Raw genomic sequence first — 144179 nt, 5'->3', positions numbered from 1 at the left:
TCAGGAAAAGTTGTGGATTGCAATATACCAGCAATGGATTGTTGGCTTAGTTGGTGGCATATCAGATATCCACGTTAAAGGCAGCACTTTATCGGGGTAAGACTAGTTCGTAATAGTAGGATGTGAGGTGTGGTGCATTTGTTTTCTCACACTCCATACCTTCTCGTGTTGTATTTTTGTCCAATTGGTGGAGGACATTGCTCATATGCCAACCACGAACTTGGCAGAGTCAATGCATGCAAGTTGGTTAGCAGGGGAGGGATTCAAGGGATCTATCAGCTTGTGTGATGCATGTGTCAGTGATTTGGCCAACGCTTTACTACAGAGCACAACATAACATGCATTCATTGGTGGAAAGTTCCATGGTGCAGGACCTAGTGCATAGAAGCTTTTGAGTCGACTACAATAAGAAATTAGCCCCACATTTCGAGAAACAGTAAGAATGGTTGATGTGGCAAGAGGAGTTGAATTGCATAAACGTCCCAATTTTCGAGGGGACAATGTGACTGTTGTAAGAAAACACAAGGTTGATGGGAAAGTGGGATCTAAGGAAGCCAGCGCCTCTCGTAGGCCTTAGTATGTGATCGAAAACATACCTAGAAGAAAGGGTGCAAGAAAACTAAACTTTGAGGACCCTTTGCCTTCTGACCAATCAAGGGCAGTATCACCAAATTGTTCAAAGAAAATGGTGGTGTGGAGACAGTCCTTCATGACACCGTTTGGGCTATAAGAATGATTCCAGCTCGCAACCGCGTACAATGTCAAGGATGGTTGGGAGCTAGAGAGGGAGAATGCAAAAAACCTATAAAAAATGCGTCACATGGGGTGCTTGCATCTTCATTTTGGGGCATCATGGAGTGGTCTAGCTCAAGAGGAGAAGCTAGCAATCAACATGGAATGCGGCGCCAATTCATGTGATTTTGTAATGTTAGTGTGGACCATACATGGAACATTTGTTCTTCCATTCAACACGCACCACCCAAGGTTCCACAAGTATGGCCAATGCCACGAGGCACTAATTTGACCGTAGAAAAAATCCACATGTTGGAGAGTGGTGGGTTTGTTTTACAAAAGGTGATACAAGAGGCAGATGTTAACGAGGGCTCATGTAGATATCAAAGAGGTGTTTCACAGGCTGCAGGGAAAAGGATAGACTCAGCATTGGCTTTAGATGCAACTGTGAAGAGCCACACAATGGTGAAGGCCTTGAAGCATGAGGTTTTCAAACCAGAGACAGCTAACTCAAGCATCATGCATAAGTGTTATGATGTGCACATTGTAAAGAATCCAACATGTAATTTTTCAGATTTCATGGACTGTGCCATAGAAGGAAAAGTGTATTTGGCATGCAGGCACCTATACTATGTGTACCTCCGAGTGTTTGGGATGGATGCAAATGCCAACATGTTTATACACCAACCTACACTCACTAAAGAAAACTTGCACATTGTATTTGGAAGTAGAACTTTTCCAACACCACCTATATAGTGACCAGCAATGCAATGCCACCACTACCTCTTGCACAACCGCATTTTATTTTATTGCTGAAGGCAAGTACATTGAAAAACGCTTTGAGCAATTCTATTTTTATGGTTGTGAAGGAAAAGGTGATTGAGTGCACATTGAAAGATATGTCAATTGAGTTCTTAGTTGTGGATGCACAATCCATCTGTGACAGGGCCAATATTAGCACGGCAACTTACTCAAAGTTATTCAAAGGTGTGAAGGTTGGGTTTAGTCATATGCTGAAGAGAAATAGAGTCATGCCTCTTCCTCAACCAGTTAATAGAGGCCAGCCGATAGCTTATACAAAGGTTTTGGAGCTGATAAGAGATCCCATGCATGTTCAATGCATGGAAACACTAAAGGTTGGGACCAAAAATGCATATGAGATGAAGTTCACCAAACTCAACAATTACTATTTAGATTCATACAAGGTACAATCGATAATGGTAATGTACTACAATATGTCTATCGAGGAATGTAATGATAAATTGCAATTTGTTGTAAAATTGCATGAAAATGAAATCGTCAAAGGAGTAAAGCTCAAAAGAGTTAGTGTAACTTTGATGAATAGAGCTTTATAATTTGACAAGAACAACGCAGGGAACTTTAGTGTTCAATCCAAGTGCCACATGTGGTGGCTTGCTGCATTTGAAGTTCCTAAGGAAACATTTGAGGTGTTGGATCTATTATTTACGCACACAAGCATTCCAAACATCATCGGTCTCATCAAGAACATGGTGAGATCCTCTCAGTCGAACGGTCTCGTCAATACTTGGTTGAATGGCATCTTGCAGGAGACTTGAAAACTTTAAAATGATGCAAATACAAAGAATCCATGCCTATATTTCTTGATAAAGAGGGTGGAAGGAAAATATGAAAAGAAGAACTGGCAAAGGATGACAAGTGTTGCACCGACGCGCAATAGAGAAGATCCCACTTGAAAGCCCATCTTCAACAGAATCATGGAGAAACTTGTATATGAATATATTTTCTTTGCTTATAGGATGCTACCAGAAAAAGAAGCCATTGCAACATGTATGAATGTAAAGTGAGTGCTATCAAAAATTGGGCTACACAAGCATTAAGTGATGATTGAAAAAGATGAGAAGAGATCAGAAAAATTTGCTAACTTGTCAAAAAAGCCTTGCTTTGGAGGAGCAAAGGCCTGGAAGTTTCTCTCAACACCCATCAATAAGGAAGGGAATGTTATGGATCGTAGGCCGCAAGATTACGATGGATGGAAAAAGTTGCATTTTGGAGTTCTTAATCAAAGTAATGGAGGAAAAACAAGGTTAACCAAAGCTAAGGTTTGGATAAGTCTTAACAAATTGGCTCCCTTACTTTGCAAGATGGTGTTTAACAATGAAGATAAGCAAGAATTCATCAATGTTATGCATAGCTTCTATGAAAACATGGTGGAAGCATAGGGCAAAAGCTCTATCACACATTACATGGTGTGTACTAAGTCAATAATTTAAAATTATATGAATTGTATAAACTATTGAGCATAGTTTTACTCATGTGTGATATGTGTCTTTGTAGCATATCCTTGAGGCACATGGGCTATACTTTGTAGAAAAGGAAAGTATCAGAGTTTGATCCACACAAGGGATGGAAAATTCACATTGGATAGCATGTGGTGCATACCAAAGAAAAACCTATCATGGTGGAGGGGTGAATGGTAGCAATCCAATGATCCAATTGCTATCTTGGTGGTATAGGATTATAGTAGCGGATGAAGCTAAACTCTCACAAAAGAGAGCAAATGAAAGTGTTGATGAATTGGTTACAGACATGATGAAATCACGTCGTGTCACTAAAAGAGTGTGTTATGAAGCCTCAAGTGCCAAAGAAAACCATGCCAAGTGGCTAAAAACAAGGCTTTGACAAGGCAACAAATGGGTTCGAAGAGAGCTAAGATAGTAAGATGAACAATGTGTTCAATGTGTATGCAATTCATAGTTTAAGAGAGAAAGAGATGGTGTGCATCTATGTGAATGATTCTTACAGTTTAGGGTTATATAAAAGAGGGTTTTACTTTCTATCTTATTCATTAAGTTCTCACATCTCTTGTGCAGGAAAGATGGCTAGGCCTAAGGTAGTTGCAAATAAGCTTCTGCTCATATCCCCATATCGTGTTTAGCCCCTTGGAGCATCTACTAGCTCAAATGCACCCCCTTCTCAACCTAAGCTAGCTTCCTCAAGCCGCCCTCACAAGGGTGCTCCTCAAAATCCCCACAAAAAATGCAAGTGGAAGCCAGGTACAGTGGCCTTGAGAGAAATCAAGAGGGGTCCATGCTCTTTTGATCTCATCATTCCGAAGGCGAGCTTCTCGAGACTTGTTCGTGAGATTGTGCAAGACCTCTACCACACAGAAAGCAGGAGGTGGTTTTTGGCACAAGGTTAGGATAGACCCGATCACTTCACAAAAGAATGTCTTCACGCTCTACAGTGTATTGCAGAGGACTTTTTAGTTGACTTCATGACTGATGCTCATCATTGTGCAATACATACGAAGTGCATCACTATAACTCCTAAGGACTTCCAACTTGTAAGATATCTTCAAGCAGTGAAGGATGCATTTTGTTCCAATGGAATGAATACAATTTGTAATGTTATCTTTTTTGGCATAGTGTTCTCCTCATGCATTGGACATATGACTATGTCCCAGTGCAAAAGTGTTGTACGCACCCTTAAAATATGAATTAAATATTTACTTTTATCCTTCGCCCTCAACTTTGATTGTGTATCTTTGCTGTATTTTCAACTCTTACTTACAGTTTTTGCTAGCACTATCAATTTCAATAGGAAAAACATGCAAAAATTTGACATTTCTTGTTGCAGACTTTACTCATGATGCCTCTGTATAGTCTATGTGGTGTGAAGTTTCTAAGGGCCAGTAGTCGCGATGTTGATTTCTCGATTATCAATCCATCAATAATTTTGGTGTGTGATAATTTTTAAAATACTAAACTGTATCAAAATGTGACAAAACTTCACATGTACACTCATTAGGTGGCCAAGAGCCCAAAAAGAAAATTTTTGGAAATAAAAATACCTAAAGACCCCTGGTCCGAAGTATGGCATCTAGAGCCACTTTTTTGCCATGAGTTTAGATACCCAAACCGTAATTAAATGGATTTCAGCTTGCCACATGGGAACAAATAGCAAGGGTGTGTTTAAACTTTTAAGATTGACTAAAATCACGGGAGGAAAGTGGCTCCAAATACCACACTTCAGACTAGGGGTCTCCAAGATTTTTATTTTATTTTTTTTAAGGGCTCTTGGCCACCTAACAATTGTGCATGTGAAGTTTCGTCGCATTCCAATAAAAGGTTATGGATTTACGATTACACGATGGACAATGCATATAAAGCTGCATTAACCCGATTTCGGAGTTTAAATGGGTTAAAAGTTCATTCTTCTTCTCATTTTCACATCTTTCTTTCTTTGCTTCCTCCATTCTCACACCCCCATTTTCACATCTTTCTTTATTTGCTTCCTCCTATTGGGGGTAAAGGTGCCTCCGTCTAGCCACCCATGTATTACTACAGTGACAGTACCCACCACTGCACACTGTAGGTGGCAAGTGCCCGTCACAGTCACTTATTCTTTATTCTTTTAGTGATAGTTTGAATAAAGGAAGGCGCGGCCATACATAGTGGTTGTTAGAGTTTCCACTTTTGACTCTCTCTCTCTCTTGGCTCTTGCTCTCAATCCGCCATAGCTCTCACCGCCAAGCTTCTTCCTCCTGGGTTCCACTTCCCTTTCAACTGGTATCTGAGCAAAGGCATTGGTGCTTGCCCGGCATTCTCTTTAGCCCAAATTAGAAGAGCTTCAACCTGAGCTTCAATAACATCCACGGCACCTTCATTTGCAGGTATTTTTTGATCTCCTGCCTCCTCCCCGAGCTTCCGGACCTTCATTGGCTTCTTCACGGGCTGCATTGGAGCCCCCTCGACATTGCCAAGTTCCCTTGTGCAATGTTGAAGATCCCCCATCCCCCAAGAACAACCAGCGCATATTGCGGCACATTTTTAGGGGGCTGAACTGACCTGCTCCTGGCAATTTTCTACTCTTTCTCAACTTCCCGGCACTCTTGGCAACCTTCCCGATCATTGTTGGACTCCCCGTTATTAGTGCTTCCCAACACTCTTGGCAACCTTCCCGATCATTGTTGGACTTCCCGTTATTAGTGCTTCCTGACACTCTTGGCAACCTTCCCGATCATTGTTGGACTCCCCGTCATAAGTGCTTGGCTCCTGATGATCGATTCGAGTGCTTCCCCCTTCAGCCCTTGCTGTTTACACAATCCCAAGACTATCAAAATAGGGCAACACTTGACATTTACTGGTTGATACTTCTTAGCATTGCCTTTTGGTGAACTTGTCTCTCTTAATTTGACAAGAAAAAGCATGTTTCCCAAAGTTAACACAATATAAATGTACATTTGGATTGCTTGTATGAATTGTCTTGTATCATATTTGTTGGGGAGAGGAGGCGAAGGGAGAGAGAGGGGGAGGGGAGGGAGCTATCAATGCATTGAAATTAAAGTTCTAAAAAAAACCCAAGAATTCACATTATGTGTGAGAGAGAGAGACAGACAAAGACACTGAGACAAAGACGTATTTAGGATTTAAGAGAAGCGTTTGTTACAACACATGCCATAATCTGATGTGAGGCATTATGATACAATGTGGAATAATCACATGCGCATGAGAGAGAGAGAGAGGGAGATAAACACGGAGAGTGAGTGAGTGACTAAGATTTATGTATGTGTATGTGTGTGTGTGTGTGTGTGTGAGGGGAGAGAGAGAAGTTACATGTACAACCCTAAACTGAGAGAGAGTAAGGATATGGAGTAATTCGTGAGAGAGAGTGAGAGAGAGAGAGGTGTGGGCCGTGGTGTTCCATTCTTTCGAGGTGATCACATGAATGAATCCACGTTACATGCTAGAGATAGAGAAATTGTTAACATGAGATGGAGTGCTATTTGATCGAGTGTGCTAGAAAGAGAAAAAGAGAATATGCACGTAGAGGGAGAAACACACAGAGAGAGAGAGAGAGAGAGAGAGAGTGTGTGTGTGTGTGTGTGTGTGTGTGTGTGTGTGAGTGAGTGAAGATAGTAGTGGCAATCATGGAAGTGGTGGTGGAGGTGGCAATAGTATTGGCGGCGGCAACAGAGACGATAGTAGTGGTGGTGGAGGTAGCCGTGGTGGTGGTGGCGGCAATGGCAATAGTGGCAGCAATGGCGGTGGCCGTGGTGGTGGTGGAGGAAGTTGTTATAGCAGTGGTGGTGGAGGTCAAAAAAATCAAGGGGTGGAATAAGTGGACTATGTGGAACAAGAAATTGAGGTTGCCCAGAAAAGCTCGCTCAAAAAGCTCACTTCTCTCACGCGCTCTTACAAGATTAACCAAAACATATATAATGCCCAAATGTGAATTGGGAGATACACAACTTATTGGAAAAATAATAATGACTTAAACTTCTATTAAAGGTTGAAATACTCCAAATTTTTGAAAGATAAAGGAACCGACCTACAAAGCTACTAGGTTATTAGAAATTCTAGATATACAAAATGCCCTTTTAAGAGTACTACTAATATTAGAACAAAAAACATATTAAATTTGCAATATTAACGAAAACCCTTATAATGCATGTATGTGAATCAAAGGGGGAGGGAGGGGGAAGTAAATATGCAACTTATTTAAAATTTTAATAACTTAAAATACTATTAAAATTTGGGATACTCCAAATTTTAGGTAGATAAAGGAATCGGCATGCAAAGCTACTATATTACCAAAAATTCTAAATATACATAATGCCCTTTCAAGAGGACTACTGTATAGAACTTTTCTCAAAGCAATTACCATCAGGTTAGAAAGAGGAATGATAATGTTCAATAAATCAAGAATTATAAATGAAAAAAAGTAAATGTATAACAGTCATGCCATTCTACTATTGGCCTAAAGGTTAGACTTTAAACACGAACTAGCACAAACTAACCATATGTAGAAATTTATTACTGCATAATTATCATGCCATTTTTTGAACCAACACAAACTAACCATATGCCATGGTAAATATCTTGAAAGATCCATCAACTACAAACTGAATGAAAAAAGGGGTCGTGTGTGTGTGTGTGTGTGTGTGTGTGTGTGTGTGTGTGTGTGTGTGTGTGTGTGTGTGTGTGTGTGTGTGTGTGTGTGTGTGTGTGTGTGTGTGTGTGTGTGTGTGTGTGTGTGTGTGTGTGTGTGTGTGTGTGTGTGTGTGTGTGTGTGTGTGTGTGTGTGTGTGTGTGTGTGTGTGTGTGTGTGTGTGTGTGTGTGTGTGTACAAAGCAAAGCTACAAAGTTAATGCATTGATAATAACTTGACCAAAGTAACAAGTTAGAATAAATGGACATTTCCATTATCAATGTACACCAAGATAAATCTATCAATATTACAACCCGCATTTTTAAGGAATATATAAGGCATAACAAGGAAAAATCATTCGTGAAGGAAGGGTGTTACCTGTTACTTGCAAGGCGAATAAGAAGATTATTCGTATTAGTAAGGACTAAATAATACATCTATGTTGCAAGTATCTACAATAGTATCCAATTGATATCCATGTCACCAACATGAAATAGGTTTACCTTGTTCATGTCCATGGAGATAATTCAAGGGGGGTAAACTAGAGCTTGAGGAAGTGTAGAACAACAATTGTTTACAGAAGCTAAACAGCAGTGCAAAAGTGGAACACAACCAAGAATATGGTTTAGTAGCATAGAGGCATGTATATATACAAGCATTGGGCAGAGAACTGAACTAGATGCAGTTCTTATTTTTTAAGGAAAAACCTCCAACTAGAGAGGTATTAGGGGACATTTAGTAATCCAAGCAATCAATCCCCAAGGAGAAATAGTTCAAACAATTATCAAGCTATACCCATGAAAGTTGAGTAGATAAGAGGTAAGAAAGAGAGGTAAGAGCAAAGTCATAGCAACAAATCATGTTCCAAAAAAGGATGGAGGGATTTTACAAGCCTATTTAAGTATTTATCAATTACCCATCATAGTGATCAAGGGGTTAAATAGAGTGACCTAAGAAAGGCCAAGCCAGCTACAATCATTGCCAAATGGGTGAAAGTTTCCAATAGCTTTAGTATAAAAGGAATGTTTAATGTATTGCAAACTGCCCTTGGGCTAAGAACCTCTATATCTCATGATAGGAAAGTTAACATGTAGGTGACATAGATAAGGGGTAGAAGGGAGGGATAAGAAGCAAGCTACTTGGAATATTGAACAATATAAGGTTCATGACAACATAAGAAAATTCTAGCATAGTAACATATTATTGCAACATAATAACTTTAGAGATTAAACAGACTAAACACCAAAAGGCCTTAATTATAATCAACTAAGAAGAAAAATTACTACTAAAAGAAAAATTACTTCTAAAAGAAGGGCTACATAGCATGATCAAGAGGGTGATCACAAATGTACTATCATTTCCCTAAATAAAATTACAAATAGGAGATAACCAATAAGCATGATTCCTAGACAAAGGTAGGTGACAATAACCAAAGAATGCTATTTGGACCTACAAATACTAACAAAACAAGAATAGTTGGAACCCATACTTAAGCAATAGCCACATAATGTGAAAGCAGCATGCAAGGGGGAAGGAGAGAAATTATAACCAAAACACAAATAATGCCCATATGCAAATTGAAAAAGCGGGGGGGGGGGGGGGGGGGGGGGGGATACACAACTTATTGGAAAAATAATAATGACTTAAACTACGATTAAAGGTTGAAATACTCCAAATTTTTGGAAGATAAAGGAATTGACCTACAAAGCTACTAGGTTATCAGAAATTCTAGATATATGAAATGCCCTTTTAAGAGGACTACTAATCTTAGAACAAAAAACACATTAAATGTGCAATATTAAGGGAAACCATTATAATGCCCATATGTGAATCAAAGGGGGGGAAGGGGGAACTGAATATGCAACTTATTTAAAATTTTAATAACTTAAAATACTATAAAAGTTTGGGACACTCCAAATTTTAGGTAGATAAAGGAATCGACATGCAAAGCTACAATATTACCAAAAATTCTAAATATACATAATGCCCTTTCAAGAGGATTACTACATGGAACTTTTCGCAAAGCATAAGACCCAATTACCATCAGGTTAGAAAGAGTAATGATTGTTGATAAACACAGGATTTAGAGCATGGCAGAAGCTATGGAGGATGGAAGATGAATGTACAACTCATGATGATATAGACTTAAATAGACTAACTGTTACATAAGTGAATTAGATTCCAAGATAGATTAGCTTGGACTCATAAACACATTCTTGTGTAAGATGGACAGTGACATTGATAGTGACTCAAAGTGATAGTTCCATTACCTTGTTATGAGTGTCAACCAAGTACATGCTTTTATAGCTTTTTGGATAGTACCATTCTCCTCATGTGCATATTGGATTCTGAACATCTCTTCCTAGAGCATACATCATTTGTCTATCTTCCATACAAAGCCACTTATGGGCCAACCTCTTTTGGGCATACATCCAGCCTCTATGGGCATACATTCAGCCTCTATGGGCATACATCATTTGATTTCTCAACACCCTCCCTCAAATGATGAATCTCTACCCTTGTTGCCTTTTACCCCCTTGTATGTGAACATGGACCAAGAGACTAGCTCTTTGGCATCCTAGTCAAGTTAAGGCTTGAAACTTTACATTTTTGGTAGGGTTTTTTTCAACATCCACTATGGGAAACAAGATCCACTATGGGAAATTTGTTGTTGTCAGTAGCAGAAAGTTCTTTATCTTTTTCATGCTTTTTTGGCATCCTTTGCTTTTCTCGATCTTATGGGTGTCTTTGATCTTCTTGGACTCCTTCTTGGTCTTCATGCTCTTCATCTTTCACTTATTCTTTATTATCTTGTGCTCTAGTCTTCTTTGTGAAGTTCTTTTGGTCTTCTTTCTCAGTGAGTTTGAGATGGGTACATTGCTATGACTTGACATGACTCGTTGAACTATTACATAAATCTTGGGATACATAGCTTTTAGGATTGACTCATGGCTTGACATTACATTGGATTTTCTTCTGAGATCATACAATATCTTGTCCATTTTTCTTGCTTTGTCTCTTCCGTGATACCTTGTCCCTATATCCAAGGGTGCATCCACTTTGTGCTTAGTCCAAAGGCCCATTATGCATCCTAGATATGTTTAGCATTAAGCTTGGTCCTAGGCCAAGCATATAGCCTATATATCTCTAGTAGTATACATGCTACATGTTTAGTCTTAAAACCAAGAATATACCCTACATCTCTCTAAAATTTATATTTGTCCAACTTAGCTTAGCCCTAGGCCAAGATTGCACACATCTCCCTAACTTTGAGCTTTATTGTAGGTCTAAGCATGCACACCCTACATTCTCCATAGCCTCAGCATTGAGTTTTTTCCTACTTATATTGGCCCTAGGGCCAAGTGTGCACCCTACATCTCTATAGCCTTATTAACTATAATTGTAGAGTTGATCAACCACCGAGACCCACATTCCACTTATTGTTTCAAGCGTTCCAAGCCGAGCACTAATGGCTACCTCTCACATAGACAACACGCTACCTATCTCTACAAGTGTAGTGAGCTTACCTCCATGCCCGATTGAGTTGCCTCCTCTCCTGAGCACTCTGGTAGCTCCACGATCCAAGTGCAAGCTTCAAGCAAGCTCCATCCTCAAGCTCCATGCTCCAAGCTCCATTGCCGCGAGCAAGACAAGAGAAGAGAAGAAGAGAGGAGAAGATTGAGAGCTTCTCCACCATGGTCCCTCACCCTCACACACTCACTCTCTCACGCTCTCAAACTCCCTCTCTCAAGCACAAGCTCAAGCAAGCAAGAACAAGAAGAAGAAGAAGAAGAGGAAGAGAGCTACTTTTGGCCACACACAAGAATGAGCTTCTCATTCGCTTTTCAACTTTATATACAAAACCCTAAATCCCTTTTGGATGGTCATCCCCTTATCCCCTTTTTTACATGGCCGGCCGTGGCCGAGGCCCTTTTTTCCATTGTCTTCCTATCTTACTAGCTTCTTTCCTACCACCCATCTACCTTTACAATTTGCATGAGTGATAGCCTCGTACTCTTAAAATAAATCATGGTGCACCTTGCGCCCTTTTACAAGAGTATTGACTTACGTTTTTTCTTGTACACGTTTCTCCTTGATTTAGGACTTTTCTGCACTTCTTGTGTTTCCATATTTTTATTGGTGTGCCTTCGTCTTCCGTTTTGCTTTTGCCTTGTCCTTGTCTTCTGCTTTAGATTTTCTCGATTTTCCACCTTATTCATCTAAGGATTAACATTACTCCCCTCCTAGAGGAGTGCCAGTCCCAAGGCACTCTCCTTCGTAGATAGAAGGCTTTGGCATGCACCGAAGACGTGGTTGAAAGGGATTGTTGGGGTTGCAACTTTGGAGTTTTAGTGGTGGTGCAGATGAAGGTGGTTGGTGGCACTTTGTTTGCGTGATTGGTTGGTGATAGAGTTGTTGAAGTTGGTGATAGGGCCGATTTTTGTTGGGAGTTGCACTCATGGGTTGGCACATGTATTGATGTTCTGGGGAGGCTAGGGCAGGCGACGATTCTTTAGTGGGCTTTTAGGATGATAAATGATAAGAATTCAGAGTTGAGGGTTGATGAAGAGCTGACAGTACTTTCGTTGGAGTCTGCAATACCTGCAATTGAAAACCTTTATATGTGGTCTCTCCCTAAGGGTAGTGCTAGTCTTCTTATTGTACACAAGATGTAGTTTGATTAGTTTGGGAGACATGTCAAACTCTAAGCAAGTTGAGAGTATGGTTCTGCACTTGAGGACCCAAACTGTGTATATATTATGGTGCATATATTATATGAGTGCAGATGCATACTTAGATATTACGTAGTTAGAAGACTGTTGGTCTGGTTCCTTGTAGCAATGGGTGGACTAGGTATGTCCTCCCCTTGATGTGCCCTAAATAATTGTGGGGGATGTGTAAAAGGGATAGGGGATTAGGGATGGAGCCAACCGACCAAGGTCACTAGGTGTACCTAATTTGAGAATCCCTAAGTGTTGTGTTGTGATCGTGAGTGCTTTTTTCTTTTCTTTTCTTTTTGTTTTCTCTTTTTTTTGTTTTTTTTGGATAAAATGAAGCAACCAATGCAATACATTGAGGTGATCAACCTTTCATTTGGACTGAGAAATGTCGAGATCTAAAGACTGTGAAAAATGGATATTACAAGGATGATTGTGTTACTAGCCTCGATGCTAGAGGAACAGTTATTGAGATGGAGAGATGCACTTGAGATTTTACAAACCTCTCTGTAACATGTGAGACATCGATACAATTGAGGTAGCAATTGCAGTGAGCAATGCATGGACAAGGGATAGAGCATCTGGTGGCGAATTGCATCTTAGTAGAGGAAGAAATGTTTGTCATTGTTGAGAGTGTGGCTCCTACCCAGATGTTGAGTTTGGCCAAGAAAGAAAGCATAGCCAATGACTATGCTTTGGGCCATACTCAAATGCACTGTGTGCTTTCTGCATGGTTGATTTTCTCTTCCAACAAGCAGAGCTTCCGTCATGGCTCTTTATTCTTGGTATTTTTATCGCTTTCTCCATAATGATTCTTTGTGGGGTTGGTGGTCTTGGGATGACTTGGACATTGAAAGCTTTTGTACAAAGACATGTGTTGTCCTACATTCACTTGGTAACTCATGAGAGTACATGCAAGTCATATTCTTCAATTATAATGGATAGGTGTAGCTCAAAGCGACATCACTTATCTGAATCCCCTAGTGTTGATTTCGATGCATATCACCTGCACTTGATTATCATAGCTTGTGTGTGTGTTGGATTTGCTTTTTTGGTATTATCTATACACAATCACAAAACTCATTGTTTATTTACATACATATTTATAAATCCATGTCACTTCTTCATGAGGATAAAAACCAATTGTAGAACTCAAGATTGTACTGGAGTGTGGCACACACATCTAGTACTCGTGGTAGCCTACTCAATAACAACAGATATTTTGCAACATCAAGTAGCATGGTACCTTGTCCGAGTCTACTGGTAACATGTAGCTCCTCCTCAGTGAGAATTTTATCAATCATAGAGTTCTCTTGGCTGGTTCCAGCTAAGTCCATACCCTGAATGGTAGTCAATATTCAAAAGGAAGTTGGTGCCACATAGGTTGGGTCTCCTTTGAGACTGTCATTTGGCCAATCGCTCCTCTGAGACTATCATAATTTGGGCTCCAAGTTCATCCATTGTAGTGCAGTTTTCAAGCCAACTTTTTTCAAATTGACTTGGACCCTTTGATTGTTGCTTTAGTTGCTTTATCTCTAAGAGATTTGGTTGGCAAAATGCTTTGTTGAATGTCACAATTAGGCATAGTTTGTCGGCCTCCTTGTCAGAGATAGGTTGCATGTGTTCATGTAGGAGCTTGTCATAGTGGTCGTTAAGATATTCCTACTCTTCCCAGGATAGAGAATATGGCAAGTATTCCTCAAGCTGCTCCTTATGGAATGTACCCATGTCTGTAAGGACGTAGACACGTGCGAATAATTTGAGTTTAACTAAATTAAGCATTCTATAACACTTCTATGTTCAATGAGGACTTACTTGATTGCTACCTCATGCAAGGTTCTGGGAGTTTTCCCAGGCTTTAGCATAGCTGGGGGCTCAAGCCTAGATGAGCAACATTGGTCAATGCTAGGATTGCTTATGTCCTCGGGGTTTTCATATTTCTCCTAAGTCTTTGTTGCTATTGTGTCATAGTTCTCCTCGGATGTGACTGGTATACTTTTGTCAACCTGTTGTGACAGTGTTGTATCCACTCTCGATTGGTCAATGCAAGTTCTATTGTTGGTGGATTGAGTGTTGCAAGCAACTGTTGATGGTAATGGTTGCTTTGACTTATCAGAACACATGGATGTGCGTGAGTTTTCACTGCTGTTAGGAGAGATGGCAATGGGTTCCTTAGTGGATGGACTCGATGCTTTATTTCTCAGCTCTTCAGCACTCTTGGTCTCAATCTTCTTGGTGTCTACAACCACTTGCAACTATTGTTGTTTTTTTCGTTCTTTTATCCTCTTTTTCTTAGGCAATCGAGGTGTATCCCTTAAAGACTTGTGACCTTGAACTAGGTCAGTCATTGATATGCTTGGTTGGGCCTTAGCCCTCTCTTCCTCTAATGTGTTCTCATGGGATGTAGCTATGACCTACTGAACTGCCTCACTAGGTTTTGAGGGTACAACTGTCTCTCCCCTTGGAGAGTCTAGCTCTTCAGCTAATTCTCTTCTGTTTAGCTCGTCATCTGATTGCATTGGCAGTTGCTCTTGTTCGGGCATTTGCTCTAAGCTCGTGTCCTTACCCATTGTTGGAACATGCCTCCATTGCTTCTTATCAATGAAGGTGTTGTGTTTAGAGTTGTTTTTCTCTTGCTCGGGAGGTTTGGGTGACTCTAGTGTAGAACTAAGAGAAAATTTAGGATTCTTTTCATGTAGGCTTGGACAAAACCAACTAAAGAAGTCAGGGTTGTATTGATGGGAAGCGTAGAGATCCAGGATTGCAGGGTCTTCATCAGTGAGGTAGAAGACATATGCGCTAACATCAATAACCATGCTCCCTACTCCTAGCCTACTAGCCACGTGTAGATCTTCTTCTAGAAGCAATTTATCACACAATGGATGTTTTTGGACAATGGCAAAAAGTTGGACCTCATGGACCACTGCCAGCACTCATAATAATGAGGTTGGGGCAACGTACGTGGGATCATGTATTAATGTCCAAAGGGCCTTCCTTTGCTCAACAAGTGTCATTAGTCAGTGGCCAATTTTAGCTGCCAAACTTTGATTGGAGTACCATTTCTGTGCAAAGTTCCCTTGTCCTTTTCATTTTCACTTAATTGCTTCGAGCTTTTCCTTGTTTATCTCACATTGGGCAATATAGAGTGAGGGTATCAAGCGCAATTCTCTAGCTGTGGCCTTTGGGATGTCCTTTATGACTTCCTCAGCAATAGCTTCATAGCGGGAGCAAACATGTTGTTGCTCATCCCAAGTCAGGGGTTCAGCTATGAGCTTTGTGCTCTAATGTTGGCCTTCCAATGTCCACATGGACGTACACACATGTGATGGCTGTCAACTTGTGATCAAGCTTCATCACGCACTTCATCTTTGGTTCATTGGTCAAATGTGCCATCTCCTTGGCCAAATCTTCGAGAGATTTCTCCTCAAGCCTAGGCTTTAGGTGCTTCAACAGTGCTAAAGCTATCAAGGATGTTGGTTGCGACACTTCTTCCACATGTGAATTGCTAAGGACACGTTCCGTAAGAGGCATTGTCACAGCCAAAGGCTGTGACTGCTATGATTCCTAATTGGAAGTAATAGCAGCTAGTTCAATGGACCGGTACTAGTAGTCGACTGCGGTGTCAAGTCCTTAGGCAAATTGGAAGTGATCATGTCTTTTGTTGCCCTTTGAGCATCCACTTGTGCATATCGATGAGCTAGTCATGGTGGATTGCACAGGAATATCCCTAGGTTGATAATTAGGGGTGTTGTCATGTCCTGCATTTTGGACATTTACAAGCTCAGATGGAGATAGAGATTGGGATTGAGAAGTTGTAATTGACAATTGCTATTATGCTTCCTATGTTCGTTTAGGGAAAGAGGGTGTAGGAGATTTGGAACTCCTAGGTGGACTTGGCACTAGTTGGATTTGCTCGTGGCTGTCAGACGATTTCGCCATTTGCTTTGTTAAGCAATTTGTCTTATCATGAGTACTCATTATCCTCTTGTGAAGTCAAAGGCTCCTTGGGCGCTAGTGGTCTTTGTGCACACTCGACAGTTATACCTAACATCCACTTGTTAGGCATACTAGGCTAAGGATCTACCTTTCAAATAGTCATGCTTGGTTTCTTGCCTCGAGACTTGGTTTTTCACTTAGATTTCCTCATATGCTCCTTCGCTTTTGATACAATCTGGCCTTCTCTGATAGAGGTGGTTTAGCAAGGGGTTTTAGTATCTAAATCCATCGGTTGCCTACGTAATACCCTTGAGCACATAGCAACGCTTTGGATTTCAAGCATGGCCTCACTCACTGGTTCTCTCTATTCAACATGCGCTTCCATCAACTCTTTCAACAAGTCCTTGCTCTTGTTACTAGGCTTGAACGCTATGTCAGAACATTCCTTGTCTTTCCCTCGAGGTTTAATGAGGTCCCCCTTGCTAAAAGTTGTGATTATCCTCACACCTAGTAGTGTCAAGTGTATCCTCTATGCTACGTAATCGGCCTCACACTTCATTGCCCTTTTGAAGGGTCGTCCTGGGAGTTTTTCCTTTCCACAATTAGCACTATTTGGAGGAACATGAAATAGGATAGGCAAGCTTTCAGTTTCAATAGTTACAATGATTTTGCACTTCCCCATAAGTGCTTTGGGTGTCCACCGTAAGGATTAAGAGTTGCATCAGTTGGTGTGAGCTCTGATTGGCCTAGTAGATCCTTACTTCATAGGTCAAGATATTAAAATCAACTCCTTCATCGATAAGTCCCAACACTTATGACTTCTTGTTAACTAAGTCAGTGTACTAAGTAAACTCTCCCATAATCTTGTCTCCTCATGTCCTGTAGGTAGAGCATGAAACTCTACAAGGTACAGGTAGTCATCCACTTTTAGAGCTTAGGCCAAAATTTATCATGACAGCTACCCTCTCCAAACTTGCACATCCTAGACAATTAGTCTTCTGTAGGATCAGAGTCCTCATCTTCCACCTCAATATCTTCCTCATTCTCCTCTTCAACACTGTCATGAGTAGCACATGACTCCAACTCTTATATCTCATGTGCATCAGCCTCACATCTCTTGAAGACCTTGATCTACTTCCCTACAATAGCAATCCTCAATCCTATCCCATCCAATTCATACACATGATGGCTGACCATATATGGACCAAACCATCGTTTCAAAACCTTTCAAATAGTGTTATGCTAATTTTCTAAGCTGCTATCATAAATCAGAACCCAATCACCTTCCTATATTGCCCTTGGCATTAGTTTGTGCCTCTTATCAGACCTTTTTTTATTCTGAAGCCTTGCTACAATCAATCTTTGCACTATTCTCTCAATGTCTTTGGGTGTCCTCTCTAGCTGCCTAATGCATAGAGCTAGCAATTCCTCTTTGTTTAGCCTCTCCTCCCAAGGCAACACACTCCAAGTAGCAACCACCTCTTCAATATGCATGATGGACTATTATCCATATGTTCATTCAATAGGCATATATCCATTCACTACACTATGCATCGCCATGTTGTTTGCCCATAAGGCATACTGTAACAATTGAGGTCACTCCATTCTTCCTCCACATCACTTTGCTAGTGGTTTAATATAGGAGGGTGCCCCCACTTACTCTTTCCATTACCCTCCAAATTATAGGTTGAATTTAATGCAATTTTAATTCCCAACCAAGCACATAATTCATGATCCTCATCTACATCCAATTCTCCTCTATTAGCTACAATTTTTCATACACAACCATAACGACAAAATACCTCTTCCAAAAGAAAAAATGCATATAGCTTATGTTGTCTTCATACTGAGAGCTCTCCCTTCCACTTGATTTGTCAAATCCTCGTGTGCAAGTATGAGATATCTCTTTTGTCACATAGTTGTAGGCATAATCACCAAATCCATCATCATTCAATGAAGTGTGCAATATCATGATGCATCCCTTGCCACCAATATCTTGCCTTTATCCTCTCAAAAGTGTCCCAAACACCTCTATGTCTATAGAGCCCGCAGATTCTCATGAAACTCTTGCATCACTTGTACCCATACACTATTACCAAGGACCTACAATGGAACCCTTCTCTTCTTTTTTGCATGCTTACAAAGATACCCATCTTTCAACAAAAACCCATATGCCTTTCTTTTAATCCTCTTATACTCTTCTTCAGACCACTCTTCTCTCTTTGACAGTACTGAGGTACTACCCTATTTTCAACCAATCCCCTGCATATGAGTCTTCCCAAAACACCTCTAAAGCTATCACATAACACCTGAAGTTCTCTTTCTTTGATGTCCAAGATTTAGCCATCACTCTACCCACATTATCTACTGTTGTATTTATTGTTACAGCACTTTTTCTATTAGTTCAGCTGCTAACCTTGTTATATCTAATGATGTCCTTGCATTAATGAGATATGTACTTGCAATTATAATAGCTGTCAATTTAGCCTTAGCAATAGTACGATAATTTTCAATAATAAGGTCAACCTCTTCTTTAGCATCCATCATCCTCAAAGCATGCCCTTAACAACATGTCAACAACCAAATTATTCCTCCCTACAATGTGCTATAATTCAAGGTTTATTGACTTAATATAAGCTATCCAGCTTCACATAGCAATATTCAGTGTCGCACTGCTTGTAATCATGGTCAGTAATGGAAAGGAATCCGTTTCAATGATCACATGAGCACCGATAAAGTATTTTTTGTCACATTTGAGGGCTATTACAATGCCCCACAGCTCTCTCTTTATGAGTGTGTATCTTCATTGCCTTTCATTCAAGACTTTTGCACAAACCTAATAGCATATCTCTTCCCCTTGTCATCATTATGTGCCCAATCACCCATCCAATACCAATTGGGCTCGTATCCACTGTAACAATTATAGGCTTCCCTTTTGAGTAATCAACCTTCCTCAATGTCGAAGCTAACTTTAGCTGTCTCTTCAAATTCTTCATAGCTTTAGTGTGCTTTTGACCCGACTAGAACTTCTATCATTTCCTCAATGGTTGATAGAGATAATCAACCACGTGCAAAATGAGGGATCCATATAAGGTAAAATGCACATGCTTCCAAAAACCTTTTGATATTTTAAACACTAGCACAAATATCCTACATCATGTCAATACCATTTATCTTTGTTGCTAGTGAAGGATTATTGCCATAGGGTCCACATATATGGCCCACAATCAAGACCTCCTCAACTCCAAAAATAGACTTGTGGCCCAAAAGAGTCAAGTGCACTTCTTCCAAGTGAGCTAATATCTTTTCACAGTTGGCTATATGTTTTGCAATGAACTTTCTACACCGATGAGCATCTAACTCTTCATTCATCTTATCCTCTACACAACCCTTTCTTGATACATCATAAAAAAAGGGCATAGTAAGTTGTGGTATGTAATCCCCAAGCACATTATTCATTGTGTTCATCATGTGTGCTATAGTGTTTGCTGCACCCTATGGAAGATTACACATCCATACCAAACCTAAGGGTGTCTTCATGGTTGTGATGCCCATGTACCAACATTTCTTATAGTCACTTTGTTGACTGACTACACGTTTTGAATAAATCCCAATGCACCATTCTTCTTGGGCATAGTAACCACCGATTCGAGTATGGGACTAAAGATGACTCAATAACTTCACATGTGTATCTTTTCATTTAGCAGCTCCATTAACTTGAGCAAATAAGCCTAAGGCACTAGAATCATCCTTAAATTCCATGTCACATGTGGAATAGTAAAAATCACCATTAGAGCCATAATATTCGGGTCCACACAACCTATTTCAATAGGCTAAAATATAAATGCATTTCCAATGTCTCGCTAATATTTGCTTAAAACACTCCCTTTTTGCAACAAGAAGAATGCCTCACAACCAATCGTCAACTCCTTTAGTGTCTCAACCTGTAAATTTATGGCGTATATGTCAATATTGTGGGAGAGAAGGAAGGAGTCTCACTTGTAGCTTTCTTGCTTGAACAATGGGGGAATACACAAGGATGGAGGCTGAAAACAGTTTTCCTCTTCTTAGTTGTGTAAGCCAAAAGAAGTCAAGTACAAAGAAATAGAAGAACCCTATATATGGGTCTCAAACCAAACTCAACTAACTAAGGTGGCATACTAATTGAGCCACGAACTAGAGTAGATAAGGATAGCTATCATGTAGCTATTATTCATGGGCGGTGTACCAACCGCATCTGCAAATGACACGTCGGTGACATAAATGCACAACGGTCACCCTGGCATATCACGAGTGAAGCTCGATATCTTAACACTCCCCCTCGAGCTCAATCCCAATTCCTGCACACCAAGCAGGTCTCTGAACTTGCGCAGCTTCTCTGCGCCCAATGCCTTCGTAAATATGTCAGCTACCTGATCCTCTGTGCTGACATAAACTAGATTAATAAGACCTAGTAAAACCCTCTCCCGCACATAGTGATAATGCACCTCAATGTGCTTTATTCTAGCATGATAGACTGGGTTATTTGCCAAGTGTATACTGCTCATGTTGTCACAATAAATGACAACTGGCCCATCTGTAGGCTGATGCATATCATAAAGTAGCTTATGCAACCAAGCTACCTCACATGCAGCCATTGTTGCGCCCCTGTACTCAGCCTCTGTGCTCGACAAGGCAACTGTAGGCTGTTTCTTGCTGCTCCAAGTGACTGCAGCACTCCCAAAAGAGAACACATATCCACTGGTAGATCGTCTATCAAAAATACTACCAGCCCAATCAGCATCAGTGTATCCATGCAATTGTATCTGAACCCCAGTCTCATAAAATAGTCCATACTGCAATGTGGACTTCACATACCTAAGTATGCGTCTAGCCACATCTAAATGCGATTTCCTTGGAGCCTGCATAAATTGACTTACCAATCCAACAGCATAGCTCAAATCTAGCCTGGTAATAGTCATATAAATCAAGCTTCCTGCTATGTGTCTGTACATAGTAGGGTCTTCCAGAAGCTCACCTGCATCTGCACTCAGCTTCACATTCTGCTCCAAAGGAACTGAAATAGGCTTACAGCCTGTCATCCCATATTTGGACAGCATGTCCAATCCATACTGCCTCTGCAAGAGCTGTATCCCACTTGGTGATCTAATCACCTCGATGCCCAAGAAATAACGCAGCTCTCCCAAATCCTTCATTTCAAACTTCTGCTTCAATAGCATTTTCACATGAAGGATATCTTCATCACTGTCACCTGTCATAATCAAATCATCAACATAAATGACAAGTAGCATAATACCTTTCTCTGTTTTTCTCACATAAAGTAAGAAATCTGCCTTGGAAATCTGAAAGCCAATAGTGACAAGATACTGTCCTATCTTGTCAGACCATGCTCTAGGTGCTTGCTTCAAGCCATACAAGGCTTTCTTCAACCTGCAAACAAACTCAGGATGAACAGCATGCACATAACCTGGTGGCTGCTCCATATAGACCTCTTCTTGCAAATCACCATGCAAGAAGGCATTCTTTACATCCATCTAATGTAAAGACCATCCCTTTGATGCAGCCCTAGCAATGACTGCTCTTACGGTTGCCATCATTGCAACCGGACTGAATGTTTCTTCATAGTCAATGCCATATGTTTGTGCATACCCCTTGACTACTAATCTTGCCTTGTATCTGTTCACAGAACCATCTGCATTGTGCTTCACCTTATAAACCCACTTACAGCCAATTGCATTCTTACCTTTAGGCAAAGGTATCAATTCCCATGTATCATTTGCTTCCAAGGCATCCATGGCTTTCTCCCATTTTTCTTTTCCCATGGCTTGCTCAAAAGAAGTGGGTTCTGGTTCATGTATCACTTTGACCATATATGCATAGTGAATGGCTGTAAATCCATCATATTTCAGCCTATCCACTGGATACCTAGCTCTGGTAGACCTGCGCAAAGTAAGTTCACTCCCAGGTGCTCTCAAAACATCCCTGGTCTTCCTTACTCCAGGTGTAACAATAGAAGGAATACCCAACTCATCATCAATGCTCTGTTCTGAGCCACTGGATTCACCATCCACATAAGAGTGGCCTGCATTCACATCCAACATGGGCTGATCTACCTTCTCTTTTCCTTTTCGTGATACCTGAATTCCACTATCTACATTACTTTGAGAAGATTCTCTTGATCTCAATCTGCCTGTCCATGGCAAAGAATGTGAACCACTGCTAGAGGACGCTCCAGGTCCACTAATATCTTATGACTGCTGCTGTGAATTCTGTACAGCATTACCATTTTGTGCATCTACATTATCAATCACATTTACTGGTTTATACCAGCTACTCATCTCATCAAAAACAACATCTCTGCTCACTGTAAACTTACGAGTAGAAGGTTTATAGCATCTATACCCTTTTTGCTGCAGAGAGTAACCAATAAAGATGCACTTCTCAGCTTTTGGATCCAACTTGGATCTCAACTCATCTGGCACATGTACATAGGCAATGCAACCAAAAATTTTCAAATGAGAAATATCTGATTTCCTACCAGTATACCTCTCCTCTGGAGTCATTCCATGTATTGCTGCAGTGGGAGTCATGTTCATTATGTAGACTGCTGTAGCAACTGCTTCAGCCCAATAAAAATTTGGCAAGTCTTTTTCATTGAGCATGGCACGAGATACCTCTCCAATATGCCTGTTTTTCCTTTCTGCAATTCCATTTTGTTGTGGGGTATGACTGCATGAATATTGCTGCTTTATGCCATGCTCCTGCAGGAACCTTGCAAACTCATTTAAGAGGTACTCTCCCCCTCCATCTGACCTTAGGCATTTTATCTACAGGCCTGTTTCTTTTTCAACCATAGCTTTAAGAGTTTTGAAATGCCCAAAAACTTCACTTTTCTTTTTCATAAAATACACCCAAACTTTTCTGCTATAGTCATCAATAAAAGTGACAAAATAATTACAGCCTCCAAGAGATGCAGCTTTAGTAGTCCACACATCTGAGTGGATTAATTCCAATGGTTTCTCACTCTCTTGAACATGTCTAGGAAATGGTTTCCTTGCCTGTTTTCCAAACTGACAGGCTTCACATACCTTATGCATTTCTGCAACCTTGAATTTGGGCAATCCTGCAACAATATTTTGGGCCTACATTGATTTAAGTCGCTGTACATTAACATGACCAATGCGTTTATGCCAGATATCAATATCTGCAACTACATCGATCCCATGTGCAAACATTGCTGCACTCAATTCAGACATGTCTGCATCCAATGTAAACATTCTACCCTTCTTCTTTCCTTTTGCTATCAAGCGACCTTTATTTTTCATATCCTCAACAAAGCATCCATGAGGATTAAATCTGACCTGCAAGCCCTGCTCAACCATTTAACCAACAGAAACCAGATTCTTGGTGATATTCGGGACATGAAATACATCAGACAGGTATTTCTTTTTCCCATCCTGCATAGACAAAGGAATTTTTCCAATCTGCACAATAGGATGTGCAGTATCATCACCAGTCTCCACAAATCCTGGTTTTTTCATTTTCCTTGCATCCTCCATCCATTCTGCATGACCTGTCATGTGGTTTGATGCACTTGAGTCAACATACCATACATCATTGCTTTCTTCTGCACTTGTCACAGAATTGTTCATGTGCTACACCATAAACAAATGCTCATTTCTGTCATCACCCTGTCTACTAGAAGATGCATAATTCCCTTGTTGCAGTTTTCCATTCATGATGTCATTCTGCTTTTTATAGCAGTCTTTAGCCATATGACCCATTTTACCACAGTAGTAGCATTCAACATTACTGTTTGCATTTTGGCCTCTTTGCCATCCACCACGACCTCTTTGGATCCCCCTGCCTCTAGAGTTACCACGTCCTCCTCCATAGGACTGGTTTTCTTGAGTTTGCTGCATATTCTGATTTCTACCACGGCCTCCATATCGGCCTCCTCTACCTCTGCCTCTACCTCTTCAAGCATTTGAGTAGAAGACAGCTTCTTTTGAAGTTCCTCCTGAAGAAGATGCACCACCATTTCTCTGCTCCTCAGAAATTAGAAGAGCAATCAACTCCTCAAAATCAGGAAATCTTTCACGGATGGAAATGGATGTTCGGAACTGTGCATAATCCTTTCCTAGACCATTCAAGGTCACTGAGACTAAATCATCATCTTCCACTGGCGACCCAATGGAAGCAAGTGCATCTGCAATCTTCTTCACCTTCATGTGGTAGTCATTGACGCTCATACTTTCTCTTTGCACATTATGCAACTCTTGCTTGAGCTGCATTTTCCTGGCTTGCGTATTCGTGCTATACATTTTTGACAAAGTATCCCATGCCTCCTTTGGCGTACTTGCATCCTGAATATGCACAATCATAAAGTCTGAAATACTGATAGACAGCCAGTACATAACTTTCCTGGCTCTCTCATGCCATGCTTTAAATGCCTGCATTTGTTGTTGATTGGGAACATCAGGAAGAACTGGTTCTTCTTCATTTCCTGTAACAAATTCTCAATATCCTTTTTCCATAAGGAAATTTGTCATTCTAAACTTCCATGCCTGGAAGTTGTTCTTGTCAAGCTTTTCAGTTACAATCTGTGAAAGAGAATCAGACGCCATTACAGAACACTGCAAAAAATTCTATCACTGCAAAAACTCAGCTTCACCCTCACAAGGGCAAATCTGCGAAACTGGCGAAAGTGGTATTTGACCACACAGTCACTTCCTAGTGACGATTTTGCATAAACAGGAACCAAGGATGATTCTGAAACTCCCAACGTCTTTGCACACAAGCATACGATGCAATTTCTACAGTAACTTTTCACCGACCTGTAGAACAGTGGTCGCACAGCATAAAATAGGGTCTTTTCCTAAGTGCGTGTAGAAAACTTCCGCCTCCAAAATAGGCCCCGAAATGGCCTCAAATCAAAAAAACAAGGTCGCCAAGGGCTAGAGCCCTTGTCCCGCAGCATATACTGCCCTCTTGCTTCACCGCGAAGGGCGTCTCAACCTGAGACAATGCACTCCTGCACTTTCTGGCTGTGCTACCTGCAGAGATCTGCTCCCAAAACAGAAAATGAAAGCAACACTGCTCCTCTTACCAGAACACCGCGAGCTTGGCTTTCTTTCTTGAGCTCCTTACCACGAACAAGGCTCTGATACCATGTCAATATTGTGGAAGAGAAGGAAGGAGTCTCACTTGTAGCTTTCTTGCTTGAACAATGGGGGAATACACAAGGATGGAGGCTGAAAACAGTTTTCCTCTTCTTAGTTGTGTAAGCCAAAAGAAGTCAAGTACAAAGAAATAGAAGAACCCTATATATGGGTCTCAAACCAAACTCAACTAACTAAGGTGGCATACTAACTGAGCCACGAACTAGAGTAGATAAGGATAGCTATCATGTAGCTATTATTCATGGGCGGTGTACCAACCGCATCTGCAACTGACACGTCGGTGACATAAATGCACAACGGTCACCCTGGCATATCACGAGTGGAGCTCGATATCTCAACAGTATATCCATTGGATTTTGCAAGCTCAGTTGCCTTGACACTTTCTCATATAGATCATCATTTTCAGGTGGCAATGGCAAAGCAACTAGCTTGACTTTCTTGTCAACCATCTTATATTTTGTTTCAATGATTGCATTAGCCCATTTTTTTAGCATTAACCCTTTCTATTGAGCAAACTTTGCTATGACTTTAAATATCTCCAAAGAGCATACTTGAAGCACCCTATTTTCAGTCTCATTTTCTACATTTATTACTATCAAAATTTCAGTCATAGTATTAACAAAACTTGGCCTATCATAGAGGCCTGAAATGCCCTTGTTTGTAGCTAGCAACCCATATTTTGTCAGTTCTTTTTTAGCTTTCCCTATGCACATTCTTTCAGCCCTACATATGGTCTCAATACACTCAAAGCAACCCAAAATGCATGCTATAAACTGAGTAAAACCAATAGCAAATACACATGTTCTTACCTTAATAGGTGAGAGCATCCTCCAAGCAACACTATTGTAGCCTTGCATTACAATAGTGCCTACTGAGAAATCCATTCTTTGAATTTCTTTGCATTTGGAGGAAAAGGATAATCTCTTAGAGTGTCTCAATCTCTTGAGTGATTCACACATATAGTGAGAAATCAGACAACCCTTTTACCATCTTTGCTTTTGACTCTAGCGTAAGTTATCATTCAATACTTTTGTCTCCATAAGAACAAGTGTAATGTATGGATGTCCCAAAATCACTGGATACAAAGAACTATCTTGCACAAAGATATGTTGCTCTTCTTGTTGAAAGGTGAGAAGGATCGAAGCTTGCACCAGAGAGCTATGGTGAGAAAGCAAGAGAAAAAGAGAGAGAGACTCACAATGTGGGAACTCCAACAGTCACAATGTGTGATCGCCCTTCCCTTTATTCATTTGTCACTAAAAGAATAAAGAATAAAGTGAGAGTGATGGGCACCTACCGCTTACAATGTGTAGGCACGGGTACTGTGTAGTAATACATGAGCGGCTAGGCGGAGGTGCCTTTACCCCCAACAACCTCCCACTTAAAGGTGAATCTACCCTAGTGAGGAGTGAAAAAGAAAAAGAAAAGACAATACAACATGTACACATGTACATCAAGATTAGGAAAGACGTCATCTCATCCCATACCCATCAATCTCCTGAGGAAGGCAAAGCACTCCGTAGAGAGGCTTTTGGTGAGTAAATCTATAGGATTCTGGTCAGTCGTCGAGATCTTGACAAGGTCAATTGACTTGTCCTCAATGACCCCACATATGAAGTGATACCTCACCTCAATGTGTTTCATCTTCGCATGGAAGACCGGATTCTTGGCTATCTGAATAGCACTCATAGAATCCAAATGCAGGGTAGGGATAGTATCAGTACCAAGGTCATGAACCAAACGACCCAACCAAATGGCCTCCTTTTGCAGGCCTCAGTGAGACTGCAACATACTCAGCCTCTATAGTAGGAAGGGCCGTGCATTTCTACACCCTAGACATCCATGAAATGGCACCTCCAGCATAAGTGAACACATAGCCAGAATTGGACTTCCTACTATCTGGATGTCCTGCATAATCAAAGCCAGTGTACCCCATGACTCTTATATCCTGGCTGCCATAGCACATGCACATATCTGCATTGCCCTTCAGGTATCTCATGATACCCTTCATGGCATCCCAATGCTTCTTGACAGGTGTAGCCATATAGCGTGCCACAACACCAATAGCAAAGACAATATCTGGATGAGTGGCTATCATGGCATACATAAGACTGTCCACTGTAGATGCATAGGGAATCTTGGCCATCTTGGCCCTCTACTCATCTATTTATGGACAATCGGCCTGTGATACCCTCACATAAGAAGGCAATGGACAGCCAATAGGCTTCATGTCCTGCATAAGGAAGTGCTCAAGGACTTTATGAATGTACTCCCTCTGTGACAAGTAGAGGAGTCCCTGATGCATGTCCTGTCTAATGAGCATACCAAGTATGTGAGAGGTCTATCCCAAATCCTTCATCTCAAAGCTCTTCTTGAGCTGAGCCTTAAGAGCATCTAGCTCATCATGAGCTTTCCCTACTAATAGCATGCCATCCACATAGAGTACCAAAATAAGCAAAGATCCATCACGGGATTTCTTCGTATACAAGTACGGATCCATAGCACTACGGCTGTAGCCCTGTGACTGCATAAAAGCATCAAACTTATGGTACCATTCCCTAGGTGCTTGCTTCAAGCCATAAAGACTTTTCTTCAACCTACACACTAGGTGCTCCCTGCTAGGCTTTGCAAAGCCCTTAGGCTACTCCATGTAAATCTCATCATGCAAATCCCCATGTAAAAATGCCGTCTTGACATCCATTTGATACAAGTCCAAGTCGAGTTGTATGACTAAGGCCAAAACCAAGTGGAGGGTGATCATCTTAACCACAAGAAAAAAAACTTCATCAAAGTCAACTCCATGCTCTTGTTTAAAACCCTTAAGAACAAATCTTGGCTTATAAGCTGGCTTGGGGTGTCCAGGGGTACTCTTCAACTTGTACACCCATTTGCATGGTAGAAACTTCTTGCCACTAGGCAAGGAAACCAAATCCCAAGTCTCATTCTTATGCAAGGAGTCTATCTTAGACTGCATAGCCCTCTCCCAGGAGTGACTGTCACCCCTGCGCATAGGCTCATCACAGGTGAGAGGCTCTCCTACATCTGCAACCAAGATATAGTGCATGGAGGGCTCAAATCTGCCAAGTGGGCATATATCTCTAGTAGAACATCACATTGCAGGCTCTGCTACCTACCCCAACATTCTGTCCAACACCCTGGCCATGAGCATCTACTGCTGCTGCAGGTTGTCCACTAGTAGGATGTATGGGAGCACGTGGCCCCTCCTGAAATATAATCTTGCGTATCTCTACCACCATCTCAGGCTGCCTATGCATCTTGTCTTTATGGAAGACTACATCATGGCTGCAGATGACTTTCTGTGCCTCGGATCCCATAGATGATAACCCATCTCTCATGCATCTCCATAACCAAGGAATATGCATTTAACACTCTTAGGATCTAGCTTATTACACTTATCCTTGGGCACATGGCAGAATGCCTCACATCCAAAGACACATAAATGCGCATAAGAGGGAGGTTTTCATGTCCATACCTCTACAACCTAGAAATTAATGGCACTACAGGGCAATCTATTAATGATATGCACGGCAATCGTAACTACCTTAGCCCAAAAGTGTTGGGGTAGGCCTGCATGGCTAAGCATACTGTGAACTCTTTCTTGAATGGTCCTATTCATCCGTTCAACCATACCATTCTAGGGAGGGGTGTAAGGGGCAGTCAACTGATGCTTAATACCCCTCTCATCACATAACTGCTCAAAAGCACATGATACATATTCACCCCCATTATCTGTCCTAAGGCATTTCAGCCTATGCCCAGACTGGTTTTCTGCCAAAGCAAGCCATCTCTGAAAAACTGCCAAGACATCGGACTTTTGCTTTATGGGATAAGCCCATGCCTTACATGAAAAATCATCTATGAAGGTAACAAAATACTTCACGCCACCTAAAGAGTGTTAGGGCATGGGCCCACAGACATTAGAATGTGCCAAAGCCAAGGGCTCACTCATGTGTGACATACCATACTTCTTATGCGTAGACCTAGTTTACCTGCCATAAAGATAATGATCACAAGAATCAAAATGAGAATAGTCAAGGGGAGGTAAGTACTTCAAACCAGAAAGAATTTTCATTCCTTTAGCAAACATATGCCCCAAATGAGCATGCCAAAGAGATACCTGAGGTAAAGACCCCATAAACAAAACATGATCAACTATAGATCCAGAAACAACTAAGGGATAGAGGCTGCTAGCCTTGGCACCTCTCGCAAGCACAAGTCTGCCACAAGTAATCTTCCATGCAGAGTCTCCAAAAGATACATGATATCCTGCATCATCAAGCTATCCAACGAACATGAGATTGCGTGTCAATGCAGGTACAAAAACTGTTGCTAGAAGGAAACTGTAACCTAATATCACCAATGTTGACAATCTGAAGAGACCTGCCTCATCACCCAAGTGCACAGAACCCGAAATAGAACAGTATGAATGGAACCACTCTCGAAAATGTGTTACATGAAAGGACACACCTGAGTCCAAGAGCCAACACTATGCATACATACAGTGTATCTCTAGCATTTGTGAAGCACTAGATGAAGCTACTGCAAGGATATAATCCCCATCACTATCCTCGGGCTGCATAACATTGATCTCTTCAATTCTAACACTTCACTTAGTAGGTACTATACTGCAATCATAAGATTTTTCTTACACTTTCTCTTTCCCCTTGTCTTTGTGCCTTTCATTGTGCATTTCATGACACTGTGGCCTTGTGTGGCCTTTCTTCCCACAATGATGACAAGTCATATTTGCATTTCTCCCACGTGACTTACTACGCGACTTGGACCGAGATTTCTATGAAGCCCATCCACCACGGCCATTACCACGATCATTCTTTGCATTTTCATCATGTTGGCCTCTAACTGTCAAAGCATGAGACACATGAGAGGCATCCAAATTATTACGATTTGTCTCTTCCTGCATAAGAGAGTTATCAACATCAAATAGCTTCAGAGTAGTGGTAGAAGCACATAAGGCAGTGCGGAATACATCCCAAGACTATTGGAGTTCCCACATTGTGAGTCTCTCTCTCTCTTGCTCTTGCTCTCCCGCCATAGCTCTCCCATGCAAGCTTTCAAGAAGAACAACGGAGCGACATCCTCTTTGAAATTAATGCCCTGTGAAACCAAGTTCTCAAAAATAGCATGAAACTGGCTCAGATGAGCTGACGTGGTCACATTCTCTTTCATACCAAGATCCATAAGTTATTTCAGCCATTACATTTGACTTACAGGACTTTGCTTGTCATAGAGGTTCTTGATCTTATCCCAAAGCTGCCAAGCATTATGTGCTTCCTCAACCACATTGTAATGCACCTTTTCAATGAGAGACAAGATGAGGGTGGACTTGCATAACTCATCAAGCTCCATCCATTCGTCATCAGTCATAGTTTCAGGCTGCTCTCTACTCAACCTTAGTGGCTTTATCTGCGAAATCTGCACCAATACTTGCTAAACTTGGCTCTTCCAATAGGCATAATTCGTACCATCAAGCTTAGTGATGTTGAAGATAGCACTGTCAGTGGAAGAAGATGCCATACTACAAGTTGTAAACTGTAGAGAAAATGACCAAAAAACCACAAAACCAAGGCAAAATGGCGATAAACGAGTATTTAATGATGCTGCCCACCAAGTACCATCAAAATACATCAAACCAGGATGATTCAGCATGAAAAATACATGATAGTCCAGAGATATATGCTTGCTATGATTTATGACAGCAGTGTACAATGAGAGCCAATAGTAGGTAAAACCCAGTATTCAAAGTCAATCACTGACTGTCAATGCAAAACTAACATCAAGCGGGCATCATCAAGTTGTAACAGTCAAAGTAACATCAGCCAACACCCAAGCATATCTGACAAAGTCCGTCAATAAAGTCGGTACACCCCCCAATCAACAAGGCAAAATGTACATACCACTCCCAAGACCTGACACAAGTCAGCATTTGCTTAGTGAATACAAAGCTGAATCAGCCCAAGTACATCTACATGGACCAAGGTATATCAATCATACATCATCCACGAGGAGATTCCAGTCTCAAAGATCCAAAAGCTCAATATGCATAACCCACATTACTCAATGTCTGATAAGCGTACAAAGACGCTCCCACTAGCACAAAAGCCATAAGTGTCAAGCAAATAAGCTCAAACAAAGCATGTAAGAGCACCAATGACGGAGTATCCAAGATCATACATCAGTAAGACATCCAGAGCATATGAGCAGTCAAGTATCCAATGATAGCATCCAATGTTATGAAGAAAATCCCATTCAATCTTTGACGAGCCAAAACAAGACCAAAATAAGCTCCAGAATATCCAAAGTCAAGCCTAAACAAAGCTCCAGGAGCATTCAAGTCCAAACACTATAACTTGCATGTGTAGGTAACATAAGCATCGAGCATGTACCAACGGGTCATACATAGACCATAGATATGACCTCTGTCACAAAGCATGCTAGTGTAGACCAATGTCAAGTAAATGCCAACCAATACAGAGCTTAAACAAGGCTCAAAATACATTCCATAACCATCCAAACCATTTTCCAACCTTCATTTGCATCCCAATAGTCATATGAAACACCCAGGAAGCACCCATGTTTGACCAATAGGCAAAGCATAAAGTGACTAAATAAGCTTCAGCCCTGGAGTGTACATCAGTGATTTACTATGTAAAACTAAGTATTTCATGCCACTAAATCATCTCCAAATGATGGCCAATCAATAGGCATACATTCCTTAAACTTCCAACATCAACCATAGGCATTCGAGCATCAAATAGCCAATGCTATCCAATCATAAACATCAAGTGATGATGTAACACTGTTTGTGGCTGCCTATGGATTGTGGAAAACAGTCCTGGACTGAGGTCAATCAATCCACAAATTAATGCCAATGATAAATCACCAATGCCGAGTATCAAGGGGGTGTTTCCAAGTGCCAAATGAAGTGTTTTCAAGCTGCTAATGAGTGCCAAAGGAGGGCTGAAGTTAAAAATGAATTTTTTGCATGTCTTCAAGCTAGCCCAAATAGGGTTGATATTGCTGGGTATGCTCCTAGTCCATGTGGCATTAATGGGGTGGAAGGGGGGCTCAAGTAGGGCCTAAAGAAGGCCTACACAGAGCCTTGTCAAGCCTAATCAGGCAGGAGCCAAGATATGAAATGGAGGAGCTCCAATGGTTGGAGCTGCCCCTTCTTGTTGTACCCTACAAACTGAAATAAACAGTCAAAAGAATGCTTCAATACCTTTGAAGGAATGCCCTGAGGATGCCCAAATGGGGCGAATAGGTACTCGAGAAGCCACGGAGTGATCGAAGCTAGAAGGAGTAGAATATGGTTGCCAAGAGTGAGAACCAATGGTGTAGGGATTTGAATGAATGCTGAAGGAGTTACGGACCAAGCTCAAATGCTCAAGCAACCATGCTTTGATACCAGTTGAAAGGTGAGAAGGATTGAAGCTTGCACAGGAGAGCTATGGCGGGAGAGAAAGAGCAAGAGGGAGAGAGAGACTCACAATGTGGGAACTCCAACATTCACAATGTGTGACTAGCATTCCCTTTATTCATCTGCTAAAAGAATAAAGAATAAAGTGACAGTGACGAGCGCCCGCCGCCTGTAGTGTGCAGGCGCAGGTACTGTCAGTGTAGTAATACACGAATGGCTAGGCGGAGGTGCCTTTACCCCCAACACTTGTACATCCCCAATAGCTATTTTTAACATTAGGACATGTGGCCTATAGATCACTTGAGGAGTTATTTGCAGCCCTCATCCTCCAACCATGATCTATGTCAACTAGCCATGAACCATTTTCATACAAATTGTGAACCATTATATTAATTTTCAATCCATGATCAAGCAAAGCAATGCATGAGTCTCATGGTCCCCAACCTTAACCACCGTTTTTGTTGTAGCCCATGCCCAATTGTTCTGTGTATAATGACTTCTAGTGATAAATCATGAATCATCATCATCAATATATTGCATGTGTCTAACTCCCATATGAGTGTTGATGCAAATAATTGAATATTCAATCTACATCATGATTTTTACCCTCAACCTATTGATTTACTACAGCAGCCCTCTCCAAAAGAGCACATGCATTTTGCTCATAATCAACACGTATGCCTTGCAAACTAGGCTTCTCTTCTACCTGCAACAAAGCATTAGTCAACTCACCAAGGAATTGTCTCTTCCTCTTTATAATTCAATGATTTCATCATGAAACTCATGCTTAACAATACCAAGAACCTCCCCAAGTGTGAATTCCACCTTGCTATTAAGAATACTCTTTTCAAGCACTTTCTTGATATTTGTTGCAATCTCTATGTTATAGACCATAGCTCATTACCTGGGTCCTTTAACTTTTTCTTCCCATCCAACTTTCTTTCTTATGCTTCATCCTCTATTATATGCTCAAGAGTAGGTTGCACTGAAGCCTTTGCCTACTTAGAACTTCGTGTCACCCTCTGTGATATCCCTGCAGTGTCTTCGTCCCTCTTTCTCTTATCTTCCAAAATCACATCTATTTTATTCACCTTAGCCAATTACCCATACACTAAGTAAGATCACTTGGTGAGTCCCAACTAGTCATGTCTCAGGGATGCTTCTCCATGCATGAGTCAATTCATTCTTTGGAACTTTGCTCTTATTAGTTGCATGCATTTCATGAGACCGTATTTTAGCTTCTGGGACAATAATAGCCTATTTACCTACTTTCTCTATATGCACATGAAAGATGCCAGCATACACTGCTATGTATGCATTCTGAGCAACCATTTTTTCCAACAAATTTTGCATTCCCCCTTTCCCAAAGTTCAAAGCAAGAGGTAAACCTGTCTCTTGTGGATGGATTTCACCATCCTTTCAAAAGATAACTTTCTAATGCATCACAATGCAAATCACAATCACATCTCTCATGTTGAGGGCTACCACACCACATACATATATGCATAAAGCTCTCATGTGGAGGCTTAGGGACTGCCCACACTTTCTCATCCAACTGTGCAATCTACAACAATAGGTTGCACATTCCCTTCACCAACTCATCCATAACATCCTCTTTTACTATCAAAACAATACGTTCAGCCATAGATACAAATTTCTTGACTATAGTTTCAATAGTCTTGCTAGAAGTAGTAGGCAAAGCCCCAACATGCAATCTTTCCCATCTTATGTGCTTCTTGACAAGTGCATTTCTAGCATTTTTTATGCATTGGCATTTTGTCTTAAGCCTTGTTTCAATAGATTAATCTTTCAACAGATCATCCAGCTTCTCATGTAAAGTAGGATATGCGGCTTTGCAAAAACATCTCAATTTTCTGGGGCTCAAGAGCGTGCTACTGTACAATATTTCAACTGCTCAAATTTGTTTTCAAACTCTCATAACAATTTAGTAGGTACGAGTCCTTTATTAGGCTTTATGACCCGCTCTTGAAATGTTTTGCAAGTAACTAGATTGGCATCTTCTATGTAAAACTCTTCTCTTAATGCCTTCTTAAACACATGCCAATCAGTATGCTATAGATATATTCTATAATATGTGCCTTTAAATTCATGTACAATGATTGACACAAAATATTGGCTCCATGAAAACTAAGCCACTCCATAGAATTCTATCTTTAGTGCATACAAATGTCAATATGTTGATACATTCTTGCCATTACACAATTTCATTTCATGCTCTACAACCTATAAAGCCTTAACCATTGTAGACTGGAAAATCATATTCATATTCTTCATCAGCTATGTTGAATAACATCACTTGAACCAAATCATGATGTATATCCCCTCTTGAACCCTTTTGATGACTTTCACATTGGGTTCACCAAATGTTGGGGAATAAAGGGATGAAGGCACAAACCACAAGGGTTATAGAAATAAGGGTGCAAAGAGTAGAGCTTAAAGAGAAGAAGAAGAAGAGAGAAAGAAGAAATAGTTCACACACTAAATGAATTTGAAGCCAAAGCCTTTGTATTACTGTCAAGTACAAGAGTACAAGATGAATCCAACCCTTGTTGAGACAATTGATTAACTCAAAATTAATAGCATAAATCTTGACCCTGAATAATAAGAGATCAGAACCCTGTTGTACATAGGCCTATGTGACAGGCAAAAGCATCAAATCTCTATACATGTGTATGAATCTTAGTCGGTGAAGGCCAATACCACCACCCAAAAGCAATATTGATTGATAGAAATGGTTGAAGATGAAGATATGGACCTTATTTTGTACTTCAGCCCTATTTTTACTATGTATTATGAAACACTAAAATGCTCGTCTACTGCTCCAAAACCTCTCAAGACTTTGTCTTTGACAAGTACAAATCATTCCCCTATCCACTGGAAAGCAAGATCAATTGCAAGAAATGGTTGAAGATGAAGAAAACATTGTATGGGCCTTATTTTTGTACTCCATCCATGTTTTTATTGTGTATTATAGCAACACTAAAATGCTCATATGTTGCTCCAAAACCTCTCAAGACTATTTCTTTGACAAGTACAAAGCATCCCCTATGTTAGAAAGTGAGATCCTTTACAAAGATGATCCTAGATCGAATAAAAGAAGGCTAAATCCTTGTGGACAATAAGTGCCCTACTGTATACCATGTTTTACCTTGTCAATCTCAATAAAATGAAGATAAAGAACTCTTTTCTTTCTTGCCAAGAGACTTACCCTCCTTGGTGCTAGATCCTCCTTTCCCCTTGCTTCCCACTTGAGTTTGCATGCCATATCTCCCCTTTTCCAGCCACATGATTGACATAATCCAAAGTAGGCATGTAGGTGCCAAAAAGTGCACTAGTCCTCTCCTTCCCTCCTCATGCTTGATTTTCCTTATTTCTTCTCCTCCTTAGCTCCCCAAGTACCCCCCTTTAAGGCATACACTATGCCACATGTAAATCATGACTTATCAAGTCCTCCTCCTAACTTAGCCACATAGTCAACTTCCTAATGCTTAAATCTTCTTGTAAACTAAGTTCTTGCATTGAGTAAACTCTCCCATAAGCATGTTTCCTCATTTCTTATAGCCAGAGCATGAAACTTTGCTTGATATGGGTAGTCATCAACTTCTAAATCTTAGGCCCAAATTCTCATGAAACCATAATTGTGGTCGTCATCTTTCTCTGGCCCTTTGAAACTAATAAATCTAGTCTTATCCAACCAATGCTCTTGGTTTATAGCCTCATAGCCCTTGAAAAAAATTTCAATTGATCTATTATCAAAAAGAAAGACACTGCCACACACACACACATTCTCTCTCTCTCTCTCTCTCTCTCTCTCTCTCTCTCTCTCTCTCTCTCTCTCTCTCTCTCTCTCTCTCTCTCTCTCTCTCTCTCTCTCTCTCTCTCTCTCTCTCTCTCTCTCTCTCTCTCTCTCTCTCTGTGGGAGCTTTTGCTCAACCGCCAAGATCGACGGACCGCTTATTGCTTCAAGCGTTCCAAGTTGAGCACTAATGGCTACCTCTCACATAGCCGACGCGCCATCCATATCTACGGGTGTAGTGAGCTTACCTCCATGCCGTTCGAGTTATATCCTCTCCCGCGCACTCCGGTTGCTCCAGATCTAAGTGCAGGCTTCAAGCAAGCTCCATCCTCAAGCTCCACGCTCCAAGCTCCATAGCCGTGAGCAAGAGAAGAGAAAAGAAGGGACGAGAAGAAGAGAGGAGAAGATGAAGAGCTTCTCCACCCCACGGTCCCTCACCCTCACACACTCAATCCCTCATACTCTCACACTCCCTCTCTCAAGCACAAGCTCAAGCAAGCAAGAAGAAGAAGAAGAAGAAGAGGAGGAGAGCCACTTTTTGCCATACACAAGAATGAGCTTCTCATTCACTTTTTAACTTAATATACAAAACCCTAAATCCCTTTTGGGCGGTCATCCCCTTTTCCCTTTTTTACATGGCCGGCCGTAGCCTAGGCCCGTTTTCCCATTGTCCTTCTATCTTCCTAGCTTCCTTTCCACCGCCCATCAGCCTGGTGCTCCTTGAATTAAACCATGATGTGCTTGCGCTCTTTTACCAAAGTTTTGACTTGCACTTTTCCTTGTGCGCCTTTGTCTTCCATTTCTCTTTGCCTTGGCCTTTGTCTTTGTCTTATGTTTTAGCTTTCCGGATTTTTCACCACCTGGCACTCTTTTACAAGATTTTAGGGTGCGCCTTTGTATTTTAAAATGCACCTTTCCCCTTTTGCATTTGCCTTGGACTTTTTAAGGTTGCCCTTGCGCTTTTGGCCTTTTCTCCTCTTCTTCCTTCAGTCGGGCTATGTTTTTTCCACCTTTGCCCTGCGTCTTTTTAATTCCCTTTTGCTTTCTTCGTGTTGGGGTTAACATTACCCCCCTCCTAGACGAGTGCCAGTCCCATGGCACTCTTCATCGAAGGTAGCATGCGGAGCTTGCACCAAAGACGTGGGTGGAAGGGACTGTTGTGGTTTGCCTTGGGGGAGTTCTGATGTTCGTGCAGATGAAGGTCATTGGTGGCACCGTGCTTTTCTGATTGGCTGGTGATTTGATGGCGATAGGGCTATTCTTTGTTGGGAATGGCCACTCATAGCTAGCAGGGGGGTTGGTGTTCGTGGGATGCTCATGGTGGATTTTGCTCGTGATGATTCTCTGGTGGTTTGCATGATGAAGTAAAGGAAAAGAGGTCAGAGTGGAGTGTTGATGTAGCGCTAACGGCGCGAAAACCTCTCATGTGGTCTCTCCCTAAGGGGTGGTGCTAGTCTTCTTATCGTGCACAAGAACGATTTTGATTAGTTTGGGACAGGTCGAACTCTAGCAAGCCTAAAGTATTGTCCTGCACTTGAGGACCCAAATTGTGTGTATACTTTGGTGCATATATTATGTGAGTACCCGTGCATACTTAGATAATACGTAGGTAGAAGACCGTGGGCTGGTTTCACCTAATGACGTGTGGATTAAGCAAAGTCGTCCCAGATGGGAAGAAGTACACGTGGAGACGTATGCGATATCCTACACATTGTGATTGCACAACCTAACATAATAGAGCATAGGGGTATTTCCCTATTAGTAGTTTGTGGACATTGGGCATGTGTGATGAGGACGGTGGACTTTTCATGGCCATTCGTGTAGGGCTTACCACAATTGATTGCAATGGTATTAAGGCAGAGTGCAAGGGGAAATTGTGTGAGTGGGTCAGGGTGACAGGTCTAACCATAGGCGAGACAGGCTCCCTAGGTGTGTCCTGCCCTTGAGGTGCCCTGAACTATTATGGGGGGTGCTAGGGGGCTAGGGGACTAGGGGCGGAGCTAGCCGACCAAGAAACTGGATGCACTAATTTGAGGGCCCTTAGGTGCGGTGCTGTGATCGTGGGTGCTTTTTATTTTTTTGTTCTTTTGTTTTCTTCTCTTTTCTTTTCTTTATGTTTTTTTTTTTGCCATAGTACAACCATTGCAATATGCGGAGGCTATGAGCCTTTCAATCGGTCGGGACATGTCAAGCCTCAGAGGCTCAGGAAATGGATATGACCGTGATGATTTTGCCCTAGCCTCGTTGTTAGGGGAGCCGTTGTTGCGATATTGGTGCGATTGCGGTGACACCCGTCATGAGCTTACTGTAGAGCTTGGCCCAAGAAGAGAGCGTAGCCCATGATTATGCTTTGGTTCATGCGATGTGGGCACTTGCAAGGGTGATTTTTCGTGTTCAACAGTATGGCTTTGTTGCGGTTCTTTGTGCGGTTGGTGGTTTTGCGGTGGCCTGGCCGTTGAACACGTTTGCACGAAGACCTGTGTCATCTTGCATCCACTTGTCACTTCGTGAGAGTATAGGCTTGCTTGCGTTAAGTACGTCGAACAATTGCAATCATGTTAAGACCTAATTTTTTAGAATACTATGATGTTTATTGGGATGTCTATTTCATTGCTTGTTAAGGTCGCATACATTAACGAGAGGTAAGGGAAACATGTATAAGTGGGGATCTTGCCCCTTACTCATCAAAAGAAAAAATGGCATGATGACTTGTCTAGCTACTTATACATCATAGGGGCTTAGTCGATTTGTACTAGGTGAGGTGAGTCTGGTTGGTTAAGCGACTGGGGTAGTGCTGGTGCAGGACTCCCGTGAGGCTGGGCAGGGAACATGTCGGTCGAGACATGAATGGTGTAGTCCCGGGCTGCCACCGTTTCCAAAATGTCTTTAAATAATTCATTGAATTCTTCCCTGTCCCGGGCTGCCCTTTCTGCCCTTGAGCATCTGGTGCTTGCGCGTAGGTTGGGGATTTGTGCAACTGGTGTTGCCACATCTTGCACGCTTCTTTGAGCTTCGACTTTCCTGGCTCGAGGGTTCTTCGGCCTTCGTATGGGGTGGTGTCACTTAGGACCTCATTTTTTGCATATCTTTTGAGGGTGGGCACGTAGCGCACCGGCGAAGGGGCGTGTGCTCATACTCCCATCATCCGCGGAGAGCGTCTCTACAAGCCAGCTGCCCGAGTTTCTCCATGTCTTCCTTGTGGGGGCCTGCAAGATGCAACCCAAGGGTTAAGCCTTGATACAGAATAAGATCGTTTGCCTGGGAGGGATTACAGTGTGGGTTATCAAACGCATATGACTAGAAGAGGCAGAGTGGGATGTGCTATGTTCGTTGTAGCGGGATGGCCCTCATGATGATGTTGACTTAGCCTCCCGCCCTTAGCGGATCTTGGCTCACGCCGAGTTACATCGACTGGTGGTCATGGATTTGGGCAGGGCTCATCCCTGGAAGGATGGACTGAAAAGGGAAAGGTATATAGAAAGGGACTGCACCATGCTTACATCATCAGAGATGTTGGTCAGGCCTTTCCACAGTGGCAATGCGGGGTGCATGCCCTTCACCCGGAGGTGGAAATGGTCATGTGAGAGGGGGACCGGACAAGTCTAACCTGTCGGCCCCAACTCTTCTATCTGCACTTGACTTATATTTTTTTGTGTGTGTTGATAGTGTCTATACAGGGTGACATAAAAATCATTGTTTATATATATACATATTTACGAATCCATGTCACTTCACGAGGATAGAAACCAATTGTAGAACTCGCGATTGTACTGGAGCGTGGCACACACATCTAGTATTTGTGGCAGCTTACTCAATACTGATAGATATTTTGCCACATCGAGTAGCATGGAACCTTGTTCGAGTCTACTGGCAACATGTAACTCCTCCTCAGTGAGAACCTTATCAAACATAGAGCTCTCTTGGCTAGGTTCAGCCAAGTCCATACCCCGAATGGCAGTCAGCACTCGAAGGGAGGTTGGTGCCACATAGGTGGGGTCTCTTTGAGATTGCCATTTGGCCAATCGCTCCTCATAGACTGTCATGATCTGAGCTCCTAGTTCGGCCATTGCAACGCGGTTTTTACATCAACACTGTTCAAATTGACTTTGGCCCTCTGACAGTCGCTTTAGTTGCTCTATCTCTAAGAGATTTGGTTGGCAGAGCGCATCATTGAATGTGACAGTTAAGCGCAGTTCATCGGCTTCCTCACCCGAGATGAGTCGCATGCGTTCATATAGGAGCCTGTTATAGTGCTCATCAAGATGTTCTTGCTCTTCTTAAGACAAGGAAAATGGCAAGTACTCTCCGAGCTGCTCTTTAGGGAATGCGCACATGTCTGCCAGGACATAGACGCGTGCGAACACCTTGAGCTTGGCGTCCAACTCAGTCAAGCATTCGGAAACACTTCTATGTTCAACAAGGGCTTGCTCGATTGCTATCTCATGCAAGGTTCTAGGAGTTTGCCTGGGTTTTAGCGTAGTTGGGGGCTCAGGCCTAGATGAGCAAGATCGGTCAATGCTAGGATGTCTGACGCTCTTGGGGTTTCCATGTTTCTCCTGAGGCTTCGTTATTGCGCCATGGTTTTCCTTAGATGTGACTGGTATAGGTTTGTCACCCTATTGTGACAGCGTTATATCCACTCTTGATTAGTCAATGCAAGTTCTATTGTCAGCGGATTGAGTGTTGCAAGCAGCCATTGATGGTAACGACTGCTTTGATTTTTCAGAGCACACGGATGTGCCTGAGATTTCATAGCTGTTAGGGGAGGCGTCAATGGATTCATTGGTGGGTGGACTCGACGCTTTATTCATCAACTCTCCAGTGCTCTTCATCTCAATGTTCTTAGGGTCCTCAACCACCTGCAACTGTTGTTGTTTCCGTTGTTTTCTCCTCCTTTTCTTGGTCAATGAAGGTGCATCTTTCAACGACTCAGGACCCTGGACTAGGTCAACCATTGTTGTGGTTGGTTGGGCCTTAGCCTTTTCTTTCTCTAGTATGTCCACATGGGTCATGGCTGTGGCTTGCTGATTAGCCTCACTAGGTTGTGATGGTACAACTGTCTCCCTTCTAGAAGAGTCTAGCTCTTCTACCAATTCCCATGTGTTTAACTCCTTCAGCCTAGGCTTTAGGCACTTTGGGGGTGCTAGAGTTGTCAAGGAAGTTGGTTGCAACACCTCATCCACAGGTAAACTACTAAGGATACGTTCCGCAAGGGGCATTGTCATGGACAAGGGCTGTGACTGCTGTGATCCCTGGCTTGAAGCACTAGCAGCTAGTTTGGTGGACTTGCTACTATTGGTGGATTGCGATGTCCAGTCCTTTCGGAAGTGGCCGCGTCTTTTGTTGCCCTTTGAGCATTCATCTGTGTAAATCGAGCATGAGGTGATCTGGTCGCATTGGGTTGCACAGGCATATTGTTGGGTCGAGAGCTACAGCTAGTGTCATGTCCCCCCTCTTGGATATTTGGAAGCTTTTATGGAAATAGAGATTGGGAGTGAGCAGCCGCCGTTGACGACCGTTGTTGTGCTTCTTGTGTCTATTTGAAAAAAGAGGATGTAGGAGATCTAGGACTCTTAGGTGGACTTGGCACTGGCTGAATGGTTTGCTCGTGATTGTTAGACGATTCTGCCATTAGCTTTGTTGAGCAATCAGCCTTATCCTGAGCGATGTTGTGCCTGTGGTGCCCATTATCCTCTTGGGAAGTCAAAGGCTCTTTGGGCACTAATGGCTTTTGTGCACGCTCAATGGCCACGTATGACCTCTGCTTATTAAGCATGCTAGGCTGAGGGTCTTTCTTTCGAACACTCATGTCTGGTTTCTTGCCTCGAGACCTAGAGTTTCCCTTAGATTTTCTCCTATGCTTCGTTGCTTTTGATGTAATCTTGCCTTCAGGTGATAGAGATGGTTTAGCAGGGGATTTTGGTACCCAAATCCATCGATTACCTGCGTAATACCCTTGAGCATGTAGCAACGCTTTGGATATCCATTGCGGCATTGTGCTGACCCTCCATCGATGCCTTCGTCTATAAGGCTTGGGCTTCTTTTGGGGTCTTCTACGATATTTGTAAGTCCAAAGCCCATCCTTGGCATTGTCTCTTGACTTTCTTGTTCCAAGCATGGTCTCACTCACTGGTTCTTGTTGTTCGTCCTGCGCTTGTATCAACTCCTCCAACAAGTCCTTGCTCTCGTTAGTAAGCTTGACTGTTACGTCAGCACCTTCCTTGCCTTTCCCTCGAGGTTTGATGAGGTCACCCTTGCTAAAGGTCGTGACTATCCTCACACCTGGTAGTGTCAGGTGTATCCTCTGAGCTACATAGTCAGCCTCACATTTGGTCGCCCTTTTGAAGGGTCTTCCTAGGAGGGTTTCCTTACCATATTTAGCATTATTTGGAGGAACATGGAGGATAGGCAAGCTCTCAGTTTCAATTTTTGCAAGGATATTGCACTTCCCTATGAGTGGTTGTGGAGGTCCCCCATAAGAGCTAAGAGTTTCCTTAGTCGGTGTCAACTCTGGTTGGCCTAGTAGGGTCCATGCCTCATAGGTCAAGACATTAAAATCTGCTCCTTCATCAATTAGAGCATCGATAGTATGCTCTCTTTTCGCGGTGAGTTTGACCCTAAGATAAGCAAGTGGTACTATGTCTTCGTCTTCCGGGTCTTGGCTTGTAAATTTAAGCCTTCTGACAAATGCCCTTGAGTCCCCAACTACAAGACCAGATATGGATTCTCCACTGATGTCTTGGCTCGTCAGTGCGGCACTATTCAAGGAGCATCTATTATCACGACTATCGTATCTAGTCATTCTCGCTATTGTAGCTTGATGTTGTTGCTCTCCGCTTTGACTAGATGCAGTCCGAGTGCAACATGTATGTGTTTCTGCAGTGTGGCCGTTTTTCCCTTGTTGGCTAGATTGGCCCATTGAGGTTCTAGGGTCTCTGTTTCTCTCGGTCCGAGCGTGGGATTTTGGTTGCTCTTTCGTCAGTGAGAATCCATATTCATATAGAGCCATTACTACGCTAGGGTCTAATTTGGAGGACCTATCACGGCGCGCGTCTTCTCTCCAACCTACTTGGGGGAGGTGCAGAGGAGGCAGAGCTGAGAGACCATTTATAGCCAAATTTTGAACTACTTGCTCTAAGATTCAACCCAGTGGTTGACCTGTGATAGGGTTTCGGTTCTATGTGGTCTCTTGGTCAATTTCACCGTCTTCAGGTAAAAATTTGAGAAAATCCAACAGGTCCGAATTACAGGGGCCGAATGCCCAATTCAGACCGTCCGAGGGCCAAGTAGAAGGGGCCGTATGTAACTAGCCAAATGCCAAATTCGGCCAGTCCGAACTTAGATGTTTGAGGGTCGAGTGGGCCAAGGCCAAGTCGGGTGGTCCGAGTGGGCCGAGGGCCAAATTCCAAGTTAGTCCGAGTGCGCAATTCGGACGGCCCGAGCGGTGGATGTCCGAGTGGTAGTGGTCGAATGGTCTGAGGACCAAGTGGCCGAGGGCCGAGTCGAGTGGTCAGGAGGGCCGAGTCGAGTGGTCCGAGGACCGATTCTAGCACTCGGCCTAGAATCGCCGTCACTCGGACACGCCAAGCACGGCGGTTTCTTTTTTGTCGGACCTCACGAAATCTAACACGCCAAGCGTTGGAGGCCTTCCCCTAGTCAAGCAGCTCCAGATCCATCCTACTCATATAGGGGAAGGTGTAGAAATACCTGGGCTGGGAAAATATCTCTCGGATGACAAGATCAAAGCGGATCCACTCACGAAGCTTTCCTCTTCTCTCCTGCTCTCCTGAAACCCTGCAATGCACAATGTGGCCTTTCTTGCCACTCTTGGCCCTTATACCCCTTATCGAGTGTGGTATTGACACCATCAGTCACTCACTTGCCGATCTTAGGCATCACAAGTGAGCTTTTTACCATTTTTTGCACGATTTTTGCCCTATTTTTGTCCTGTTTTGCAACAGTAAACCCTAATGCTTATTTTCTTTGTTTTCTCCTACTCTAATGCATCCAAATCACAAAGTAAATACCTACACTACTCCATCTCACAACATAAATCTCAAAAAAGTAAAAAACCTACTTGCCAAGGAGATCGAATACCATCTTCAACCCCCTCACTTCCTACCTATCTCAAGCACCGGTTTGGGAAAAACCCTACTTCAATGCTCGATTCAAAGCATGCAAGTGCTCAAGGCTTGAATCCGTTGGTCCCGACAACAGAACCAAAATGTAGGAGATTTCGGTCAACCGCCAAGATCGACGGACCGCTTATTGCTTCAAGCGTTCCAAGCTGAGCACTAATGGCTACCTCTCACATAGCCGACGCGCCATCCATATCTATGGGTGTAGTGAGCTTACCTCCATGCCGTTCGAGTTACCTCCTCTCCCACGCACTCCGGTTGCTCCACGATCCAAGTGCAAGCTTCAAGCAAGCTCCATCCTCAAGCTCCATGCTCCAAGCTCCATAGCCGCGAGCAAGAGAAGAGAAAAGAAGAGGAGAGGAGAAGAGAGGAGAAGATGAAGAGCTTCTCCACCCCACGGTCCCTCACCCTCACACACTCACTCCCTCATACTCTCACACTCCCTCTCTCAAGCACAAGCTCAACTTGAGCAAGCAAGCAAGAAGAAGAAGAAGAAGAGGAGGAGAGCCACTTTTTGCCACACACAAGAATGAGCTTCTCATTCACTTTTCAACTTTATATACAAAACCCTAAATCCCTTTTGGGCGGTCATCCCCTTTTCCCTTTTTTACATGGCTGGCCATAGCCTAGGCCCTTTTTCCCATTGTCCTTCTATCTTCCTAGCTTCCTTTCCACCACACATCTATATTTACAAATTGCACGGGTGAGAGCCCGTCGCTCCTTGAATTAAACCATGATGCGCTTGCGCTCTTTTACCAAAGTTTTGACTTGCACTTTTCCTTGTGCGCCTTTGTCTTCCGTTTCTCTTTGCCTTGGCCTTTGTCTTTGTCTTCTGTTTTAGCTTTCCGGATTTTCCACCACCTGGCACTCTTTTACAAGATTTCAGGGTGTGCCTTTGTATTCTAAAATGCACCTTTTCTCTTTTGCATTTGCCTTGGACTTTTTAAGGTTGCCCTTGCGCTTTTGGCCTTTTCTCCTCTTCTTTCTTCAGTCGGGCTACATTTTTTCTGCCTTTGCCCTGCGTCTTTTTTATTCCCTTTTGCTTTCTTCGTGTTGGGGTTAACACACACACACACTCTCTCTCTCTCTCTCTCTCTCTCTCTCTCTCTCTCTCTCTCTCTCTCTCTCTCTCCCCAAGGCTATGCAACTTACTTCTTCACATTGTCATGGTAGCCAATGGATATGGAACAGTTGAGTGTGAATATAGAGTGCGCTGACATAGGTAGATTGCATACACTAGGTATTGATGATTAATTGTAAGCAAGATAGGTCAAGGTAGTTAATTATATCAAGGCAAATTGCATAAACACAAAGAAGAGGTCATAGTAAAGCTATACAAGAGTAGTGAAATGAAGCAATATAACTTAGAGAGAAGAGATACCTAAGAGTTTTTAGATTTTAGAAAATTCAAATTTATCTCCAAAAACATTTCTAAATGATGGAAAATTTAACCAATATGCTTGTTTTTTGAAAAAAAAATTCGAAAAATCTCAAAAGGAACTCTTGAAAGTCTATATTACTTCTTTTTTATTAGAAAATGAATTAGTCCAGATCTAGTAATCATTTGCATTGACAAGCAAGTACCATACTCCCATAACAAACTTCTTTTTGAATATAAAATTTGGTTGAAAATTTATTATTGAATAAGGAGAGAAGAAATATGAGTAAATCATTTATAGATTATATAAAGAATGTGAAATGAGATTGCAAAAGTGGAGAGAGAATAGGATTATTTTACTATTCTCCTCTCCAATTTCCTTGTTTTAAGGAGGAGATAAGGGGGATAAAAGGCCCATTTTTTAGTTCATTTTTTTCCTAGTGTCCGTTAGATGGCTAGGGAAAAGAGAGAGTTGAGATTATCATAGGTTTTGGGTTTACACAATGTATATGGTTTATAAAAGTTTCCTTGGATTAGGGTGAAGGCAATAATTTGGTGAAGATATCTAGGTTGGTAAGGATGGTTTTTGGGTTAGAAACCTTCGATGAGACTTCCAATTTAGAGATGAGGGAGCTTGGAGGAGAGGTTCATGTATGTAAGAGAAAAGGGGGACTCGATGAATTTGTGCAAAGCTATGGAGGGGGTAGGCTTATTGGGGAGGCCAACCCAACACCCCTAACAAAGTTGTCCTTTCATCTTTGCATCATCTTCTCTTCTCACCTTCATCTTCCTTATCTCTCTCTATCCTTTCCTTTTGCCTATCCCTCTCTATTATTCTCTCAGTTTCTCTTCTTCTTCTTCTTCTTCTTCTTCTTCTTCTTCTTCTTCTTCTCTCTCTCTCTCTCTCTCTCTCTCTCTCTCTCTCTCTCTCTCTCTCTCTCTCTCTCTCTCTCTCTCTCTCTCTCTCTCTCTCTCTCTCTCTCTCTCTCTCTCTCTCTCTCTCTCTCTCTCTCTCTATGGGGATCATGGCCGCTCCTCTCTTCATCTATGGGCCAATCACCTTGTCAAGTCATGTTGAAGGCAGTGGATAGATCAATTTCATTTCCATTTGACATCATCTCTCAACCCATCATTCCTTGTTCTGATTGTCACATAATGGCATACTCCTCCCCTCGTAGATTATTAGTTTAGTGGCATATCAATGATAAAGAATATGATTAGTTTATTAGCCAATGATATCGAGTTACAATGGTACTAGTCGGTGAGGAGAAAGAAATATAAATATTTCGTATTACTAAGGTTTAAACCTTACCCTTTCTATTATTTCTTGGGCCTAACTCACACAAAAAAATTAGTTTGGATTATGTATGTGTATATTAGGAGGTGAGACATTACACATCGATACATTGTAAGCACACAGTAAAAAGGTTGTATTCTGCCTTCTTTGTTCCACCAAAGCCACAAGCAAACATGTAAGTGTACTTGATAACAATAGATATTATTGTGGTGGGATATAAAATATGCTAACTCACTATCTTAAGCTTCATATTAGATCACAAAACCACACAATATAGTGTGCCATTGAAAAAATTTCAAATAAAAGACCCCTATTGTGAATTAACATTAAGTACATTCATAAACCCATTTTTTATTTAGAAAAGTGTAAGTCAACAAATAAAAACACCCTTTCTTTTGAACTTATGTGGTAATTACATGTTCTATAAGGTGCAACCCTATGATTCCTACTAAGGAGGAGTATTAAATAGGGCTTGCCCTTAACCCCCCTACTATTTGCACTGGTTACCCATCCTCTACTCTATAATATTGATTATCCCCAATGAAATGTGGTAGCATCAAACCTCTACATCTGCTTAACAAACAATACTTGTGTGCCCAAATGTTCCAACTACGACTCCAATGTCATATCAATTGATCCAAATTCTTTTCATTCTTTATTGCATATTTACGAAGAATTTTCCTTTTTGTTAGGGTCTAACCTAACCAAAATAAAGTTTGAGTTGCTACTTAATGACCTGGGCCTCAACACCATACCCAATTATAAGGCCATCTGATATCTAGGTTGTTCAATTGGAGTTGGCATTACCTTAAAACAATACTTTGATTGATTCTACATGAGAATGAAGAGAAAGATGAGATAGCATTTGGAGCTCCCTAGAAGGTTAATCCTTCATATAACTTTGTGATACTAATTGTCGTACTTGCCGCTATGATTTTCTATTTTTTGCCAACCAATGGAAAAGAGTAAAAATTCTTTTGAAATAATGCCTTTGGAGCTTTGGACAAGGAAGGTGCTAGCATGCAATCTCATGTGAGGAAGTGACTTCCCCTATATCAGAGGGGGATCAGGCTTGGACCAAGGAGAAAGCTATTAGGCTATTTTTCATGCCCCAATGCTCAAGCTCAACAACTAGGTTAATGACAAAGGGAAGCCTCTCTCAACTCTAAGAAAAGGCAAGGTCTTTGAGATCCTAATGCTAGGTGAATATTGAAAGCCACAGACACTTGGAAGAAGGAGAACCTACACACCACCTTGAACACGTGGAAAAATAATCTTAAGAAGGCATTGCATGCCACTCCATCCTTTCATATCAACATTATTCTTTAGAGATTGGTGGCCAATAAAATTCCTACCCATGGAACAAACTATCTAGCTTAAGAAAAGTTACCCCTCTTTGTGCTCTCTATGGGAAGGAGGAAGAGAATATCAAACAATTATTTTGGAGCTATCTTGAGACTCAAGCACTCTACTAACATGTTGTTCATGGCATGGAGAAAGTGCAATTGCATTAGTTAACTAGAGGCAAATGATTTTAGGAGATAGAGGAAATCTAGATGACATTTCAGAGAAGTTTTGGTCAGCATTGAGGGGCCTAGTCAATTGCATTTGTTAGAGCCAAGTTTTCCAATGGTGTGTTAATCTCTCCAAGTTCTAGTCTTTTTAACACAATTCATAGTATGCTTGCAAACTCGAAAAAAAGGATGATGCATATAAGCCTATTAGCAAGCTTTTGAAAAGCTTAGCATGAAATTGGTTTTGGCATCATGGCGATGTAAATATTATCTACCACATAATACATGCTCACATTATATTTTTAAAAACACAGAAAATTTGAGTAGATGATTGTTAAGTAAAAAGAGGAAGAAACCTAATTGGAAATTTTCTTCTGCTTATAATAAGGTTAAGAATCCCTTTAAAATATCGATTCAAAGGTTTATGCATATACTATCATAGATGTTTTTGGCCGAAATGTATTGAATATATAAGTAATGATCCAACAACCTTCACAATAAGATGTCGAGTTTGAATCTTGGGATGATTTCTTGCCCTACTCCTAAGGGGCACTTTGAGCATACATTATAAATTGCCAAACTAAAAATAAGAGATATATGAATTTTGTTATTAAATTCAAGGTGCATACCAAAGTGGATCTTACATAGGTCTTTATCTAAACATGCATCTACACGAAAAGAAAATGTTTTGGGACTTTACATGTGGCGACTGTGAGAGAAGAGACTGTGAATCAAATATGGAGTGACTTGATAGTGTGTATATGCATGCACATTGAGAGAGACAAGAGCAACAAGACAAGGGGGTGAGGGAGAGTGCGTATGCATGTGTGCATGTGTGCACAGAGAGAGAGAGAGAGAGAGAGAGAGTCATGCTAGATCTCAAATGTGCATGATATTGAGGGCAAGTTAAATGATTTTGTGGGTAATATAATGTCTCATTTGTGATGTTGATTTTGTTTATCAGGCATTTTCTTTAACCGAATGCAAGTGAAAGAGATTCTTTAAAAGCATCTCAGTTTTATTATCATCTTCTTTCTTTAGTATTTCAAAAGATATTTTGGAGAATAAGAAATTTAGAATGAAAAGAAACAATTCTTGTCATTTATAAAGGATCATTCTTTGGATACTAAGTTAGTGCAGAAGACACTAGATAATATTAGTATCAATCGAGATGCTTATATACAAGTTTTTCAGCTTCTACAGTCAAATATAAAGCAAGGACAAGTATGAAATTGCATAATTTCAAGGCCATCTGTGATTAGAACTATCAGACATAGAGTGAATAACAAAGTGATGGAGATTTTGGGTGAGCCTTTCCATATCAAGGCTAGCTTCAAGGGCAACAAAAAGAAAGTTGTATACAATGAATTTAACAATATTTTCCTTGACTTACCCACCCTACAATGTTTAATGATTAGATTCTATGACTTATCACTAGAAGAGGCATAAGGAATTGCTAGATTTGTGGTTAAACTTGATGGAAGTGAGATTCTAAAATGCATAAAACTAGAGAGGGTCTCTATTACCTTGATGAATAGAGCACTTTCATCATATCATTGCAATCACTCAATGTCGTTCAGTGTTCAATCAAAACACAACTTTTGGTGGCTAGGAGCATTCAAAGTAGATATAGAGAATTTTGATATATTGTATTGGGTTTTTCATCGAACACCAATACTTGGTGTTATTAAGAGACAACAAGTAGGAGAAGAGCTATTTGTTGAAGGATTTGGGAACTATAAGATTGAGTGGCACATAGCTCGTGACTTAAAGACACTCAAATGTATGTACAATGTATCAAAGGGAGCCAACCCCATATCTCCTTGCCTGTATTGCATGTCCCCAACCATAGAGTTGAACTCAAGCAATTGGAAGAGAGCTCCCTCTAGGCACAACAAGGATCTACAGTTTAAGCTAGTCGTAGATATTCCTTTAGTGCATGCTCATAACTGTACACTTCATGCACTTTGCAGGACAATTGAAAAGCTTGTTCATCTTTATATAGGATTTGCATGGAAGCTGAAGCCATTAAAACAAATGCTATAGCAAATATTGAAAGTTTTATTTGCAATTGTTCTGCATGGTGATAATGTTGTTATTGAACTAGATCTTCAAAAGTCTAAGGATGGCAATTGTGTTCCCAAAAAACCATCTATTGGTGGAGTGAAGGCTAGAAGGTTCCTAGGCTTTCATGCAGACTCGGTAAGATAAACTCTAGGAATGGTGGATCAACTATTAGATACAATCACTAGAAGCCCCTACATAATGTAGTTAAGGATCATGTTGATAATGGACAAGCTCAAAATAGAAAAGCCAATGTTTGGAAAACACTAGATAAAGCATTCTTTTATTGAGATAAAATTGAGTGGAATGATGATGATCTCAAAGACTTTAAAAACCAATTGAACCTTTTTACAAAGGCAATGACAAAAGCTTGGGGTAATCAACACTTCACTCATTATATGGTAAGAAGTTTGCATATGTATGTCTCTTTATTGTCTAATTCATATAAGGTTTTTTAATTGACTTTCTTTTTTTATTAACTATGTAGTATATTTTATACAACCATGCTCCATATTTTATGAAGAACTATGAAACTCTATCTTTTTGGTCAACCCAAGGTATGGAAAAATCACATTATCAAGCAAGAACAAAATACTTTAGACACATAAGACATGGAGGTGGAAGATACAAAGCAAACAATTATTAGAGGTCTTTTAATGGCTCTACAAACAAATTTGGCACAAATTCAAGCTCAAAGACACAACTGCATCATGTAATAAATCATCTTTGGCAAGGACTATATCCATTGTTACCCAAATTAGAAAAGATGAATATTTAAACTCTTGTGTAAAGTAAATATTTTTAGAATGGTTACAAACTAGACAAAGAGATGGAAAAATATGGGTTTCAAGAAACCCTTGACATCTTTTAGTCTGACTCTATTACAGAAAAGTCATTAATTTCAAGCAATTCATTAGGCCCTCTACAGAAATCTTTTGTTTCATCCCACTCAATGAGACCTCTACATTTCAAGAACTCTTGTTTTCTATAGCCTAGAAGGAGCTTCAAATTCTTGGCATCTCCTACATGGGAGAGCAAATAAGAGCCAATAAGTCTAAAGTATTCTACCCTAGATCCACTGTATCCAAGCATGAAGCTAAAAACTCTTACAACTTCTTACTTCTCCACCGAAATTATCTTGTTTAAACCTCTATTGAAAACTTAGGATCCAATCACCTTGAGATAGCTTTCAAAGCCATCATTGGCAAGCTTGGAGAGCTTGACAACTTGCTATGATAAATTGCAATTGTTTGAATTTTAAGCTTCCAACATAATGACCAAGGCCTTGACTTTTGTCAAGCTTCAATGGCCTTCAGCCCTGGGCTCTTCCAAGAAAGTTGTATGCATCTTCAATTTCTATCTGCACAATAAATCACAATAGTGTAAGTTGTTAGCATATTAATATCCAATAATATTTGTCTATAATATATAACATACTCTAATATAAACCACAATGGATATCTTAGAATTATCTTTCATACCTTAGGGTTTTCATATTTTTCAAGAAGACTATCATCATAAAGATTTATTGAACTTCTTGGTTTCTCCTCTAATGGAGACTTCAGTTTCTCTTCATACCCCATGTTATCAATATCGAGTCGCTGTTGAATTTGTAAGAACTCGTCCTCTGTAGGTATCCCCCCCTTTTTATATTCAACTATATGCTTAATACACGAATGCAGGCTACAAAGCTATCTTGAAAATTCTCTCCCTCAACATCAAGTCTTGCTAGCAATTCATGTTCATAACCTATAAAATTCTTATCATTTTGACCCCATGCTGCAAGGATTGCCAAGAAGTAATCTTCTCTAAGATAAAAAATGTGTTGAATATCATTTAGCAATACATATCTCTTTTTATTGATGAGACAACTAGAAAATGTTGGAACACACTCAAGAGGACCCGTTTCAATCTATGCACTCAACTCTGTCTCCTTTTCTTCCACTTTTGTAATGTTCTCACTTTTACACAAAGTAACATCAAATCCCTGCACTAACCAGTTCTCAATATCTTCCTAAAACATTTCCCCCTTCTCTTCAACCTCTTTATCTTTGCTCACAATGTCCTCTATCTTTTTCTCTTATATTGTATCTAAAGAACAACTATGCATATATTGAAGATATACAAGAAATACAACATCCTTTTGTATAACAAGACATTGATGTTGATTCTAATGAAAAGGGCAATCTGCTTCCCATTTCTTGAATTCCTCATCAATAAGGCTAAACATTGTTTGCAAAGTTGTTCTAGTAGCTTTGGTAGCTTCCATTACATCACTATAATGGACAAATCCCTTGATCTCTAGGCCTTCCACATGTCTATCATAAAACTCCCTAAAATCCTTTAGTTTGTCTTCAAGATCCTTCAAGAGCTCTTACAAATCAAAGGGAACATTGAGCATATCTTTAATATAAACAAATCTAGATGAAGTTCCAGTTGCACGAAGAAAATCAAAGAGCTTTTCATCACAGGTATCCTCCAGATCCTCTTCCTCCATTCTCTCTAAATAAAACCTTTTTTTAGTCATCCTGATTACTCACAAAACCAAATCTTGAAAACAATAAAGTAAATTTAGGGACACAATATACCAATCCACATTTGCTTACATCCAGAAGATTAAAGCAAGATTGCTAGAAAAATTTAGTGAAACCCTTCATAGAATTTCTAACTACTTGATATTCTGCCAAGAACTCACTCTTGGCTTTAAAGTTTAGACTCCTTATATGTGACATGCTCACTAACAAATTCTGAGAAAGGGTTCAATGTTATCTTCCTCCTCTTAAACCAACAAACATAGAATAATATTATCGTTCTCCTCTTAAACCAACAAACATAGAAAAATATGCAACAATGATACTTTACGTCATTTATCTTGCATGTCTAAATCCCGAAGATATCACACATGTTAGATTGGTCAAAATACAATAACAATGCCTTGTAAAAAGTGAATTTGCCCTTTGAGCAACAGAGAAAGAACGCAATTTCGTGTCTCATCGATCAAATTTTGTTTTCATTTAGGACTCATGAAACGCGACAATAATGATCCAAACCGCTTAGTAGTTGATAAAATCTCATTTCATACATAAGTCAATCCAAAAAACTTGACGAAATCACGTTTCACACATCCAAAAGATTTGTCTAAGATAATGCATCTAGAACATCAAAACCACATCATTTAACATATGTACAAGTATAAACCAAAGTTGATAGAAAAAATTAGTCAAACCCTTCATAGAATTTCTAACTTCCTGATGTATCTTTATCCTCTTAAACCAACAAACACAGAACAATGTCCAACAATGTCACCTTATTTCATTCATATTGCATGTCTAAAACCTTAAGATATCACACATGTTAAATTGATTAAAATACAATAGCAATGCCTTTTAAAAAGCGAGTTGACTATTTGAGCAGCAGAGAAGGCATGCAATTTTGCATTTCATCAATCAGTTTTTTTTTACATTTAGGACCCATGAAACACGATAACAATATTCCAACACTCTTTGCAAATGGTAAGATCATGTTTTATACATCAGGAATCGTTTCGTAGAAAAACTAACAATTTTGATAATCTTTGATGCCTCGAAATTCAGGATTGGGGAGAAAAAGTGACAAGAAAAAGTTTGATACCTAAGAATTGTATTCCATGCTAAGAAGAAACGGGTTTTTGTAGGAATATGCCTGATTTGGCCTTGTGATGCACACGAGATAAATGTCTTGTGGAAGACAAAGCAAAATGCATGGAAGAAAAATTAGCATAAACCCGACCCTAATTTGTTGTATATATATATGCAAAATGGTCTACTACAAAATGCAGCCACATGTGTGAACAAACATCTGTTTAAACGCAATTTCTACTCTTTCTGTGCTCAATAATACCAACACAAGGCTAAGTTGGTCATAACTCAAAATTATTCCGCAGCACAAGGTGACTTGGGAAGATATCATCGCCCAGCATATGCAACGCCAAGGCCTCAAAAATGTAAGTTTTTTGGTAAATCTAATCTAGCTCTGTATCAATGTAACAAATCTTGCTAAATGTTTCCAAAACGATCCCGACGTATGAAATGCAATTAGTCATGGCTCTATCCATAGACAATAGTCATCTTGCGTTTCATACGTTAGGAGGAATCCAAGTTTCCTCATAAAGAATCATGGATCAAGAGAGCTTAATCACACAAAAGGATAATTTTACTTTCACTGATGTTGATAATAATTATGAGTGCATCAACTATATTAGTAATGGATTATTCAATTTGAGATTTAGATATTGATGTTGGCATTCATATTGAAAGTCCCATAAGGCTTGATTTCATTGTGGATAAGATTCAAATATTATAGATGTGAACATTTAGATATGTCTCCTCTTAAGGGTTGAACTCATTCTAAATAAGGTTTGAGATTTGCTAGATGACCATTGTTCTATTGTGAGACTTGTAAAAATTTATGACATAAATGATATTTGATGAGATATTTATTTAAAAAAAGTGACGTGTGAAACACGAGAAGGTGTAGGTTTATCTTGTCTAGAAGGCCCAGTTCGAGTTTCATATATCTTGGGCCTGCATTGTGTGAGTATGTTTACTCCTATGTGATTGTAGATGACATTATATTGGAGATTTGGAGATCTTCCTAATTTTGAGGTATTTTTTGTTTTTTCTAGATGTTTCAGATGGCTAGAACTAAGGCCATTGCAAGGAAGCAGAAAGTTGTTCCTAGAGGTCTTCCTTCAAAGATTCATCAATTCTCCAAGCCTTCCAAACTTACAAGGAAATCAGAGCCAAGGAGAAGGTTTTCACACCATGTTAGATACCTAAAGGAGATTAAAAGTGCAATGAAGGCTCTGGATAATGTAATTTCAAAACTGTCTTTTCAAAGGCTTGTTAGAGAAATTTGTGACAAGCATAGTCTTGATAGTCTTAGATGGACTAGGGGAGCTCTCAATTGTATTTAGAATGCTGCAGAAGATTTTTTGATTGAGTCTTTTCAAGATTCTTATATATGTGTTGCTTATGTACATAGGCTTACACTTATGGATAAAGACGTGATAATTCTCAAGAGGTTGAGATACATGTTTTCAAAGGTTCTTGAGCCAATCTCCCTTTCTAAAGTGAAGGCTTTCAATATTTTAAATGTGCCTCCATATAGAAAAAAGAAAGGTGATCTAGGTCCTAAGGTTGAAGATGTCACCCATGAAAAGGACAGAAGACTACATGAGAAAGAGGAAAAGGCCACAGAAGGTAGGCAGATAAATGAAGGGAGTATAAAATAATGAAGGAAGAAGAAAAGGAAGCAGAACAACTTCCATCTTTTGAAGAAGAGCTATCTACCCTTCTTGAAAGGGCTAACCCTAAGGGCTTGAATGTCTGTTGCTTTTTACTTGGTGATATTAACAAAAGATCTCATATAGTATATTTTGACTCTGACTATGTTCAAATTCTCAAGAATAAAATGAGAGAAGTAAATGACTCTATTTTTCTTGCTAGGATGAGGTATAGTATACCAAAATTTATTTTTACTCACTATTTTTCTAGCAATAGACTTTGATGTTGATACTTACTATCTCAATTCCTTTGCTACGTGTGTAATGCATGAGCTCCCCTTTGATATACAACAAAAATTTGAGGTTCTTGATGCATCTATCTCATACTAGATGAGGAGTGAGCTTGATGCAAGTGCATTTGATGATTGGTTCAATCCAATTGACTTTGAAACTTTGGAGGTTCTTCTAATTCCATACAATGAAAAGTAAGTAATTTTATATTTTGTTAGATTTTATGAGATCTTGTTTTGCTATATTATTAAAATATGATTGTTTTTAGTTCTCATTGGAGCCTAATTGGAATAGACTGTCATCAAGAGATGCAATGTTTCCTCATCAATTCTACGATAGGAAGCCATGGAAATGCCAAGTTGTAAGTTATATAATCTAGGGTCTCCTTGATATTTTGTTCCTTTTTTACAAGTACTCTAAATATTTTGGTCTTTTTTTACAATTACTCTAAATTTTATTGTCTTTTTGGGTATAGAGCTATAAAAGATTGATTGAAGTGCTAGAGAAAAAGCCTCCCATGCCTTCTGATTTACTTGCAACAATGAAATATAGACAAGTTGCGATAAGGTCTTGATTAAGAAAAATTATTCTAAAAACTACCATAAAAAAGTTTCATAGTTTTACTTTATATTGTTGATTGCAGTGTTCTCATCAGGATAATAGTCACTCTTGTTACAAATGCCAGAAGATTGGTTAAGTTTATTTATCTCAATTAGGATAAACTTATAAAGGTAATGTGAAAGATACTAAACTTTAAAATAGAGGTTTATTGCAAAATAGTCCATTCATGATAATAATATAGTCCATTTTTTTTAATAACAATGAACTAAAAATATTTTCTTACAAATGTATGACAGTTTACAAGGGATTGATATACAAGTAAGCATGTTTGGTATATAAGACCAAAGATTATGAAGTACATAATAGTCAATTGTATGCACCCGACAAGAATGGACAATAGTGGGGGCTTGGACATTAAAGGAGAGGAGGTGTATGTAACTATAGTAGGTGAAGCTATGCCTTCAACACCCAAGGCAACCAAAGCATCAATGAAAGGCAAAAGGACTCCTAAAAAGGATGTCCCTTCTCCTAGGAAAAGTTCTCAAAAAAAGAAGTAGCTTTACCTCATTGCTTGTAAGCCAATGTGTGTATAAGTCATGGAGATAGCTGATAAAAATTTACCACAAAATTTGTACATGTATTTTATATTGATAGTAAAAAAAACTTTTCTTCAATATCCTTACATTGTATATTCTTCTCTCTCCTTGTTGATATCTACAAAAAAAATATTACAAATGTTTAATAATTAGGAAGTGGAATCAGATATACACCTAAGTGGATATAATATGATATAAAAACTTACTCGTTTGTTATTAAGTTGGAATAAAAATGAGCATGGTAGTTCAATATCTTCATTTTGTAAATCCATCCTCACATGATGTAGTGTACATGATGATCTAACCTTTAGAATTGTAATAATTTCCTCATTGAACTAAACATCAAGATCCACTATAGGATCTTTGCTAAAATTATCAAGATTTCGGTCTAAAGTAACCAAACTACCACCAACATAATGCCATCTACTATAATAAAAGCTAAGGATAAAATTTTGAGTAGCAATCATATATTTACAAGCTATAGAGTCTTGATCGATACATATAAATTTTTATTCTGTCCTAGTGTCCCATCCCTCATCAACAAATTGTATAACATGATCATATGTTAGTCTTTTCACTGAAAGCATGGCCTTTGATCTTCTTATCTTGGCATTAGAAACGAATTTAATAAATATATTAATAGGCATGAACAAAGTAACTTTGCCTAGCCTACTTGAGATATTAGGTTTTAATGCTCTTTGTATCTCAGAAAATATTTTACATTTATAGCCCTCACTAGTAGCTGGACTTGGCAAAGGCCACTCAAAGCTTGAAAATCAGGCAAAGGAAGGGGGGATATTGATCCCCATTGGCTATGCTACATGGGGACAATATAAGAATGGTCATAGAAGAATATTCCATTCTCTGCAATATCTGTCTTCTTTCTACCTTTATATATCTCTTCTCCAATTGAGCCATGAATCACATCAATAATAAACACATATTACACCAGTACCTCTTTTATACTATTCTTATTTACTCCAAGCTTGAAATCTCATATTCTACTCTTCCAAGCAGAGATGAACGAGTTCTCGTATCTTCGCCTTTTCCCACGTTTTGCATGTTGCATGGTGTTCCAACTCCCTTTGCTAATGATTGTAGAAATCCATCTTCCATCTTTTTGGAATGAGTTAAACACTGATATGGGATATGGGAGCTTGGACACCTTGTTGAAGGTTGGATTTCTATATCCATGCCACACACACACACACACACACACACACAGGACTGAGATGCCACAAAGGAGGGAAAAATACGAGAGGGATAAAAGAAAGGAGGGAAAAAATAAGTGCCAAGCTCTTTACTAATTTGAATTTAGATTAAACATGTCATTATCATTAATCTAGGCATATTATTAAATAAAAGTGGTTGGGACTGTATATCATTAATGCAAAGAATGTCATAATCACAAATGTAAGAGGCTAAAAATAGATATTGATAATATATGTATATAAATATATATATATATATAGTAAAATAATTTTTTATATTTTTAAAATTTTGTTATGGAGGCTCTGCTCCTATTGGTCTAGATCACTCTCTCTCTCTCTATCTCTTAAAAGTCATTTCGAGACCTCAAAATTCCCCTAATGTCTCCTCCATTTAGACTACAATGAAGAGAGGTGAGTTAGATGACTCTATTATACCTTGGGAATCATCTTGCTTTCTTTCACTCTCAGATTTGAGCAGAGAGAGTGAATATATGGTTTAGAGCTAGAGTTTGGCTATATGAGAGGTAGCTTGAGCCATAAGAAGGTTTGAACTCTTGAAGGAATAAGAGCTCCACCAATGTCCCGTTATTGTGAATAAGACACATCATTTTGGTTCCATTGTTAAAACCTTTATGGGATTGACTCACCCTATACAAAAATCAACTTGCTTTCTTAGTGCATATACCTTTGGTTGTATCATGACCATATAGAGCAAGGACAAGATTACAATTAGTGATTGCTTTATTGGTTTTGACTTCACCAAGATGACCACGATTGCTTTAGATAATACCAATAATTATTGGTTTATATATTTATTTCACAAAAAGTATCTTGCATTTTTACATATTAGCATTACTAGCCTACCCATGATTATAAAAGCTTAACCAAATCTATCACAAAATGAGTATTTTTTGCTTTGTAAGCATCAAAGATAATTGGCAAATTTGAAAAATCACACCATTGTTGCATGTAGACACTCTTTTTGGCAAAATTGTTGTGCTGAATTAGCATTAGGGGAGTTTTGAGGTCTCGAAAATGCATTTTAGGAGACAGAAAGAGAGTGCTCTAGACCAATAGGAGCAAAGCCTCCGTAACGGAACTTCTATTTTTAAAAAGACTATATATATATATATATATATGTGTGTGTATCTATCTATCTATCTATTTTTAGCCTCTTATATTTGTGATTATGATATTCTTTGCATTAATGATATACAATCTCGGCTACTTTTATTTAATGATATGTCTGGATTAATGATAATGACATGTTTACTCTAAATTCAAATTAGTAAAAGCTTGGCACATATTATTTTTCCTCCTTTCTTTTGTCCCTCTCGTGTTTCCCTCCTTTGTGGTAGTCTACACACACACACACACACACACTATCTCTCTCTCTCTCTCTCTCTCTCTCTCTCTCTCTCTCTCTCTCTCTCTCTCTCTCTCTCTCTCTCTCTGTGCTATGGATACAAACAGTCGACCTTCAACAAGGCATCCAAGCTTCCAAATCACATCCATATCAATGTTTAACTCATTCCAAAAAGATGGAAGATGAATTCCTACAATCATTAGCAAAAGTAGTTGGATCACCATGCAACAGGCAAAACGTGGAAAAAGGTGAAGATATGAGAGCTCGTTCATTTTTGCTTGGAAGGGTAGAATCCGATATTTCAAGCTTGGAGTAAATAAGAATAGCATAAAAGAGGTATTGGTGCAACATGTGTTTATGCATAGAGAGTTATATTTGGAACCTTGAACTTCAAATCTTCCAATGTATAGACCAAATTGTAAGAATTTGATTCTTAAAGTCTTTCTTTTCTTGAACTTGGTTTATGGTTTTTCATTATAACATTTGTTTGTTTGTCTTGTAGATATCTATCCCTCTGATCTTAAGGAATGGCAATCGGTCAAGTCTATTGTTGATGTTATGGATGTGATGCATGGTTCAATTGGAGAAGAAATGTACAAATGTAGAAAGAAGATAGAGTTTGTAGAGAATGGAATATTCTTTTATGATCATTCTTATATTGTCCCAATATAGCACAGCCAATGGGGATCAATATCCCCCCTTCATTTGCCCGTTTTTTCAAGCTTTGAGTTATTTCATATGATCATGTCATACAATTTGTTGATGAGGGATGGGACACTAGGACAGAATAAAAATTTATATGTAAGATAGATCAAGACTCTATAGCTTGTAAATATATGATTGCTACTCAAAATTTAATCCTTAGCTTTTATTATAATAGATGGCATTATGCTGGTGGTAGTCTAGTTACTTTAGACCGAAATCTTGATAATTTTAGCAAAGATCCTATAGTGGATCTCGATGTTTGGTGTCCACTACATCATGCGAGGATGGATTTACAAAATAAAGATATTAAATTATTGTGCTCATTTGTGTTCTAACTTAATAACAAATGAGTAAGTTTTTATATCATATTATATCCACTTAGATATATATCTAATTCCACTTCTTGATTACTAAACATTTGTAACTTTTTTTTTGCAGATATCAACAAGGAGAGAGAAGAATATACAATGCAAAGATATTGAAGAAAAGATCTCTTTACTATCAATATAAAATACATGTACAAAATTTATGGCAAAATTTTATCAGCTATCTCCACGACTTATACACACATAGGCTTACAAGCAATGAGGCAAAGCTACTTCTTTTTTTGAGAACTTTGCTTAGGAGAAGGGACATCCTTTTTAGGAGTCCTTTTGCCTTTCTTTGATGCTTTGGTTGCCTTGGGTGTTGAAGGCATAGCTTCACCTGCTATAGTTACATGCACCTCCTCTCCTTCAATGCCTAAGCCTCCACTATTGTCCATTCCTATCGGTTGCATACAATTGCCCATTATGTACTTCATGACCTTTGCTCTTATATACCAAACATGCTCACTTGTATAGCAATCCCTTGTAAACTATCATACATTTGTAATAAAAGTTTTTTAGTTCATTGATATTTTTTACAATGGACTATATTATTATCATCAATGGACTATTTTGCAATAAACCACAATCTTAAAGTTTAGTATCTTTTACATTACCTTTATAAGTTTATCTTCATTGAGATAAATAAACCTAACCAATCTTCTAGCATTTGCAATTACTCTCTAGCCACAAGAGTGACTATCATCCTAATGAGGACACTGCAATCAACAATATAAAGTAAAACTATAAAACTTGTTTATAGTAGTTTATAGAATAAATTTTATTATTATGTTCCAATCATTTAAATCAAGACCTTATCGCATCTTGTCTATATTGCATTGTTGCAAGTAAATCAAAAGGCATGGGAGGTTTTTTCTCTAGCACTTCAATCAATCTTTTTATAGCTCTATACTAGAAAGACAATAAAATTTAGAGTAATTACAAAAAGAAATATCAAAATATCAATGAGACCCTAGATTATATAACTTACAACTTGGCATTTACATGGATTCCTTTTATAGAATTGATGAGAAACATTGCCTCTCCACACAGTCTATTCCAATTAGGCTCTAATGAGTACTGAAAATAACAATATTTAAATAATCTAGCAAAATAAGATCTTATAAAATCTTAAAAAAATTTAAATTACTTACTTTTCATTGTATGAAATTAGAAAAAGCTCCAAAGTTTCAAAGTGAATTGAATTGAACCAATGGTCAAATACACTTGTATCAAGCTCACTCCTCATATAGTATGAGATAGATGGATCAAGAACCTCAACTTTTTGTTGTACATCAAAGGGGAGCCCATGCATTACACACTTAGCAAAGAAATGGATATCATAGTAATAATCAACATGAAAGCCTATTGCTAGAAAAATATAGTGAGTAAAAACAAATTTTGATTTATTATATCTCATCCGAGCAAGAAGAATAGAGTCATTTACTTCTCTCATTTTATTCTTGAGGATTTGAATACAGTCAGAGTAAAAAAATATCAAATCAGATCTTTTGTTAATATCACTAGGTAAAAAGCAACAGACATTGAAGCCCTTAGGGCCAGCCCTTTCAAGAAGGATAAATAGCTTTTCTTCAAAAGATAGAAGCTGCTCTGATTCCTTTTCTTCTTCCTTCTTTCTTTTATATTCCCTTCATTTATCTGCCTGCTCTTCTGTGGCTTTTTCATCTTTCTCATGTAGTCTTGTGTCGTTTTCATGTGTGACATCTTCAACCTTAGGACCTGGATCATTTTTCTTTTTTCTATATGGAGGCACACTTAAAATATTGAAAGCCTTCGCATTAGAAAGGGGGACTGGCTCAAGGACCTTTGAAAACCTGTATCTCAACCTCCTAAGAATTATCATGTCTTTGTCCATAACTGTAAGCCTATGTGCATGAGCAACACATAATAGGAATCTTGAAAAAACACAATAAAAAAATCTTATGCAATCTCTTAAATGCAATTGAGAGTTGCCCTTGTCCATCTAAAACAATCAAGTCTATGCTTGTCACAAATTTCAATGACAAGCCTCTGAAAATGCAGTTTTGGAATTGCATTATCCGGCGGAGCCTTCATTGCACTTCTAATCTCCTTTACACATCTAACTTGCTGTGAAAACTTTCTCCTTAGCTTTGATTTCCTTGTAAGTTTGGAAGGCTTGTAGGACTAATGGATCTTTTAAGCAGGACCTCTAGGATCAACTTTCTGCTTTCTTGTAGTAGCCTTAGTTCTAGCCATCTGAAATCTTCAAATAAAATGAAAAACAACTCAAAATTAGGAAAGATCCCCAAAATCTAATATAATGTCATTTACAATCACTTAGTAGTAAACAAACACTACTCAAATAGTTTCAATCCCAAGCCAATCATATATTTACAGTTTAACAATAACTTATTTTATCAAATGATAAAATTAAACTTTAATAATTCATCAAAGTTTTGCTAACCTTCCAACTTGACATTCTATTGAACAATACAACCCTTTAACTTATGAAACGCAACCTAGGACTTTTAGGTAAGGGAGACATATGCTTTTTCGTGTTTCATACGTCAGCTTTTTTTGTGAAAATTTTGGTCAAATTAAAAAACAATTTGAAAAATAAGTATGTAAGAAGATTTAAAATATAATTTCGGTAAAATGAACATTGCTATTGAGCTTACTAAGATTTTTTAAGAAAATTACATTTTTGAGACTTTAGCATGTTTTGTGCAAGGTGATGAAATCTTACCTTGTCCTGGAGGGTGTTGAAGAATTTTTTGATGTGACAAAGTTGCCTCATGTTGGTGTTTTGGAGGAGGGGGCTTGGTCTCTTCGAAAAAACGCTTTTGTGGTCCAAAAATTGGTTTTAAAAGGACCTTTGTTCACATGTGTGGCTGCTATAATACATAGTAAACTTGGCACATGCGTCGCATAGATCGTTGTTTCCTCGAAACTTGTGCCACATGTCACTGACATTTTTGGACATGATGGTGCTTTTATGGCACTGCTTTTTGGTGTAAAATAGAACTTTTAGCCTTTTCATTTTCACTATAGATACAACTCTTCTGAACGAGTGCATTGTTTTTTTCTAAACAAATGCATGGTAATCGTTATACAAGAACTCAAGCTCGTGTTTATGCAAATTTTTATTCCAAGCAATTTGATTTTTCTTCTGCAACCATATCCTCAACAAACCACGCAAGCCTAAAGTAAGTATATTCTCAACAAGGCCCATTTATATTGAGGAAGCAATTTAATTTTCGAGTAACAAACTTATATTATCACTATTTTTTTGCAATCTTTGAAAAATAGTTCAATGACTATTTGGAGGAATCGAAGATCATTAAAATTGTTATTTTTTATATGAAATTATTGATTGCCGTATGAAACGCGAAATTGTCAACCTGTAGAGGGTTTCAAAAACCTGTTGTCACGTTTCATAAATCCTCTAACTAAAATTGTGTCCGCCCGATGAAATGCGAAATGTTATGCCTGCTATGCTGCCCAAAGGGTCAATTTGTGTTTCATAAGGCCTTATTGTTTTGTTATGTACAATTTAACATGTATGCTATGTTATCCAAGCATTTGCAAATGTGGAGTATGATATATGTATTTAGATATCCAAGATGAATGAAATAAATTATCATTGTGGTTCATTTTTCTAGTTTCACATTGATATCTTGCCCAAGTTTTCTTAGTGAGCATGTCATACATAGCTTAGACAAATTTTTTGGCTGTGAGCAAATGTAAATTCGTAAATTGTTTTTCTAAACTTGCGTTGTTGTTTCAGGTTTGGGATTTGTGAGTAATTAGAATGACTAAAAGGAAGTTTTCTCTAGAGGGAATGGAGGAAGAGGATCTAGAGGATACCTATGATGAGAAGCTCTTTGATTTCCTCCATGTAACTGGAATTTCATCCAAATTTGTTTACATTAGAGATATGCTTAATGTTTCTTTTGATTTGCAAGAGCTCTTGAAGAAACTTCAAGACAAACTGAAGGATTATAGGAGTTTTATGATGGACATGTTGAAGGCCTAGAGATTGAGGGATTTATCCATTATAGTGATGTAGTGGAAGCTACCAATGCTGCTAGAACAACTTTGCAACAAACAAGGTTTAGCCTTATTGATGAGAAATTACTTTAATAGTCTCATTCCCTTTTCCCTCTCTTTATCATAATAATTAGTCATGGTGCTTGATGTGTATACATTGTGTATATAACTAAGGTGTATGACTAATGCATATTGATTAAAGTACTTGCATAATAACATGCCTTCTTCATGAGAGAGAGAGAGAGAGAGAGAGAGAGAGAGAGAGAGAGAGAGAGAGAGAGAGAGAGAGAGAGAAAGAGAGAGAGATCACATACAATTTTGATACTCCATTATTTGTTTCGTGAATTGGTTAAAGATCAAGTTCTACCAAATGTAGTTGAACAATTAGATGTGGATATACCACGAGAGGAAGTGATGGAAGCATTGTTGCACTACCATTTGGAATGGTCCTTTTTGGCTTAGCTAGTGCACTAGATGGGATTTGGTCCTCGAATGTCTACTCTAATTTATACTATCAGTTTGGACTCTTCTTCTAGAGTTTTGCTTAATGGTGGAGTTATTAAACCTTTTCCTCTTCATTGATCTATTAGGCAAGGTTATCCTTTGAGTCCTTCGTTCTTTCTCTGGCCAATCATCCCATTTTGATAATATTTTCCCGCCCCACAAAAAGGGGAGGGAGAGACATCCAATGACCCCACCTTTAATATGCAAGCGAAAGTAATGGAAGTGAAGTTGCACATCAACATGAGAGAGAGAGAGAGAGAGAGAGAGAGAGAGAGAGAGAGAGAGAGAGAGAGAGAGAGAGAGAGAGAGAGAGAGAGAGAGAGAGAGAGAGAGAGAGAGAGAGAGAGAGAGAGATCTTAACCCTAATCCGCCTATCCCATAAACACATGCATGCATGTATGTGTGCACACATGCACACATACACGTACACACCCCTTAATATGTGTGCATGGATACACACACAACGCTGTTAATATTAACTCTAACCCCCACCAAAACACTTATTCACCCCTAATCTTTGACTCCCCCTTGCAAAAATCCTAATCCTATGCCCCTTAAGCATCATGAGAATGTAATTGTATGCATTTTGTTGGAAGCATAAAGCATCTAGCTTTCTATTTAAAAACCATGAAGCCTCCCATCTCTAAGTGCTAATGCTCTCTCCCCATATCCAAACTTAGATTCTTGATGCATGTTTCCACATACACACACACACGCGCTCGTGCATGCAGATTTCTCACAATGTTGCTTTGGAACAACTTTGTAAGTGCAAAGCATCACGCAAAAGCTACTGCGAAGGAGCCTCGCGTATTTCTATACTATTAGTTAAGGAGAGGTGGGGGACGGGTTCCATGTGGCAGCCCCCCACCTCCCCCACGAAAAGAAAAGGAGAACACGGAGGCGGGTGCCACACGTCCAACACCCGCCCCCGCCCGCAAAAATCACGACATGGCAGGCCCCCACCTCCCCCACAAAAAGAAAAGGAGAATGCGGGGGCGGGTGCCATACGTTCAGCACCCGCCCCCGCCCCCGCCCGCAAAAATTGTGCCGGGGCGAGTCTAGGCGCGGAGCGCCTAGTATTATATGTAAGTAGAGTAAGTCAAAACGGAAATTCTTGGGTTTTGCTTTCTTCGTGGTTTAGTCGTTGCTGTGTGAAAACATACATCCATGGAGCCACTCATATGTATCCTACATGTCTCTTCTTCTCCTTCTGGAGTGTAGACAGTGATGCTGGTGTTGCACCGTCTCTGTCGTTCTCTCTTTCTCCTCCTATGTGTTTGAGGTGTGCTGCCTCCCTCATCATGGCAAGAGGCCAAACTTTTTCAAAGGACTCGGAACCTTCCCGAACAATAACGGGGAAACGCAGAGAAAAAGAGGATGGCGGCGACGACATGGTCGTCACGGACAAGCCCAAGAAGAGGAGACGAGAAGGCAAGAGCAGGCGTGGCGAGGAAGGAGGCGATGGTGGTGGCGTCGAGAAGATGCCCTCCAAGAAGGTTTTTCCTTCCCTCATCAAAAACAAGCTCATGCGCTCTCTGCAGTTCTCCAAGCTTAAGCACGAGAAGAAGAAGCTCAAGAAGAAGCGCCAGAAAGCACGCGATGCTGCAGAGAAGCAGGCTCTGGAACTAGGTGAAGTGGTGAGTGTGTTCACTGCCTGTTAGGAACAAAAATCTGCATAATACCATTGCAACAGTCTTTGTGATAATCATCAGGAACTGTCAGCTGCCTAGTGCCATGGTAACATTCTTTGTATTTAGGCATATGATGATAAGAGTCTCCTAGGGACGACACCTCCATAACATACTAGGGCAATATCCTTTGAAACAAAAACAAAATAGGATAATCGACTATTTGTCTTCTAGGAAGTGTAATCTGCGTCATATTATGACAATATCCTTTGAAACATATAATGGTAATCAAAGATTTTTTTCCTAGAAACTGTAATCTGTATAGTAGCATAGCAACCTTCTTCAAAACATTCACAATAATAAAATATTTACCATTCTCTTTGAAACTTTGCGAGTTTTAAGATTTGATTGCATTGATTGAATGAAATTTGTGTATTTTCTCCCCTTGTACTATTTACTTGGTTATTGAAAGGATTCAAAACATTTCATACTTGTGCAGCCTCCTCCTAGGCAAGTTCCTCGAACTATTGAAAACACACGGGAGCTAGATGAAACTGTTGCTCACCCTGATGATGAAGAGGTAACTTAGTTGAGTATTATTTACAATGAGTTTTACTTCTAAATTGTATCTAGTTGTGAAAATCGTTTTGTTTTCCTATCATATTTGCTTTATTTCTTAGAAATGTAGAAGCTAAAGGGTTAATGCATATTTGTCTATAAGTTAAGGTGTTGGTTTTAGTTAGCAAAACAAATCCATTTGCTTGGCCAATAAGGATTTTAGTCAAAAAAACTTTAAACAATAATGGTAAAATAAAGTCAATTATCCACACCAAAGGGTTAGATGTTAGAAGTAGTTGGAAAATAATTTGTAAAGTAAGAAATAATTATGGATTTTGTTTCACACAAAAGTAATACCAAAAAGGGAAAATAGTACATGCTTGGATAAATCATGGCCACTCTTTAAGAAGAAGAGGGAGAAGTTGGTTGTTATGCAAAAGAAACCCTCTTCTTATAGGACTCATCAAGAAGTTTTAGTAGGATGATCGACCAATAGAGGAATGGTCATGTTATCCACATGCTCTTCAAGTCACCATTTGTTGATGAGTTTGAAATCCCTTGATCCACTATCGTTTGCACTTTTAAGAGTGAAAAAGATGACCATAATAAATATTTTAAAAGGTTATTTTTTGAAAAAGACCAATTTAGTTTTTCATAGTTCTAAGCTCTTTGTCACATTTGAAGATATAAACAATTAAAATGGTAGTAGAAAATCAACAAGTTCTCATTTGAGAAGAATTAGAAAAATTCACTTCCATAAGGTGAAATTGTATAAACCTTGCTTTTTATAACAATATATATGGAAGTCTTTGTGGCTATCTTGGTTGTGGTCGAACTTAGCTTCTTTTGCTCTTATTGTCAATGCCATGGCCCCTCAAATGGTGGCTCACCCCAAGTTGTTGTTGAGAAACCCTTCACCCTTCACCCGCAGTTTGCGTTTTTGCGTTTTGCGTTTAGGGTTTACAGCCCCAAAAAGGGGCGCCACCCTAGACTGATCGTGCCTATTTATAGGCCACTCTCTCATTCATTCTTTACGGCTGAACCTTCAGTCTGTCACTCCCTGAAAGATGATTTGTAAAACACACAGAGAAAACGATGAACAAAAATCCTGAGCACGAGTGATTCTTCTCCTCCCAACCACGCCTAGATCAGTGCTGGCCCCTTTCACTCGGATTCCTTTTCCAGCCGTCAACTTCCTGGAGTCCTACTATTCCTGGACTCTCTTACTCTCTAGGCTCCCCTTAACCCCGTTCGGGCGCCCAAGAGCCCGGACGGTCATTCTCGTGCATGTTCCCCTAGATTTACCTTAATGTCACATTAAATGTCACTTTTAATGTCACATCCCATATTTATGATCTTAACGTGACATTAAATATCACTTTTAATGTCACATTAATATCACATTTCCTTCCCCTTAAGAATTGGTTTCATCCTCGAAAACGATACTGGGAAGGTCTAACTGTAAATGGGGAAACCTTTTCTTTAAAGTACTTACTTGCTCCTAGGTTGAGCTTTCTTCTGAACAATCTTTCCACTTGACCAAACATTCTTGATAAATAGTATTCCTTGTTCGTCGATTACGAACATTTAATATTTTTTCTGGTTCATGTGGATTAGATTGGTCATAGAATAGCTCCTTAATAGCATCATTTAAGATGAGATTATCCAAATCACCCAGCTTCTTCCTTAATTTACTTATATGAAAAACTGGATGTATTTTACTACCAGCAGGTAGTTGGAGCTTGTAAGCCAATTCTCCCATCCTTTTAAGTATTATGAAAGGACCACAATACCTTGGTGAAAGCTTTGGACATTGTCCCTTTTTCATAGTTTTAGTTTGTTCAGGCACCTTAAGATAGACCAATTCTCCTTCTTCAAAGGAGATGTCTCTTCGGTGAGGATCTGCATATGCTCTAGTTCGATTTTGAGCTTTTTTAATATTTTCTTGAGCAAATTTTAACATACTATTCATATCCTCCAAAAAGTCTTTAGCTGCCTGAACCTTTTCCTTATGCAGTAGGACTGCATAAGGAGCTCTGGGCTGAAACCCATACATTAACATAAATGGACTATATCCAGTGGAAGAGTGCTTGGCATTGTTATATGCAAACTCTGCTATCGGTAAATACTCTTCCCAATTAGTTTGCCTTTTACTTACATATGCCCTAAGCATATCTTCAAGAATTTGGTTAACCCTTTCAGTTTGCCCATTTGTTTGCAGATGATCCGCCGTACTCATGCTAAGTTTAGTATCCAATTTCCTAAATACCTCACGCCAAAAATGGCTATCAAATTTTCTATCCCGATCAAAAACTATATTTGCCGGAAGGCCATACAATCGGTATATGTTCTCTACGAACAATCTAGCCAATTCTGGTGTTTTAACATCAGTTGAAGTTGGAATAAACCTAGCCATTTTGGTTAACCTATCCACAATCACCCACACAGAGTCGTGCCCCCTCTGTATTCTAGGTAAAGCAACAATAAAGTCCATGGAGATACTCTCCCATTTTCCCGAAGGAATTTCTAATGGATGGAGAAGTCCTCCTATTTTTAATCTTTCAGCTTTATTAACCTGGCATTTATTACATTTAACCACATAGTCAAGGACGTCCTTATTCATTCCAGGCCAATAGAACTGCCTTTTAATAAGACTATAAGTCTTATTAACTCCTGGATGTCCCGCACTAGGGGTATCATGTCACTCAAAGAGTATTTGGCGCCTTACTTCTGTATCTTTCGGGACACATACCCTACCCTTGTAGAGTAAATAACCATTATCAATGGTAAAATTCTTCCACTTGAATCCAGTTTGAGCAACCCCTGATGCTCCATTTCCTTGTTGAACATCCTCAGATATTCCTTCCTCAGTAGAAACACTTTCATTTGGATCTCCATTTTTTATTGCTTCCCATATGTTGGAGTATGCCGGATCAACCTGTCATTTCCCTTTTAAAGATTCAAGCAAGTTGGAAGTGAACAGAGTAAAACTCAATTCATTAATGATGGGCATTCTGCTGAGTGCATCAGCTACTATATTATACTTTCCTTTTCTATATCTTATCTCATAGTTGAACTCTTGGAGAAGTTCGGCCCATCTGGCTTTACGCCCGTATAAATCTGGTTGATCATTAAGCCACTTAATGCTTTCATGATCCGATAAAATCAAAAGTTTGGCACCATACAAATAGTGCCTCCATTTCTTCATTGCATGTACTATTGCATATAGCTCCCTCTCATAAACAGAATAGTTCTGTTTTGCACGATCTAATTTCTTGCTTTCAAAAGCAACTGATCGACCTTCTTGTAATAAGACCGCGCCTATTGTCTTATCACTGGCATCAGCTTCAATCACAAATGGTTTATTGGGATCCACTATTAATAGTATTGGAGCTGTAGCAATAGCTACCTTAAGTTTTTGAAAACTTTCATTTTGGTCTGTTCCCCAATTAAAACTTTTCCCTTTCCCTTTAAGTTGGTCTGTCATTGGAACAGCTATTTTGGCATAATCTCGAATGAATCTACGATAAAATCCAGATAAACCTAAGAAGATCTACAGCTCTTCCAGGTTCCTTGGAGGTGGCCATTCAATAATTGCCCTTACTTTTTCTAGATCCATGTTGATTCCCTCTTTCGAGATAATATGTCCTAGATATTTGACCTCTTGTGCAAAGAATTCACATTTAGTTTTCTTCGCATAAAGGAAATGTGTTCTTAACAGTTGGAATACTAATTGTAAGTGTTTCAAATGTTTTTCTCTTGATTTACTAAAGATCAAGATATCATCCAAGAAGACTACTACAAAATGTCCTAGATAGGGCCGTAAAACACTATTCATCAGCTTCATAAAGGTAGCTGGTGCGTTAGTGAGGCCAAAAGGCATCACCAAAAAATCATAATGCCCGTATCTAGTACGAAATGCTGTCTTGGAAACATCTTGTGCCTTAATTCTTATTTGGTGATAGCCTGATCTTAAATCTATCTTTGTGAAGAATTTTGCCCCTTGCAATTGATTAAAAAGATCTTCCATTCTGGGTATAGGAAATTTATTCTTCACCGTTATTTTATTAAGTGCTCTATAATCAACACAAAGTCGCATAGAACCATCTTTTTTCTTTACCAATAAAATTGGTGAAGCCCAAGGTGAATTACTGGGTTGAATAAACCCTTTATCCAGGTAATCCTTAATTTGTCTTTCAACTTCTTGATGCTGTGTTTCACTTAACCTATACGGTGGTTTTGAAATTGGGTGTGTATCCTTATTTATATCAATTGGGTGATTTATATCACCCCTATCTGGTGGAAGGCTACTTGGTAAATCAGAAGGAAACACATCTTTAAAATCATCTAACAAACTATTCAATTCATTATTAACATTCAACTCACAAACATAAGAAAATTGTTGCTTTATATTACAGAAAATAAAAGTATTCTGTACAGGAAGAGACCATAGCATATATACCTCACAAACTTCCTTCTTTATCAGGTTCTGAACTTCAGTAGAACACAGCAAAGGATTATCAGATACTTCATGTTCACCTTGAATGACAAAAGTCTTACCATCCCTTTCAAATTCCAGTGTATTATGGTGATAGCTACGTTTTAAGGATGGTTCCAATCCCCATAGCCACTCCCTCCCTAGAGCAATATCAGCTCTTTCCATGTTCATTATTTGGAAATCAAGCTTATCTTTATATCCTTGAATCTCAATTTCCAAATTGGATACCATTGTATCCCATATTTTATTGTCTTGGCCTTGCATCATACGAACAACATATTGATGCTCACTGTTTTATTGGGGAAGTTTCAATTTTTTGACAAGTGCATAATTTATAAAATTATGTGTGGCAGAGTCATCAATCATGACTCTAACCCTTTTTCGAGCTATCAATCCATGTACTCTAAGTAAATCATGTGGTCCAAAAGTAGGCTGCCACATAGAAGTTGACATATAACACTTATGTTGTACATCCATGTGCAAGACCTCTAAAGATTTATACTTTTCATGGCCCTTTAATTCTAAGGTCTGCACTACATGGATTTGTTTTTCTTTTCCCTTGCCCTTGTCCTTATCCTTTCCTTTGTCTTCCCCCTTTTTCTTTTGAGGGCAATTCCAAGCAGCATGGTTAGGGGATAGGCAATTGAAACATAACTTTTCTTTTTTGGCCTTATCAAAGTCATCAGGACTTAACTTTGGCCTCATATATGGTTTCTTTTCAAAAGGTTGTTTTTTACCCTTAAACAATGGCATTTTTCTTTTAAATTTGCCCACAAATTTTGAGGTTTCCAATTCCTTAGACTTGGGCTCCGTATCAGTGAGACTAGTGAGTGTACCTGGACGCATACTATCTTCATAAATTAATGCAAATTTAATTGCCTCTTCCAGCGTCTTAGGTAAACTCCGTTTTACTTCCTTTTTACAGGCTTTATCTAGTCCCCTAATGAATCCTCTTGTTTTTTGGAATTCATCTATTCCTTCCAGTTTGAGGATTATCTCACGATATTCCTCCAAATATGTCAGCAGGGGTCTTCCCTTTTGCTTGACATAATCCCAATCTTCCCAATTTCTTTCCATTTCATTTTCAGGAATAAATTCTTTCAAAAAGACGGATTCAAATTGAGCCCAAGTTTCAGGTATTTTATTCGCCTCCTTTAAAGTTCGCCACCACTTATATGCTTTGGGCCCCAAAGTTAAACTAGCCTCCAGTGCTTGGAGATGTGGTGGGGTATTTTTTAATTTATGTAAATCTTCCCATTTTTGGAGGAAATTAAAGATTGTGTCTTTATTTCTATCTTTTTCCTCCCCGTAAAATTGAGGTGGTTTCATATCCTTTAGAACTGGATTATCCCTCAATTTATGGTAAGTTTGGGGTTCCTTAGGATCTCGCATAGTCACATCTAAATCTTTCGATGAAGATGGGACATCTGAGATTTCTATCTTATTTTTATCTCTTTCCAACAATAAAGTTAATTGAGATTTTATTTCAGTAAGTGTTTGAGTTAAAAATTCTATTTGAACCCCCTGAGTTTGCACACGAGCAGTAAGATCATCGAATTGCTCTCGCGTAGCAAAAAATTCTTCCCATTGTTCTTCTTGTATTTCTGGTTCATGGGGATCTACCATAGGTTGGTCCCCAGAACTAGAGCTTTCCATTACCCTTTCTTTCCCTTTTTCTGCCATTAATACACTGGAATTGGAAAGCAAAAATAAGAAATTTGCATACAAGATAAAGTACTTCCCTGATTTTTAATGGCAGGCTGTGGTTGCTGGAAATTCAATTTCCTGATTTCAGTCGTGTATGACATTCTTCTGTCCTTCTTACAACAGTCGCAGTCATGTCCATCTCAAGAGCAGTCGCAGTTACCCGTCAACAGTAGTCGTGACCAAGTCACGTTTCACATTTCACCTCCATCTGTTGCAGTCGTGTCACGTTTCCTCGTGACCCCACGCCTGGTCCTCGCGATGCCACTTCTGGTCTGGTCCTCGCGACCCCACGTCTTTTCTGGTCTTTTTCCCTGCCCGTAACGTGTCACATTAATGTGACATGGCACGTCTCACTTTTCTTTTCCTTCACGGCCCGTCGCGTTCTCACAGCGCCTGGCACATCTCACTTTTCTTTTACTTCACGGCCCGTCGCATTTTCACGGCGCCTGATACTCACGCGACCTTGCGAAAAGTTGACGACCTGGCGGGCGACTGACGACCTGACGTATTATTGACAATCTGATGAACAACTGACGATCTTTGATAGACGACGGATCTGATCGTTGAACCATAGGCTCTGATACCAATGAAAGATGATTCGTAAAACACACAGAGAAAACGATGAACAAAAATCCTGAGCACAAGTGATTCTTCTCCTCCCAACCACGCCTAGATCAGTGCTGGCCCCTTTCACTCGGATTCCTTTCCAGCCGTCAACTTCCTGGAGTCCTACTATTCCTGGACTCTCTTACTCTCTAGGCTCCCCTTAACCCCGTTCGGGCGCCCAAGAGCCCGGACGGTCATTCTCGTGCATGTTCCCCTAGATTTACCTTAATGTCACATTAAATGTCACTTTTAATGTCACATCCCATATTTATGATCTTAACGTGACATTAAATATCACTTTTAATGTCACATTAATGTCACACTCCCACTCTCTCTTTGTCAGTCTTCTGACACTTTCTCTCTTCCATCATCTCTCTCTCCCCTCTCCTACCACTATCTCCACACTCCTGACGCCAACCTTTATCTCTAGTTGGCTGTGTTTATGATGGCAGTGTGCTCCTCTTCAGTTGGTGTCTATCCTCCATTGTTGGCGACATCTTCTGTGCTCCTACACCTTGCGTTTGGAGTCTACACTCTCTTGGCGTTAGCATCCACCCTATCTGGCGGCTCCACCTTCTTGCGTTTGGTTGCTAGAGAGGTTCCTAACCATTTGGCGTCTCTCTCCAGTTGACGTCACCGTCATCAGAGGCAGTTGCACCTTGCGTTTGGTTCTTGCTTGCTTCCCACCCTTTTGATGTCACTCTAGCAGTTGGTGTCACCTCATTAGGCTTGCGTTTGTAGACGGAGGCTTCATCGGCTGTCTCTCTACTCGTAGGTACCATTCTTCATCCTTGCGTTTGCAGATTCAGAGGCTTCTTATCCTTCGACGGTAGTCTCCCTACTCTAGGCGATACCTCCTCATCTTGCGTTTGCAAACTCAGAGGCTTCTTTTGCAGGTTCTTGCACTCCAGGGCTTCCTTTGTGCTATGGTATCCTTATATCAGATTCACTTCATCAGCACGATTCATCTTTCATCATCTTTTGTTTGACTTTTCTCTCTCAGTGTTTGCCATACATTGTGTTTTCCGTCGCAAACCCTATTGTCTATCTGGTCACTTAGTCATTTTGACATGGTATCAGAGCCAGAGGTGCTCAGAGAGACACAAAGATCCTCATCATAGAAGACAAAGACTGGTGGTGGGTTCGGCATCAACATTTTATTTCTCTATCATTTCGGTTGCACATTGGGAGATATTCTTTTTCTCCCTCCCACCCTCCCTTTTCTAGTTTGCCACCCCGGTATCATGGCGTCTCCACCGATAGATTGCCCTTCTATTGGGTGCTACTTCTGCGGCACGAACGGTCATCCCATCGTTGACTGTCGACTTTGACCTTTGCTCCCCATCCCCTCGGAGTATATGCGTTTTCCACCAGGCACTCCTTGTGCCATCTTTCCTTTCTGGGCCACAAAGATCATTCTGCATTGGCTATCGGAGTATTATGCTCAAGGCAATAAGCCGCAACAGATGCGCACTAAGTCCTTTCGAGCACACAGAGACTCTAAGACCTTATGAGGCAATAAGCTCTCTTGGAGACCACCCCACTGCACGGAGGTTTCTCCCATCCATTTCCAGGTACAGTGGCTTCCACGACCCACATCTCCTCCACAGTCCACTCTTCTGAGAGCCCGCAACTATTCCCTACCCTTGGCTCATCTTGAGCCTCCTTTCCCACCCTCTTGCACTCAGGTTGAAGAGCCCACTTCTGGGTGCTTTTCGACTTCTTCCGAGCCCCAGATACCTTCTTCAGCATGACCATCGGCAGTTCCTTCGTCATCAGATGCTTCGCAGTCTGTGAGCCATGAGTGGTTGGATTCCCTCTCTCTCAGAGTGGATTTTAAAGGGGGATTTTCTTACTCCGCCCTCAAGAGAGGGCTTCCAGTTCTTCGGCTTCAGACGGGGCTCCTACTTTTGCTCCTTCCGATTCAAAGATGGATCCTATGTGCCATGAAGTTCTTCACATACCACCACCTTTCACTTTCAGGAGTGGCTCTCCTTTGAGCAGTCATTTCCTCTACTCATACCCAGGATCTAGAGGATCTACCTAGATTGGGACCCTTGGGTCTTTAGCAGCGACTTGGTGGCTAGGCCTTTGTATTCCTTCTAGCATGGAGTCCCAGAGCTAGCGGCTTCTCTCCTGAGGTTGAGTTTTGGGTTCTACAGCTTATCCAGTCTCTTGACTATCTTTAAAGGTCTCCTTTCAAGTGGTATTCTCATCTTCCAGGGTGGATCTTCTTTGTCCCTTGGTCAGCGTGGAGCGTACTCCTGAGATCGAGTACGGGAATATCCTTATGGTTCTCGGCACCACACAAAGTCCAACATTCTTCCTATGCATTGCATGATTTCATCATCTTTGTACTAGGGCGCTTGGGCAAGCAAACAATTTCCCCACAAGGGACACTGTCCAAGTGGCACTTGCTGCATGAGCATTCTTCAGCATGTAGCATTGCATCTCTATCTCACTCCTCTTGTTTTTCTTTTTGGGCCTGAGAGGGGGTGTTGAGAAACCCTTCACCCTTCACCCGCAGTTTGCGTTTTTTGCATTTGTGGGCGCCACCCTAGACTGATTGTGCCTATTTATAGGCCCCTCTCTCATTCATTCCTTATGGTTGATTCTTCAGTCCGTCACTTCCACTCTCTCTTCGTCAGTCTTTTGATACTCTCTTTTGCATCCTCTCTCTCTCTCTCTCTCTCCTCTCCTACCACTATCTCCACACTCTTGGGGCCTGTCATGAGGACATGTAGTTTTGAAACCTCACTTAACATGTGGATTAATTTTTAATCATATGATTAAGTAAATGTTGCACATGTGAGGTGCAACTGGGGTTAGAGTAAATTTACGAGCTCGGGACCCGAGGAAATCACGGGATGTCAAAGGCAAAAGTTGCTATAAGTTATACGGCACATGTACTTGGTGGTATCTGGTGCCAGTTGTTGGCCTAGGTTATTCATTTGGCCATATGTGTTAGTTGGTGACACTAGAGAAGTGGCGTTTAATGGTACCTAATGCCAATCTGATGGTGAAAGATGGGGCAGAGACACTAGGGAATGGAAGCTACCTAGCCAATTTAATTACTGGCTAGTCAAATTATTTTTCAAGACACCGAAATAATTATTAGATTAATTTTCAGTATTTAAAGGATGGAATTAATATTCAATTATGGAAAATGTTGGAAAAACCATTTGGGAAGGCTGCCACTTGTGAAAAATGCCCATGCAAGACTGAAAAACGTCTTTAGAGGCCGGAGAGAAGCATTTCTATAAATTCACAAGGATTGCATGGTTCAAAGTAGTAAAGAAAGCACATAGAGAAAAGATAAACAGTAACCAAAGTGTAGTGATGAGAACATGACAACGGGATGTATATGAACCCTCTCTAAAGCTGAGCAATGTATCACAAAATGAAAAAAACGGATCAAACACAGCCAAAACCAGCCCGAATAACTGTCGCCTAGCCCTACATAGAACCAAAAGAGCAAAACACAGATGCTGATGACAAAATGTAGATAGTAGCTGCCTTAAATGTAATTGACTTGCAGAAAAACAGGTCGCCTCAGCCAGCAGACACCAAAATGCTTATGTGGAAGGGTCAATAACAGGTTCCCAGCCCTGAAACCGCCCCATAAAACTGTAAACACAGATGGCAGACTGCAAAACACTGAGAAAAGAGCAGAAAAAATTGGTCGAAAATTAGCAGAGGAAGGTTGCCCAAGTTGGAAATGAGTTGCAGCAGTTAGAAACAGGTCCAATTGGTAGATGAAAAGTCAAAACTCAGACCTGAAATAGTGTAAAACAACAGCAGGAACAATGATCCTGAAATCTAATACCATGTTAGAAGTAGATGCAGTGATGGAAGCGTGGAAAACTGCTGGACACAAGAGACAAAGAAAAAGTGAAACATTGCAAAAGAAAAGAACATTGCATGAAGACTTAGAAGCAAAGAGATGCTCGGGGAATAGAATCCATATACCAAGATATGAGATAGTAGATCCAATGTGAGTATTTGGCTATCAAGGCACCAACACCTGCTCCCTCTCTCCACGAAAACTTGAGGAGGTGAATGACATATGATACTACTGATTGAGGAGGAGGAGTGCCTAATATAAGGTACAATAAATGCCAAGAAAATGAGAGGTCGGTTAGCTTTAAATGCTGGTCGATTGGCTGCAATAAATGCCAATAAACATCAAACAAGGCAAAATAAAATGCCAAAATACACATGATAAAAGCTTGGTGCCCTAGCCCATTGAGATGCACAGATTCACACATGAACTGATGTATCCCCTAACAATATGGGCCTATTTAAAGCCACCATTGGTCATTGAGGAGTGATGATGATCTCTCCTTTTTTTGTACTTGAAGTGGTAGTACCATTAATAGTAGGCGAAGGAGGTGGAGGAGACGATATCTTTAGACAATAGATTGTGATAATTTCGGTAGTACTTTGTGGTTGATCATGATTCATTTCACGGATCCTTGGATGATATGTTTGCATTATGAACATGATTATTCAATGTTCATTGCTGTAAGACTCAAAGTCCTAATGCACAACTCAATGGACAAAAAGAGAACCTAAGAAAAGGGGAAGAGATCCCCCATTCTTTATTATTATAGTAAAGTAGAGATCTCTACAATTATGGGTTTTATGAATACAAACTTTGTTTAGCGATTGTCTCAGGTGGCACATAGACACTAATAGATGATATAAATGAAGCCTTATTGGGATTATAAATGGAAACCAAAATAGGATGTGGTGGAATACAATGAACTTCACAGTATCTCAACATCCCCTCTTAGGTTGAAAAAGGTGCCCTAGGAGAAGTGATAGAGACATTCTTCACCATGTAATCCAAGTATTTCGCTTGAAAGGACATTTATAAGGGAGAATAATAGACACGGTGGTGGGAAAAAACTTGTTCTTGAGAAATAAGCCACTTTCTCCACATCTCCATGCTATGCATAGGCATAGCCTTGGAGTCATGGTAGAAACATCCAAGGCCTTGACCTAGGTAGAACCAGTGGATCTTGGATACCAATAGGTGAGATGGCAGCTTGATGTCAATTACCCCATGCAAGGGAAAATGAAGAATGCAAAGACTTTTTGCCAAGCTATGCAAAGGACCACATGATGAGTAGTGACTGTTGAGAAACCACTTCTTCAATTTACACACTTCATTTAGGGTTTTGCATTGATAGTTCAAAAAGGATCGGTGTCCATATTCAGGTCACTTTTTCAGTGGGCACCGACTCAATGGTGCACCACCCTAGACAGCTTATGTCTATAAATCGGCCGATACTTCATTCATTCTTCACCCCTACTTTAGACATTCTCCACTACTCTTCCTTCGTTATCAGACGCCCTTCCGTTCTCTCTTCGGCCCTTCCATTGCATCACATCCCTTTCGGTGGACATTGTGGTTCGTGGTTGCCTACTCCATCTTCATCCTCTATTTCAGGTACCTTCTTCCATCAATAGGTTTTGGGTTTCAGAGATTCCCTACATCTTGGCGTTAGTCCCACAGAGTTGGCGACATCATCTTCTACATGGCGACCATTAGACAGCTTGCGTTTGGGACTTCTCCATGAAAAGGTCTCAACAAGCCCACATGAAAGATGTTATGTATTGGGATTCGGTCAATATGGAGGCAATTTCAGCCGATATGGAACATTGTTGATCTTCTCCAATACTTGGAAGGACCCATAGTATCTCATACTCAACTTGGGATAAAAATTTTCTCTACCTTTTATAGTTTTTAGCCTTGCCTTTTCAAAATGCAACAATACATAATCGCCCTCATTAAAGTGCAAGGCATGTCTATGACGATCAATTGTCTTCTTTTACTTTTCCCAAGATCTTTGAAGTGCATACTCTATCTTTGCATAGGCTGCATCCAAGTTTTCCACATAGCAATTAGCCTCAAAGATCTTATCCTTAGTGTATAAGATAGGTGGTACCTTTTTACCACCCTCAACGACCTTAAATGAAGCCTTGCTGGAGTGGAACTATGCACTGCATTGCTGTATGCAAACTCCACCAATGGAAAATATTGCTTCTAGTGTGTCTTATGGTTAGATACATAGTACTTCAAAAGATCTAACATTGTGGAATTCGCCTTCATAGTGACTATTTGTTTGTGGATGGAAGGAGGATGAGAATTTCGGCATGGTAGCCATATTCTCGAGTAACCCGTTCCAAAATAAATTGGTCATTTAAGGATCTCAATCATTGATGATCAACTTTGGCATACCATGATACTTAAATATATATTGCAAAAATAAACGTGCCGTATGATCAACCCTTAAGATAAAGTCCATAGCAATGCTCTACCAAGGCTTGTCTAGAATAGGCAAGGGTAGTGATAAATCCAGTATGTTTTGCCTATCATGCTTCACCTTTTGACATATGATGCATTTCTTGACAAATTGCTTTGTATCATCCTTCAAAGTTAGCCAATAAAAGAAATGCTCCACTGATTTGATTGTGGCATCAATTCCTTTATGCCCTACATAAGGAGGAGCATGACTCTTAGTGATCACCCTAGCCCTCAACTACTTTGTGATACACAGTCCTCTATGCATCATCAAAACACCATCTCTAAGGACAAAGTGCTCATGCCTCTGGCCATTGCAAAGTTGATCATACACATTAGCAAAATGATAATTAAGAGCGTAGTGATCCTTAATGACATCCAACTCAGTGTGAAACCATACCTAACGGTTGAAATTTCAGGCTTATATGACAATGCATCAACCAAAATATTCTATTTTTCATCAACATGTACAATTTGAAAATGAAACATAGAGAAAAGTTTGCCCATCTCATATGCTTCTTTGACAACTTTGTTTGTGTTAGAAAGTATCCCAATGTTTCACAATCTATTTGCATTGTGAAATTATTTCCTAACAAGTAGTGTTCCCATTTAGATAGTACATGAATTATAGCCAAGAGCTCTTTCTCATAGACTTACAAATTCCTCTTTACACCATGGAGAAGACGATACTTATAAGCCACAACTTGGCCATCTTGCATTAGAAATGCCCCAATGTTGTTTCCACTTGCATCACATTGAACCTTAAATAACTTCCTTAGATCGGGCAATATAAGCACAGGATGTGAAGTCATCTTTTCCTTTAACTCGTTAAATGTTGAAATTCCACAATTGTCTATTTAAATGGTACATTCTTTTTCTGTAAAGCATGCAATGGAGATACAATTTCAGCAAAACTACATATATACTTTTTGTAATAGGAGCATAGATCCAAAAAGTTGCAGATCTCATGTACATTCCTCAAAGGTGGCCATTAACATATTGCCTCAACTGTTGCAAGGTCCATACGAATACCATTAGCCGATACAATGTGCCCCAAAAAGGTGGATTCCATGAAAAAAGAATTCACTTTTCTTGTTATTAATGACCACCTTATGCTTACGTTGCTCATTGAACATGATGTCCAAATGCTTTCTATGCTCTACTTCATTCTTTGAATAGACAATCATGTCATCAAAGAAGGAGCCCATAAAACTCCTATGTGGCATGAATATGCGATCCATCATCCGATTAAAAGTGACACAAACATTCATAAGTCCAAAAGGCATAATAAGAAACTCATACAACCATGTCAAGAAAGCTGTCTTAAGCACATCCTTTGGTCTAACACGTATTTGATAAAATTTATTTTTCAAATCTATACGATTGAATATGGCTGCCTTGTAGGCTGTGCAATCTATTTATAACATCATCGATCTGAGGCATTGCAAATCGATGCTTTATCGTGATTTTATTCAAAGCACAATAGTCAATGCACATAGACGATGAATCATATTTTTTTTTGCACCGAAAGCACTTGAGAACAAAACAATCAAAGTTGTGCTGAATCAGTCCTTTTTCTAACAATTCATTCACTTGGCTCATAATCTCCTTCTATTGGATTGCTGGCCCTGTAGGGTGGCTTATTAGGTGGGCTTCTTCCAAGGATAAGATCTGTGCTATGATCTTTTGGCCTGTTAGGTAGTAGCTGTCTCGGAAGTGATTGAGAAAAGCAATCAACATACATTTTCAGAAATGAAATGCAATCCATTTCCAACTTTGACATGTTTCCAACACTTTTATTATCAATCTTATCCCTTAAGTGGAGCAATAAAGAACTCTTTGTTGTCCATATATCCCTGAATATGCAAATGAAGCTTTTTAATGAACGGTGTGACAGGCTCTGCATGGCCCTTACATGCCATACCAACTTTTTCCATGGGTCCCATCTCATTCTCTCTGATGCCTAGACGAGGTGCCGTATCTATAGAAATGAAGTTGGCTCATGCTCCATTATCAAAGAAAATCGCCATGTTGATCTTCGATTTTGCTCCATGCTTTGCATAACTCAATAACATTATTATTGCACTAATCACTAACAACATCTGTCACTAATCCAACTTATTTTTTGGGCTTCTTACCCTTGGAATCTCCTTGATTTTTTGATTTTCGAGCTTGCTGCCTATCGGGATAGTCCTTAGCCATGTGACCCTCGTGTTCACCAATAAATCATTTATTTGCAGCCATTAATTCCCTACGTTATATGAGTGATTTCTAGCCCTTTCTTTGCTGTTTTGACCTCTTTTTAGACCGATTTTCAGATCTGTCACTTTTCTCAACCTTCGATAACTTATTATTCGGATCTTTCTTACTTTCTTGGAAGCCTAAACCTTTTCCACATATAGCAATGCATCAACTGTAGCAGCAGTCTCTATGAGCTGAGACATGCTAGACATGGTGGATTTGATGCAAAAATTCACGATTCCTTTACACATCCACATACATACTTTTCCACTTGCTTATGAAGAGGAACTGGACGATAAGAAGACACTGGGAGCAAACCATCCCAAAACTACTAATTATATTACTCCAAGTTCTTGCATTCTTTTGCATCTAATTTATTCCAAGCTGTCATGATACCCACTTCAAATATACTAGTCAATCAATTCGATACAAATGTTTGTTTGAATTGTAGCCATGTTGATGGTGCTCTACCTTGCGTTAAGATCGTGGACCACCACTATAATGCATTCCTCTTCAAGAAAGTGGTTGCCTTCCGAATCTCAGAGGATTTGATGAAGTTTTCCACTGAATAGGCTGCATCAAACTGTTGAGTAAAAATCAAAGCTTTCAGCCTATCTTGTGCACCATTGAAGGACTCAAACTTCATCCCTTGTCCACCCTCATCATAGTCTTTTGCTACCCCTTTGGGAGTCAAGTTGTTATACATTGGCTACTCCAAAAGGGGTGCATTAGTTGTATTTGCAACATGACCAACACCAAAAGAAGCATTCGCATAACCAACACTCATTTCTTGAGCCCCATAGCATTCAGGGTGCAGACACATTACCAATCATGCCACTTTGTGCCTGGGTCATTATTCTAATGCTGCTATACATAGGGTTATGCATATTACTAGCCATTCTCGAATGCTTGGGCCTTGCACACCATGTATAGGTTGCTACATACCATAAAGAGTTGTACCATACATTCCCATATTCGGTCCTTGACCAACCATTGCATTAAAAATAGTGCTAGCACCAAAGTATCTTGGCTTTCCCATCATTACATGTATGCTTGGTTGTCCAAAATCTATTGGGTTGGCACTTCTATGATGGCCTCATATTTGCACACCTTGCCCCCTTGGTACCAATTGCTTTTCTTTATTACTATCATTGGGAGTTTCATGAGAAGGCTTTGGTATTTTCTTCGATATATCTTGTTGTCCTGAAGGCATAGAAGATGATTTCTTTTTCTTGCCGTTGCTATCCTTCATAGGAGTATTAAAAAATTGAGTGAATTGAGGATCCTTTTTCAATTTAACAAAGAGATTTGTTGTCGTCCTCATTCGATTTTCAAACTGATAATCAAATTTCTCTTCCCCTTGCTATTCATTGGCATCATTTTGCCTTGAAGGCCCTGCAACTTGACCAACAACAACATCTTCAGCTTGCTGTCCATGTTGTGAGCCTTGTCCAAGATTAGACATTGCATTTCCTTCTTCCCCATGTGAATGTTCATACTGAGAGGCATCATCACTGCTTGATTCCATCTCACTACACCATTCAACATTACCTTCGATATCCTACTATCGGAGGATTGTGTTTTGCTCCCTTTATAGTGCCTATTCTTTTCAGGTACATGTGGGACACAAAAACTCTTTAGAATCACTCCCCATTTAATGGTACTTTTGAAAATTTGCGTGTTTTGGGGCTATTTTAAAGGGTTAATCAGTATGGAATGATTCTTTATCTCAACAGTGGCATCCAACAATCTTCATCTCTTGTGGATCAGACTACAGTGTTGTGGGCCATGGAAGCCATTGGACCTAAAAGTGGGGGGAGGGGTAACTTTGTAGTCCGTTGCAGTGGTCTCTAGGAGGGCTTATTGCTTTATGAGGTTTTAGAGCTTTCTTTTACTTGTAAGGGCTTAGTGCGTATCATATGCATTTTATTGCCTTGAGCGTGAAAACTCTAATAGCTGATGCAAAACAATCTCTATTGCCTAGAATGGCAAGGTTTCGGTGGGGTAGGAAGCAAAGGTGGACAATGATAAATTGTGGTGGAATGATTGTTCTTGCCATGGTAGGAGCACCCAATGGTCTATGCTTCTATCTTTGAATAACCCACAACATTGCTGTGGCAAACCTATAAAGGGAGGGTAAGAGGGAGAAGAAGTTAATGGTATTTCTTGATAATGTAGTGAAAATAAATAATCTGAAATTTGAGAATATTGTTGATCATGCGACCATTGTTCACGTCAACAAAGAATGAGGATCTTTAGCTCTTTGAGCACCTTTGCTTTGCTCCAAAGACGGATGTCGGAGTCGCATGCTTTGATACTATGTTGAGAGATATTAGGGTTTGTGGGGAGAAGGCATCAATGGAAGTGTAGAAGATTACTATAATAGATTGCACAACATGAGAGAAGAGAGAGAGAGAGGAGAAAACACAAGAACAAAGAAACATTGCAAAGAGAACTCAAAGATACGCTCGGGAAATGGGACCCATATACCAAATATGAGATAGTTGCATACTATAGTGAGTCACGGGCAGAGTGGGCGATGGCACTGGCTCCCTCTCTCCAATAGGGCTTGCTTTGGAAGACTGCAAGTGATGGAAAGTAACAGTGGAGGAGGGAGCCTAGAATAAATAGGCAATAAGTAATACCTAAAATGTATCAGGGCAGCTAGCATCATAAAATCCTAAAGATAAAGTCGGCCAATCAAAGAATACTAGAAACGTCAAAATTGGCATATAGTTTAGGGGGGCATTATTTTGCAGTAGTCTAAGTACATTGGGCAGCTCCTTGAGCGTTTTTAGATACAAGTTTGCAAGCCTATTTCAACTCCTATTGCGACATGCCACATTTTTACCCTTGAGGATGCAAGAGAATGTTTTGATGCATCTCTTTATCAGTAGGCTGTTGGTTGTTTATTATATTTGTGTAACACACGGCCAAATATTCAGTTTGGGGTCTTAGTTGGCATGCCTTATGCACAACCTTGGAGTTGGCAAGTAGTTAAATGTGTCTTTCGTTATCTCAAAGGCACTCAAACATTGGGCATTTTTTATCCTAAAGGCTCTACTCTTTGCTTGCATGCATTTATAGACAATGATTGGGCTGGTTGTTTTGACACAAGGGTGCTCACTAGTGGCGATCGTTTCATGCTTGGTGATTCATGCGTTTCTTGGCTGAGCAAGCAGTCTACAGTGGCCACATCTAGCTATGAAGTTGAATATAGGGCAGCATTTACAACTACATTGGAATGCGTATTACTCAGATGTCGTTTTGTAAATCTTAGTTTGGGACAACAATCACCCACTCCTATCTACATTAGACAGTCAGAGTGCCATGGCAATTGCGAGGAATCCGGTTTTTCATGCTCTTACTAAGCACATTGAGGTGCATTATCATTATGTCAGAGAGAGACTCCATGTAGGGTTGATTGACTTGGTTTATGTGCCTACCAAGGACAACTTGGCAAATGTGTTTACAAAATCTCTCTCTAGAGAGAAGCTCAAAGAATTTCACAAGGCTCTCGGCTTGATACCGTTTAGGGATTGATTTGCATATTCCTTATATACGTTTACATCATTCATTTGAGGGGGGTTTGTTATACTTATCGTGTTCCTTCTGTGTTGTGGTGTGGACACTCCCTTATCTCATGGGTACTTTTTAGCTTCTAGTTGGAGAAGGGTTTTTTTCCTATGTGAATACCTGTCAATGGGTGTGATACTTAGTACCTCAAGAATTATACTTTAATTCATTCTTACATAGTGGATGGGACCTTCCAACACTCTTCTCTCTTGCTGTTTTCTTGTTCATTGTGAGTGTGCACGTGCTGCTAAACCCTAACCTAACTCTCTCCGACATATTGGTAATGCGCCTCAAGGTGTTTCATGTGAGCTTGAAACGTAGAATTTCATGCTACTTCAATAGCACTATGATTGTTAGAAAGAATGGGCGTAGGACCCTCCAATGGTATATGTAGATCAACCAAGAATCTACGCAGCCATACACATTTCACTATTGTCATGAAGATTGCCTTGTACTCAGCCTCATAAGATGAGGTAGTCATTGTAGGTTGTTTCTTACTTAGCCATGAAATGCATGAACGGCTCAGAAAGAAACAATGTCCACTAGTAGACTGCCTAGTGTTTGAATTGCCGCGGAACCTGAATCACTATAAGCGTGCAAATGTTTCTCTCCCCCTTGGGAAATAATAATGCATGTGATTGAGTACCTTGCAAATATATGAACATCAATAGCTTGCCAATGTATGGTCCGTGGGTTTTGCATATACTTGCTCACTTGAGATACTGCATATTGAATGTCAAGGCATGTGATGCAAAGATGAATAAGATAGCCAACAGCTTGGCTATAAATTGCAACATCAGACATCTTTTCACCATCATGCATAGATAGCTTTAAGTTGGCTCCATAGGAGTGCATATAGGTTTGCAATCTCGCATGTCAAACCTTTTTAAAAGCTTGTCCACATATTATGACTATGATATGATGATGCGATGCCGATTTCAGGTGAATTGAATCCCCAAATGCTAGTATAGGCGGCCTATATTTTGTATATTAAATTCATGTTTCAATTCAGCCTTGAAATCTGCAATTTTGACCTCTTTAGGTCTAGTGAGTAGCATGCCATCCACATAAAGAATGATAATCAGCAAGTCCCCCCCTTCATTCTTACTATATAGAGTGGGAGCAATTGGACTAATTTTGAGCCCTTTACTGCCCAAGGAAGCATCAATTTTAGAGTACCATGTACGAGGAGCTTGTTTAAAACCATAGAGAGCTTTATGCAACTTGCAAACTATGTGCTCTTTTTCGTTAATAAAAAATAGTGGAGGTCGTGAAACATAAACATCCTCATGCAGATCCCTATTCAAAAATTCTAACTTTATGTTCAATTGATGTACTTTCTAGCCATAATTTGCAGCCATAGCAATTATACATCTCATTGTACACATATGGGATGTAGGAGCAAAGGTTTTCTCATAATCTATGCTCTTCTTTTGTCCATAGCCCCTTTACTACCAATTGTGCCTTGTACCTATCAATTGTGCTATCAACCTTGCATTTGAGTTTGAAAACCCATTTTATGCCAATAGCCTTCTTGCCAAGTGGTAAATCCACAGGATCCCATGTAGAGTTAGTGGCAATGGAGTCTAACTCTTTGTGCATGGCCTGCATCCAATGTACGTCTTGTTGAGCCTTGTCCAAGGAAGTAAGTTCATCATCATCTAACAATGAGCTCATGATCTTACTAAGCCTTGTCCAAGCTCTTTGTGCATGGCCTGCATCCAATGTACGTCTTGTTGAGCCTTGTCCAAGGAAGTAAGTTCATCATCATCTAACAATGAGCTCATGATCTTACTAAGCCTTGTCCAAGGAAGTAAGTTCATCATCATCTAACAGTGAGCTCATGATTATATGCTCATCATAATTAGGTACTTTCATAAAATTGGCCAAATGGAACCACACCGCCCCCTACCCCCCTCTCCCCCTGCCCCCTGCGGCCCCCCTGGGTATAATTTCTGCATGCCTGGCAGCCCTTCTAGTGCACTGAGTTAAGGGAGCATCCATTCTACTCTCTTGGAGAGTGTGTAACAGCCATCTAGGGACTGTTTTAGCTGCATTTATGCCAGCCCTTTCATGCTATACTACGTCTTCCATTGCATGAGGCAATCCAACATCAAGTGCTTGATGTTCAGGAGCATGTGGTGCAGCAACAACTTGCTGTAATATGTCTGTCTGGCTATTTACAGTAGGCAAAGAAATTGGTTAAAGATCCTAGAAGACATTACCAATGTCATAGATGGTAGGCATCTCAAACTAATTATGTGAAAATGCAGCATTTTCAGCAAATATAACATTCCAACCCACAAAAACTTTCTTTATTTGTGGATCATACAAGCGATAGTCCTTGCTCTTCAAATTGTAGCCAATAAGCATGCATTTTACAGCCTTGTCATCGAGCTTTTCATGAAGCTCTTTCGGAACATGTGCATATGCTATACATCCAAACACTTGAAAGTAGTCAACTTTGAGTTTCTTGCCATGCCAAATTTCAAACAGTGTGATTGTCTTTAGTATTTTGGTGGGTATATGATTCAAGACATGATTTACACTAAGGGCCTTCAAGCCAAAACTTGTGTGGCAGCCCCTTGCTTTTCAACATGCAATGAGGCATATCCAAAAGTGTTTGATTTTTCTTTTCAGCAATACCATTTTGCTAAGGTGTCATTCTAATATGGCTTGATGCATAATGCCATTTTCAAGCAAAAATGTCTTAAAAGCATGAGACATATATTTCTCCCCCTCTATCCATGTGAAGTATTGGCACCTTCAAGCTAGTTTCAGCTTCAAGCATTGCAACAAGATGTTTAAAATGCATTCATGATAGGGGACTATGTACAATGCTAGCTAAAGGCACAGAGGAACAAAGTTCGCAGGTGAGGGCTGGCACTATCAACACACATCCAAGCATGATTGGATAGTGTGGGGTGAGGGAGGGAGGCATACTCCCTCATAAACACATCAGTTTTTGCTTTCGGCCCGTACACCCATGTGTACCGAGAGTAGTCATCAATAAAAGTGACAAAATAAAGATGACCCCCAAGTACACATGTTCTCATAGGCCCACAAAGATCGGAGTGAATAAGTTGCATTTTCTGAACAACATCTACTGCACCATCCTTCTTGAAAGCAAACTTGTGCGTTTGGCCCAAAATACATCCCTCACATGCATGGGGAGATGGGGTCTTCATTGGAGGCAATGCATCTATCATCTGACACCATTGAAGGGTCACTAAATTGCCAAAACTGATATGGCCATAGCGAGCATGCCATAGCTCAGCATTCTATAGTGTGCGTGAAAGAGTATTGATTGAGAGAGCATCATGAGACCATCTATCATACGTATCTAATAAAAAGAGGCCCTTATATAGGGTGTCAGATAGCTTGAGTGCATAATCCATCTCTTTGTCTCTGACAATGCATTTGCCACTTCAAAGATGACCTAAAATCCATGCTTATTAAAAGTAGATATGGACACCAAATTTTTTATGATGCGAGGGACAAATAAAACATCTAGAAGCATGAAATTGGAACCATTTGTTGCGATAATCATGATTGAAACAATGCCACATATGTCATAACTGTTGCTGTTCGCACATGTAACACGCTTCGTTGCAGGGGCTGAATGCAAAGATGTGAAGAGACACTTCCTAGGAGTGATATGCTTGGACGCCCCACTGTCAAAATACCATGTATGCTGGATTTCAACAGCATTAAATGTTAAATTAGCCATTGAAGAATCAAATTTTATGTAAGAGATGCATAATCCTCCTCCACAAAGTTGGTTGAAGTATCATTATTAGAAGATTAGCTGGCTGATCTCTCTTGATAGCCAAACCGGAGTCATCTTTCTCTTTGGCCAATTTCTTCTTGCATTCATTAATATAATGACTAGGCTTTTTGCAATAGTGACATTTCCTCATTTTCTTGGACTTTTCTGTGTCTTGGGCAGTCTTATTTGATGGCTGTCTAACGTTAGCCTTTTGTTGATTTTTCACATTTTACTCGACTTTCCCTTTGCCTTTGTACTTTGAGAGCATAGCCACATCACCTAAATGCAATGCAACTTTCTTTTGAGTTTGTTCCTCTTGTAGCAAGAGGCTTTGCTATTCCACAAATGTAAGGGGCTGTTGCTCCCCTCTTAAAGACAACATCAATGAGGTGTGAAATCCAAGATATGACTCAAGAAGTGAGTTTAGTGTGACGTTGACCAATTTTGCATCCTCAATGACCTCATCAACATTAAGCAGCTGCTCACACAAATCCTAAATGTATGAGGTGATTTATTATATTGTCACCCTAATCCATGTTTACATTAGCCAGGTCTTTGCGGAGATAAGATATCTTGGCTTCATTAGATGTTGCAAACATACGCTCAAGTATATCCCAAGTAGCTTTTGAGGTTCTACAAGATCGAATGCATAGAATAATAGCCCTTTTCACTGACAAGACAATCAAAAATAGGGCACGTGCATCTTTTAAGTCTCACCTCCATTGATCCTCGGTAGGAGAGGGAGGGTTTGTTGCAACAACAACAATAGCAACAACCAATCATCTAGCATTATGCTGAGGTATTTGAGGTGCAAGATCTCTTGGTCACTGCTGATCACCAGTGAGATAGTCCCATAAATCCTTCGACACAAGAACGTTACGCACCATGAAATTCCATAGAGGGTAGTTGGTGCCATCAAACTTGTCCTCCTGAGTGAGAACACCAAGGATGTTACTTTGATCATTATGTCTATGACGTGCCATGCTGCCTATAATGCACAAAAATTAGTAACCAAATACTTCAAGCTGAAGTATAGAATGTATTCTTTTGAGTACCAAAAATCCCCACATGGGATTAGAATACAAGTACCAAACTGTCATAATTCTTGACAAATGTGCCCAATATTGCACAAATCAGCACTTAGCTTGCAAATCACAGCAATGCACTACCGTACGACACTTGCCTCGAAATGTGTGCCCAAAAAAACAATTTACAGCAATTTAATGTTGAATCTTACTAAATTTTATTGAAAATCCCCAAAATTTAATGCCAAATCTGATTGATGTGGCAAGTTAATGTTGTTGTACCACTTGTCGTCTGCCTTGGAATTCATGTCAAGGAAAAGCTCCAAATTTCTTTGCAAAATTTCAAAGAAATTGAAGGAATTTATGCCTATAGTTTGAAATATTGCCGATGTGTTACCTTGGGACGCGTGCCGTCACAATAACCAACAGTTGGAATCCGCCTCTAATGTGTGGTGGAGCCTTTAGACCAAAAGCCTCAAATTTGTTGCACAAATCTGGAAGAAATCGTGCAATGTCCGCTTGCTCGAGGTTGATTCGCACATTGGAAGTTGATTTGAGCGAAGCCCCAAATTTTGGATGTTTTTAGAAATTTGGGTGATCGTAATGGCAGCGATAATGGCTAGTACTCAGTTTATTGTAGGTGTTGGAGGTGTTGATGTTTGGTTTGATGGAGGAGGCGGAGGTTGTGTTGGTGTGAGCTGCAAGCAGCGTGGCATTGTGGATAGAGCGCAGCGGAGGGAGGTAGGTGAGAAGCAGGTGGTGCATACGGCGTGCCTCTAGGTGCAGTGGCAAACGTCAAGCTGTGGCAGACTAAGGTAGGCGAAGGTGGCGTTGCAAGTACTTTGGAGGTGCGAACTTGGAGTAGATGTAGGCGGTGTTGGCACTGGCCAGAGGGCAATGTAGGTGCAGCTAGAGGAGACAATGTCAGTAGTGGAGGAGGCAGTGGGTCATAGGATGGTGGTGGTGCTTGGAAAGGTGGCAGTGCACTGGCGAAGTAGGTGCCATTGGTGGCATAGAAGGCATAGGCAACATGATTGGGAGGCTAATGGTGCAGGCGGCTCAGGCCAAATGGTGGCGGTCTGCTGAAAACAGCAAGTACACAGTCTTGGATAGTTCTCTCCTTCCACACATGAACAAAGGCTGGTGACAACAAGACCTTGGGTAGAGCAGTATTGGTTGATGGTGGTCGAGCTAAACTTGCATAGAAGTTGCTTTGATACTAAATGTGAGAAATGCATCAGTTATGGAGGAGAGAGAAATGAGAGACAATGATTGTGAGTGAGCTGAAGCAAGAGAGTAGAGTGTACTTGCTGAATTGAAATATAGTTAAAGTACAACTTAGTTTAGGTCATAGGTTGACCTAACCGACCTTCCACCAACTAACTAGAATTAGGCTAAATTACTCTAGCCCTTAATGTCACTAGTTTAATGTCTAAAGACACTAGGTACACACACCCTACATTGACACTTTAACAAGTGTCCACACCACACGAATTACATGGGCAGTGCCAACAATTGAAAAATTCTAACAGGATGTAGGTACTTGATTGATGGACAACTCGAATTGTGATATCTGTTGGGAAGGGGTGTGGATAGTAGAGATTAGGGCATCAACAATATGTAATCATGGATGGGCTGCGTGGACATGCTACCTCCTATTTATAGATGAGTAGATCCTCCCAAATGAGGGTTTGGCTTATGGGACTATGAAAGCAGTCATTCAATGAAACTTTTAGCCATAAGCATGTTTTGGGCTTGTAATAAAGAGCTAATCAATATATAATGCAGTTTTAATCTCAACAAGGGGGGAATGCAGAAGATGGTTGGAAATGCTTGTGGTGGCTTGAGGCACCCTATGGAGAAGGGTTGAAAATATTGGAAACATGAGTAGAAGTAGGTGAGTACTCTCGCCTAGCTTGTTTTGATCCTTTATGTGAACTTGGCAGGGGGGATACTTGAATTGTGCTAGCCCTCTCATTTCTAGCTGGCAAAGAGTTGTGGTAGGAGCCCATGATCCATCGTACTAAACTCTTTGTCCATAGAATATGGGATTATTGATCGCTTCAGTCGCTTCAACTTGCATATGCTGCCTCATATTGGCAACCAAAGTTAGGAGATTGTCAAATAAGAGGAAGTCATCTTACTTTGTAGAATAGTGAGCTCTTGGTGAAGCAAGAAAACCTCCAAGCATGTTGCCTCCGCCGATGCTTGTATTGCCTCTGCTTAGATTGTGAGATTTGTGTACAAAGCATCTTTGTACAATGCAGCCATGGTTGGAAAAGGAATAATCTCTATAGATTGCTGTAGAGAAGAAACGACCTGTTGGTTAGTTTTTTTTTTTTTTTGGTTTTTTGGTGGGAGTCTTCAATGCAATCGCTCCTTGCACATGATAGAGAGTCGGCTTTGATACCATTTGTAAGACTCACAGTCGTAATACACAACTCAATAGAAGAAAAGAGAACCTAAGAAAGGCGGAAGAGATCCTCAAATCTTTATTACAGTAGTAGAATATAGATTTGTACAGTTATTGGTTCCACAAGCCTAAGCTCTATCCAGCACTTCGAATGTACAAAGTTGCGTGATTGTCCTATCCGCGACAGCTCTTCACTCTGTCTCGATCTACTTGATCAAGCCACAGACACTCTGGCTCGCCTCCATCTTGTGTGCACTTTAGTATGCAGGTAGTCTTACTCATGTCAGAAGTGGAGCAGCGGTGGAAGCATAAACATGTGCTGAAATAAACTGCTGAAACACAAGACAAAAAGAGAAAAGAAAAGAACACGATACAGATGAGAACTCAGATGTATGCACGGGAAATGGAATCCATATATCTGAACACGAGACAGTTGCATACAACAGTGAGTCACTGGCTGCGTGGGCACTGGCACTGGCTCCTCTCTCCACAGAGTCTACAGATAGTGAAGATGAAGTGACTGACTGAGGAGGAGCCACTGAGTATAAATAGGCTGAAAAAGTGGGGAGCAATAATGCTGGTCGGACAGCATTAAAGCTGGCCGACTGGTGCATAAAAATGCCCCAATGGCATAAAATGCCACACCAGAAAAATACCTAAAATACCTTAAAAAAATGCCCAACCCAGATCAAGCTCAGACTCACACATGAGCTGACAAATACTCTGCTAACACCCTCTCTCAGATCATGAGTGATTTGATACAATACAATAGTACAATGAAAAGGGATCAGAAACTATACAACATAGAACCACCAAGTAGAACCATGGATACCCAAGCAGTGGGTGATCAAGCCACCACCAAGGTGCCTCGGAGAGAACCTAATGTCGATGTCGATCGTACCAAACACCTGAAAATAGAGAAGATCATAGAATGTCTCTGTGTCCATCACCAATGTCTCGCAGGAGCATACAAGACCATCCTGTCAAAAATGCCTCTGAACATATGTGACCATGGAGTCCCTGCCTTTGGCCAGACCGCCAAAGTGTCCCCTCATGTGAGCTCCAGACGAAAGCCTCCCGCTCTCTGTGAGATAACCAGCTCAGCATGAACCTGGATGTCAATCCCAGCTCCAGGATTTGATTCCGCTAGACCGAAATCGATGCGTCAGGGATGTCCCTCTCTGGAACCTGTGCACCTGTATAAAAGTATAGATGAGGCGTGGCTGCCCCATTTGAACACCCGCTCACACTCCCTCTCTGGCACAAGAGAGTCGTGAGGGATGACCTCACCACCACCACTAGAAAGCAGCCGAGGAAGAGGCCACCAAGCCCTTCCCGCGATCCAAAGAAGAGGATCCCTTCCACGCCTTGGACTTCACCTTGGCCGGAGGATCAGAGTCGGAATCTGATGAAGGAGAGGACTCGTCGGTAGAGCCAGCATCCCGCTTCGTCTTCTGCTCCTTCTTCCTGGAAGCCGCTAACTTCTTGCAGTCCTTCCGCAAATGTCCCTTCTTGCCACAGTGGTAACACTGGGCCTTCGACTTCTTCTTCCCGTCACCCCTCTCTGAAGCTACATAAGCCTCACCTCCATAATGTGCCGGAAGCCGCCCCTGTAATCTCAAGGATGTCTCATGCTCAAGAAGCATCGAGGTCATATGTAACTTATCATCAGTGGAAGTGCACGGAGGAGCCATATGGAGAGGATAAGAAGAGAAGTAGAGAATAGATGGAATTGAGAGAGGAAACACAGCCAAAACACAAGCACAGACTACAAAAAATGAGAGTTCACATGCAAGATAACCCAAAATCTGATCAATAGAAGACAAAATCTGCTGTAGAAAGTCAAAAAATCAGTCAAAAACTGCCAAAAACAGCAAAAACGGCCTAAATTAACAGTCACCCAGCCACGAGAGACGCTGAATCAGCAAAACGCAGGCTGTAAACTGGAGAAAAACAGGTAGAAAACTGTCACCAGCAGCTGCAGATGAAAAACGCAGGCAGCAGAGGGTGCGTAGGCAGCAGAGGGTGCGGAGGCAGCAGGCAATGGCAAAACTGCAAAAAACGCAGGCTGAAAACAGCCCCAAAACAGGTCGCCTGGCTGCGACAGCAGTCGTCTGATCAGCAGGGGTACAAAACAGTCCTGAAATCAGCAAGAAAACACAGCAGAAACACAAATCCTGAAAACTGATACCATGTCAGAAGTGGAGCAGCGGTGGAAGCATAAACATGTGCTGAAATAAACTGCTGAAACACAAGACAAAAAGAGAAAAGAAAAGAACACGATACAGATGAGAACTCAGATGTATGCACGGGAAATGGAATCCATATATCTGAACACGAGACAGTTGCATACAACAGTGAGTCACTGGCTGCGTGGGCACTGGCACTGGCTACTCTCTCCACAGAGTCTACAGATGGTGAAGATGAAGTGACTGACTGAGGAGGAGCCACTGAGTATAAATAGGCTGAAAAAGTGGGGAGCAATAATGCTGGTCGGACAGCATTAAAGCTGGCCGACTGGTGCATAAAAATGCCCCAATGGCATAAAATGCCACACCAGAAAAATACCTAAAATACCTTAAAAAAATGCCCAACCCAGATCAAGCTCAGACTCACACATGAGCTGACAAATACTCTGCTAACAACTCACTGCTTCTTGCAACTGGGCACGAACAGAGTTTCTAAGAAGAAGATGTGAAAGCTGAACGCTACCAAGATGATCTCCATGGTGACTGCCATGAATGACTAATTGAAGACCAAGAGTGGCTTTAAATAGTCAAAAGCTCTTCAAACAAAGTACCAAGTAGATGAAACTTTTAGACTAATCACTAAGTCAGCCAAATCATTAAAAGCCCCCTTTTTGAACATTAAAATGACCATCTAGGGCCATTCTAAATGTCCATATTTTTGCTCAATGATGTAGAAATGTTTTAGGCCTCTCTCTTTTTTGAGTCTATATGACATTATGGCAGTCTTTTATCTTGAGTATTGATGCTGAAACCAAAAAGTCTTAAATAACATTCAAACTGGAAGAAACATTGAGAATGTTTTGTTCTTGGCAGTTCAATGGAATATTCTGTTGAATTGACAATGCTGTCTTTGTTGTTCAATTGTGTGTTGTAACTTTCTCTACAACTTAGTCTATGCTTTCTAAGTCTCTCTCTAATGTGCCAAAAAGACTTCAACCCACTTCAATAGTACTTTTGAGAATGTTTACCCTTGTAAGGCTAAAGAGAGAGTCAATGCTTTTTCATGGTAGGAGTACCTCATACAAATTACTTACATGTTATTTAGGTTTTGATGGCAGCTGCATGCTGAGGATGCGGCAGATGAATTTAGTGGCTACTTCAAGCATGAGGTTACACCAAAGATCTTAATCACCTCTTCTCGGTGGTGCTCAACGGTATGCTTTCTGGAATCTTTTGACAGCTGTATTAAACTTTGACTATGCTAATTTCATAGTTTCATTCATTTTCATAATAAGAAGAACTAGTTCTCATCTTTCTGTGTGCAGATTACAATCAAGTTTATTGCAGAGCTTTTGCGGGTTATTCCAAATGCTCACTATTACAAGAGGGGCTCCTATGAACTTAAGAAGGTCAGAAGAGGTTTTGCTGGCAGTGTGCCATCTTTCAATAGCATTGACTGCTCTTTTCATTGCAAACTTTGTTGCTGCAGATTGTGAAGTATGCTAAGAATCAGGACTTTACGGCTATTATAGTCATTCATGACAATCGTAAAGAGCCAAGTAAGTACTTACATGGTTGTGCAGTATCTTTGATGGGTTTAATGCACATTGTATATGGCATGTGTGACTTGGTAATTCATAACTACTGACAGCACTGAGCCTCTCAAGGTTTAATTGCTGGCTCACCATTCTGCATGGCTGGTAGAGATCAGTTTGCTTCCTTTTGGTTGGTTTGTGAAACGTCCAATTTTAGATGTGGTAAATTGTAGTGAGTGCTGATAGAATGTGAATACTCAGTTTGATCAAGGATGCCGCTGCACATTTAAGTTTGTATTTTGTTTTTGGCAGATGGAATGCTAGTAATCAGTTTGCCAGATGGCCCAACTGCACATTTCAAGCTTTCCAGCCTTGTGTTGAGCAAGAAAATTAAGGTGAGCAGAGTAGACGTAAGGGTCTCTGAAACTTACGTCAGATTGAGTTAATGCTCACACTTCAAAACTGTTAATATCTTGACCCTTCTTAATAGGGTCATGGAAAACCGACTAGCCATTTACCTGAATTGATATTAAATAATTTCACTACAAGGATTGGCCATAGGGTTGGGAGGTCAAATTTCTTGCCCTTTTCTTTTTTCTACTTTGGTTTGCACAGGATATTTTCTTTTCCCTGCTGTGTAAGGAGGGGCAAAATGTAACCTTGTATTATGCAGGATGTTAGCTTCCCTTTTTGCACAACTTCCCAATTTTCGTGGGAGACGTGCTGTCACTTTCCACAATCAACGCGATTTCATTTTCTTCCGACATCATAGGTATGTTAATGCCGCTTCTCATGAGTTCATTTTGGATGAGGTAGTTCAGTTTGAGGACATTAGTGTTGCTAGTTTGTTAAAAATGCAGACTCATCAACCATACGTGCAAAGGTTTTTAATTGATGGATGTACCAAGCAACCTTTCATTTAGTTGAAGTGAACCTGCTTACAACCATATACTGTGATTATTTCACAATGGAGTTTGTGACCAGATGGAATTGGATAACACAACTTAGCAATTAAGGAGAGGGAATGGGGGATGATCCAATGTTGTTTTGCCATGCACTGTAACCTGGGATGTGTTCCAAAACAGTAAATCTTCCTACTCCCATTCTTGACAGCCATTCATGTTCATGCATATTGCCATCCCATTACTTGTGGGGAATAAGATAGGGGAGAATGGGCTGGAAAGGTTGTAATGTATGGCTTAAACTTCTTGGCGTTGTCATCGCGTAGCAATCCCATGGGCCTGAGAGAGAGAGAGAGAGAGAGGGCACGGAAAAAAAAAAGAAAAAAGAGAGAGAGAGAGAGAGAGCTGTATTAACGTCTTCAAAAGGCCAAATCAGTCTATGAGACAACATAGATTCATTTGAAATTCAAGGAGCTATCATGTTCCACAAGTAGAATAAAGAAATTGTGATATGAAAGGAAACATCTAGCTAGGAAACAACAGATAATGGGAGATACTAAGAAAAGTGTTGGAAATAAAGGCCCCTCGAGCCTTTTATATGTGCTCGGGTGTGAAGACACCCTTAGCACACTTGTACTTTCATATGTATATCTATATAAAAACCTAAAGAGGTACACTCGTCATTGTACCCACAAGTCGTGCTCATTCTCCTCGCTACTTTACACTCTCTCTGCTGCTAGTAAGCACTGCGTGTCTCGATCCTCCTGCTCCCTCGGAGCTCAACAACTGGTATCAGAGCAAGCAAGGAGTGCACACTTCTCGAGACGTCAGGTGAGCAGGAGTCGCAGGCGAGCATGAGTCGTTGGTGGGCAATAGTCGGCAGATTTGATGAGCGGCAGACGACAATATGCAGTCGTCATTGTAGGGCACACGGCAGGTCGTGGATGCTAGAGAGTAGGCGATGGTTGTTGTCTTGCTACAGTCGACTGGAGAGTAGGCGACGCGACGGGCTGGTGATGTGATGACGATAGTCGACAAGAGCCACGCGTTGCGCAATGTCATGGCGGGACTAGCGGGGCATTGACGGACAGGATAGTTGCGGGCGGCGACTTGCATGGGGTCAACGGACCCCCCCCCCCCCCCCCTCCCCCCTTGCCTCTGACATTTGGGGCTTTTCATGTACATGCAAGAATTGGGCTGAAATTTACCCAATTTCTTGACATTGATGCACACACTTGAAGAATTTGGGGGTTTTGCTGAAATTGCTCTACTTTGGCAAAATTGGCCTATTCTATGCATGTCAGAATCAGTGCATATGTATGGTTGAGGCTTTGAGCACAAAAAATTTGGGGCTTTTGACCGTGCGTGTCAAATTTTGTGCCCGTGGGTGCATGTACAACAGAAATTGCAGCTAAAATTTGGGACTTATCATCATGTAATGTGATGTATATGCCCTTGAAACAGCTGTAATCAGTTGTGGAGTGTTGTAGCACGAGGTTGGGTACTTCTGAAAATTTACTTACAGATCTGAAATTTCTGCTTTTACGTGGTCATTTATTGCTGGTTGGTACTCTTTTGTACCTTGGTCACTTGTGTGATAGTTTGGGCCTGCATTTGCTGAAATTTTTGGTCACATTTGGGCTGAAAATCATGGCTGGCAGAAGTGACAATAGTAATCTCATGCACGTTAAGAAGCTTGAAGGAGCACATAACTTTGCAGTCTGGCAAAAACAATGCTATAATATCCTGTTGCAGAAGAAGCAGGCAAAGCCGATTAAGACCAAAGGGGCAAAGTCCGTAGACATGGAACAGGAAGATTGGGATGAGTTAAATGAGCTTGCACACTCAACCATCGAGCTATCGATTTTTAATGCCTTGCTATTTAACATTGAAGGGTTTGGATTCTGCCTATGCTATTATGGACATTAGAGTGTCGCAAGCAAAGTGTATTGGCTGAAAAAGCTTATGGATTTGCGTATCAAAGAGGATATAACAATGTCTACTCACTTGAGTGAGTTTAACTCCATTTTCAGCCAGCTGGTTGCCTTGAAGTTCTTGATTGATGAAGAATTTAAGGCTACGTTCTTGCTTTGCACTCTGCCAGAGAGTTGGGATACATTTAGGACTGCTATGAGCAATTCTAATGTGATTCTTTTGTATGCTGATGTAGAGAGTGCTCTACTCATGGAAAAAATGAATTGGCAGAACAATGCATCCAGTAAGTCTTCCAGTGTTTTGCATACTAGGGACAGATTACAGCAGAGAGGCAAATCTAATAGCAAGGGACGCAGTAAATTACGTGGCAAGGATGTTGAATGCCATCATTGTGGCAAGAAGGATTACTTCAAACGTGATTGCTACAAATGAAAGAAAGAAAAAGGAAAGGGCAAAAAGACAGATGATAGCAAGGAAGAGAAGAAAGAGAGTCAGCCTAAGAAGAGTAGTGTCACAATTGAAGAGATGAATATAGTCACTCAAAACAATGACAGTGGGAATGACGTATTCTTGGTCTCTTCACACTTTAGTACACATGCTTTACTTGCGGATATAGATGATGATATGCATACTTAGATTCTCGATTTAGGTGCTTCCTTTCATGTCACCCCTCATCGTGAGTGGTTCTCTGACTATGGAGGGGGTTGACATGGTGTTGTCCATCTTGGGGACAACTATGTATGTGACATTGCAGGTATTGGTAGTGTGTAGTTGCAGTTTCAGCATGGCTCTGTCTTCACACTTTAGCATGTACGGCATGTACCTCAGCTCAAGAAGAGCTTGATTAGCGCAGGGTAGCTAGATGACGATGGATTACATACCATCTTTGGTGATGGAAAATGGAATATCTGTAAGGGATCTAGAGTGTAAAAGTGATACCTTGTATCCCTTCCATGTATCTAGTGTGAGTGATCATGTTGTTGCCGTGATCGAGCAGCCAAGTGTTTCTTTGTGGCATGGCTGGTTGGGACACATGAGTCAAACTAGAATAAAAGTATTTTCTCGTTTGGATTACTTGCCTTGTTTTCGTTATGCTTATTTTGAGCATTGTGATCATTGTGTTTATGGTAAACATGCACAGACGTCTCATAAGAAGTCTCTTTCGTTGAAATCTTCTCCTTTAGAGTTAGTACATTCTAATGTATGTCAGATGTCAGAATTATCTTTAGGGAGAAAGAAATATTTTGTCACCTTTGTCGATAATGCTACACGGAAGGTATGGGTTTACCCTATTTGTAGCAAGGATGAAGTGCTTGACAAGTTTAAAAAATTATTGGCATTGGTTGAGAATCAGACTAATAAGACACTTAAGTGTCTTCGCTCTGACAATGGTGGGGAATATGTATCCAAGGCCTTTCAGGTATTTCATGACAGCAAAGGGATAAAGAGAGAGCTCACTACCCCTCATAATCCACCCCAAAGTGGAGTTGCAGAGCGTATGAATCGGACCATACAAGATAAGGTTTGTACGATACTGTCTCATGTTGCATTATCCCATGGTTTTTGGGCAGAGGCTGTTATGACAGCCGTACACTTGATTAATCAGTCACCAAACATGTCTTTGGGGGAGAGGGGGAGGGGGAGGGGGGAGAGTTCCCCAAGAAGCGTGGTCGAGCAAGCCACCTTCGTATGCACACTTGAAAGTGTTTGGCTGCAAAGCATTTATGCACATTCATAAAGAAAAACGCAGCAAACTTGAGCCAAAGTCCTGTAAATGCATTTTCCTAGGATATGGTGACGAGGGTGAAATGGGGTATAGATTATGGGATCCCAAGAAAAGGAAAGTAGTACGCAACAACGATGTTATCTTTCGGGAAGATCGTATGGATAAACAGCCCAAAAAGACTGAGGAGGTCCATAAGGTTGTATTTTGGGAAGAAATACCTTTTGGACAGCAAAATGTGCATACTGTACATCAGCAAATACCTGCTGTAAATGAACTTGTAAATGCATAAAATAATGCTGGAAATGATCAGTTAACTATTGCCCATAATAATGAACCACTAGATGTGCAGGAACAACCATAGGACAGCAAGCTGTTAATGCTGATTTGCAGGTTGAAATGCTAGGACAAGCAGCTGAAAATGGAAATTTGCAGGAATAACCAGCAAATAATGATCATTGGGTTAGGATATCATCTAGGGCTATTAGACAACTTGATAGATTTGTTCCTGGTGCAAACAATGTGGCTGATTATGTCATGTTGACAGATTGTGGTGAACCGTCTTGCTTCAAGGAAGCAATGGACAGACAGGACAGCAAGAAATGGTATAAAGCCATGTTGTCAAAGATGAAATCTCTTGAAAAAAATGGCACTTGGGAAGGGGAAAACAATTGGGGTTCCATTGCCTCCATATGTGAAACTTAGTGCAGAGAACAGCCCTATATCTGATGATGAGAAGGTTGAAATGGCCAAGATACCATATACTTCAGCTGTTGGTAGTTTGATGTATGCTATGGTTGCTACATGTCTTGACATTGCCTTTGTAGTGGAAGTGGTTAGCAGATACATGGCAAAGCTTGGTAAAAAGCATTGGGAAGCAGTGAAAGGTATTTTGAGATACCTCAAAGGCACAAAGGATTTGTGCATCTGCTTTGGAAAGCAGAATGCATCTGTCGTTGGCTTTACGGATGCAGACTATGCTAGTCATGCGGATTGTAGAAAGTCCACTTCTGGGTATGTGTTTACTTTCACAGGAGGAGTAGTCTCTTGGATCTCCAGGCTACAAAAGTGTGTTGCATTGTCTACTACAGAAGTAGAGTATGTGGTTGCTATTGAGGCATGCAAGGAGACTTTATGGCTTTTACGTCTGGTGGGAGAGCTTGGAATTACAGAGTTACATGTTTTTCATTGTGATAGTCAGAGTGTTATCATGCTAGCACGGAATCCCGTCTTCCATGCAAAGGCGAAGCACATACAGGTAAAGTACCACTTCATTAGAGATGTACTTGACAGCAAGAGCATTGAACTTGTCAAAGTGCACATAGATGATAATCCTACAAACCTTCTCAGGAAGAGTCTTCCAGCAGAGCGGTTTGTTCATTGTCGACAGATGATGGGAGTTGGATAGATATATGTATTTCAGCTTTGTACATACCTAGACTTAGCTGATTCTTTTCTCCTCTTAAGGCCACATTGCCTTTAGGTGGGAGGTTGTTGGGAATAAAGGGCCCTCGTGCTTTTTATATGTGCTCGGGTGTGAACATACCCTTAGCACACTTGTACTTTCATATATATATCTATCTAAAAACCTAAAGATGTACACTTGTCATTGTACCGACAAGTCATGCTCACTCTCCTCGCTATTCTACACTTTGTCTCTCTCTCTGTTGCTAGCAAGCATTGCGTGTCTCGATCTTTGTGAGAGAGGATGGCAGGATCGAAGCTCAGCATAGAAAACAATAGATAGTAGAGAGTGAAGCACGATACCCAATGCAATAGACTCAAAGAGAGTAAACTGAAAGTACAAGGTACAACCCTTAAACCTTGGGTTGTAGGGGGTGTTCACACTTGAACACGGTAAGTACCCGTAATTGTGTGTCATAAGCACATACGAAATAATACCATAAGTCTAGGGGAAAAAATCTCTCCTACTGAGAGTAAAAAGTGTCCCAGTGTCCTACTGATCACCGACACTCCTATGTGAGTGTAGGCGTAAGTGAGGCGTGAGTGAAATAGCCAACAAACCCCACTGGAGTGAAGAGTGATCAAGAGTACAAGGATCATCCGCTACCAAAGGAGATCAAATTTAAAGCATGGCGAAATGCTTCAAATTTTTCAGGAGGAAGAGCTTTGGTGAAGATGTCTGCCACATTATTGGTGGTAGGACAATAGACAAGGTTGATATCACCTGCATGTAGCCTCTCTCTGACAAAGTGATAATGTATCTCAATGTGTTTCATGCATGAAACACTGGGTTCCGTGCCACTGCAATGGCACTCTGACTGTCAGTGAACAAAGCAGTAGGCTTCGTAACAGATGCATCTAGATCAGCTAGCAAGCATCTAATCCATACGCATTCAACTGTGGTAGTGAAAGCTGCCTTGTATTCAACTTCACGTGATGATGTGGCAACAGTGGACTGTTTCTTGCTAAGCCAAGATATGCAAGACGAGCCAAGAAGAAACAATTGCCACTAGTGGAGTGACGTGAATCATAATCACCAGCCCAATCAGAATCACTGTAAGCATGTAACTGCAGTGGTCCCTCCTTGGCATAAAGCAATCCAAGAGATCTAATACCCTGCAAGTAATGGAAGACACGCTTAACAGCTTGCCAATGTGACATGCGTGGCTGATGTATATATCTGCTCAGGACTGAAACTGCAAATTGTATGTCTGGCCGAGTATTGCATAAGTAAATAAGACATTCAACTGTTAGAGCATATGTGTGTATATAAAAAAAATCACTATCATCATGTAATGACAGCTTTAGTCCAGGTTCCATTGGTGTACAAACTGACTTACAATCCTGTAAGCCAAACTTCTCAAGAAGTTTACCAATGTATCTTGACTGTGATAACCCAATACCTCTAGCATCATATATGAATTGAATGCCCAAGTAATAATGCAAATACCCCAAGTTTGACATGTCAAAAGTTTGCTGCAAATTTTGTTTGAATGTTGAAATCTGATCAGCATGTGTCCGTGTAAGCAAGAGATCATCAACATAAAGACAAATGATTAGCATGGATCCCCCCTCTTTACATACTTAAAGGGTAGACTCAGATGAGTTATTTATGAACTTTGGCTAAGCAAGAAAGCATCTATCTTTGCATACCAAGCTCTAGGAGCTTGTTTCAAACCATACAAAGCTTTTTTCAGCTTGCAAACCAAGTGTTCCAAGCCCTCAACTGCAAAACCAATGGGCTGTTGTACATATACTTCCTCATGAAGTTCCCCATGTAAAAATGCAGTTTTAATATCCAATTGATGCACAGTCCATCCATAATGAGCAGCTAAAGCAACCATAGACCTGATGGTCGTCATACGAGAAGTAGGAGCAAATGTCTCCTCATAGTCTATGCCCTTCTTCTGTGCATAGCCTTTGGCTACAAGCCTTGCCTTGTATTTGTCAATGGATCCATCTGCATTCCATTTCAGCTTGTAGACCCATTTTGTTCCAATGGCTTTCTTCCCAAATGGCAAAGATACCAAATCCCATGTTTGATTCTTAGTAATAGAATCCAATTCAGCTTTTATTGCTGCCATCCTATGCACACTCTATTGTGCATCCTCAAAACATTTAAGCTCCTCATCATCAAGGGTGGTTGCTACCATAACGAAGTCCATGGTATGTGCAGTATCATGCATATGAGCTTGCCTTCTAGTACGACCAGCCATGGGTGCATCTAGTTGACTATCTTTCATAGTCTGTAAATACCATCTAGGCATTTGTCTTGCCTCCTGAGTGTGCATAAGCTCTTGCTGAATTTCAGTTTCAGCACTTTGCTGAATATTCAGATCAGCCAATGGCTGATTTTCTGCTTTTTCCAAAGGACATTGAGTTTACTTGTTGAAACTCCAGTTGAATCACCAAATGTAATGGGCAGCAGTCCTTCAAATACACCACGGACAGCCTAATATGTGTCTAAACCAGCCAGGAACAATTCTGATTTTTCATCAAATAATACATCCCTACTAACAAACACCTTTTTAGAAACAGGATCATAGAGTCTGTAGCCTTTGCTTTCACTGCTATAACCCACAAAAATGCATTTAATAGCCTTGTTATCCAACTTTTTTTCGAGTACCTTTGGAATATGTGCATATGCAAGGTACCCAAAGGTACGAAAGTGTCCAACAGAAGGTTTCCGGCTATTCCAAGCCTCAAAAGGTGTAATTTTCTTCAAAGTTTTGGTGGGGCATCTGTTCAAAACATGGCAAGTACACATGACTGCTTCCATCCAAAAACTGTGAGGCAAGCACACATGACTGCTTCCATCCAAAAACTGTGAGGCAAGCTCTTTGCCTTCAGCATACATCTAGCCATCTCCATGAGTGACTGATTCTTCCTCTCTGCAACCCCATTCTACTGTGGAGTATAAGGAGTAGTGTACTGATGGACAATGCCGTTCTGCTTTAAAAACAAAAAAGAATTTAGTATAGAGGACATGTATTCCCCCCCTCGGTCCGAATGGAGAGTCTTAATTTTACAACGAGACTGGTTTTCAACAAGTGTAATAAAAGCCAAGAATGCATCATATACTTCTGACTTTTTGACCAAAGAGTAGACCCAACAAAATCAAGTAAAGTCATCAATAAAAGTCACAAAATAGTAACATCCTCCCAATGACTTTGTTTGCATAGGCCCATATACATCTGAATGCACTAACTGCAACTTGGATGTTGCTCTAAAAGCAACATCATGGGGAAACAAAAAAGGGATGCATTTTTCCCAAAATACATCCTTCGCACAAGTACTCAGGAGGTCTCTCCAATAGAGGTAATCCATCTAGCATCCACATACGTTGTAAGAGCATCAAGCTGCCAAAGTTCACATGCCCCATCCTAGCATGTTATAACTCTGTCTGTATCATAGCAGGAGTAAGAGTGGATGTCAAAAACGCTGACTGATCAACTAAAAGAGCATTCAACTTGTATATCCCATGACATAAAGTGCCTGTCAAGACCAATGTCATGTGTTCTTTGTCTCTCACCGTGCATCTGTCATCATCGAATGTGACCTGCAATCCACAACATGCCAAAGAAGAAATAGAGAGCAAATTCTTCTTTATGCTTGGCACAAACAAAGCGTCCTGTAGGCGGAGAATAGAGCCATCAATGGCTGTGAGCACTATCTCCCCAATACCTTTAACAAGGTATGATGCATTGTTGGCACACTGTACAGACTTGCCAACTGGAGCAGCACTAATAGAAGCAAATAAATCTCTGCGAGATGTAATATGCCTAGAAGCACCACTATAAAAAAACCAAGTGCTTGCATTCTCAGTAGAGCTAAATGCTCGATTTGCCCAAGAGGTGCCATAACTGCATGTGTAAAAACAGTAGTCTCTATCTGTAACAAAGGACGCGGACTCAGTAGCAGTGGAAGGAGCATCAGAAATAGACATTCCTGACTCCTCCTTCTCCTTGGCGATTCGCTTCTTGCACTCAGTGATGTAGTCGCCTAGCTTCTTACAGTAATGGCATTTGCCCTTTTTGGCTTGTGTGTCCCCTTGTTTTTTACTTGCCTGCGATGTGCCAAAAGTCCCAGAACTTTACGGAGCATTCTTCACTTGGTTGCCTTTGCCCTTCCGTCTAGCCATAAAAGCCTACTCAAAGGCTATAGCATCCACACCACTATTTCTTCTTGTTTTCTCCTCCTCTAGAAGCAAACTGGCTAATTGAAGAAAAGTGATTGGCTACTCAGAAATTCTCATGGTGAGGTTTAAGGCCGTATGAAAAGCAAAGTACGAAGGAGATAATGAGTTCAAAGTGGTAGATATCATCTGTGCATCCGAATAGTACTCATCAAGATTCATGAGTTGCTCTCGCAAGTCTTGAATTTTGTTTAAGTGATCCTGAATAGAATCACCTTCATCCATTTTCAATGTCTCTAGCTCTTTCTTTAAGAAAGGGATGCGAGTCTCATTCTTGCCTACAAATATCTGCTCCAAAGTTAGCCTAGCTTCTCATGAAGAAGTTGCTGAACGAATGTGGGGGATGATTGACCACTGAATTGCCAATGCAATCAGTGACAAAGTGTGACATTAATGTGATATTAAAAGTGATATTTAATGTCACATTAAGGTCATAAGTGTGGAATGTGACATTAAAATGAATATTTAATGTTACATTAAGGTAAATTTAGGGGAACATGCACGAGAAAGACCGTCCGGGCTCTTGGGCGCCCGAACGGGGTCAAGGGGAGCCTAGAGAGTAAGGGAGTCCAGAAATAGTAGGACTCCAGCAAGTTGACGGCTGGAAAAGAGATAAGCTTGAAGGCCAGCACTTATCTAGGCGTGGCTGGGAGGTGAAGAACACTCGTGCTTCCATCAGTCTCAAGAAATCTGTTCCCATAATCTAACATTGGTATCAGAGCCGGTAGCCGTAAGGATTCCTGAAGGTCTCAACAGAAGAGCAGTGACGAATGTGAATGGAAGTCAGTCGTGAAGAAAAACGGAAGCCAGAAGCGTTCCGTCCCGTCGCGTCTTCACGGCACTTAATTCCTGACGGTCACGCGATCTGACGGAGTACTTCCGCCCTGCCCCGTCACATAAGAAAACCGTCACGCGATCCGACGGAGTACTTCCGCCCTGCCCCGTCACATAAGAAAACGGGCCGTGAAGAAAAAAATAAAAAAGAGAAGCCACGTCACGTCACATTAATGTGACCATTTCGTACCGAGCAGAGAAGGATACGTCACATTAAGGGTGACCCGTTTCGTGACGGGCAAGGAAAAGAAAAGAAAAAAAAAAAACGTAAGGACCAAGGTCGCGAAGACCAACCAGACCAGCGTGAAGACCAACCAGACCAGGCGTGCAGCCGTCAGCATCCGCGAGGACCAGAAGTGGAGCTGCCAGTATCAGATTGCTTTGACGGATAGGACTGCTCCTGAGGCGGATAAGACTGCGATTGCTGTGAGACAGGCAGAAAACTTCATATACAACTGAAGCTACAGCCTTCATACAATTGAAGTCACAGTCTGCCATTAAAATCAGGGAAGTATTTTATCTTGTATGCAAATTTCTTATTTTTGCTTTCCAATTCCAGTGTATTAATAGTAGAAAAAGGGAAAGAAAGGGTAATGAAAAGTCCTAGTTCCGGGGATCAACCTATGGTAGATCCCCATGAACCAGACATACAAGAAGAACAATGGGAAGAATTTTTTGCCACAAGAGAGCAATTTGATGATCTTTCTGCTCGTGTGCAAACTCAGGGGGTTCAAATGGAGTTTTTAACTCAAACACTTACTGAAATAAAATCTCAACTAACTTTATTGTTGGAAAGAGATAAGAATAAGATAGAAATCTCGGATGTCCCATCTTCATCGAAAGATTTAGATGTGACTATGCGAGATCCTAAGGAACCCCAAACCTACCATAAATTGAGGGATAATCCGGTTTTAAAGGATATGAAACCACCTCAATTTTACGGGGAGGAAAAAGATAGGAATAAAGATACAATCTTTAATTTCCTCCAAAAATGGGAAGATTTACATAAATTAAAAAACACCCCACCACATCTCCAAGCATTGGAGGCCAGTTTAACTTTGGGGCCCAAAGCATATAAGTGGTGGCGAACTTTAAAGGAGGCGAATAAAATACCTGAAACTTGGGCTCAATTTGAATCCGTCTTTTTAAAAGAATTTCTTCCTGAAAATGAAATGGAAAGAAATTGGGAAGATTGGGATTATGTCAGACAAAAGGGACGACCCCTACTGACATATCTGGAGGAATATCGTGAGATAATCCTCAAACTGGAAGGAATTGATGAATTCCAAAAAACAAGAGGATTCATTAGGGGACTGGATAAAGCCTGTAAAAAGGAAGTAAAACGGAGTTTACCTAAGACGCTTGAAGAGGCAATTAAATTTGCATTAATTTATGAAGATAGTACGCGTCCAAGTACACTCACCAGTCTCACTGATATGGAGCCCAAGTCTAAGGAATTAGAAACCTCAAAATTTGTGGGCAAATTTAAAAGAAAAATGCCATTTTTCAAAGGTAAAAAACAACCCTTTGAAAAGAAACCATGTATGAGGCCAAAGCTAAGTCCTGATGACTTTGATAAGGCCAAAAAACAAAAATTGTGTTTTAATTGCCTATCTCCTAACCATGCTGCTTGGAATTGCCCTCAAAAGAAAAAGGGGGAAGACAAAGAAAAGGACAAGGGCAAGGGAAAAGGAAAACAAATCCATGTAGTGCAGACCTTAGAATTAAAGGGCCATGAAAAGTATAAATCTTTAGAGGTCTTGCACATGGATGTACAACATAAGTGTTGTATGTCAACTTCTTTGTGGCAGCCTACCTTTGGGCCACATGATTTACTTAGATTACATGGATTGATAGCTAGAAAACGGGTTAGAGTCATGATTGATGACTCTACCACACATAATTTTATAAATTATGCAATTGTCAAAAAATTGAAACTTCCCCAACAAAACAGTGAGCATCAATACGTTGTGCGTATGATGCAAGGCCAAGACAATAAAATATGGGATACAATGGTATCCAATTTGGAAATCGAGATTCAAGGATATAAAGATAAGCTTGATTTCCAAAATAATGAACATGGAAAGAGCTGACATTGCTCTAGGGAGGGAGTGGCTATGGGGATTGGAACCATCCTTGAAACGTAGTTATCACCATAATACACTGGAATTTGAAAGGGATGGTAAGACTTTTGTCATTCAAGGTGAACATGAAGTATCTGATAATCCTTTGCTGTGTTCTACTGAAGTTCAGAAGCTGATAAAGAAGGAAGTTTGTGAGGTATATATGCTATGGTCTTTTCCTGTACAAAATACTTTTACTTCCTGTAATATAAAGCAACAATTTTCTTATGTTTGCGAATTGAATGTAAATAATGAATTGAACAGTTTGTTAGATGATTTTAAAGATGTGTTTCCTTCTGATTTACCTAGTGGCCTTCCACCAGATAGGGGTGAAATAAATCACCCAATTGATATAAATAAGGATACACATCCAATTTCAAAACCACCATATAGGTTAAGTGAAACACAGCATCAAGAAGTTGAGAGACAAATTAAGGATTACCTGGATAAAGGATTTATTCAACCTAGTAATTCACCTTGGGCTTCACCAATTTTATTGGTAAAGAAAAAAGATGGTTCTATGCGACTTTGTGTTGACTATAGAGCACTTAATAAAATAACGGTGAAGAATAAATTTCCTATGCCCAGAATGAAAGATCTTTTTGATCAATTGCAAGGGGCAAAATTCTTCACAAAGATAGACTTAAGATCAGGTTATCACCAAATAAGAATTAAGGCACAAGATATTTCCAAAACGGCATTTCGTACTAGATACGGGCATTATGGTTTTTTAGTGATGCCTTTTGGTCTCACTAATGTACCAGCTACTTTTATGAAGCTGATTAATTGTGTTTTACGGCTCTATCTAGGACATTTTGTAGTAGTCTTTTTGGATGATATCTTGATCTTTAGTAAATCAAGAGAAGAACATTTGGAACACTTATTATTAGTATTCCAACTGTTAAGAACACATTCCCTTTATGCGAAGAAAACTAAATGTGAATTCTTTGCACAAGAGGTCAAATATTTAGTGCATATAATCTCGAAAGAGGGAATCAACATGGATCCAGAAAAAGTAAGGGCAATTATTGAATGGCCACCTCCACGGAGCCTGGAAGAGCTGCAGATCTTCCTAGGTTTATCTGGATTTTATCGTAGATTCATTCGAGATTATGCCAAAATAGTTGTTCCAATGACATACCAACTTAAAGGGAAAGGGAAAAGTTTTAATTGGGGAATAGACCAAAAGGAAAGTTTTCAAAAACTTAAGGTAGCTATTGCTACAGCTCCAGTATTATTAATAGTGGATCCCAATAAACCATTTGTGGTTGAAGCTGATGCCAGTGACAAGGCAATAGGCGCAGTCTTATTACAAGAAGGTCGACCAGTTGCTTTTGAAAGCAAGAAATTAGATCGTGCAAAGCAGAATTATTCTGTTTATGAGAGGGAGCTGTATGCAATAGTACATGCAATGAAGAAATGGAGGCATTATTTGTATGGTGCCAAACTTTTGATTTTATCGGATCATGAAAGCATTAAATGGCTTAATGATCAACCAGATTTACATGGGCGTAAAGCCAGATGGGCCGAACTCCTCCAAGAGTTCGACTATGAAATAAGATATAGAAAAGGAAAGTATAATATAGTAGCTGATGCACTCAGCAGAATGCCCATCATTAATGAATTGAGTTTTACTCAGTTCACTTCCAGCTTGCTTGAATCTTTAAAAGGGAAATGCCAGGTTGATCCGGCATATTCCAACATATGGGAAGCAATAAAAAATAGGGATCCAAATGAAAGTGCTTCTACTGAGGAAGGAATATCTGAGGATGTTCAACTAGGAAATGGAGCATCAGGGGTTGCTCAAACTGGATTCAAGTGGAAGAATTTTACCATTGATAATGGTTATTTACTCTACAAGGGTAGGGTATGTGTCCCGAAAGATATAGAAATAAGGCGCCAGATACTTTTTTAGTGTCATGATACCCCTAGTGCGGGACATCCAGGAGTTAATAAGACTTATAGTCTTATTAAAAGGCAGTTCTATTGGCCTGGAATGAATAAGGACGTCCTTGACTATGTGGTCAAATGTAATAAATGCCAGGTTAATAAAGCTGAAAAATTAAAAATGGGAGGACTTCTCCATCCATTAGAAATTCCTTCGGGAAAATGGGAGAGTATCTCCGTGGATTTTATTGTTGCTCTACCTAGAACACAGAGGGGGCACGACTCTGTGTGGGTAATTGTGGATAGGTTAACCAAAATGGCTAGGTTTATTCCAACTTCAACTGATGTTAAAACACCAGAATTGGCTAGATTGTTCGTAGAGAACATATACCGATTGTATGGCCTTCCGGCAAATATAGTTTCTGATCGGGATAGAAAATTTGATAGCCATTTTTGGCGTGCGGTATTTAGGAATTGGATACTAAACTTAGCATGAGTACGGCGGATCATCCGCAAACAGATGGGCAAACTGAAAGGGTTAACCAAATTCTTGAAGATATGCTTAGGGCATATGTAAGCAAAAGGCAAACTAATTGGGAAGAGTATTTACCGATAGCAGAGTTTGCATATAACAGTGCCAAACACTCTTCCACTGGATATAGTCCATTTATGTTGATGTATGGGTTTCAGCCCAGAGCTCCTTTTGCAGTAGGACTGCATAAGGAAAAGGTTCAGGCAGCTAAAGACTTTTTGGAGGATATGAATAATATGTTAAAATTTGCTCAAGAAAATATTAAAAAGGCTCAAAGTCGAGCTAGAGCATATGCAGATCCTCACTGAAGAGACATCTCCTTTGAAGAAGGAGAATTGGTCTATCTTAAGGTACCTGAACAAACTAAAACTATGAAAAAGGGACATTGTCCAGAGCTTTCACCAAGGTATTGTGGTCCTTTCATAATACTTAAAAGGGTGGGAGAATTGGCTTACAAGCTCCAACTACCTGCTGGTAGTAAAATACATCCAGTTTTTCATGTAAGCAAATTAAGGAAGAAGCTGGGTGATTTGGATAATTTAATCTTAAATGATGATATTGAGGAGTTATTCTATGACCAATCTAATCCACATGAACCATAAAAAATATTAAATGTTCGTAATAGACGAACGAGGAATACTATTTATCAAGAATGTTTGGTTAAGTGGAAAGATTGTTCAGAAGAAAGCTCAACATGGGAGCGAGTAAGTATTTTAAAGAAAAGGTTTCCCGATTTACAGTAAGACCTTCCAAGTATCGTTTTCGAGGACGAAACCGATTCTTAAGGGCAAGGAAATGTGACATTAAAAGTGATATTTAATGTCACATTAAGGTCATAAGTGTGGAATGTGACATTAAAAGGAATATTTAATGTTACATTAAGGTAAATTTAGGGGAACATGCACGAGAAAGACCGTCCGGGATCTTGGGCGCCCGAACGGGGTCAAGGGGAGCCTAGAGAGTAAGGGAGTCCAGAAATAGTAGGACTCCAGCAAGTTGACGGCTGGAAAAGAGATAAGCTTGAAGGCCAACACTTATCTAGGCGTGGCTGGGAGGTGAAGAACACTCGTGCTTCCATCAATCTCAAGAAATCTGTTCCCGTAATCTAACACAAAGCCTGTGCATCTCGTGTACCCCATGCTTTTTGAGTTGCTGTTCTTTGGGGAACTGGCTGAAGTGGGGCAGGCTGAGGTGCCCATTGTGCACGTCCTCCTGGAGGAGGAGTAGCTGGAGCCACAACTCTATGTCTAGCTTCTTCGCCACTGACATAATTCCAAAGATTTTTGGCCACAAGTATATTCTTCATCATGAAGGACCAAAGTGAATAGTTATTTTTAACCAAATCTGTCCTCTTTGGATACATAGGTGAAAACATCTCCGCCCTGATTTGCCATGATTATCAATTACCAAGAAAAAGCAAAAGAGCAATGTCAAAGTAGGACCACATTGGAAATTTGAAAACTTCCAAAAATTGCAGGAAATAACTTTTTGCAATTAGTGTACAGACATGCACTTTGTCAAAACTGTCTGTAATGCACGCAGTCCAATGTGCAATCAATATTCAGCAACACTATACCAACAAAATCACCAAAATTTCTTGCCTCAAATGTGTTTTGTGTGACTGTAGCTGTAGTACATATGTCAATGTCCTAAAAAAACATAAATGCTCCAAAATTTTGGATGAATATGCCCAATAAATTTGCGTCCAGTGTGTCCTAGACATGTTTCTGAATGCTTTGCTTGCTGCGTAGGAACCCCTGCTTCCAAAAATTTATGCCGGAACTAAACAATTAAAAAAACGTTTACCACAAAAATCACGGGTTGATTGGCACAAATTCGACAAGCAGGTGTTAGGCGGGTATAGTCGTTAAGTAGACGGACCAGCTGTGGACCGTTGACTGGCGGCACAGGTGTGTGGCGAGCACTAGCAGGGCGTGCGACTGATGACGTGAGAACTGTCGGGTAGGACGTTGCAGGCGAGCAAGCGGGTGTCAAAGCTGTGGATGCAGGGTCAAAACGGCGCAGGGCAAGGGCATAGTCGATGGGTGAAGCGATTGACGTTGACGATTGACGTTAACGGGGTAGACTGGACTTGTGTGGCAGATGGCGAACGGGTGGCTCAAGGGCTGCATTTGCCACAGACGCAGGCAGTTAAAGGATGGCGGGGCACTGCTGTTGGGCGTGACGAGTAGGGTGCTGTGATTGACAGGACAACTAGCATCTAGCTAGGTGGTTCCAAGAAGCAGGTCTAGCTGCTACAAGACAAGGCACTGCTATGCAAGATAGAGGAGCAAGGTGTCTCCTTTTGAAAGTTGAGGTTGAGACCTAAGTAGAGAAGCTCCCAGAGGCTGAGCAGAGCTAAGTTGAACTGGGCCTCAACTAAGCTGAGCAGAGGCAATGCTTGAAGTGAGTGATGCGCTGCGGAGATGCAATGTCCGGCGATGAAATGTCAGGTAAAGAGCAAAACACGTGAGCAACAACAGCGAGTGAGAGCGAGAGATGCAAGATGTTCTTGGGTACAATTGAAGTGTGTACCACTTTAGGTTTTTAGATAGATATATATGAAAGTACAAGTGTGCTAAGGGTGCGTTCACACCCATGCACATATAAAAGGCACGATGGCCCTTTATTCCCAACAACCTCCCACCTAAAGGCAATGTGCCTTAAGAGGAGAAAAGAATCAGCTAAGTTTAAGTATGTACAAAGCTGAAATACATATATCTATCCAACTCCCATCATCTGTCGGCAATGAGCAAACCGCTCTGCTGGAAGACCCTTCGTGAGAAGATCTGCAGGATTATCATCTGTATGCACTTTGACAAGCTCAATGCTCTTGCTGTCAAGTACATCTCTGATGAAGTGATACTTCACCTGTATGTGCTTCGTCTTTGCATGAAAGACGGGATTCCGTGCTAGCATGATAGCACTCTGACTATCACAATGAAGAACGGGTAACTCTGTAATGCCAAGATCTCCCACCAGACGTGAAAGCCATAAAGCCTCCTTGCATGCCTCAGTAGCAGCCACATACTCTGCCTCTGTAGTAGACAATGCAACACACTTCTGTAGCCTGGAGATCCAAGACACTGCTCCTCCTGTGAAGGTAAACACATACCCAGAAGTGGACTTTCTACAGTCCGCATGACCAGCATAGTCTGCATCCGTAAAGCCAACGACAGATGCCTTCTGCTTTCCAAAGCAGATGCACAAATCACTTGTGCCTTTGAGGTATCTCATGATACCTTTCACTGCTTTCCAATGCTTTTTGCCAGGGTTTGCCATATATCTGCTAACCACTCCCACTGCAAAGGCAATGTCAGGACGTGTAGCAACCATAGCATACATCAAGCTGCCAACAACAGCTGAAGCATATGGAATCTTGGCCATTTCAGCCTTCTCATCATCAGATATAGGGCTGTCCTCTGCACTGAGTTTCACATATGGAGGCAATGGAACACCAATTGGTTTCCCCCCCTCCATATTGAAACGTTGCAAAACCTTAGAGACATACTCCTGTTGAGATAGAAAGAGTAATCCTTTGGACCTATCTCTGAGTATTCGCATGCCAAGAATGTGATTTGCATCACCAAGATCCTTCATGTCAAAGCTGCCATGAAGACTTTGCTTCAATGAATCCAAGGCATGAGTATCCCTGCCAGCAATCAGCATGTCATCAACATATAGAACCAAGATAATTAGGCTGCCATCTGCGGCCTTCTTGGTGTACAAGCAGTGATCCACTTGACTTCTTTGAAAACCTTGAGACTGCATAAATGTATCAAACTTATGATACCATTCTCTTGGTGCTTGCTTCAGCCCATACAAACTCCGTTTGAGCTTACATACCATCTTCTCTTTGCCTTTAGCCACAAACCCTTCAGGCTGCTGCATATATATGTCTTCATGCAGATCACCATGTAAAAATGCAGTCTTTACATCCATCTGTATGAGCTCCATATCTTCAGCTGCAACCAAGCCCAAAATGGTTCTCAATGTAGTCATTTTGACTACAGGAGAGAAGATCTCATCAAAATCAACTCCATGTTGCTGCTTGTACCCCTTAGCAACCAATCTGGCTTTGTACTTTGGCGAGGAACCAGAAGTGACCTTCATCTTATAAACCCATTTGCATGGAAGCGTTTTTTGCCCTTTAGGCAACTGCACCAAGTCCCAAGTGCCGTTTTTCTCAAGAGATTCCATCTCTGACAGCATGGCTTTATACCATTTCTTGCTGTCCTGTCTGTCCATTGCTTCCTTGAAGCATGACGGCTCACCACAGTCAGTGATCATGACATAATCAGCCACATTATTTGCACCAGGAACAAATCTGTCAGGCTGTCTAGTAGCCCTAGACGATCTCCTAACCCAATGATCATTGTTTGCTGGCTGTTCAGCCTGCATATTATCATTTACAGCTTGCTGTCCTGGCATTTCAGCCTGCAAATCAACATTAACAGCTTGCTGTCCTGGCTGTTCCTGCACATTTAGTGGCTCATCATTATGGGCAATGGCTGGCTGATCATTTCCAGCATCATTTTCTGCATTCGCAGGTTCATTTACAGCAGGTATTTGCTGCTGTACAGCGGGCACATTTTGCTGTCCAAAAGGTACTTCTTCCCGGAATACAACCCTACGAACCTCCTCAGTCTTTTCGGGCTGTTTATGCATGCGACCTTCCCGGAAGATAACATCATTGCTGCGCACTGTTTTCCTTTTCACGGCATCCCACAATCTATACCCCATTTCACCCTCGTCACCATATCCTAGGAATATGCATTTACAGGACTTTGGCTCAAGTTTGCTGCGGTCTTCCTTACGAATGTGCACAAAAGCCTCGCAGCCAAACACTCGTAAATGAGCATAAGAAGGTGGCTTGCCCGACCACGCTTCCTGAGGGACTCCCTCCCCCCCAAAGACCTGTTTGGTGACCGATTGATCAAGTGAACGGCTGTCATAACAGCCTCTGCCCAAAAACCATGGGGTAATGCAGCATGAGACAGCATAGTACGGACTTTATCATGTATAGTCCTGTTCATACGCTCTGCAACTCCATTCTGGGGTGGATTATGAGGGGTAGTGAGCTCCCTTTTTATCCCTTTGCTGTCACAAAATGCCTGAAAGGTCTTGGACACATATTCCCCACCATTGTCAAAGCGAAGACACTTAAGTGTCTTATCAGTCTGATTTTCAACCAATGCCAAGAAGTTTTTAAACTTGTCAAGTACTTCATCCTTGCTACGAATGGGGTAAACCCATACCTTCCGTGTAGCATCATCAACAAAGGTGACAAAGTACTTCTTCCCCCCCAAAGACAATCCTGGCATCTGACATACATCTGAATGTACTAACTCTAGAGGTGAAGATTTCAAAGAAAGAGATTTCTTATGAGATGTCTGCGCATGCTTACCATAGACACAATGCTCAAAATTAGCATAACGGAGACAAGGCAAGTAACCCAAACGAGAAAGAACTTTCATTCCTGTTTGACTCATGTGTCCTAACTGGCCATGCCACAAAGAAACACTTGGCTGCTCGATTACTGCGACAACATGGTCACGCACACTAGATACATGAAGAGGATACAGAGTATCACTCTTTGAATCCCTGGCAATGACTCTAGATCCTGTACTGATCTTCCATTTTCCATCGCCAAATGTGGTATGATAACCATCATCATCTAGCTGCCTAGTACCAATGCCTGCAATATCACATGCTGAGTTGTCCCCGAGATGGACAACACCATGTCGACCGCCTGTATAATCGGAAAACCAATCTCAGTAAGGGGTGACATGAAAGGAGGCGCCCGAATCTAAAATCCAGGTATGCATGTCATCAGCCGAATCGGCAACCAATGCATGGGCATCAAAACATGAAGACACGAAGAGTACATCGTTCCCACTGTCACTGTCCTGAGTGACTACATTCACCTCTTCGATCTTGACGCTGCTCTTCTTGGGCTGGCTCTCTTTCTTCTCTTCCTTGCTGTCCTTTGTCTTCTTGCCTTTTCCTTTCTCTTTCTTCCACTTGTAATAGTCACGTTTGAAGTGACCTTTCTTGCCACAGTGGTGGCATTCCACATTCTTGCCGCGAGACATGCTGCGACCCTTGCCATCAGATTTTCCCTTCTGCTGTGATCTGCCCCTGGTATGCAAGGCACTAGACGACTTACTTGATGCATTATTTTGCCTATTCATCTCTTCCATAAGCAAAGAGCTTTCCACGTCAGAATACATAAGCATAGCATTCGAGTTACTCAAGGCAGTCGTGAATGTATCCCAACTCTCTGGTAGAGTGCAAAGCAGAAAGGTAGCTTTAAACTCGTCATCAATGACAAACTTCAAAGCAACCAGCTGGCTGAAAATTGAGTTGAATTCACTCAGATGATTTGACATAGCAGTTCCTTCTTTCATCCGCAAATCCATAAGCTTTTTTAGCCAATACACCTTACTAGCTGCACTCTTCTGAGCATACAATTCCTCCAGTCTAGTCCAAATGGCATAGGCAGTGTCCAAACCCTCTATGTTAAACAGCAGAGCATCAGAGACAGATAGCTCAATGGTCGAGCGTGCAAGCTCGTTCAACTCATCCCAGTCATCTTGTTCCACATCTGCGGGCTTTACCCCTTTGGCCTTGATCGGCTTAGCTTGCTTCTTCTGCAACAGGATATTGTAGCATTGCTTTTGCCACACTGCAAAATTATGTGCACCCTCAAGTTTCTTGATGTGCATAAGATGGCTGCTATCGCTGCTGCCAGCCATGATTTTCAGTCCAAAATATGACCACAAATTCAGAAAATGCAGGCCCAAACTGTCAAACAAGTAACCAAGGTACAAACAAGTACCAATCAGCAATAAGTACCAGTTAAAAGCAGAAATTTCAGATCTGCAAATCAATTTTCAGAAGCACCAAATGTTGTGCTACAGCACTCCACAACTGATGACAGCTGTTCCAAGGACAAATACATCACATTACATGAGAAGTCCCAAATTTTAGCTGCAATTTCTGCTGTACATGCACCCACGGGCATAAAATTTGACCCGCACGGTCAAAAGCCCCAAGGTTTTGTGCTCACAACATCAACCATACATCTGCACTGTCTCTGACATGCATAGAGTAGACCAATTTTGCCAAAATGAAGCAATTTCAGCAAAACCCCCAAATTTTTCAAGTGTCAAGCATCCAAATTGCATGAAATTAAACCCGCATGTACGTAAAATGACCAATTTGCGCACAAATTTTGCTCAAACAGCAAAAGCCCCAAATTGCACGGGGTCCAATGTGCATCAATGTCAAGAAATTGGGTCAATTTCAGCCCAATTTTAACATGTACATGAAAAGCCCCAAATTTCGGAGGCAAAATGTCACAAATTCCTGCAATTTCTGAGACAGAATCTCACTGTGTGTCTTGCTCATGTCAAATCCGGACAAATCCCCAAATTTGTGGCTCAAATCTGCCCAAAACACAGAACTGTGCTTACACGCGCGAACTCCCGTCAGTGGGCAAAGGGGGCAGCTTGCAGTAAACCTTTGAAAATAAAAAAAATTTGCAAGAGAAATTTGACGAAAAACTGTCCCGTAACGTGACGACTGCTGCGTTTTGACCTGCCGCTAGCTGCACGTGGCCTGGAAAGTCACGAACTGACCTGGTGTGACCTGCGTGACCAGCGCCTAAGCAAAACACGTCACTTCTGACCTGCGCCTGACCTGCAAGCTGCCTGGAACTGCACGCCTGACTGCACACTGTCCAAGAACAGTGACGAGCTGACCAGAAAATGACTGACTGACCTGCGCGCAACCTGGGAAATGTCGCCTGGCTGAAAAACGTGACCTGTGGACTGCGAGAAGCACGAACACCTTAACCGAAGCTCTGCACGGACTGCGAGAAGCGCGAACACCTTAGCCGAAGCTCTGATACCAGTTTGAAGTGAGTGATGCGCTGCGGAGATGCAATGTCCGGCGATGAAATGTCAGGTAAAGAGCAAAACACGTGAGCAACAGCAGCGAGTGAGAGCGAGAGATGCAAGATGTTCTTGGGTACAATTGGAGTGTGTACCACTTTAGGTTTTTAGATAGATATATATGAAAGTACAAGTGTGCTAAGGGTGCGTTCACACCCGTGCACATATAAAAGGCACGATGGCCCTTTATTCCCAACAATGCTTTGATATCAAACGTGAGAGAGGACGGCAGGATCGAAGCTCAACACAAAAAACAGTAGATAGTAGAGAGTGAAGCACGACACTGAATGCAATAGACTCAAAGAGAGTAAACCGAAAGTACAAGGTACAACCCTTAAACCTTAGGGTTGTAGAGGGTGTTCACACCCAAACACGGTAAGTGCTTGTAAGTGTATGTCATAAGCACATACGAAATAATACCATAAGTTTGGGGGAAAAAACCTCTCCTACCGAGAGTAAAAAGCGCCCCAGTGTCCTACTGATCACTGACACTCCTATGTGAGCGTAGGCATAAGTGAGGCGTAAGCGAAATACCCAACAATCTTTGCGCTTCCTCAGAGCTGAACAAAAATCATTAGGGATCTATTACAATGTGGAACTTGTATGTGGGTTAGTATTATCCCAAGATATCTCTGATGGGTGATGGGTCTATCCAACATGGATAAGTTGAAGCCTCAAGGTAGAGTTGCTTAAGGACGTGTTAGTATCGTCAGCATTTGCTGTTAGTGCCTTGACCAAGATGTGGATTGGCGGGCCATGGGCGGCATGCTTTGCATCTCTTCTGGCTTTGTCTAAGGTGACTTCTTGTGGTGGAACCATGACTCAGTTTGGGCTATGCTCCGAAGTACCATGTGTAGCTGCAACTTTAAAAAAGTAAGTGAGAGTGTGTTGTCATGAATCCCCAAGGTACCTCCCTCGGGATTTTAAGAGGTGATCTCTATGTCAAGCTTCAACGCATCTCCAAAAGGAAGAGTCCAAGGCATTATTGATATGGAAAGTCCATCACCTTGGATAGTGGTCTAAATCCCTATTGAAACAAGTAGTGGAAGAGCTCCCTGATTTTATAGTATTGGCCCAAGTTGGCAAAGCTGACAGACCCAACCTTTTGTTGGAAGGGAAATTGCTCCATAGTGACCAATCTCTATTCGTAATTGAAGCTGACCGATGGCTCATCGAACTCCATGGAATAGGTGTGTGTCCATGTACCTTGGTTGGATCACAAAATCATCGAGGGATACTTGCAAATTTGTAGAAAGCTAGTTTTGTCCCAAGATCTTGGGTAGGCCTCAACCAATTCTTGGCTATATGCAGCTAAATAATGTCCATTGTGATGATCTTGATGAGCTCCTCTTAGTTGACTCTAAGAAAGGGGAGTTGAATTTGTAATGTAGAGGTGGAAGGCGATCAATGTGTTGCCCATGTACTTGTATCCATGTGTTTGTCAGAGCATACCAACATTTAGTGTCACTTTGCATTGCTAGTTGTCTAGATGACTCTAGAGCAAGTCTAGAGTATCTTTGTCTTGGAAGGCTCCAAAGCCTATGCATAAAGATCACTGTCTAGAGGAAAAAGGCCTTAGCCACAATAGGTGGTGCTCCTATCTTTGCTCTAACTATCTCATGTGGGACTGATTGTTGAGATATGCTAGGCTTGCAAGTGGAAACACTGTGTATGACCATGATTGAAACACAAAGAACTCAAACATGAACACAAAAACGCAAAAAGCGAACAGAGAAGAAAGAGAGCTATGAAGTGAATAAATGAAAGCTATAAATGAATGAAACAATGCATAGGATGGTCAAAGGCAAGAGTTGTCCAACAACCGATGACACTCATGGGAGCGGGTTGAGGGAGTAGTTGGAGAGTGACGTCCACCAGAGATGGATCATAAGTGTTGTTACCACCCGTTAGAGCTGAGATTGGGCTGAAAGTGGAAGGACAGCAGGCTGGAAACCAAAACATAGTAGTCTCTAGGGCTAGAATTGGTTAATGCAGTGATGTAACCGCTTGGATGCAAAAGTAATAGATCACCGGCAGCAAGTAGGAGCTGGGTGATAGCTAGAAGATGATGATTTGATGTAGGGGCAGCTGCTGATGCAGAAAATGCAGCAAGAGAGCTAAGGATGTGGACTTGTAAAACAAGGGATAAGACTGAGTGGTGGACAGCTTGTCTATTTATAGATGAGTTGATCCTCCCAAATTAGAGTTTGGCTTATGGGAATGCCCTCTAGGAAAGTGGTCATTAAATGGCACTTTCGGTAATAATCATGTTTTGGGCCTATTTTAATGAGCTAGTCAATTTATAATGCATGTTTTAGCTCAACGCCCGTCACCCCCTCTCAAGCCCAAAATTGCAACCAAAAATGGACTTCAAGCATAGTTTAAGCTAATAATCACCTCGAGGTATACTACCCCAAAGTAGTCAAGACATTGCACAAAGGGTGCACCTTGGTTGCCTAGTGGCCTACCAAGCCTACAAAGGTGATGGTTATCTTACCTTTGGAGTCCAAAGGGTCACTTGAGAGAGGCCAAGGTGTCAGATAAAGGATACTCATCGATTGCTCGATGGCCTACTAGGAATTGCAAAGGCGATGAAACCGCTTTGATTTTTTTTTTGGGGGGGTTTTGAGTAACTGTGCCCATGGGAGAAAAGAAAATGATAGTCGGATGCAACACATCACAAATAAGACGAGCTATCCCAACCACTTGTGGGTATGGGTGTGACGAATTACAAAGTAAAAACTTGTTCACTTGTCCAAGTGCCCTTTTACAAAGATGATGATGGTCATGCAGTGCAAGGTGTAAGTACAACATGAAAGGGAGGTTGATGTTGTTGGAGTGCAATGAATGCGGAAGCATATGGACAAGATTGAAAGACAATGAACGGAGAGAAAGGGAGAGAGAAAAGAGCATAGAAATCTGCAGTCAACGAATGCTGAAATGAAGAGGGAAGATGTACAAGGTCTGTTGATGTATCTCATTAAGCTGGATCTCTTCCACCAACACGTGAAAACCAAGTGAGCAGGGTAGGTTGCAAAGTGCCTATAAATAGCACAAAAAGCCACAATAAATGCAGCCGACTGGCTGCACGCAGCCTCAAAAAACTGCAATCTGGCCACAGCCTGTCATGTGGCACTGCTCTTGTCTGCAATCCACTACCCGTACACTACAATTGTTGGAAATACCCAAATAACTTTCAGGAAATGTGTGTCCTTTTGAGAGAATTGATTACACCGACTGTATCCTAAAAAATGGTAGTCCAGGGGATGACTAATCTCTAACAGATGTTGATGACAATGCAAAAACCTGTAAATACCAACGAAAGGGTAGAAACCCCCTCTCAACCATGGATGTCGATGCTGAAGGTGGAGGGTTTGATACCAGACTTTCTGTGGTGCCAATAACCAAAATGATGTAGTTTGATGATGAAGGTAGACCGGACATTCCTTAGTTGGAAGAGGCAAAGGAGAATTAGCCATTTGGGTAGGTGGATCATATGCTTGAACTTGATCTTAGGAGAGGGCTCTTGTGTTGATGAAGTGGCATAGGCAAGCTTGAATCTCAACCTCAGGAGAGGGCTCTTGTGTTGATGAAGTGGCGTAGGCAAGCTTGAATCTCAACCTCAAGAGAGGGCTCTGTGCTAGTTGAAAAGCATTGAGATAGCGGTCCACCTTGCAAATGGATCTAATGGACGAAGAAGGAAGACCCGACTCTCCCCAATTGGAAGAGTGGAGAAAGAGTCAACCACCAAGATAGTTGGGATCTGCTTGTACTCGATCTTGGGAGATGGCTCCAATGCCAACCAAGTGTCGTAGGTATGCTTGAAACTCAGCCTTGGGAAATGGCTCCTATGCTAGTCAAGAATGCAAAGGCACAACCACCAAGGTAGCAGTCCACTTGAATGAAAATATAAACAAACTAATAGTGTAGTAAATGATGGTTCAATGATAAAAACCCTCATTGAAAAGGAAAGAAAGTTGGATGCCAAGAGAAAAAGGATGCTCAAGACCCGATCTCAAGAGAGAAGCTCCATTGCCATGCTGATGGAGACAATACAATTTGGTCCTTGAACATTTGCATGGAAGCCAAACCAAATGTAGATGGGCAAGTTCTTTAGATCAGCTGTGAATTCTTCTATCACAGATGCTTTAGTGATCACTGGTTCTTCAATTAATAGGCAGGATCTTCAAAGTGGCTGAGGGTTTTGAGGAATACTAAAAATGGCGAAGGGAAATGTCAGGAGGTGAGAAATGGCTGAGGAGAGAGAGAATTGATGAATCTGTTGCCAGAATCTGCCCTAAACAGCAGTTGTCTGCTGTCATATACCTCGGGAATGCTGTTGCCTGCTGTCTACAGCCCTTGGACAGGTTACTTGGAGCCTTGGAGCCTGTAGATGCTGTCCCCTACAGCCTTGGGGCTTCCCGGAGCAGTCGCCTATAGTTCTTGGCTTTCTTCATGGCTGCAATCCAACCTATTAGCAGCTATCCACCTCTAGAATGGCTTCCCCACAGCCTCAGGCAGCCCCCAACAGCCTTGAGCAGGAGTCTGTTCTCTATCTTTTCTATATTTCTTTTGTTGTCTTTAAAAAAAGCATTTGTTAAAAGAAGCAAGCAACTTTCTGAGAAATAGGTGGATGTCTTTGGCACATGCTACTTTATATAGTTTAGAGCATGTTCTGTCTTGGTACGGTCTTCATCTCTCAACCTTTGTGTCTGTTTTTGGTAGGTACATATTCGAAACGAAGGAAATCAAAGATGCCAATACTAAAGCTGTTTCAAAGACTAAGAGCACAGGCAAGAACCCTCAAGGAACTGTCAAACAGGCCAAGAAAGAGGCCGTCATTGCAAGGCTACAGGTTCATTGCTCTTTGCTTTCTGGTTAATCCTTATTGACCTCGTGTGGTGTACCTTTTTTAGGTGTCATACCTGAGTACCAATTTTTTTGTAATTCAAAGAATGACAGCTGGTAGAAGTCTTAAGTCATTTTTAATATCTGATTGTGGACCTTAAGAGTCTTACAATTCTATGAATGCAGTACTGGTCATGCCAGTATTAAGCACTGTGGTCTTGGGTTTCAGGAATGTGGACCACGGTTTACTCTTAAGCTCTTAAGTTTACAACATGGAACATTTGATACAAAATATGGAGAGTATGAATGGGTGCACAAGGTAAATTCACACTTGTCTTCTTTTATGAAATCTACTTGCCAATTTTGAGCTCATGCATGTCTTTTGATGGTGGCTTCCCATTTATTGCTGTCTGGCCTACTGGTTAGTGTTTTGAGTGGTTTTGTTCTCGATGCAATCCTCTCTCATGGCTGCTTCAGATATTTGCTGGGAAAAAGAGGCAATTTAGTATATGCATCAAAGGTCTCTCCTCAAAGCTAGTCAGCTTTTTGTATAGCATCAGTTAGAAAATGCAGTTGAAATGTATCAGACTATGAAGGTTATTAACCTGAGGGGTGTTGGAATCAGTGGTTGAAAGCCATGTGAGCAAATAAGCTGAACACTAATATGTTTCCTTCCTTTGTTTTGGGTGGTGGAAGCACAGATCTTATTGCCATAAAGATGTTTTGGTGCAGTTCCCCTTGATAGAATGAATGACATCTTGACTTTGTTTACAGCATACACTTAGTTCAAGTATAACATTGTTTAGTAGCATTCATATTAGACAGTAATTTGTCATTCTTTTGTTACCAGGCAGATATGGACACCAGCCGAAGGCGATTCTTTATGTAGACAGGACAATGTTCTACTTCATAATATCACCAGTGCTAATCTTTTCTTCCTGGCATGTGCGACCGACACGTCTTGGAAGATTCTGCAAGTTTGTTGTTTATTGTTTTTTGGACCTGCCAAAAAGGCAAGGTGTAGGGAATGCATGCCACAAATACTCCATATTCATCAAGACTAATGGTGATATAATCTTTCTAGATCTGTAAATGGCAGTAATGTTTGCGAGGTACAAATATTGCCCTTGCATGTTGTCAACCAATGAATGCTCGTACATGCAAAGTTGGACTGATTTTCTCTTTTTGTTGATCTCCTTTTTCACTTTGTTGTTTTTACCAAATATAAAGAGGCAACTTGAAGTTGTTTCAATTGGTGATGACTATTTCTAGAAGAGCAAGTGGTAAGACGTTTTTAATTTTACATTAGAGGGAAAAACATATTATCTCTTGTTCACATGACGTTCTTTGGTCTTTATTTTCCTCCATTCGCCCCTTGCCAAATCTTGGCTTTCGTTTGATCTTGTGTCATACACATGCGGAAGCCTTGCCTTTAGCGAGCATATAAGTTAGGGAAAGCTCAATTAACCTCCCAATCACTCAAGATGATAGTTGTTTTAGCATCATGTTGGTATCTTTAGGTAGATCCATGAACTCTATATTTAGATTGACTTTTAGTAACTATATTCACATTTATTGCCTATCCTTTGACCCTTTGGCCCATATACCTTTGTGTTTATCTGTTGGCATCTTATGCTCTAATGTAGGCTACCCCTTGACCCCTTAACCTTGTCAATGCTTTGCTCGCTATTGGCATTAGATTAGAGCTTCCCTATAAACCATGTCATCTTAGGATCCACTAATTACTATGGGAAAATATTGATAAAAGTCTTCACTCGTACTTAAAGAAGTTTTAAGGTCTCAATTTGTTTATCCAACATTGCAAACTAGTATACTTGATTGGGTTTGATTTTAGTTTTTATGTTTCTTAGAATAAAGATTGGATAAGGGCTTGATGTAAGCCAATTTAGGATGATTGCATTTGGTCCATTGTAACAAACAAAAGGTTAGACAAATAGATAGTTCATAGAATACATCCAAACCAATAAAATATCTATCACTTTTCAATTTGATACAAGTATTCAATTTAGTCGGTTACTCTTGTACATGGAAAAAGGAGCCGTTTGTTAAAAGGTAGGTGACTTTGCACATGGACTTGATCAGGTCAATCTCAGAAAGGCATTAGATTGTTGGTGTGAGATAGATAAATGTTAAAAGTAGGTTTTCAAGTCGCTAAAAGCAAGTTTTGTGGTTTTTGCCCTCAGTTATTGATAATGGTAATCCCTATTAAAGCTTGATTATTCAACTTGACATGTTTGGTATTCGCATTTAGAAGATTGGTTGTGGCCGAGACCAAATAAAAATCCAATCAAGGGTTCGTATAGAAAATGTTATTTCATAGCTTATGTTATAGGCTAATAATAAGAATAAATATTGGTTGTGATGAGAAGAAAGTGTCCATTCAACCCTCATAGTAGATATCAACCAACATTTATATTATACATTTTTTGTACATCGTTAAAGAATACTACAAGCTCCTATGATATAAGTATAAAGAAGCTTCTATAGCATTGTCTTTGCAATCCCTTCTTTAAGAGGTAGATCTAAGTAGTAGAGTCTTGTTGGATCTCACTTGTACTCCCCTTGGTTGGATCTCACTAGTTATATATAAGATGACTAAATAATAAGGGGTTTCTCCTCTTACATCTTTCACAATATTTTTGATAATTTGAAAATTTGTTGCAACTTGCTAGTTTCATCTTAGAAGCCTAGAACAACATATAAGCAAGAAAAGTCCCTCATTTCCAACAATGCTTTAATCGATCTTGCAAGTAAATTATATCCTTGATCATCATATTTATCTCTTTGCTTCTCTTGAGCATATTTCTCAAGGCCATGTTGGATCAAAGATTTGTGAACTCGTTATGTTCGTCAATTTAAGGAAAATGCACATGCATTGATAATGTTTTGTAGAGAAGATGTTATTTTCTGCTTGGAATTGCTCGACATGGGTGCAGTTGTGGAGGTTATCAAGTGAATGCAATGGGGATGAAATCGTTGTGGAGGATCTTGATTGGGAAAGCAAACTGTCTTGTATCCAAGTAATCTACAAACTCATTTTATATGACTTGAAACATAACCATGGGAATCCCATTTGGCCTTGAGCTATGGCTCTCCAAGGACTTGTGGTCCATATGCTTGCACTAACATGCACTGTATGCTTGCTAGTTAGGGGTAATGTGATATTTGGTTGTGGTGCATAATGGATTGTGATATGTCATGTTGAGAAGACCCTTTTGGATAGCTCAAAGGAGAAGACCACCAAGACAAGGTGAAGGAAAGAGACAATAGAGTGACCAAGAAGAGAAGAAGGATCAAGGGGCTATAAATGGATTTCAAGCCCTTCTCTCATAACACATTATAGCATATTGTTGAGAATCTTGACGTCTTCATCAATGGTTTATGACTATAATCTTGGTTTTTAATACTTGGAAAAAGGAGCCATTTGTTCTCCTTTGATGTTAAGTCAGAAATGTCACCTTAAAAATTCCAAGAGATGTCCACCAACTTGATCAAGTCTTTACAACTTGACATTTTATTGATGCTTTTGGCAATGTTGATTGATGTACATGCATAAATCAATAAACACGTGCATACAAATATACAAACTTAACTTTGATCCATGTATGATGTACGTATGTTATATGCATGCATGCAACATTTGTGATATATACATATGCATGCAATACGCATGAGAGAGTTTTTGGATAAAATGTGTCATCTTTAAGGTTAGGATAAAGGCATGATATTTAATATAATGGCAAATAACTTAATCCTATTCAAGCATACACCCACATGAACACATGTTTGAATAAAAAACACAATAATGTGGAAATGATAATATGCATGAGTTATAGCAATAGACATTTGTAAATTTTGATTCTCATGATTATCGGTGCCATGTAGACTTGGAATTAGTGTTTTGAAACAAGAATTTGATTATGTAAATCTAAATGTCATAAAGAAATATAGCTTAGTTGATATATCACAAGGTAATTTAAAGTATATTTGAGGTGGTAGAGATCCATAACAATAGAGATAGCACATGTATGAGTGTGGATGTGTGTATATGTGTGAGTATGTGAAGGAAAGACATGGATATTCAAGACTAAAATGAATATACATCTTATAAGCAATCATCTTTGGATGCAAGCACCTTCTCAAAGCTCAATGTTAAAGAGAAAGTGCTTGAGCATTAGGGTTTAGCTCAATATATAAGGACACATGCTTGCTCCCAAGGGACTAAGGAGGATGTGTTTGGCCCTAGGAGGGCCAAGCCCAAATCTATATCAAAGGTTGTAGATTGCAAGAATATTTGTCAAGCTCAACACTAGAGAGTATATATGTATATAAGGATGTAGGTTGCATGTTGAGCTCTAAGGGAAAGCTCAATGCAAGAGCTAGCATGCTTGGCCCTAGGGCATAGCTCAATTTGTTGTAGAATGCACGCTTGGTCATAGGGCGAAGCTTAATGCAAGAGAGCATGTGCTTGGCCTTAGGCCAAGATCAATATGTAAAGATGTAGGCTTACTCTTAGGGACTAAAGAGAATGTGTTTAGCACTAGGGCCAAGCTCAATCATGTAGAGAATTTAAATCATAGGTAGGGTGAAGGTCCAAGCTCATTCAACATTCAAAGAGGACATTCTTAAACAAGGTCATCCATGAATAATGAAGCTAATATGTTCATCATTTGAGTTATTTATGTCTTTTTTACATGGTCATGAGTTGAATATTATTTTCTAAACCAAACCTTTTTAACATCGATAACAAAAGAAATCTTGTTGAGTTAGAAGAACCTATTGCTCTGAGTTGTGCTCTCATATTTGTTAGGAGTTGATTTGAAGCTCTTCAATGCCCTAAGGTCATTCCATCCTTGCTATCCATCCATGCACATAACATCCCACATTCTAATGTTTGCTAGTACATAATTTATTGTGCTAGGTTTTGCTACCAATTTAATAAGCTTTCTATTAGGGGACGTAATGGTAAGTTTAGTTAAGAAAAATGATCATCTCATCACTATATGCAAAACAAAATAAAAATACCTCAATTTATACCTAAAAAGAAAAATCTCATGCAATGCATATAAGACTTAGGGGAAAAGGTTGATCCTTTGGTACTATGACTAATGTACTTAATTTGGAATAGGACAAAGCTGGTACTTAGAACACATAGGATTAAATACTAGTCAAGGTGGAACATATTGGGCCATATGATAGCAAGCTAGATAGATAGGTTTATGATCAAATATAGTGTAGATCAACTTTTCCTTTTGAATTGGCATTTAGATAGAAAGATATTATGCTTTTCCTAGTTAAAATACCATGAAACAAAATCTATTTTGGTAAAAACGTTTTTAATGTGGATTGCAAAAGAAATAGTGTTGACATAGGAGAATCTAGCATTACAAATTATGCTCTTATAGGTGTTAGGAGTTGATCTCAAGTGCTTTAATTCACTGAGGTCATTAATTCCTTAATGTCCATGTATGCATATCAACATATGAACTCCTCACATTTACAAGGACATAAATTCATAATGTGAGGTCCTTATTTTGATTTAACAACCTTTGTCTTGGGAGTTATAATGAATACCTTAGTTAATAAGAATATTCATTTCATGATACAAAAAATAAGAATAAAGTACTCAAACTCTACCTATAGAAAACATAATCTCATAAAATATAGATATCAAACTCGAGAGAAAGCAATTGGTCCTTTGGCACTATGGCCAATCTAATGTGCTTGGCCCTAGGGCCAAGCTCAATAATGTATAAGGTGGCAAGGTAGGGCCAAAAGATTGATGCTACATCTATGGGTGTAGGAAGTAGGGTGTATGCTTGGTCCTAGTTGCACCTACATCCTAGAAGCAAGTTACATCTTATGTCAGAATCCACTAAGCTATGTTACCATATTTTGATAGGGATTAACTTGAACACACTTATGATCATCCATGCGCTTTTTTCTCTCTTTAGAAGATTTCCCCCCTATATTGAATTGCATTAAGCTATGTCACCATATTTTGATTGAGATGTATATGAATATACTTAGGACCATCGAGGCACTCTTCTCCCTCTTTAGGGTATCTTTTTCCCTCAACATTGTATATAGTCCTATTCACTTTAGGGCATTGTAAGTCTTGTAAATATTCTTTATTGATACCTCTCAATGTACTTCGAGTCATGCTATCTCAAGCTTCTTCTATGAGTTTATGCATGTGCATTCTTGCAACCCTAATTCCAACAATTGGTAGCAAAGCAATATTTGACCTCTTGAGCACAGTCATCAACACCCTCCGGTTAATTTCCTTAGATTGGGACAAGATGGGACAAGTTTTAACAAGTGTTTGAATATCAACAAATACTAGAAGACTACTTGTAAAGGCTTGGTATCATCAAATATTTCATTTAGGTTTGTTTTAGCCTCCATTTGCACTATTACCAGTACTATTTTTTTGTGCATAAATTTCATTAGCAATCAATTCTACAAATAAGAGTCCTTACAATCTCCTTTATATTTGCTACATTGCACATGTTGGTTTTTGGCATTGTCCTCTATATAGATTACTTTTTCATCGAGTAAAATTAATGGTCATGGTTAACATCAATGATATATTTAGTATATTCGCCACCAAGGGCAAGTTGGAGATGGAATCAACTATCTATTGTGACATTATATGATATGCGATATATTGTTTGCAAAGTGTATTTGGATTGTTATGCATGGAACTAAAAAACATCCTATATAGATTACATTTGCATCGAGTAAAATCAATGGTCATGGTTGACATCAATGATATATTTAGTATATTCGCTACCTATGCATGGAATTTAAAAACATCCTACTAGAGTGCAATATAAACTATGAAAATAGGTGTGTTTTTGAGGTTGCTACATGTTCCAAATTTTCTTTGGTTTATGCTAAGCCAACACCACCACGTACTCTTGAGTAGATTCATTGGGATCATAGAGATATAGAGGCTTATGCTTTGATTGCATTGTTTGCTAAATGTATCATGACTTTACATATTTACTCATGTAAGACAACTAAGAAAGCTCAGGGTATACTTGCATATTTGTAGCATGGTAGAAACGAGGCATGTATCCATGGATAGTTTTTTGAAAAATATAAAAGATATTAAGAAAAAATTGATTGTTCAGATGAGTTTGTGTAGAATATTCTCAATGGTCCTAGACTAAAGTTTACATGTGCTCTGAATTTGATGATGGAAGGAAATGTGAATGCTTTTTCATTTAATGAGTTGGTTTCTATTTTCTTATAAGAATACTAATCTTGAGGAATATTGTAAGGTAAAAAGCCATATTATTAATCCTAATAAAACTAGATATGAAAGAGGTGAAGAATAAAGAGGCTAGTATGGATATTTTGCAGAAGCCTCTCCATTTATGTTAGATTTTGCAAATCTTATGTAGGATAGAGAGTGGGTATTTAGCATGCAATGCAATTATCACCCTTCTTTACATGATTCCTACATGATTGTTATGGATTCAAATGTATGCTACTTTGCTAGTGGTGCCACTAAGCATATTACTTCTCTAAACAATCAATTCACTTCTCCTTGGCCCAAAGGCCAATACTATCACATGTGCCAATAACTCATTTTATCATGTTAAAGAAGCTAGCAAAATGATTGCTATTAATGGCAATAATTTCACACTTATAGATACTAACTATAACATCTGGTTCACTATGTCATGGGTCATACAAGTTCAATAATTATAGTAAATGCATGGAAGATATGGCATGTGCCATTGCAAATTCACAAGTTATTTTAGATGCAAAACTTTGGGATGCACATTTTGGTCATATGAATTTTTCTAGTTTGCTATGCTTATATAAATATGATATATTGCCTTAATTGACTACTCTTGAGGCACCTAGAAAACACATGTGTGAAGGTAGCATATTGAGTAAAATGCTATGTGATTCATTTCGAAAAGATGATTCAATGAGAGCTACTCGTAATTTGCATGTTGTCCATAGTGATATTTATGGTCTAATGCAAATGCCCTCTTTTGGCAACTAATTGTCCTTCATGACTTTCGTTGATGATTATTCAATGCATTCATGGATATATGGTTTGAAAGCTGAGTTTGGTGTTTTTTTGCTTTAGACAATTTGTGAGCATGGCTGAAAATTTGATAAGATCTAAAGTTGCTACTCTTCATTCTTATGATTGAGGGGGATTATATGTCTAAGGAATTTATGCATATTGATTGAAAAGGTGGGATAAAGCACCAATGCATAGCATCGTATGCACTGCAGAAAAAAAGCGTAGGCTGATATCAATGGTATATTGCTCATCATTGGTCCTAATGAGACACCTATTGTTGAGTTTAAGGTTAAGTTGAATTTAGCTTTTGACATGTTGAATTTGGGTGGCCTATTGCATTATTATTTGGGCATTCTATTTGGGGGTGTTGCGTTGTGCCAAAAAAAAGTATGTTGATGCATTATTGTAGAGATTTGGCCTTGAAGATTGCAACCTATTGCTAGTCCTATGGAGATAGGTCTTGAAGTTGAGCCTTCATGATGTTGAAGAATACTTTGATGTGTTTCTCTAGCAATAGGCTGTTGGATGCTTGATTTTTGTATGCATTATGGGGCCTAGCATTCACTATGTAGTCTCACAGATGAGTAGGTTTATGCATAGCCCATGCACTAAGCATTGGCATGCAATGAAGCAAATCTCTTGCTACTTGAGTGTGCTCTAGATTTACATACTTTTTTACATTTTCACTAGGTTGGTTGTTATGATACTCATGTATTCACAAGTGGTTTTTGCTTCATGATTTTGGTAGCTCATGCATATTGTGGTTGAGTAAAGAAACATCCCACTATGACCACTTCTAGTTTTCAAGCTGAGTATAGGGTAGCTTTCACAACTATGGTTGAGTACGTTTGGCTCCGATGCTTCTTAGTTGATTTGGGTATTGGACAATCGTTTGCCATCACCATCTTTATTGATAGTTGAAGCACATTGCTAGTTGCATGGAATCTAGTATTCCATGCACGTACTAAGCACATTGAGGTGCACTATCATTATATTAAGGAGAGACTCTCTGCAAAAGAGATCGGCTTGGCCTATGTGCCAGCACATGAAAACCTTGTAGATGTGTTCACAAAGACTGCCTTACGAGAAGTTGAAGCTTTTTGCAAATCTTTGGGCTTACTCCCCTTTGTGGATTGATCTACTCCATTGAGCTTGGCACTTCCTATAAACGAGTGCTAGATCTTGTTTGCCACATCACTCCTAAGGGCTTCTTGTAACTATAGTTTGGTAGTGATGTGTGTGAACACACTTGGGAGTGATAGTGTACTTTTTTCCCTCTTTAGAAGGTTTTCCCTTGGGCCTTATATATTCTTATTCACATGAAGGCGTACTAAGTTATGTAAATCTTCTCTATTGATATTCTAAAAACCCTTTCAATCGTGCCCTCTCAAGCTTCTTCTTTTCCAAGCTATGTATATGCATTCCTAGAACCCTAATATCAACAAACTAACAGAGGGAGAACAATATATTGTTAATAACAATGCCCATCAACTTATTGCCATGGTCAAGCTTAATTATCTCACAAATGTGACTTACACTTAAGGCTTCTACATGATGTGTACTAGCTAAACCACATAACTAAGCTATATTTATTGGCATATTGCACATCTTGGGAGAGGAAAGTATGTAGGATCCATGGTTACTCCTACGACTAAAGAGTGTGTAGGGTGCATACCTAAGTTATATTTATTGTCATATTGCATGTCTTGGGAAAGGAGAGTATGTAGGGTGCATGGTTGCTCCTATGACTAAAGAGAATGCATTTGGATCTACAACTGATCTGAATAATGTTTGTCTCTAAAAGTTAAATGCAAAATCTTGGACACATGCCTAGCTCAATGAAATATGACCCTAGAAGCTCAATGCAAGCTCAATGCAATAGAGAATGTGCTTGGCCATAGGACCAAAATTAGTGCTAGAGAGAATCCCAATAGCCTAGGGGGCCAAGATTAATGCTAGAGAGATGTAGGAGAAGGTTAGTATAAGAGTGTAGATCTCATGCTTGGCCTCATAGCCAAGCTTAGTTCTAGAGAGATGCAAGAGGCAAGCTTGTCCCTAGGGCTAGAGCTCAGTGGTAGATCAATCTATGAGAAGGTATATGAGGATGTATAATTCATGCTTAATGGTTTGGCCATGCTTAATGCTAAAGGGATCTAGTGTGCAATCCTAGAGAGATGTAGGGTGCAAATTTTGGCCTAGGGCCAAAAACAAAGGTTAGAGAGATGCAAGAGGGTATATAAGCGTGTAGAGTGCATGTTTCACCCTACAACCAATCTCAAGGCTAGAAATATCTAGGGTGCATGTAAAGCCAAGTGCAATGCTAGAGAGAAGGCATATAAGGTTGAAAACTCTTGGGCTTACAAATAAGGCCAATGTTATGGAGAAAGTAGATAAGGGAGTAGGGTGCATGCTTTCCCTAGGACCAAGTTCATTGCTATGGAGAATTTCTATAAGGGAGTAGAGTGCATGCTTGGCCCTATGAGCAAGCTCAAAGAGATCTTAAATGAGCTTAACTTAATCTTAGAGAGAGCTAAATTGTAATGTAGGATATGAGTAATTAAAAATGCAATATTTTGACTTAAATTATATGTATTGATATAGGGACATAAAGTCATTAAGCTGTTGCTAATTGATTATGATAGTTAATGATAATAGCTAGATACCCTACATCGAGACCTAAATTTACATAAACCAAAATGTGATTCATACTTTATGCTTGGATCCATGATGCTTATGGTCAAAGCAATGTAACTCATGTATCCTTGGATAGAGTGCATGCTTGGCCTTACAACCAAGCTCAATATGGTGTATCCTTGACCTAGGCCCCAAGCTCAATGCTATGTGCTTTGTCCTAAGGACAAGCCCTATGCTATGTGCTTAGTCCTAAGGCCAAGCTCAATGCTATGTATAATGTAGGGTATAGGGGTGCATGCTTGCCCAAGACCAAGAAAAATGCTATGAATAATGTAGGGTATAGGGGGTGCATTCTTGACCCAAGACCAAGAGAAATACTATAAAAAAGGTATAGACAAAATGCGCTTGGCCCTAGGATCAAGCTCAATTCTATGGATAATATAGGAGGTGTTCTTAGCATTATTGTTAACCCTTAGATGAACAAGGTGGAAAATCCAAAAAATCTAAAGTAAAAGACAAGGCAAAAGTGAAACAAAAGACGAAGGCACGCCAAAAAAAATATGGACACACAAGAAGTGTAGAAAAGTCCTAAATCAAGGAGAAAGGCGCACAAGAAAAAGCGCAAGTCAATACTCTTGTAAAAGAGCACAAGGCGCACCATGATTTATTTTAAGAGTACGGGCTCTCACCTGTGCAAATTGTAAAGATAGATGGGCAGTAGGAAGGAAGCTAGTAAGATAGGAGGACAATGGGAAAAATGGCCTAGGCCACAGCTAGCCATGTAAAAAAGGGGATAACGGGATGACCACCCAAAAGGGATTTAGGGTTTTGTATATAAAGTTGAAAAGTGAATGAGAAGCTCATTCTTGTGTATGGCCAAAAGTAGCTCTCTTCCTCTTCTTCTTCTTCTTCTTCTTCTTGCTTGCTTGTGCTTGAGAGAGGGAGTGTGAGAGCGTGAGGGAGTGACTGTGTGAGGGTGAGGGACAAACTAGAGATAGATAGCGTGTTGGCTATGTGAAAGATAGCCATTAGTGCTCGGCTTGTAACACTTGAAACAATAAGCGGTCCCTAGGTCTCGACGGTTGATCGCCTCTACATTTTAGTTCCATTGCCGGGACCAATGGATTCAAGCCTTGAATGCTTGCGTGCTTCGAATCAAGCATTGACGTAGGGTTTTCTCGAACCGGTGCTTGAGGTAGATAGGTAGGAAACAAGGGAGTTTGAAGAGGTATTCAATCTCCTTAGCAAGTAAGTTTTTGGTTTTTTGGATTTGGAAAGGCGGGTTGGAGCAGTGTAGGTGTCTCCTTTATGATTTTTGCTTGCATTTAGGTAGGATAGGAGAAAAACATTTGAGCACATAGTAGGGTTTTCTATTGCTGCATAACAAGCTGAAACATGGAAAAGAATGGCAAAAAAAGAAATTTTGGGTTAAATGTTGGTAAGGGGAGCAAGACTAAGGTGAATGCAGGCCTCAACAGGGTAATAAGAGGCGAGGAGTGGCAAGGGAGACAGTTTGCATTTCAAGGATTCAGGAGAGAGAGAGAGAGAGAGAGAGAGAGAGAGAGAGAGCTTCATTGCATGGACCTGCTTTGATCTTGTCATTGAGGAGTCCTTTGCCCACTATAAGTATTCCCACACCTTCTCCTGCATGAGTAGCTAGGATCCGGAGGTGCTCGACCAGTGGGAATGCCTCGATCGCTCAGTGCAACGAATTTTGTGCAAGTCGGCAAAAAACAGGGTGTTCGGCCCGTCGGAGTGATGGCAATTATGGACCGAGTCCCAGAATCGGCCCTTGGCCCTCGGCCCTCTCGTATTCAGCCATTCAGCCACTACCACTCAAATGCCCACTGCTAGGCCCCAACCGAATTGACCATTCGGATGAACTTAATATTCCACCTACTTGATTTGGCTCTCGGCTTTGCTGACTCGGCCCAACCCCACTCAAACAAGCTAACATTCAGCCCAGCCGAAATCACCACTCGGACCAACTTTACATTCTGCCCACCTGACTCGGCCCTTGACCCGATCAATTCAGCCCACCATTTGGCCCTCGGACAACCACATTCAGACGGTCCGACTTTAATGTTTGGACCAGTTACATTTGACCCTTGGCCACTTGGATGGGCCGAATCAGACATTCGGCCCCTGCAATTCGGACATGTTGGACCAAGTTTGGATTTTTCCGAATTTTAACCTGTAGACCCCTGAAACTGACCTAAAGACCATACAAAGCCAAAAGAACACCATGATCTATCACTAGATTGAAATCCAGAGCAAGTAGTTCAAAACTTGGCTATGGACGACCCTTCAAATTGTGTAGGGTATTTCAATGTAACGACCCTACGGGCTGGGGGCCTTGCCCCTCCGCACCTCCCCCAAGTAGGCTAGAGAGGAAACACGTGCCGTGAAAGGTCCTCCAAATTAGATCCTAGTGTATTCGTGGCTGGAAAAGGGGGAGATATCACATGCAAACTCAAGTGGGAAAAGCAAGGGAAAAGGAGATTCCAACATCAAGGAGGATAAGTTTGGTCTCTTGGAAAGAAAGGAGAGAGTTATTTGTCTTTATTCAATTAAAATTGATAGGGTAATATAGGGTATATAGCAAGGCAGCTTGTTATCCATAGGGACTTAGCCTTCTTCTATTGAATCCATGATCATCTTTGCAAAGGATCTCACTCTCTATCGTAGGGGGATGCTTTGTACTTGGCAAAGACATTGTCTTGAAAGGTTTTGGAGCAGCATATGAGCATTCTAGTGCTACAATAATACACAGTAAAAAGAGAGCTGAAGTACAAAAATAAGACCCTTATAGGATTTTCTTCATCTTTAACCATTTCTAGCAATTGATATTGCTTCCGGATGGATAGGGAAATGCTTCGTACTTGTCAAAGGAAAAGTCTTGAGAGGTTTAAGAGTAGCAGATGAGCATTTTAGTGCTATTGTAATACATAGTAAAAACAAGGCCAAAATACAAGAATAGGGCTTGTACAGGGTTTTCTTCATCTTCAACCATTTCTATTAATTGATATTGCTTCTAGGTAGTGGAATTGACCTTCACCCACCAAGATTCATACATGCATATAGAGATTTGATGCTTTTGCCTATCACATAGGCCTATGTATAGTAGGGTCCTGATCTCTTCTTATTCAGGGTCAAGGTTTATGTTGGACTATTGATTTTGAGTTGATTAATTGTCTCAATAAGGATTGATTGTTGTACTTGACAGTAATACAAAGGCTTGGCTTCAAATTCATTTGGTGTGTGAACTATTTCTTATTTATCTCTTCTTCTTCTCTTTAACCTCTACCCTCCGCACCCTTATTTCTATAACCCTTGTGGTTCCAATCTTCATCTCTTTATTCCCTGATAGCAGCAGGTAGAGAGTTTGCTGCAATGCAAAACTACCCTTGGATCATTTATTAGAGCTACACAAAAGTGATATAAGTACGGTTTTTTAGAACTAACCTAGCATAAGCATTAAAAACTTGATATTAACCTCATTTTGTATCATTTTAACTAGGGTCATCACTTAGCATCTACACAAATGATGATATTTTGTTATTCAAAGCTAAGAGTGTGGATAACCTAATCAATTGTGCTTCTCATAAAAACAACTCTAGACTATCTACCTCCATGAATACATTGCCCCATCCACCATCCAGAAATTCAAGACCCACACCCACATTTGCACCAACCGACCCAAACATTGTAACTTTAGATAGTGTGGTAAATATTATATCAAAGCACAATTGTAACTCTGATTTATCATAGCTACGCATTGACTCAACCACAATTTTGTAATCAAATCACAGTTTACCCTCATGTAGAATTTTTATCAAGTGTAGAAATTGGGCCAAGTTGTAAATCAATATATAAAAGAAATATATTCATCTTTTTATTTACTTTTATTGTGTTTATCAACTAGTACATATATGCCATTAACATAGAAGCTCAATTTCATGTCATAATGTCATAATTCCTTTCACATAGGTTGTTATAGGAGGAAAATTTGTTTAACAATGTTTTTAGATGAAATATTTCTATTTTTTCCTTTAAGAACTTGAAAATAAATTTCACAATATAGACATTAGGTATATTAATTAATTTAACATAGTTTTGAATTACATATTTTGCTTGCCTTCTAGCCATTGCACTTGAATAGATTACATAGTAGGGATTTTTAGGTCCTCCTCATTTGCTAGGTCCATTTGCACTGGAAGTAAAGATATGTTGGTCCTTACATTACGCATCCTTAAGAGCTCATCCTACAACTAAACCTCTGACATTATCAAAGGATTAGCATATTCATCCTCTAAGTCTTGATCAATCGTCACATAATATTTCCATTTGCAAAAAAAAAAAAAAGTGTAGTGCAATCATATATTTATAGACAAAGGACTTCCATTGTACTTTAGACGTAATCCCCTACACTTGTGTCCTATCCTAGCTTTGACCTTTGAAGTCCATGCATTTCCCTAGTGTGCATATAAACATTGATGATACTTTTTGAACTTTCTCATGATATTTTTGACAAAAAGATAGGGGTCTACAATAAAGGGAAAGTATTTAGGTATAATATTGGAGAATTCCAAGAAATCAACAAGGAGATTGTAGGGGTGTGCAAGGCTGACCAAAAATTGTCTCTATCTAGTGTCCTAAACTTTTTGGGAGCCTCTTGCTTTCTATGTCTCCACGAAATTGTACCCCAAAAATACCAAAAAATGTTTTATTTTGAGAATTTTTAAGAACTAGGTAAAACATTTAAATATTTAAAACCCCAATTTAAACCACAATGATAGCTCTCCCTCGTTGGTTGAGATGGTTTTTCTCTTCAAAACTAAAAGGCCCAAATGTGAGCCTAAATTTTCTCCAATTGACAGATCCTAGGATACACAAGATTCTCCCCCTTTCCTCACTAAGTGCTTAATGGACACTAAATCAAGAATATCAAATAATTTCATGGTTCTACAAGATAGGGCTACCTATCATCGATTCTTTCAAAATCCCAAGAAGTGGAAAACAACTATATGGCCAAATAATTTCATGGTTCTACAAGATAGGGCTACCTTTTACCGATTCTTTCAAAATCCCAAGAAGTGGAAAACAACTATATGGCCAAGCCCACAAGTGTGTATGGCACTTGGCTCTAACATGGTATTGCGCACTACTAGAGTCTATTCAAGGTATACATATATTATGCTACCACACTTAATACTTGTGCCAATCTTTGTCACTACTTAAACCCTCATTAATTCTTTGCATGAGATTTGACTCAACAAAGGATGGGCATTGGAACTTCCTATAGTGCCCAACATCTATCCAACTTTATGCATTTATCCCATCCTTTGTAACTTTCATCCAAAACTTTGTAAATTGTCATAATCCAACTTCTTTAACCATTTCAAACTACTTACAACTCCTTATACTCCTCTTAGAAATACCCCACATGGAGCTAGAAGATTGTCTACCTCCCCTCTTCCTCAACATCAATGTGGGCATAGACTTAGCAACCATGGTTTGGCTCTATTTCCAAGCCCTACTTCCCTAGTGCCTTGAAGCCTTATGAGGACATGAATGAAATCACATTCACAACATGCATCCTAATATCCCACGAAAATGTCAACTTTCCATCTGATACCATCTCCACCTATATAAATCGCTTTGTTTCTCCCTCCCTCTCTCCTTCACCCAATCCCTAAGGCCTTGTACAAAATCCCTCTTTAAAAAAGAGAGAATGAAAAAGAAAATGAAAAAAGTACACATAATCACATCCAATGCACTTAGGGGTCCTCAAGTTATAGTGATCCTTTTGGTAGGAACACCATACCTCCCTTTCATCAAATTGAGTCCTCAAGAATGGGACATACTTAGGGAGCCTCGACTTGTATATCATTAGATCCATCTCCCAATTGCACATGCACTTGAATCATCACACATGTGAGGCAAGCACATTCCCTAAGGAGAGCAATTGCACATGCACATACATCATCACACACTTTGGTAGACAAAAAACTCTAATCTTCACATGGAGCATTAGGTGCCAACCATAATGCAAACTATGTACAAAGGTGAATCCAATAAATAAATTCATACCCCCAATAGAGTATGGGAAGTTTGGGGGTTAGAATAAATTACTTGTAAGTATGCTTAGAAATCAAACTAAAGTATTAAAGTTTTGTGCATGTTTGTCAAGTGTGGGCTTACTCTTTGGGAAAAATCTACATTTTAGAGGGGGTTTTTTTTTTTAGACAATTACTTGGACTTCAACTAGTTGTGTACCTAAGCATGATGGGGATAGAAGAAGAGGAAAATTTTGATCTGCCTGAGAAATGTATAGAAATCAAGTAGAGCTTTAGCCTAGTTCTAATTTCACAGCAACAACAAATGAAAGTGAAGTAGCAATTGGTTCTTTGGGAATTTTGATGTGCAACGTTCCCTATGGTATCCTCTATAGAGATGGATAATAACAACTAGGAATTTTATGATTCTCCTCCATTTTATCTTTCTTCTCGATTATAGAAGTTCTCTACATCATAATCATCTAATGTGTGGCCTATTTAAAGTAGTTATAACAAGTGGTATACTATTGGTAATTCATAGTTTCTAGTGACAGTTGTGATCGCTTTGGTCACAAAGTAATATATCTACTCTATGGGTTTTGCAATAGAGGATAATAATGTTATGATAGTTTTTCTAATGTCTATAGGCCAAGAACGAAAGAAGGATCAACATTCACCCCAGTTCATTTTTAAAAATTAAATCTATAGTTGCTATCAATGAATTTTTAAAAGCTTTAATAGATTAGATGGCAAGGATGATATAATTTGGCAATTGTTGAATAGAAAACATGCTAATCCATTGTTGTATACTTTGAATAACAAGAAAAAAATATGAGGAAGATGTCATTTTGATGCTCTTGAAAAGTCTAATTGCTCCTAGAGTGTTGTACAAATTTAGGAATTTGTGTATTTGTT

General features: G+C 40.2%; 1 protein-coding gene across 1 annotated transcript; it reads left to right on the top strand.

Moving 5' to 3' along the window:
• Window positions 1-67165: 67165 nt before the first annotated feature.
• On the top strand, window positions 67166-127679 carry MEE49 (Ribosomal RNA processing Brix domain protein). Its single transcript, XM_087677947.1, has 11 exons — window positions 67166-67678; window positions 68169-68249; window positions 97680-97775; window positions 97887-97970; window positions 98051-98120; window positions 98409-98491; window positions 98587-98666; window positions 98770-98868; window positions 126375-126504; window positions 126727-126816; window positions 127348-127679. The coding sequence occupies exons 1-11, from the start codon at window positions 67223-67225 to the stop codon at window positions 127384-127386; spliced, it is 1308 nt and encodes a 435-aa protein (XP_087534073.1). The 5' UTR covers window positions 67166-67222; the 3' UTR covers window positions 127387-127679.
• Window positions 127680-144179: the final 16500 nt, after the last annotated feature.

This window comes from Lygodium microphyllum, chromosome 5, assembly GCF_053477565.2.
Source record: "Lygodium microphyllum isolate KBCC chromosome 5, Lygodium_microphyllum_v1.1.10, whole genome shotgun sequence".
Lineage (NCBI taxonomy): Eukaryota > Viridiplantae > Streptophyta > Polypodiopsida > Schizaeales > Lygodiaceae > Lygodium > Lygodium microphyllum.
The sequence above is the reverse complement of the archived record's forward strand: the minus strand, read 5'-3'. Positions and strand labels throughout refer to the sequence as shown.

Bases quoted from the DNA above. Each gene is read 5' to 3' on its own strand.
- MEE49 (XM_087677947.1), top strand. From the start codon at position 67,223: ATGTATCCTACATGTCTCTTCTTCTCCTTCTGGAGTGTAGACAGTGAT. The intron at 67,679-68,168 runs GTGAGTGTGTTC...ATACTTGTGCAG, and splicing joins CTCTGGAACTAGGTGAAGTG to CCTCCTCCTAGGCAAGTTCC. The intron at 126,505-126,726 runs GTTCATTGCTCT...CTTGGGTTTCAG, and splicing joins CCGTCATTGCAAGGCTACAG to GAATGTGGACCACGGTTTAC.